At 32.4% G+C, this 144,179-nt stretch overlaps 3 protein-coding genes across 5 annotated transcripts in view; 2 read left to right on the forward strand and 1 right to left on the reverse strand.

Moving 5' to 3' along the window:
* Positions 1–806: 806 nt before the first annotated feature.
* LOC132751422 (large ribosomal subunit protein uL10m-like) lies at positions 807–3,806 on the reverse strand (the record flags this gene model as incomplete). 2 transcript variants are annotated; one of them, XM_060741573.1, is given in 3 exon segments in its annotated part: positions 807–979; positions 1,649–1,830; positions 3,731–3,806. In XM_060741573.1, coding segments are annotated over 3 exon segments (386 nt in total), but the record flags the coding sequence as incomplete, so codon positions are not given.
* A 5,071-nt stretch (positions 3,807–8,877) lies between these two features.
* LOC132751421 (hyccin-like) lies at positions 8,878–91,164 on the forward strand. 2 transcript variants are annotated; one of them, XM_060741571.1, is made up of 11 exons: positions 8,878–9,007; positions 19,807–19,873; positions 21,273–21,377; positions 22,394–22,528; positions 43,340–43,384; positions 79,596–79,676; positions 86,043–86,257; positions 88,382–88,564; positions 89,185–89,272; positions 90,194–90,353; positions 90,701–91,164. In XM_060741571.1, the coding sequence occupies exons 2-11, from the start codon at positions 19,829–19,831 to the stop codon at positions 91,153–91,155; spliced, it is 1,512 nt and encodes a 503-aa protein (XP_060597554.1). In that variant the 5' UTR covers positions 8,878–9,007; positions 19,807–19,828; the 3' UTR covers positions 91,156–91,164. The 2 variants fall into 2 exon arrangements, with proteins under 2 accessions (XP_060597554.1, XP_060597555.1); XM_060741572.1 differs by lacking the exons at positions 8,878–9,007; positions 19,807–19,873; positions 21,273–21,377; positions 22,394–22,528; positions 43,340–43,384 and adding an exon at positions 58,550–58,705.
* Positions 91,165–143,473: 52,309 nt separating this feature from the next.
* Positions 143,474–144,179, forward strand: part of LOC132751423 (uncharacterized) — a 7,232-nt gene continuing 6,526 nt past the window's right edge. The window contains exon 1 of the mRNA XM_060741575.1: positions 143,474–143,847. Within this exon, the coding sequence (XP_060597558.1) occupies positions 143,539–143,847 (309 nt within the window). The 5' untranslated portion in view covers positions 143,474–143,538. The remainder of the gene's footprint in view (positions 143,848–144,179) is intronic.

The following is a 144,179-nucleotide window of genomic DNA, read 5'->3' on the forward strand; positions in this document are numbered from 1 at the left end:
TCCCGTCAGCATAATTTTTCTGTCCATAGGGGGTAGGAAAAAATTGGGCCCCTTTTTCTTATTCCTATTACCTCCCTAAAATCATAATGAAAAGTAAATATACTAAATTATTTTCCCTTTTTATAAATGGCTAATTTCAAAAATATCTGAAAAATTTTTATCTAAATTCTATTACATGAATATACAGAATATTATACTGAAAAAGCCCAATTAAAACACATTTATAATTCTAACCATAAAAAGAAACACACATGGTTCAGGACTCCGGGGAAATGCTAAAACAGTAAAAGCATATAATAATGATAGACTAAAGAAACCTATGGTTAAAATTTGAGAAGATTTCACCCATTTACAACTACTGAATGTACAAAAATGTCATAAGCTATGAATGCTTTCAATTTTGAACAGTTTAGTTTTTCACTTTGGAATCAGAAAATAAAGCCAAATGGACTAATAAGTAATTACAACAATTATAGAAGTTAAGTATTTTGTATTGAAGTTAAAATTTTGGTATGCAAGTCAAAATACCACTTTGTTTACGTTTTGCTAGCTTTATGACAAACTATTTCATATTAAGTGCTACTTTCTTTGGTGGTAAGTATCTATTATATCCATTTACTAAATACATGCCCACCCCTTCCAACGAAGAAAAAATCATTTCTGAGGCAAAATGTGCCTTTAAATTTGTAAAAAAATTTTAACCCCTTTACGATTAAGAAAAATGAAATAAAATGAGTAATATTAGGCTATTAACTTACCAAGGTATTTTGTTCTATAGTAAAATTCATTACTTAATTCATTCTTACCTCATATGAGTGTTGTTTAAAATGTAAAGATATATATTTTTCAATTTGAAATCAATCTTGACTTCTCGTAGACGTACAGAGCTGCAGGGCTGTCGATGACATATCAGAATGGTTTTATTTTGTTCTACTGTTTTCCTAAGCTGTCTGATCAAAAACTGCTCATAGGGATTTTCCTGAAAGATATTGACTGAAATGTTGAAATAGGTAACCACTGACAAGCTGGTCTAAAGGGTGAGTAATACTGCCTCAAAATTCTTAATTAAATTTCTTTAAATTGTCATACTGAAAAAAATCAGACTTATAAAAATGGAACTTTTATTGAGAAAAAGACTGAACAAGCAAATTGGTTGAACTGATATTTCCCACCAAAACAGAGCAGACAGACAGACTGACAGACAAATCCAAAACTATATACATACATGTACCACAGGGTTTTTTTTTTACCTTATAAAACAGAGACCTATAAAAGTCCTTTAAAAGAATTTCTCTTTAAAATCTTGCAGTTTTCAAAAAAAAAAAAAAAATGAAATTATGCCAACTTTTACTCTCCAAAATTAGCAATTTTAGCTAAAATCTTTCAAAAAATCAACCCTATAAAGAGAGTAAGCCCTGTCAAAGATCTAAAAGTCCACTCATCCGCTCGTAATCTAATATGAGAGCTTGATGCAGGACAAGTAGAAAATTTTTTTAACTGCACATTGGATTTAGAAGCTACTCGTCCTCGAGTGAGTCAGTGACTCTGAAACTATTTTTCAATGCCTGTTATAACTTAAACTTCAGGGAAAAAACATTGGAATTATGGACACACCGAAAAAAACGAAACAGAATAAAATATTCCTCACTTCTTCAAGCTGTGCCATCTTCGGATCCCTGCAGGAAAATTTCATGTAAGGTATCTCTTCTGGTAAAATTGGTTTTGTGACTGCCTCAAATACCCGTCTCTCCATTACCTTAGGCCGTTTTGACTTTGTGTTAAACTTATGCTTAAGACGAACATGGTGGAACCATATCTGCGGTACACTCCCTAAAAATAATGATAAAATAATTTTCATATCTTATTTTTTTGTCAAATGTAAGTCTCTCAAAAGAAATGATGAAGACTTCAACTACCTGCTGATTCTCAACAATTCCTGATTTAAACATTATGTGCTTTCTTCTGTTAATGTCAAACCCCTCACGGGGACGTAGACATGTCTGCGCGTCAAAAATCGCAAGAAAGCTAAAAAGAGTGGTTTAAAAGAGGATAAAAGAATATTTAAAAATGTTAAAAACAGGGGCTGGAAAAAACTAGGGTGAGACATGTTCGATGCAAGCTATGGCTGCACTGAACTGCTCTGGGGTAGGGAGTAGGGCAACTGCAGGGGGTAGGTGGTTCCAATGGTATACTGTCCTAGGAAAGGATGAGAATTTATAATAGTCTGAAGTTGCTGTAAATAACTGTAACATAAGGCCATGGCGGGATATTCAGGACAAGGGTGTCAAATATTCTTCTACGGGGATAGCAGCCAGACCATGGTAAATCTTATAAAGAAAGGATAACCTAGAATCTATACGTCTGAGTTCCAGTTTTCGAAGGTTAAGGGAGTGAAGCATGTCCGAGACGCTAAAGGTCTGACCATAATCTAGTTTAATCCATCGGGCTGCTCATGTTTGGATCTTTGGACATTTTCGATTTGATCTATTTGAGTTTTGGTGTGGGGAGACCATACTTTCGGAACCATTTCAATCTGGGGTCTGACTAACGTCTGGTAAGGGATGGACTTAATGGATTGGGATTTAACCTTTATGTTTCTGAGTAGAAATCCTAAAGTTTGGTTTGGTTTCTTGCATGTCCTGTCTATATGGACATACCATGTGAGGTTTTCTGATATATCAACGCTTAGTTTTTAGCTGAGGTAACCATTTCTAATTGGACTCCATGAAGGTAATATTGTGTTGGAATAGGATGTTTCCTTTTTGCGACGTGGATAACTTGACACTTGGAGGGCAGGGCCAAAAAACCCTTCTTTGTAGAGGCCTATTATAGACTGCTTCCTCAACCAAACTAGCCTCTTTTTTCCCCAGTTTGGTCCTCAAAATTCCCTAGCTTTTTGAAATTTCCCATAGAATTTAGAACAAAATTAAATGATGGTGTTGAATTAAAGTCTTTTACTGCCTTATTAGTATTACCCAGTGCTTTTTGTTTTTCTATTTTGAAGAACTTGTAAAAAGTTTGTGTTAAATTTGAGACCCCTTTTCCCAAAGTATGCCAAAATCATGCATATTTTCCCCAAGAAAAAGGCTGAAGGGTTAATTTCATATCCCACTCCAACTCCCACTTTTCTAACCAATTTTTTTTAGGTCATTTTGGAGGGTGACTGATTGGTTTGTAGACGTCAGAGCAATGTATACTGCAGTATCGTCTGCAAACAAGCGAACCAGGAAATTTATGGTTTGTGGGAGGTCATTTATATAAATGAGAAACAGGAGCGGTACTCAGCCTTGTGGGACATCTGAGGATACTGGGATGGGGTTTGAGCAGCTGTCATTGAGCACGACAGACTGCTGACAGATTGACCATTATTGGGTAGACAAGTGGGTGTTTGGACTACAACACATGACTTATATATTTTCCCCCATTGCATAGCTTACTTTTATCAGTATACCTCTAAATTCACGTAACATTATGAAGGCATTTACAATTGTATTTTCACACTTCAAAGGGCCCCAGACCTAGACAAAATCACGTAAAAATTCTCTTTCCTTTCAAAAGCGTTTACATGATCATGATTCAAAGTTTCATAAATAATTCCTAAATTCATAAACAACCATCATATTATACCATCTCCTTTGTGGCTTATTCAAGAAAATTTTTGAATCTAATTAATCGACTTAATCAAAATGACATTGTTGTGGTAACTATAAAACAAGATGAAAATTCTTACTCCTAGTCGCAAATTTCAAGGGCGACGCCATGTTTTTGTGCAGACAACAGGGTGTACACCACTAAATAATTTGGATGAAATGGATATGTCGGACCTTTATTTGTTAAGAGAAATTATGTCAAAATATAGCATAAGATCAACATAGAATAATATAATTTTTTTTTTTAAAAAAAAATACGCCACCAATGAATACATGTCTAGAAATATGGAGACCGATGTTTGAATGATATTGATATGCTTATCATCTGGACTATACTCACTTATAAAAAACTCTAAACAAGATTCACAAAAAGTGTCTCCATTAAAAGATCAAAAGTCAGGTTCTCTCAAAATTAATAACACTGAAAAAGCAAACATTCTTAACAAACAATTTCAATCAGTTTTCTCACCAATTATACCACTCACACTTAAAGATCAATGTATACAAAAACTGAGACTCATGGATCCCAGAAAGTATTGTCAGTACCCACAAATGAATGGCATCATCATCGGTAGGGCAGGTGTACTAAAGCTCCTCGCCAACCTCAATGCCAACAAAGCTGCCGGCCCTGACAACATTAGACCAATTGTCCTGAAGGAGCTGAGAGAAGAGATTGCTGACATCGTTGCAGTTCTTTTCCAAAAATCCCTGACCACCGGTAATATTCCCAATGACTGGACCCGTGCAAACGTATGCCCTGTCTACAAAAAAGGTGATACAAGTGATCCAGCAAACTATCGCCCAATTTCCCTTACATGCATCCTCTGTAAAACACTCGAACATATAGTTGCCTCTCAACTATCCTCTCACTTTACCACCCACAACATACTCTTTGATCTTCAGCATGGATTCAGAGAAAGACGATCATGTGAGACACAACTCATTGAACTTACTGATTACCTTGTGAACAACCTTTCAAATGGCAAACAAACAGATCTCATACTTCTTGACTTCTCCAAAGCTTTCGATAAAGTAAATCATCTTAAACTCTTAGATACCCTGCAAGAACATGGTGTTTGTCCTCAAATTCTGAACTGGATACAGTCATTCCTTATTGGCCGTAGACAGACTGTAGTTGTGGATAGTGACTGCTCATCTGAAGTCCCAGTTACCTCTGGAGTGCCCCAAGGCTCGGTCCTAGGGCCCCTCTGTTTCCTTCTATATATCAACAAGTTACCATCTTCTGTCCTCAAATCCCAAGTCAGATTTATTTGCAGACGACACTGCTGTATACCTAACCATCAATTCCTCCTCAAGAGCCCCCAACTCTCCAACATGATCTAGACAATATGGTTCTGTGGGAGAAGCAGTGGGACATGGAGTTTAACCCTTCAAAATGCCAAGTCATCCATATCACCAAAAATAAGACCATAATTAAACACAAATATATGCTCCATGGCCAAGTCCTAGAGTCTGTTACAAATGCTAAATATCTCGGACTAGATCTATCTGCTGACCTTAAATTTAATACACATATATCTCGAATAACTTCCAATGCAAACAGATCCCTTGGCTTTATTAAAAGAAATGTCATCACTAAAAATGAGAAAGTAAAAGAACTAGCATACAAGTCCCTGGTCCGCCCACAGGTTGAATATGCCTCATCTATTTGGTCTCCTTATACTAAAACCAATATTGACAAAGTTGAGATGATCCAGAGACGTGCAATAAGATGGGTTAAAAGGGATTACTCCCCTCACTCTAGTGTCACAGCCATGCAGGAAGAACTGGGCTGGCAATCCCTTGAACATCGCAGACTGGACTGTAGACTGATAATGTTTTATAAGATATACCATAACCTAGTTGCAATTAATCTCCCAACTTATGTTCAAACCCCACATAGATTAACCAGGCATATGCATCCCTTATCCCTACGTCAAATACAGGTATCCTCCGACTACCATAAGTACTCTTTCTTCCCTCATAGCATTATACTATGGAATAAACTTCCTAGTAACATTGCCACCCTGCCCAACCTGAGTCAGTTCAAACAGGCAGTGGTGGGTTTGCAGTACTAGTCTTACTCCCAGTGTTTTTAAACTATTTTATCTCTTATCATCTTGTTTCACTATAAACATTTTAACCATGACTAGAATACATTTTCAGTCTCACCTTCCAAGCATGTCAATGTTTGGACTTTTCTTTTTAGCTTTTCTCTTCACCTTTTACTAACAATCCGACGTGCACTAAATTCCTGCCTTTAACACTCGTAAGAGGGGTTGGCAGTATCCAGAGATAGATAGATAGACTGGATAGTTTGTACATAATCATTTAATTGCATAGTTATAGAAGGTATAAAGAAAGGTTTCCAACAACAGTTGAACTAAAGTGGTTTGCAGCACTTTTTCCATACACTATTTTTACAGGAGATTATTATTTAATACCGGAAAATTTATAGTTTAACGCCCAAAACTCTATTCTGATCGAGGTACATATATTTTTGTTCTGGGTCACTGTCTATAATTAATTAACTCTTTGTATTGACCTTTATGTATCAAAATAAAAAGTATGAGTTGTTAGATTACATGGTAATATTTACATGTTGCAAAATAAACCAGATTTAACCGGGACATGATATAGTAAAATTATCATGTCTCGCCTCTAACATACATGTATATGCTAATTGTTAAAAAAAATGGTTATATGAGCAATATCAATATCTTCATAACAATCTTTTTATTTTGATAACCATTTATGTTTTTAAAATCAAACACACAAAAACAACAAAACACAACAAAGAAACAAAGAAACAAATGCAAAAAACACACACAAAAAAAACACACAAAAAAAACACACAAAAAAATATATAAATAAAAGATTAACAACTGTACTGTACAGTTTTACAAAAGTTATACATTGATATCATGAAACTAGATAAAAAACGAATGAACGCGATAGTGTCTATTGCATAAGTCCAAACAGCAAGCACTTATATATACTATCATTATAATACATGCTTTTCCCGTGCATATTTTTTTATACTTGTGAATGTATATGCCTATTTAATTTACAATCACCTTTGTGTGTACTTACACATCGTCAAGACAATATAATGCTTCAATGAAACGCTTGATTTTTATATGCCCATACATGTATAAAATAGTATCAGTTTCAGTTTTATTAAACCAAGGCATATAATATGCAACTGGTTATAACAAACAAACAAAAAGAAAAATAACAGTCAAAAATCACTAATATCACAATAAAAGAATATAAATATGACTAGCTAAATAAACAAAAAAAAGGAGATCATATTGTTCATTTCAAGTTCTGAATTCAATACAACACGTATTTTACATTGTAACAAATGGGAACGGAGAATGAGAATTATTAATTATCTAAATTTTAACATAATGTTTTTTTACAAAATAAAGATAATTTTAGTAGAATCTTTTTATCGCAACTATTCATTAATCCGTCAAGTTTAAAAATATTTGGATGAATATAAAACCTGGGAAGAAGAGATTTATGTCTTATGTCATTAAAGTACGAACATTCAAATAAGTAATGAAATTCATCACCAATAGCTTGATACGGACATAAGGAACAAATGTCTGCCTTTTTCAATTGGTAATAGGTGATTCATTGTTCTAAATTTACATAAATATTTGCCTATGAAAAAAGGAAGTACATCTAGATATTTTTCAAAACAATGAGTATTTTTATATGTACGATACACTAGATCAATAGTACTATGCCAATCTTGTAAAAATTGATCTTGTAGTTTAAGCTTCACAATATTTTTAAAGTGATTAATATTATCTACCTTCTGTAAATGAAAATATTCTGACATGCCAAGATTTATAAGTGTTTCTTTCAGAAAATTTATCCATTTAGAATTAACAATATTCCTAGAGGACAAAGACAACATTGTTTTATAAAGTAGTTTACATATCTTATTTTCCTTAGCATTAATAATTTTACCCCAGAAACACAAAACTTTTGCTTTCACTTGTAAGACTAATGGAAATATGCCTAACTCACCATAAACATGGAGTTGAATAGTGTATGTATATCTGTGCCATAAACCATACAATTAGGTGTAGAAGCTTTTAAATTCAAAATAAATTTACAAAAATACAACTGAAATTTCTCTAGAATTTAAACTTGTTTGAATCCCCAAACTTCACTTCCATAAAGAAGGATAGGTACAACCATAGAGTTAAATAAATGTAGTTGCAAAGAAATTGGTAAACATAATTCGCGGGACTTTTGGATCACAGAAAACATTGCTCTTCTAGCATTATCAACAAGAATATTTTTATTTCAAAAATTTACCATTATAATTAGAAAGTACTCCAAGGTAAGTAAAGTTATCTACTAAATCAAGCTTTTTACCATTGTACATAAAATCAAAATCATCCTTAAGTTTTGACTTACTAAAAACCACTACTTTAGTCTTAGCTTCATTTACAGCAAGATTCCATATATTACAGTAATCAGTCATAGCATTTAAGGCATTTTGCAAATCAGTTTTGCTTTCTGCTAAAAGTACTGTATCATCAGCATATAACAAAATAAACAATTTAACATAAACATCAATGACATCGTCACTAAGACATTCACGAGTTGCGTTAGAGATATTGACAAGTATCTGTTTATTGATATTATCTTGATAAGACTTAATTTTCTCGTTTACCATCTTTTTTTATACGATTTTTCGCTAGACACCATTGATTGGAAGTTAGTATCGGTCTTATTTCTTCTATAATAATTCTTATCTGACAAGTATGTTCTTCTTGCTATTTTACAATCAGCATCAAACCACTCTTTCCGACGTGATTTCTTACGTCTTTTAGTACTTTTTTGTACAGTATTTTTCACATCAATAATCAAGTGACACCTATTAGCAGCATTATAAAATAGTTGAGAAACTTTCTCAGTAAAGTTATTAATAGCATTAATTGTCACAATAAGTTTTACTTGTCAATGAGTCTGAGAGTTCTTCTTATAATACAGAAACACTGTCTAAATCAAAACTATTTTAAACACATCATTCACAGCTTTATCCCATACAGTACAGTATGGGTTTTTAACAGTACTGCAGTCACTGTCATGAATCTCAGTGACACATGAACTATTTTGGGTTACACAGAAATACAATATAAATTTATAATTGAGCCAATATTTAGTGGTGTTCATTATTAAGATTATTGGACTCGAGTAATTTTGAGGACGAAATTTATCATCAAAGCAAGCTTTTGTTGACAATGACTGCATTAAGGTGGTGACAGCTGTAGAAAATATATTATCACTACCGTATATTAATGAGGCACTTATGATAAATTGATAATTTGGTGAGTGCTGAAAAAATATTATGTTATACTTCTAATTTTGTAATCCTTCTTGCTAATCATATCTTAAAACTGATTTTGTTCAAACATTTCTTCAGCTGTCAAAAATTCAAATGATCTGTTTAATAGGTTGTGCATTGTGCGATAAACCATAGTGAAGAATTCATTTTGCATGATCTTTAAGAAATTGATAGGTGGTTCGAAAGCTCGATTGGTTATAACACCGACTGTCATTCTTGAGGTCCTGGGTTCCATCCTGGGTAACACCTTTGGAATTTTTCAGAAGCATTTTCAGTGTTTCCACCTAACTATGGTTGGAGACCATCAAAACCGGACAACCATATATCCCGGACGGTTCCAAAAATGCCTGATTTATTTGTTTAGTGGTTGTTGATCTATCCGTCGCTTTTATGTCAACAATAACTGAATACTGGTTGGGGACCACCAAAACCCAGTGAAACCGGACAACCACCCCAAAAATGCTTAATTTAGTAGTTTCTTTGTTCAGTGGTTGTCAGTCACTTTTTTCAAAAATAAATGCATATTTCTTTTAAAATTAAGTAAATAGATATATTTCAACCTTCGTAAATGGTAATATTTAAATGTCTATTTCAAGAATGTTGACGTTGAAATTTGGGGGTCAAGAAAGCAATGCCTGACCTCATATACCAGCTATAATCATTTGACGTGTGAATAATAGAATATCCGAAACTTCAGCATTTGTTGCTGACATATTGTTTATCATGTTAAAAATAAAAAATCAAAACACCCAAGCTTTTATCGAAATTAAATCAAGTCATGTACATATCTGTCCGGACACATGGTACTGTAGTGTAGACAATTTAGGTAAATTTGATACCCTCCTTGTTGAGCCTCAGATATAAGTGTCAATACAATCAGAAATAAACAAACTAGTTTGTTAGTTAGGAGAAGAACCTAGCTGAACTTTGTCAAATTAAAAATTATGTAATCAGTGTAGGGAAAAATGTTCCAAAAGTGTCCGGTTGATGGTCTCTGACCCAGGGCTCTCAGTAGGGTCAGAATTTCACGAGTCAAAGACTCTTTGGCTAAAATTTTCATGAGTCAAATAATTTTTTTCTAGTGTCATTTGACTACATGAATCATTTTTATGTTACAAAAATAACTGTATTGGAGGTCATTTTTGGAGATTCCAAAGTCTAAATTGACAGAAAAAAATGCCTAATTATAAATGTCTATACCCCCTCCACCTAAAAAACAAAACAAAAAACAAATAAAACAAAAACATGAATTGGTGTGAAAGAATAAAATAAGCAGCAGCTTTTCTGATTAAATGTATAAAATATAAAAAAAATATCTTTACTCAGGTATGCTATATCATATTAATTTTAAATACCAAAATGTACCAGGTATATTTTAACAAATGCACAGGTACTCCAAGTAAATCAAAGACGTATTAAGCAATCAATAATTGACACCTAAAGTATGTAATTCTTATCAGTTGTGTAGAGCTATTTTTAGCGCTGTCAAATTGCAGCCACTGAATTGTCGCGCTTCAGTGCACAGGGTATAAACAATTGCCGTGTGTAAAGCATTTTATACACGGCTTATACTGCCTGTTGACATTTTTTATGAGTGTGATTTGAACACATGTAGGATTTGATAATTAGGGGTGGATTTAAGGTAATTATTATTGCATAGCTGAAAATCCCATGTGGCAAATTGACTCTTGAGCAGATTTTATCACGTGTCAAATATGTGCATTTCCCGATTTTCACGAGTCAAAACCCGGATCCCCGTGTCAATCGAGAGCCCTGCTCTGACCAGTACCGTTATTTGTTCTATAATTAAGTATTTAGATTATTTCCATTTTCTTAAACAGTAATATTTAAATGTTTTTTTTGACATTAAAAAATTGGACGCCTAGAGTGCAATACCTGACCTCTTATAGCTATAATCATTTGTAGAGTATCGAAAACTTCAGCATTTGCTGCTAAAATATAAATTATAAATTCTGTATGGAAAAATGTTCAAAAAGTGTCCGGTCGATGGTTGGTCCCCTACCAGTAGAAATGTACCGGTAAGAAATCCAGGTAATCATCGCATGTATCAGTGCTTAGTTATTATACACTGGGCATGTAAAAGAACCAAGGGGTCTATTCAGTAAGAGCTAGGGGCTGGTGCCAGATACCCTTGTATCTCATAGCTATCTCTGAAGTCCAGAGTCATGTATACGTCCCCATGAAGGGGTTAACATTAATTGAGGATAGATAGATTCAAGATATTGTGGGAGAATGTCATAGTGTAAAACTGTGCTAAATAGTTATAGAGGAAATGTATACCATCGGGTAACCATCTCTCTTCCATTTAGTCAAACCCCTGCTGGAAACCTATAATTTGCAAGACATTAGTATCAAAGGATATAAACATGTTTAAAGTGTTACATTTGGTTTTTTTGTATACCAGAAAACCGCACTCATGGTTTCCCATAAAAAATATACAGCAGTTTTTCAAATTTCTGACATGAATTCCCAAATTTCCACTCCAAATCAAGAATTGAATAAATCATCAGGTAAACGAAAGAGATAGCAAAATTAATGCTTTCATAAAGATACAAATGAATTACTACCACATGAAGCTTATTCATACCCAGGTTACATGTATTTCTTACTTTCAGCATTTTATACCTAAACATTTAATAATATAATTTTCCTACTTAAATTGGAAATAAATCGTTTAAGTTTAAATTATAAGTGTCTTATTGTTAATAAAACATGGTTTTAAAGTGTTAATTTGGCATATTTATTCATTTCTCCTTGAGTGAATATCTGGCGTATACGTATACATTTCTTCTTGAGTTAATACCTGGCGTATACATATACATTTCTCCTTGAGTGAATACCTGGCATTATATGTAAACATTTCTGCTTGAGTGAATATCTGGCATATACGTATACATTTCTCTTTGAGTGAATACCTGGCATTGTATGTAAACATTTCTCCTTGAGTGAATACCTGGCATTGTATGTAAACATTTCTCCTTGAGTGAATACCTGGCGTATATGTATACATTTCTCCTTGAGTGAATACCTGGCATTATACATTTCTGCTTGAGTGAATACCTGGCATTATATGTAAACATTTCTCCTTGAGTGAATGCCTGGCGTTATACGTATACATTTCTCCTTGAGTGAATACCTGGCGTATACATATACATTTCTCCTTGAGGGAATACCGGGCGTATATGTATACATTTCTCCTTGAGTGAATACCTGGCATATATGTATAGATTTCTCCTTAAGTGAATACCTGGCGTATACGTATACATTTCTCCTTGAGTGAGTACCTGGCGTATACATATACATTTTCCTTGAGTGAATACCTGGCATTATACATATACATTTCTCCTTGAGAGAATAACTGGCATTATATGTAAACATTTCTCCTTGAGTGAATACCTGGCTTAATTTGATTAAAATCATTTTTTTTACTGCACTTATACTTTAACTAGGGGTAAAAGGCTGTACTCATGCTGGGGTTAAACAATCCTAACGAAGGCTACTTTTTTAAGGGGCTCAGAAAAAGACTAAGATAGACTTAATTTCAGTTAATCCAGTTAAGAGTTATTTCCCTTACACCATAGAAATGCACATACAGTAGTATGATGTAATTTATTTGTATATGCTGGTGTTTTTTTTCCTCCATATTCATATTTAAACCAGTAATTGTAGACTCCATTGAAGGTTAATTAAAAAGCCTTAAAACATTAAAACGTAACATTTGAATTTCTTACATACATTGTAAATGAGTTGGGGCACTTTAAACAGAAATATACACAAAGATAGTTAAGAAATATACTTTGAAATAAATTGAAAATCATTTTTTTATGCTTTTCAAAAGTTTGCGAATCTGGCAATATTTAGCACTGCTGGCAATTTTCTGTAGGAGTTCACAACGCTGTGAGAGTTTGGTGGTTTATTACAGCCCTACTATACATACTATCAAGCACTGAGAATAGTTGAGCGCACTGTCTTGCAGACAGCTCTTATTTGTGCATACAATTGTCAGGAGACCTAAATTTCCCAATTGACAAAACTGAAGATAATTCTCAATTTTATCTTGACAATTTCTGATATTTACACCATAGATGTCAAAGTTTTAATTTGTTATTTATTTAACTTTGTTTTGAAATGTTTGACATGATGAATGATTAATATTTTGGAAAAGTTTGCATAAAAAACCTTGTTGGCACTTAGGGACAATGAAATATTTACAAGCTAAATTGTTATTAATACTTTATTATTGTGTTAATATATATAAAAAATACATGTATATGTAGCATTTTGCTTTTTGCTTTTTTCATGGTATTATTTCTCAATCTTAAAACACCATGTTCTTCACTTAAGTTGTAAAAAGTTATACCACATGATATTGATTATAAACTTGCATTGATTATGTTCATACAATGTAAGTGCATATAAACTTGAATTGCTGCTGTTCGTACAATGTAAGTGCATATAAACTTGAATTGCTGATGTTCATATAATGTAAGTGCATATAAACTTGAATCTCTGATGTTCATCTAATGTAAGTGCATATAAACTTGAATTGCTGATGTTCATACGATCTAAGTGCATATAAACTTGAATTGCTGCTGTTCAGTGATGTAAGTGCATATCAACTTGAATTGCTGCTGTTCATACGATGTAAGTGCATATAATCTTGAATTGCTGATGTTCATACGATGTAAGTGCATATAAACTTGAATTGCTGATGTTCATACAATGTAAGTGCATATAAACTTGAATTGCTGATGTTCATACAATGTAAGTGCATATAAACTTGAATTGCTGATGTTCATATAATGTAAGTGCATATAAACTTGAATCTCTGATGTTCATCTAATGTAAGTGCATATAAACTTGAATTGCTGATGTTCATACGATCTAAGTGCATATAAACTTGAATTGCTGCTGTTCAGTGATGTAAGTGCATATCAACTTGAATTGCTGCTGTTCATACGATGTAAGTGCATATAATCTTGAATTGCTGATGTTCATACGATGTAAATGCATATAAACTTGAATTGCTGATGTTCATACAATGTTAGTGCATATAAACTTGAATTGCTGATGTTCATATAATGTAAGTGCAGCCATCAAAAGTCTGACAATTTTTTTTTGTGAATATGAAATATATCTCACATCATAGGGGAAAAAAATTGCATTTTCATTGTGCTATGCATCTGTTAAAAGATAGAAATATTTTGCTGCTTCTTCATGACACATGTATCGTATTCTCTCAAAACAAAAAAAAATAGCCGGTATTTATACTCTAACATATAACTTATTTCTTTGAAAAGATACAAAATTTTCTGGCTTCTTCGTGATGCATGTATCATATTCACTCAAAACAAACAAAATATCCTGTATTTATACTCTGACATATTACTTATTAACAAAACAACCGGATTGTAAATTATAATGTAACCACGCAAGTTTCACAATGATATAATCTAGATTAATTTTCAGTCGACAGAAAATTTATATTCCCCTAAAGGATTGCAGTTTCCAATAAATGCAGTTCGTGATATGATGTTTTCTTTTAAAAAAGATATATTATATTACCCGTAGAAGATCTGGTAAATGATGAAGCAGTTTCAATGAAATAGATGATGATTTTAAAATGTTTTATGGTTAAATATATCTTTTTAACGGAAATTGAAAGAGATAAAATTAATTATTTCCTATTTTTTTCAGTAATATTGAGACAAAAAATTTGATTTCTGAGAACTTGCAATATCAGGGTTTACTTTTATAAGTGTTTACAAGTATATTATACTATTTTTTATTTTGTGTCGACAGCAGCGACAGTGTAAAGGGATCACTTCTCCCTCATTTGTCCATCATAAAACGTATCGAGACTACTCCTCCAAAACTACTGGTGTAATTTCATCCAATCTTTACTGGAATGATCAGTACCAAGTTTAGTTGTGCATATTGTCAGCGTTTTCCAGTTAATTGATTTTTATCAGAGTTATGGCCCTTTAATTGTTTTTGTGTTTTAAAGTTTTGTCCAGACTACTTTTCTTATACTTATATATGCAATTTGAGTGAAACTTTACAGGATTGATTGATACCTCAAGTAGACTTGCACTTTATAAATGGGTTTTTCATTTTAATGATTTTTAGCTGAGTTATGGCCCCTGAAAAAAAAGCATTTTGTTTTTTTTAATGATTTTTAGCTCGACTTTTCTATGAAAAGGGGAGCTATCCTACTCGCCCCGGCGTCGGCGTTGGCGTCACACCTTGGTTAAGTTTTTCGTACCACCCCACTTTATTTCAGAAGTATTACAAGTATGGCTTTGAAACTTACCATACTTGTTCACCATCATAACCTCCATCTACAGACAAGAGTACATAACTCTGTCAAGGTTTTTGACAGAATTATGGCCCTTTTTTAGCTCGACTTTTCTATGAAAAGGGGAGCTATCCTACTCGCCCCGGCGTCGGCGTCGGCGTTGGCGTCACACCTTGGTTAAGTTTTTCGTACCACCCCACTTTATTTCAGAAGTATTACAAATATGGCTTTGAAACTTACCATACTTGTTCACCATCATAACCTCCATCTACAGACAAGAGTACATAACTCTGTCAAGGTTTTTGACAGAATTATGGCCCTTTTTGACTTAGAAAGTGTATTGAGCTTGGTTAAGTTTTTTGTACCACCTCACTTTATTTCAAAACCATTGGAGGTATTGCTTTGAAACTGACCATACTTGTTTACCATCACGACCTTCATCAACAGACAAGAGGACATAACTCTGTCAAGGTTTTTGACAGAATTATGCCCCTTTTTGACTTAGAAAATACATTGAATATGGGTAAAATCCACTTATTGCCTTAACCCTTTGAGATATTGCTTTTGAAACTTTTAATGCTATTTCACATCATTACCCCCATCTGTACGCAAGAGAAGGTAACTCTGTCAAGGATTTGTTTTAAAAATTAAGGCCTTTTATCGACTTAGAATCTTGGTTAAGTTTTTAGTACCAGTCCACTTTTTGACTGAACTGTTTGAGATATTAATTTGAAAGTTGGAATACTTGTTTACAATCATGATTCCCAAACATGTCCAGGAGAAGGTAATTCTGTCAAAGATTTTATTTGAATTATGGCCCTTAACTGTCAATGTTTTGTATTATAGGCAAGCACTAAAAAACTTAAAAATCTAAAAAAATTCATTCCTATCCACTTGTTCACTTTACCATAAATTATGTCATATAAACATTGCTGTAATATTCAAGGGTATCAAACAACTAGTTATTTTTCTCTTTTTGTACTTGAAATTAAAATCAGTAGTATAATACTATTAAATTTATTTAAGGCTCAACTCAGTTTTTTTTTCTTTCTTACCAGCCCTCTTTTGACTTAAACATTTCAAACTTTGCTGCAGTGTTCAAGGGTATCACACAATTCAGTAAAATAATTCTTCACTAAATATCTTAATGCTCATGGCCATTGTTCACTTTAAAAATACAGAGATTCTTGTATTGCCTTTTACTGCAAAAACTTTTTTTATTGGCAAGCAATAAAAAAGTCGAGCGCGCTGTCTTACGGACAGCTCTTGTTGACTTAGAAAGTGTATTGAGCTTGGTTAAGTTTTTTGTACCACCTCACTTTATTTCAAAACCATTGGAGGTATTGCTTTGAAACTGACCATACTTGTTTACCATCACGACCTTCATCAACAGACAAGAGGACATAACTCTGTCAAGGTTTTTGACAGAATTATGCCCCTTTTTGACTTAGAAAATACATTGAATATGGGTAAAATCCACTTATTGCCTTAACCTTTTGAGATATTGCTTTGAAACTTTTAATGCTATTTCACATCATTACCCCCATCTGTACGCAAGAGAAGGTAACTCTGTCAAGGATTTGTTTTAAAAATTAAGGCCTTTTATCGACTTAGAATCTTGGTTAAGTTTTTAGTACCAGTCCACTTTTTGACTGAACTGTTTGAGATATTAATTTGAAAGTTGGAATACTTGTTTACAATCATGATTCCCAAACATGTCCAGGAGAAGGTAATTCTGTCAAAGATTTTATTTGAATTATGGCCCTTAACTGTCAATGTTTTGTATTATAGGCAAGCACTAAAAAACTTAAAAAATCTAAAAAAATTCATTCCTATCCACTTGTTCACTTTACCATAAATTATGTCATATAAACATTGCTGTAAGGGTATCACACAATTCAGTAAAATAATTCTTCACTAAATATCTTAATGCTCATGGCCATTGTTCACTTTAAAAATACAGAGATTCTTGTATTGCCTTTTACTGCAAAAACTTTTTTTATTGGCAAGCAATAAAAAAGTCGAGCGCGCTGTCTTACGGACAGCTCTTGTTGTGTCTCCTGCTACAACCAGTAGCAACAACATGCTACGAAATAGCCGTGATACTTAGGGAACAAACTGGTCAATCACCCCTCTGAATACAACTGCATGCTTAATTGGCTATCGTCTGGCAACACATGATCACAAATTGCTTTTGTTTCATTGTAGCGATTACAACATATTTTACCACGAAATATGTACAAATGATTAACATATGATGTACAGTAATTAACAAACTTAGAGTGTGGCTATTTTAATATGCACGGGAAAATTAATAGACAGTGGTTTGTATGTAAGCTAGCCACACAAAGTGTTTAGCTTTAATCTGGAATAATTTTATTATACCAGAAATAGATTGAAACTAGGTTAAAGTATATAAAGCTATTATATTTGCTGCAAAAATCATTGTTTAAATTATAAACATTATTAGAATGCTGCCAAAAAAAAAAAAACCTGTATGAAAGTAATATGGTGGTTTATTTTATGCTTTTCAGTGGATTACTGATTTATCCGTGAAAATTATATTTGGTAATTTCACAGTGAAAATTATCAAAATATAATTTCACTCTTTTCAATGACGAAACTACTTTTTTAAGATTTTCCCCATGTGGTACCTCAATTTTATTTTTGCTGACAATTCTGACAATGTCAGGCTGTTTAAAGAAAAAGCAAAACTGAAATTGATTAATAACTTAAATGTCAAAAGTAATAAAAAGAAGAAAACTTACTTCTATTCATTCAAATTCATGAAATTCCAATCACCAAATTTCGTTTTTTTGTTTCATTTTGACAGTCTCAAAAATACATTCCTTCCCCATGCAAAACTGCTCTTGATGACATGTGGGCATATTAAAGTATCCTACGAGCAATAACTGCCGTATGCTTTATGAAAAATTGAAAGCATTGACAGCCATAACTCGAAGAATAAGTTAAATCAACCCAGCGTTCTTGAGCAGGTTTCCAAGTTTTCCATTTTCCTAGCTCCTTTTCTGAATGTTTTCACATCTGTCAACACTTATTTTTTGTCTGTTTCAATCCTCAAATAAGTTTTCTTTCTTTGAAAATTGTGTATGACTAACAAATCCAAATTATATCCCTCTGAATCTTACACAATTATTTTCCTCCCATGAAATACACAACTTTAAAAAATGGCTGCCGCTTACAATTTACAAAGCCAGGTCTAATATAAATTCGCACTAAGTAACAGAAATATGGATGGATGGTTGGACCTTTTCTCCTACAAGAATTGTTTGTTTTTATTATCAAAACAAGCGATCATTCATATTTTTTTAATAAAATTAATAAATATCACCGTCATTTAATGTTGATTGGCGGACTTATTTTTCAGCTCAAGACCTCTTTTTTTTAATGAGAAATTCCGAATAAATGGGGCTCTCAATGGGGGAAACAGTTTTAATATTAACGTTAAAATTATGGAAATTTCGTTTTAACTTGTTTTTAAGCATAAAATAAAAAGAAAATTTGTCTGTTTGTTGTGTAAGATGTAATTTTATTTCATCTCGTGAACTTTAAAAACAGTATTCTCACTCGTGGCTTCGCCACTCGTGAGAATACTGTTTTTAAAGCCCACTCGATGAAATAAAATTTCATCTTACACACAAACAAACAAATATCCTCTATATATTAATTGACACTCAATGAATGATTGTTAGTCATGGTCTTGTAAAAACTATAAGTATGATGCTCTAAAGACTTGACTATCTGTTTTGATAATTTGTATTTGAACCTTTGTTTTTCATTTTCAATTAACATTATTTAAAATTGTTGTCAAATATTTTTTTCTCAATTTTTAGCATAAATTTGGAAATTCTTATCAACTGGTGCACTTAAAAAAGTAAAAAATATGCAAAATGAAATAAAGATAACTCAGTGAATTGAAAATCCCCAAGTTAAAAGACTTGAACGCTTTTCATGTGATATTAAACACAAGCTTGAAACAATGTTCTTACTAAGTATAGGTTAAAGTTTATTAGTACGTATTTACAAAATTAAATTGGTCAGGCGCGGAGTATGTATTTACAAAATTAAATATGTCAGACGCGGCATTAAGCTGCGCGACCACTGATTTTGTTAATATGTACTAATAAACTTTAACCGGCTTAGTGTTTTAAATTATTTTCATAAACAGTCAATTTACTAGACCGATTAGCAGTTTGCCTATTTACCAAAGTAAACATGTTACTATTCATTTGAAATACTGCCATCCTTTTGGGCAAAAAATAATTTCAAACACTAAATACAGTTAATGCTCCTGTCTAGGATAATATTATCTTTTTTTTATTCTGAATAATAGCTACTGCTTTATTTTATAAAAACAAAAACAACATCAACAACAAAATAATTATTTCAACATAATAATTGTTTAACAATGTAATAATTATTGTGTTGATTTTTTTTTTCAGGGGGTTTAATTAATGGAAAACAATGATGACATCAAAAGTAATCAGGGAGTGGTTGGCGGAGTACAAGGTATTCATTATATTAAAAAATACAGTATAACCTCTGAATAGCCACCCTCTGTAGAGCAATCACCTCTTTATAGCAACCAAAATTTAATATTCTCAAATTGAGATTAAGAACTGAATTTAACCTATGAGGCTCTCCAGAACAACCCAGCAACAATTAAAACTCACGCCTCCCAAAGGTGTTTGCTATGCACAGGTTATACTTTAAACCATAAGTTGATTAAATTGAAAAGAAAAAGAAAATCATGCTGCAAAACTCAGCAACAATTAAAACTCTTGCCTCCAAAGGTTCACTGTAAAAATTAAGCTGATAAAATTTGAAAAAAAAGGAAGGAGAAAAAAAAGAAAATTTGCTGAAGTCAAAACTCTTACCTTCAAAGGTGTTTGCTCTGTATAGGTTATACTGTAAACCATAAGTTGATTAAATTAAAAAACAATATGCTGGTGAATACATGACTTTGTATATTTTAGTTAATAAAAAAAGAACATATGTTGAAGAATACTAAAGAATAGAGCAACAATCAAAACTTGCCTTCCAAAGATGTTTGCTTTGCAAAGGTTACACTGTAAACCTTAAATTAATTAAATTTAAAAAAAGGAAAAGAATGTATCCTGGAGAATAACTGAATTTGTATATTTAGTTAAATTATTAATCAAAATGAATTATAGACACTGTATGCAAATATCCAACCTATGGATTGAATGCCATTTTCTGATTGGTCAGCTAATAATGGCACATTAGTTAATATTTAAATAAAGATTGGTAGCCTGGACATAGGGTGGGGCCTCCGTGGCCGAGTGGTTAAGGTCGCTGACTTGAGATCACAGGTCCCTCACCGCTGTAGGTTCGATGCTCACTCGGGTCGAAATCTTTCATGTGAGGAAGCCATCCAGCTGGCTTACGGAAGGTCGGTGGTTCTACCCAGGTGCCTGCTCGTGCCTGAAATAATGCCTGGAGGGGCACCTGGGGTCTTCCTCCACCAATAAAGCTGGAAAAAATCGAAGAAAAAAGCTCGGCGGGACGCTCTAGGATTTGAGTGTACGGCCGCCCATATGGGCTTTCCGGCGGCGACCTTAAATAAACGCAATCCAAAAATAAAAAGACATAGGGTAAAAACATGCCTAAATGTGAGACAGATTATCTTTACAATTAACGTATGGCAAGGTTTTTAAAGATATTATTAAAGCAATCTTTAATTACATGTATTTTTTTTTGATTTTCCATATAAATATAAGTTTTCTACAACAAAGGAATGTTAAATATTTATAATATTCATTTTGTATTTGTATTGAATTACAGTAAATTATTAAGTAAGGCATGCCAATATTCCAAAACGATAGCCATGATCATTCTGTTTCATTATTTGGAAGGACTATTATGTATGTACTATTTTTACCTCCAGGTGCTGTCTAAAGAAGAGCTCCATAGTTACGCTGCATCCATCTGTCACAATGGAGAGTTGATATCTAGTCTGAATTCACTGTTTGAAGAACGCCCAGAACCGGAGGTAAAAAATTTGAAGTTTTAAGCCACAAGGATTTTTTTCCGTATTTTGCGGATCTCCTCATGAATGGGAAAATAATATGTTACTTACTCTAAAAGAGGAAGTGAATAAAAAAACTATGTTATTTTGCTGTTAACAAGCTTAGCTGCAGAAGAAAAGGAACATAATTTTGTTCTTTAGAACAACGGCAAGAACGAAAGATTCAGTTTGAACAGGTTTTTCTTTACGGGAAAATTGCGCAGATGTGAGGGAATAAATATTTATTAGCAGGAGAAAAGCCTGCTGAAAATGTTATACTAGTACCAATTTCTCTACAAACATTCCATGTGTCTGAAGTAGAAAGTAAATGGTATTCTTCAATTTGTCTTTAACTGGCCTTTAGCTCTTTCTGCTAAATATGACTACTCATATTTCTAAAACTGCATGCTTCGCTTTATCATTTGAGTGAACTAGGACAGAATATAGGTTTTTCACAAATTACTTTAATAATATGCCAAAATTTTAGATACCATTAGATTCCTGTACATATCTCTGTGCTGTCTAAACATGGTATGCACTGTTTGCTATTCAGTTAGAAATTATTTTGAAATTTTTACTATAGAAATGATTAATGGATTGAAAGATGGACATTATGCTCAGATTTTCATAGTTAATTGAATTGACTATATATTTCAAAAGATTGACTGTTCTAATGGTGATTGACCTATAGTTGTCATTTGATACTTGAAAATGTTTGCCATGAAATATAAATCTGCCTTTAATATAAAAAGACTGCTCCACTCTCTTTTATAAACTGAACGTTTTAGCTAATTTCCGGCAGATATTTTAAGAAATTTCCTCTGGATCACTTGATTTTTTTATTGTTCATGTAAAGTAAATTATAATATTGAAAGGAATTATGAAAAAAATGTTTAGTGCTGTAAGGATTAAATTTGCTCTGCGTTGGTGACTTGTTCAACTCATTTATGCACTGTACTTTATGATACCTGTTTTATAATTGTCCTTCCATTTTATTTTAGATTCTTGACCCAGTGTGTCATCAGTTATTTGAGTTTTACAGATCCAGTGAAAAAGAACTGCAAAGATTTTCCCTAGAGCTGGTTTCCTCACTTATTTGGTTGTACCTGGCTTGTGTTAGCAGTGGAGAAAAATCAGTAAGTTCCTACTTTCTTTTCTTTTATATTTTTTTTGCTAGCAAGAATCTGATGTGCCAGATTTCATGAAAGACTATTGTGAGAACACAGTGACTTCTTTAAAATTCTTATTCTACAATAGCGTATTTGTTTACATGTCAATGTACAATATGCCAGTATGCCAAAAAAACCTTAATTAAGTTAGTAAGTTTGTTAAGGGGTATTTTTTGTAGTTTATTTTATGCATGACATAATATGTTTGATTTTATACAATTTATGCAAAATTAACAAGAGAGCATTTCAAGGCTATTTTTGGCAAAGCCTCCCAAACTCCTGGCAAGGGAACAACATCCCTGTAGGACCCTGACTGAGATTAATTGCACTCACCCAAGCAGAAAATTCTTAATCCGCCCAAGTGTTTGACTCGCTTTTATTTTACGTTGTTGCCTCCCTTTGAGGGAGGTTCAAATTTTCATTAAGGTTTTCTCCCTTGAAATGATTCAGAGAATTTTCTGATTTGGTTCTCTCCCTTTGAACTACATGTAAATATAAGCAGTTTTCTTTCTTGTGACCAACTAAGATAATTATTTTTAAGCCAGAGGAGATTAGACAGTTCAGTGAGAAGTTGAAAAAAAAGTTGTGTGATTGAAATTTTATCTTCAATATAGTATAAAAATGATAATTTTGTTTTCTTTTATAGTCATATAATTCTTTGTGCAGTAAAGTCACACAATGAAAGGGCTTGTTCACATCATGATTTTGTTTGCTCACAGTATTAGTTGGGTTCTTGTTGGGGGACTTGTTCACTTCATTAATTTGTTTGTTCACATAATAAATATGATTCAAAATGTCTGAAATACTGTAAAATGATGAAAATACAATTAAAATGTCTGAAATACTGTAAAAATGACAAAAATACAATTAAAATGTCTGAAATACTATTAAAATGATGAAAATACTGACTAGAATAACTGAAATGCTGGTAAAACACCTGAAATGCTATTAAAATGTCTTACATATTGTTTTGAACGTTTTTTACATGTAATCAAGTATATTACATCAGAGGAATAACATGACATATCAAACCTTATATCATGACAAGATGTGTTGCTGGTACTTGTGAATAGTTAGAATTAGTTTAGTTAAAAAAATAAAAGCAGGTTGTTTTGTTTTTTCTGTGGAAAAGAATCAAGAGCAGGTTGTTTTGTATTTTCTGTGGAAAAGAATCAAGAGCAGATTGCTTTGTTTTTTCTGTGGAAAAGAATCAAGAGCAGGTTGTTTTGTTTTTTCTGTGGAAAACAATTTAAAGCAAGTTGTTTTGTTTTTCTGTGGAAAAGAATCAAAAGCAGGTTGTTTTGTTTTTCTGTGGAACATAATCAAGAGCAGGGTCTTTTGGTTTTTTTTCTGTGGAATTTAAGAATCAAAAGCATGTTGTTTTGTTTTTTTTATGTGGAAAGAATCAAAAGCATTTTTTTAGCTCACCTGTCACAAAGTGACAGGGTGAGCTTTTGTGATCGCTTTTCGTCCGGCGTCCGTCCGGCGTCCGTCCGTAAACTTTTACTTTAAATGACATCTCCTCATAAACCACTAAGCCAATTTCATCCAAACTTCACAGGAATGTTCCTTTGGTGGTCACCTTTAAAAATTGTTCAAAGAATTTAATTCCATGCAGAACTCTGGTTGCCATGGCAACCAAAAGAAAAAACTTTAAATATCTTCTTTTAAAAAGCCCTAAGAGCTAGAGCTTAGATATTTGGCATGAAACATCTTCTAGTGAGTGTCTACCAAGTTTGTTCAAATAAAAGCCCTGGGGTCAAAATTGGCCCCGCCCCAGGGGGTCATTGATTTTCCCTATATGCATATAGTAAAAACTTAAAAAATCTTCTTTTAAAGAACCCAAAGAGCTAGAGCTTAGATATTTGGCATGAAACATCTTCTAGTGAGTGTCTACTAAGATTGTTCAAATAAAAGCCCTGGGGTCAAAATTGGCCCCGCCCCAGGGTGTCATTGATTTTCCCTATATGCATATAGTAAAAACTTAAAAAATCTTTTTTTAAAGAACCCAAAGAGCTAGAGCTAAGATATTTAGCATGAAACATGTTCTAATGAGTGTCTACCAAGTTTGTTCAAATAAAAGCCCTGGGGTCAAAATTGGCCCCGCCCCAGGGAGTCATTGATTTTCCCTATATGCATATAGTAAAAATTTAAAAATCTTCTTTTAAAGAACTCATGGAGCTAGAGCTAAGATATTTAGCATGAAACATGTTCTAATGGGTGTCTACCAAGTTTGTTCAAATAAAAGCCCTGGGGTCAAAATTGGCCCTGCCCCAGGGGGTCATTGATTTTCCCTATATGCATATAGTAAAAACTTAAAAAATCTTCTTTTAAAGAACCCAAAGAGCTAGAGCTAAGATATTTAGCATGAAACATCTTCTAATGAGTGTCTACCAAGTTTGTTCAAATAAAAGCCCTGGGGTCAAAATTGGCCCCGCCCCAGGGGGTCATTGATTTTCCCTATATGCATATAGTAAAAACTTAAAAAATCTCCTTTTAAAGAACCCAAAGAGCTAGAGCTTAGATATTTGGCATGAAACATCTTCTAGTGAGTGTCTACCAAGATTGTTCAAATAAAAGCCCTGGGGTCAAAATTGGCCCCGCCCCAGGGTGTCATTGATTTTCCCTATATGCATATAGTAAAAACTTAAAAAATCTTTTTTTAAAGAACCCAAAGAGCTAGAGCTAAGATATTTAGCATGAAACATCTTCTAATGAGTGTCTACCAAGTTTGTTCAAATAAAAGCCCTGGGGTCAAAATTGGCCCTGCCCCAGGGAGTCATTGATTTTCCCTATATGCATATAGTAAAAATTTAAAAATCTTCTTTTAAAGAACTCATGGAGCTAGAGCTAAGATATTTAGCATGAAACATGTTCTAATGGGTGTCTACCAAGTTTGTTCAAATAAAAGCCCTAGGGTCAAAATTGGCCCCGCCCCAGGGTGTCATTGATTTTCCCTATATGTATATGGTAAAAACTTAAAAAATCTTCTTTTTAAGAACTCAAAGAGCTAGAGCTAAGACATTTAGCATGAAACATGCTCTAGTAAGTGTCTACAAAGTTTGTTCAAATAAAAGCCCTAGGGTCAAAACTGGCCCCGCCCCAGGGGTGTCATTGTTTTTAACTATATGTGTATAGTAAAAACTTTAAAAATCTTCTTTAAAAAAACACAATGAGCTACAGCTTAGATGTTTAGCATGAAACATCTTCTTATGGGTGTCTACCAAGTTTGTTCAAATAAAAGCCCTTGGTTAAAATTGGCCCTGCCAGGGGTAGTGGAGGGCAGATCATTGTTTTTCATTATAAGTGTGTACATCATGAAACATCTTCTTATAGGTGTCTTCCAAGTTTGTTCAAATAAAAGCCCTGGGGTTTAAACTGGCCCCGCTCCGGGGGCCTACATACAGATGAGCGACCTTAGGGCCATCATGGCCCTCTTGTTTTGTTTATCTGTGGAAAAGAATTAAATTCTGTTTGCTGCATCAGTCTCATTTTTCTCTTGCAAAAATGGCTTGGCATTCTCTGTAATTAGCAGAAGCTACAAACTTTAAACTTGTGTCATTGAAATTTTTTTTATTGAATGTTTTGTAGATGTTAATTACCACAGTGATGTTTTTTGTTGTGCCTGGTATTTCAGTAGTTATAGCCCTTGAATTAAAATAAAATTGTAACATATTTTTTAAGATAGGATTTGATATATGAAGTTATTAAATTCCCCCATTCCTTAATAGAACAGTTAATAGGCTCATAATTTTCACAATAATTAAAGAACACTTATTCTTCACAATAATTATTCGAAACACTCGGAACACTTTCCTTGCTAATTTGATATGAAGTATATTATTTTCTCGTTTTTTACCATCATAAACAGATGTTGTATTGATTCGCCAAGTAAATATGTTACAGTCTTTACTGCATGTCAGTTTTTTTGTTGTTTTTTTTTTTGTTAAAAGTGTAACATACTCACAATTCATTTATTCAGGTTTTTGTTCTTAAAATATTTGCGCAAATACACAAATCATGAAATGATAACAGTCATTGTCATTAAACATAGACTACATACATACACAAATGATAAATTAGAAAAAAAGTTTTGGTAAATTAAATTCTCTATAAAAACTGTATATTTCAGTTAAATCAAGCAATGTTAGTAGTATATGTATAACTTGTCAGGGGAGGGTATTTTGGAGGACCATGCATTAACGATTTAATTCTCAAACCTTTGGGAACATTAATGTTGTCTTTAAAGATAACAGAAAATTACAAAACAACTTTTAATAGTACAATTGTATTGATTTTGCAATATGTTGATTGCTAAATCTAGGCTCAATTAGAAGATATTACTAAGTGTATGTGTGCAGGGAGAAGAGTATCTCCTCTCAATGATTTCTCAATTTCTTTGATTGGCAATTGTATAATTAGTAATTTAGTTGATTACATTGGTTGATTTGATTAATTATTGGAATTGTTCCCTGAGAATGATGGAGAGAAAAGAAGAAAAAAAAGAATCAAGCAGCACCACTTTGCGTCTGCTTATAGGGAGATTTGTTGTGATATTACTCTATACCAAGTCAAAGTGAAAAGTCACACACACTAAATTCTTACAGTATGTTTGATGCACAACTTAACTCTTATAAATATCTTGAAAAAAGGGTGGATCACTCCAAAGCACTTAATCCTTTTTTACAACAAAATTACATGAAAATTGCAGACTAAGGTTTGCTGGAGTCAGTACATGAAGGATAGTGAAAACCTTCAAAAATTGTGTAATGGTTTTGCCCTGCTATGAATTGGAACAATCCATTTAAAGTTTAAGGGATTTCAGATATCCGAATATGAGAAATGAGCTTCCTGTAGGAAAATTCTGAGCCAATTCTGTACAGACTCTGTACCAACTCTGGTTGTTATAGAGGCAGATTTTCATTTTTCTGTACAGAGTTGACACCGACACAGACTTGGGGACACAGAATCGGCCTAGGAAATAGGTGATTTTCTGTGCAGAATAAAACAGAATCAAAAATTTTTCTGTACAGAAAAATTTTCACACAGATATTTTGCTCATAGTTATTTTTACAAGACAGAATTTCAATACTTAGAAAAAAAATTGAGGCAGAATTTACATAGACACACAGAATTTTAACACTTAGATAAATCTTGAGACAGAATTTACTTTTCTAGCCAGAATTTCACTCAGAGTAGTAGATAGATATTCTGTAATATCAGGTGTAACCCCCATGTAACCCCTGTTGGTCAATTCAAATCTCTCAGGCTGCCACACCAGGTTTTATTACACAAAGTGTCTTCACATTGGCAAAGATTAAAGCATTGGCAAAGATTAATATGTTTTGTTTAGTTTATTTTTCTAATGATAAGTTAACATGTTAGTTGTTGTGAAGAGCAATCATGTAGAGACTTGAAATTCTCAGATTTAGGGGCCAAAGAGGAATTATGATGGAATTATAATCAAAACCAGAGGTAAGATTTTGCAATGTTTTCTTTGAATTTTTCTTTGAATTATTTGATTATACCTAAAAATCCACTGTAAAAAAAAAGAAATTATTTATACATCTCTTAATAGTCTATAAATTACCTATATTAGTTAAATTTATTCTGATTTGAGGTCTTATGAGTATAAAATTAATGCACTGAGGTCAAAGCTGGGCCAGTGAAATTAGTAGTTCATAAATTGCTTTTTGATCAGTTGATAGGTTAAGATCTATTTTTTTTTTAATTTCTTGCTCTATTATCCTATAAATAGTTTAGCTTTTTGTTTTGCTATTCTATAATTCAATTTATTTAGTTTAAATTAATCAATTTAAAACTCCCGGAAATTGTGTAGAATGTACAACCAGCAACAGTTGCTATGGTCAGTGCTTATCAGCAATTCTATTTTTAGAATATTGGCCACTTGTAAATCTCTCCTATTTTAAGTTATGTTGCAATTTACATGACTGTGTAGATTTGTAACACAAGTTTTGGTCAGGGATGATATATGTAAACAGTTTTATTAGTCAGTGACTTTGATGTTACTTGGTGCAAAAAAACTTAAGGTATATAGGGATACAATTTTAACTGTTTTATATACACATTGAAATATTTTACAAATTTTGCATATCATTTAATAATAGAATGAACATTATTCAAATTCCCTTTTTTTTACTCTTTAGATTATGTCAGGATGTGTGGTGCAAAGACAGAGACCAGCCAATTCCTGATGACAGCGCCCTCAACAAGGCTATTACTCATTGGATAGACCTCTCCAGGAAAGAAATGAATAAAAATTGTTAATTAAATTAATAAATAAAAAAATGTTCAAAAGGAAAATTGATTTTGTTTTTAGCAAAAAAAAAAACGAAAATATGTACAGAATATTTTCTGTACAGAATTTTTCTGTGCAGAATTCCCTTTCAGATATTTCCTATGGACAGGGTTATTCTGTACAGAATATGAAGAAGCCCAGATTTTTTTCTGCCCAGATTTTTTTTCTGCCCAGATTTTTTTTTTCTGCCCAGATTTTTTTCTGCCCAGAAAATAATCGGCTTAATTTAAATATTTCAGAAAAAATCTGTACAGATTTCGTTCTTTATCCTTATTGCTAAAATCTATTAATAGAATTCTGGTTCAACTTTGTTTCATTTGACCAGATTTTTTTCTGTACAGACTCTGTACAGAGTTTTCTAAATAAAGTCTGTACAGATTCTGTCTGCATTCTGCCCAGACTTTTTCGTACAGGCTACTAACAGTATAGAGCCTGGTCAGACTCACTCGCAGCACGGTACCTGGTTCTATTCTTTTGGCAAAGGGTAATCACTTCCAGTTCATGAATAACAGGGTGAATATTAAATTATTCTTTAACTGATAGTCTTTTACCCTTTATTTGCTGAATTTCTAGAATGGTCTTGTCCAATTTCCACATTTGAATGACCATAATAGATTTAGGTATTAAAGCTGCATGCTTTCAGATGAGCCAAAATATTTCAAGAATATTCAGACTGTTTCTTAAAAAAATGTTCTAATATTTAAGAAAAGTAAAAAGATTCAAGTAAGGATTTACATGTTAAGTGAGATTAATGACTGATTTTTGCAGTATTGATTATTTTTCAACATGATACTTTTATAATTGTCACACATAATTATCACATGCATGTACAAATAATGCACGGAGGGGTGCCTGAGATCTTTGTCCCCTGGTAAGGCCGGAATGTAGCCATATGACCTTTACTGTATAAAAAAACAACAGCAACAAAATACATGCATATGACTTATATCATATTTATAGTATATTAATTAAGAAGTATTTTTATGCTAGTCCCCTAAGGGTTGCCCATTCTGAGCTCCATGTAAAAGCCTATATTCAGATAGGGTCTAATTTTTATTTTTTCATTTTTATATCTATGAAGTTTTTTATAACATAGCAGTACACAGTCTCTTAAGAAAATCAAATAACATGAAAAGAATCGTTCTTTTTGAAGTTTTGATATTTAATTATGTTTACAAAGCTCGATTTTCAAGTTTCATTTTTCAGTCCAGAATCTGACGTAAAACGGCTCATTTACTGAAACACAAGAAGCTAATGTTAGTCTAAAAGAGTACATATTATAGGCTTGAAAATTTCCTGTTAGACGTTTCATTATGTCTCTGTGATTTTATTGTAATTGCCTTTAATATGTCGATGAATTTTTTTTTATAAAAGTTCGGTCAACATCACATTTACATGTATTATGCAAGACATTGTTCAGCTCGACTATTTGAAGAATAATACTCACATGGGCGCCAGCATATTTACAAGCCTTTTTATGACCATTTAGGGAAAAAGTGCCTTATCCAATTTGGGAAATTTTGCATCATAGAATTGCTTAATTAGGAAAAATATTTGGTACCTTTTGAAACCTTCATGCTCTTTGACATTAGTACATGTATTTTGAATTTCAACCAATGCAAATATCATTAAAAGCATAAAAAGTACATTAAAATTTGACAATGAAATGTGTGGAAGCGTCTGTCTGATACCATACTGGAATGGACTGAGAAAATTTGTCAGTTTTGATATTGAGACTTTCAGTTCAGTTGTATTAAAATCTGTTTAATGACAAGAATAACCTAAAGTGAGAAAATTGTTCATCTCTGAAGTGACAGCCTGGGTAGTTTTAACCTAATTTGAAGATTCTGTAATTACTACGTCGTTGGGTTCTTTTGACTTATTGTAAATGTGGTTCAAAACTGTTGGGGATCTATTCACCAATGGTTTAAACATGTGCTTTGGGATAAAGATGTCACTGGAGTTATCAAGTCCTATTTTGGAAATTGCTACTTATTTAAGTGAACGAGAAATTTTCGACCCAACAAGAAATTTTCTCTGCGTGGCTTCACCCATCAACCCGGTATAAAGAGGCCAGTATACCTCTGTGGTACCATTAAATAATGGCTGCCAATAAAATTGAGTAATTTTAGTTATACAAGATGATAATAAAGTTAGCACAATAAGGGGTAAATCTGTAAAATCAGTGGTAATGCCAGTGATTTGAAAATTTGAGACTTTAAAATGCATTTTAAGTGTGATTATACCTTTATTAAACAATATTGGTGTAAAAAGATTTTAATATCACACTATTGTATGTATGTAAGATAAAATTTCATTTAGTGAATAGAGATAAAAAAAATTTAAACAGCCATAGACTTATAAATTTCATTGCTGTAATGTCCACAGTACAGTATAGATATTACTTTTCTGACTTTGGTAAATGACACTAATCAGAGTTAATAGAGCTTTTCATCATAAAATATAATCACCTAGGCAAAATGGTTTATTAAATAAATAAAATATAATCATCTTCAAGTTATTGTCATATAAATGCTTTAGGAGATGTGTTGAACAGTGGCAAACACCCTTTTCCGAGGTGTTTTGTTTCAGGTAATAGACGTGAAAATTAAGCCTCCGTCATGTTCTGTGACGAGAGAACTTGTTGTCATGCGAAGTCACCTTAAGTCCGACATTAAATATTACCTTGTAAAATGTCAGGCTCGCAAAAAAAATGCCAATTCCATGACACCAAGTTCTCTCTTGTCATATTAAGTTTCATATTAATATTGTCGTGATTTTAAAGATAAATCATCGTGCTGGCTTTAATAATTGCGTGCCTGAAGTTGTTATTTCGTACTTTAAATCTACTTGAGCCTATTTTACTCACCGATAAAAGGTAAGAACGTAATGGGGAGAAAAACGGGTCTTTCAAGTCTATAAAAATGTATAAACTGTAATGACTTTATGGTCTGTAATTCAAGCAATGTTCAGGCAATACTCCCTCTCTGGCCATAAACTCTCTGAAAGGTGATTTATCGTGAACATGCACCTGCCTTGTGTTGTTCCGTAGCCATGGAAACGGTTTGTGGAAAATTGATTGGGTTGCATGACTTTGCAGATTGTGATATTGTAATGAAGCAAAGCCGCTTTCCATTTTAATTAGTAAGTAATCAGAAGTGAGGATTTTTTTGTTGTTGTAACCACAAGAAAAAAAGCCTCGCCATCGTCTTCAGTCTTTCATTAATTGCGCATTTTTTTTGCGATCATTCTTTTAAAATGATATTATATTACACGGAAGATTTTTGCTGCATGTCTTTATTATTCGTTTTAATTTTCCCCAAGAAGCTCTGATTTAATAATATCTTTTTTTTTACGTCAAGCTCTGCTGTAAAATAATTTGGTCATAAATTTTTGATAGCAGTAGAAAATAATTATTCACTCCCTTCCACCATCAAAAAAAAGCAAAAGAAAATATTCACTCCCCTCTACTACAAAAAGAAATACAGATTCAGAGAGCTATTCATTTCTGTTAAATCTACTGTAAATAATATTGTTTCCAGGGCTGTGGTTGATGGAAATTTTTTATTGATATATCGAAAGCCAAACATCGATGATATATCAAATTAAATAGCTAGAATTGCAGTGGAAATTTTTAAACTGACATCAAGGTGTCCAAAATGCATGCTTGTTCAAAATAAGTGATCACTAAAAGAAAGTATGTTTTCTTGTTTTTTATTCCTAACTGACCTCTGAAAATTACATTCGCCATTCACGCTAGCCAAGAAAAGGGGAGAGAACACTCAGACTTCTCTTGAGGAAAAATAGCAAATATTTGAACATGATAGGTAGTATTGATATCAGATATAAAATATAATGTTAAATATCGTTGATATTCAAAGATAGTCCTAATTTATATAAATATTGCTTAAATTAAGCAAAAGATTGAATTCTATATTTAACCAGGCACCAGTGTGCTTTTTTCACCTTTAAGGGAAAAATGACAGGGCCCATGTTGAAGGGAATATTGATGTCATAGAGGGGGAAAATTGGGGGAAATTTAGAAAGAAAGTAAATTGTCCATAATTTTACTGTTAAGTTATGATGCAACACCATTATAATTTCCAAGTACAAAGAAAATTAATGTGCCCCTCTTTTAATAAAATGATTTTTTTTTCAAACTGGTGTAAGGGGATTTTTCAGACCTAAGATGAAAATTTAAACTATTTGGAGAGGGAAAATGAGATAATTATTTTGACAGCCCTAATGAAGCACCAAAGAAGCACCTGTTTTTGTTGTTGTTTTTTTACACACAATACTATGAGGCTTTATTTTATAACTTAAGCTTATTAATTATATACCCCCAACCCCACCCCCCACCCTCATCACTTGCCCCAATAAAGATCAATATCAGGCTAGAGCTGTCCTTAAGAGTGAAGAGTACAGTGAACTTCATAGCTTCTAATAATCTATTCCATCACTTTTCTTTTAATTGCTACAAATTTAGCAAAACCCGTGAAATATGATGATAAAGTGGTGTAATATTAACAATTTGTAATGGTTTTATAATTATTATTAGTTCCATAAACAGAAATAGTGATAATTTATCAATATAATAAACCTGCCTACAATAAATGTTTTGCTGGTCTCAGTCAGTAAGTTAAGTCATGACAATCAGCCTTCTGTAAAAAACACAAGACCATAATGTGGTTGTATAAAGTCAAGGATTTTGCTTTTCATTGAACATGCTTTGACTTTTGCTTTTCCAGGAGACATGTTATGACTAGATTAACTTAATATGCATTTCCTGAGTTAAACCTGGCTTCTGTAAACATGTTATGAGTTTTGCCTCGTCATTAAATAATTGCCATGACTTGATTTACTTTTGCCTTTCCAAAGTCACTCCTTCTTTAAACATGTTAATATTACAACAATTTGCCTTTTATTATCATGATTGCACTGAATTAATTAACTTTTGCCTTTCCAGAGCCATGCCTTCCTTAGACATGTTATGACTAAAATTTGCCTAAATTCATTAAATATACCATGATGTTATTCACTTTTGCCTTTCCTGAAACATTCCTTCTTTAAACAATTGTTATGACTTTTGCCTTTCATTACCATAACTACCATGACTTTTGCCTTTCCAGAGCCATGCCTTCCTTAAAAATGCTATAAGTTTTGCCTTTTATTTGTTACCTGAACACTTGAAGGCTTATTTTATTAAGCTTTCAATATTATCAGATTTAATAAATTGATTAGACCAAAATCAACTTTTAAGATTATATTCTTCACATTTAGTAAAATTACAGTTTCTAGTTAGTTCTGTGTATCAAAAATAGAAACAAGGGTGGATTTGCAGACAGTGCCATTAATTCGGTTTGATGGATTTGACAGAAATGAAAGGAAGATTATGGTTATTCACTTGAAAGGTCCTAAGAAAATCTTTGAAGTATCACTGGAGATTGCCCAAGTACTTGAGTACTCACAGAAATCTAATAAAAATCTTGTTAGATTATAAGTTAAATGAAGAAAAAAACAGTCTTAAAGCAGCATTCGTCCAGATTCATGCTAATCTTTCATGAAAATTTCATAAAATGTGTTTTAAAGTCAGTTATTGTGACATGAACAAAGAAAATAGTATATACATAGCAAACAGCACTTACAATCCTAATGTGAATAACCAGAAAGAGGTTAAAATAAGCAAAAATAGCCCTTACTGCATTAAAAGTCAGGCAGATATAAACACTGTGGCGGCAATATTATTGGCCGAGTGGTTAACGCTTCAGACTTAGTTATCTAATGATCGCTAGCAGCATGGGTTCAAACCCCCTCAGGGGCAAGCCGTTGTTTCCTTGAGCAAGAAACTTTACACTCATTGCTCAGTATTGGTTGGTTCCAGGAACGGATTCCAAAGTATGCCTATAAGCTAGCTTAAAGCTTCCTACACAATCAAACTAAAATAAATTCTGTATAAACCAAACACTGCAAAATTTGTTATTAATCACTTATAGCTTGTTAATTATTACTTAAATCTCTTTACTTTTCTTAAAATATCAATACATGTACATTTTCCTTAAGTGTGATTTTCTTGAAATGTTTTGGCTCATCTGGAGGCATGCAGTGAGCTTTAAAACCTTAAATTTTAGTGCTGCATGGAAAATCTAGGTATTACTAATGTTTTTGGTTAATTAAGAAGATCCAACAGGAAATTCATATGGATAACATTAAACTTTAAGGACAGAACTGTTTCAATCAAAGTGACAATAATTAAAACTTGCAGGAAGTACAAATTCATTTTACGATTTTGCAAGGTCTGCAATCCATGTGGGCTTTTTTTGCATAAGAAGCAAATTTAATGAATTTGTTGCAAAATTTATTAATCTTTTTTACGTTCGGTAGCAAAGGAAAACAAAATAATGACATAATAACAATAGTTGCATAGTCGTTGCCGACATTTCTTAACAAAAAAAAATTTCCTTTTTCATTTTTTTTTAGATAATTGAATATAATATTTCTTTTATAAGACTATGCAAGATTAATCAGTGTGATTATCGGGCTTAATGTTCCAATGCTTCAGATAATGTCACTGCAGTATATCATTTTCATTAATCTTAATCATAAACCATGTAACAAGTACTCTTTTTGAATTTTATAATATTTAAAAGTTATAAAGATTGTTGACAGGTTATTATGGCCCAATATAAATGGTTGCTTGTAAATATAAGGCAAGGGTTATATTGCAATGTTAATGCAAGTTTATTTAAGGCCATATGACCTGTCAGGAATTTTTATAACAAATTTATATTTCTGTTGACTTCTTTTTTTTAGAGACAAAAGTGAGATTTCTTTATAAATTGACAGCTGCTGAGCCGTGTAAATAAAACTTTATTATACTGCATGTTTGTATCGTCACAATTCATGATGTTTAAGATGGTTATTCTTTCAAGAATCAACCATAAGCCCTTTTGTTAGGGAGCACTTTAAGGTTATTCTTTCAAGAATCAACCATAAGCCCTAAATTTGTTAGGGAGCACTTTTGTCCAATTTTGATTATGTTAAGACGTAAAGTAACTTGTTTAACTTTATTGTACTGTGTCCAAGGTAAATGATTGTCATTTATTTTTTTATTGATTTAACATCATTTCTCATTAGTTTTATTTCATAAAGAAAAAAATAGTCAGTTGATTATAAAATCTATAATTCACACATGAACAAATTGCAAGTAGTATAATCATCAAGATCTTTATTTTTGTATCTATGGTAACAACAGTTACTGTTTATGCTATATGAAAGTTGTCATGATTTAACACTTTACCTGCCGCATTTCTTAAATGGACTTGCTCAGTGTGCATATTTTGGAACTGTCCATGATTCACATTGGGGAGAACGGGATGAAAATCTAAAGTTTGTCAGCCATGATTATTATAAAGAATCTGACCAGACTCTGCAGCTGAGGTTGTTACGGCCATTAGCTCACTATTCAGATGGCAAAGGCTAGTCATTTCCAGTTCAAAGAGTAAGGAGTTAACAGGATTTGTTACTGTACCTGTGTGATCGTTAATAGTTATCTAGAAAACAATCAGTTTTATATTGAAAATTATTTCCGAGCTATTAATTTGCCCAAGATAACTGATATGGACACAGCTTTCCATCACTACAACAGCTAAGCTCATCTTTTTGAACTGATAGGTTCCAATCCCCGAGAGTAAGTCCTGATAGTTTATCACCGTGTTTTGATCTACATTATTAGAGACCACGTTTTTTTTGCGATTGGAAAAATTCACATGACTTTCCAATGTGTTTACTTACCAATTAATGAATATTCTATTAATATTAATTAATTGAGGCTGTGGGTTTGTTGTTTTTTTTAACCAGGTTTTCAATTTTGAAAATCCTGGTTATTAGATTGGGGTATGGCGGGCGGATGGGCGGGCGGGCGTCAAACGAAATTGTGTCCGCTCTGTAACTCTTCAACCCTTTGAAGAATTTTGATGAAACTTCAGACAAATGTTTACCACATCAAGATGACGTGCAGAACGCATGTTCCGCATGGCTGGCTCCAAGGTCAAGGTCACAGTGACATTAACATTGAAAATCCTGTCCGCTCTGTAACTCTTCAACCCTTTGAAGAATTTTGATGAAACTTCAGACAAATGTTTACCACATCAAGATGACGTGCAGAACGCATGTTCCGCATGGCTGGCTCCAAGGTCAAGGTCACAGTGACATTAACATTGAAAATCCTGTTTACATGATTTTAACTTGATTTGGCAGTCAAAGGTCATATCATCTTTGGAGGTAATTTAAAAAAGATATGATATATTATTTCATGTCTACTTTGTAACTTGAAAATTTTAAAAAATTTGAACTTTTTGAAGAATTTTAGAGCAAGCGTATATTTCTATATGATGTTTCAGCAGTTGATGTCTCAATGATTGTACTAAAACATCTATAGAACCCTCTCAAACTTGCTTTCATTTAACTCAAAATTGTTGTCTCATTATTAAGTATACTCCTTGCAGACAGTATTGTTAGCCGAAATTTACATCCTACTCATTATCATGTATTCTCATGAATATTATCTTTTCCTTCATGTCATGTTATAATCTTTTGAATATTCATAGCAATCTTCATTCCAAAATTCATACTATAGTATAGAATCAGAACAACATTTTTGAAAACCTGGTTTCGTGGCATTGCCATGTTTCTTGTTTTATTATTGATTTTATTTAGAATATCTGTTAAAACTGTAGGGACATAATTCTGTTATTTATATTTTTGGATCGAGTTATACGACTTTTTAACTTAAGAAGTTTTTTTCAAGATCGGTTGTTCTTTTTTTGTGTTATTGAATTCACAAGATCTCTTTTAACCCTAATCCTGCTAAATATCTTAAATGGACTTGCCCATCTATCACTTGTCTGCATGGATGAAACCATTCATTATCTTAAGGGAAAACTTAATATTCTGACTTGAATAGCCAACAGTGCAGACCATTATATCAGATGGCATTGAAGTACCAACTGATCTTTGGTCTGCACTGTTACCATTGGTAGAATCTGTTGAAGCCTGATAACAGTTGAGTAAGGAGATTTTCGGAAGTTTTCATATAGACAATTATAGGTGGAATTTAAATTGTTCAATAGATTTTCTTCAAATTACTTGGCATGTTGTTTAGGGATATGATGACAGAAATATTTCAAGGGGAAAAAAGTTTGGTGTCCACCAATCTCACATGATATAGCCATGCCATGTTGTATGACATTAACGATTCTCGTGACATCATGAGTTAAGATTTATTTAAGGTCTGATTTAGTGGTAAGTACCACTTATTTACCAATGCTATGGCTATTTGATAAAATGCAATTGGTTGGATGAAAAATAGCGATGAACTCTGGGAAAAAACAATTGATTCTTGATTTAGATAAAATATATATATATTAGTGTCTGATTTGGCTTTAAAATGTAAAATTTTTAGTTTCGTATTATTGACTGTCTTTATTTTGACAAAACAAATATGTTGAGAATGCCCATTTTCTTTAATAAATCAGACTCTTATTTTCATAAAGCCTCCGGCTTTTACTAGTATCAATGAGCATGACACTAGCACTGTAATTCAGGCTTGTGAAGCGCTCCTTAAATAAAACTAAAATATCTATATTTACACACATGTTATTCTAACGACACCAAAACCTTGCACCGGAAATAGTAAAAAAAATCAAATCAAATAAAAATTTATTTATTGTCAGTATGTAAATATAACATTTCACAAAACATAAGCTAAGTATAGCTTTTGACTGACATAAAAAATGTTAAGAATGCCAATTTTCTTAAATAAATCAGACTATTTATGTTTACTTTTTGAAGTAACTGTATTTTACTTGAAGACGTTGAAGGTTATAAACATGAAGTTCTGAGTTTTCTGACATGATGGTCTGTAGAACTTGATAATGACATATCTTAGAACATTGATGTAGATTATAAATTCAACGAGTGTATAATTATGTGTCAAATTAAATGCTAGACATTGTAAGAACAATATTGACATGATTGCCATTGTTTGAAAAGACTTGGAGAAGTAGCTCCCTTCAATGTCTTGTTTTTAATTAGGAAATATGCTGTAGATTATAAATTTTGAGTGTGTTGTTCAGATTAATTAATACACAGTTTAAAATTCTGATGCTCGGTGAAATGATTAAAAAAGCATTTGAATGATATTCATGCATTATTTTACTACAACACAAGAAAAATGGATATCGGTTCGATTTAAGATATAGATAATACGCCTTTAGCAAGATCTATAAAAAATATATTGTAGTGTGTGGAAAAATAATTTTTTTGCCGTCAGATGTTAATATGTAAACAATACCTTTCCTCATATAATGCAATACCAATTAAAACCGTGTATCCTGCTGACGACTCAGGATCATTATACCGTTTTAGTAATTGGTAAGAATAGGGAATATGTATGAATTATTGGCAGTCTTTTTGTACCATTTGTTACATTGGGCATATTATTATTTAGACAAAAATATCATTGGTGAAGTGTGAACCATAAGTACCATAGTAATATTAGTAATTTTAGATACAGAAGTAATTTTTTGTAAGTGAAGTGTAAACACTAGTGTATAAGTAATTTTTGAGACAAAAATAGCATTAATGAAACTTGTAAGTGTAAGTTAAATTTTTGAGACAGAAATATCTTTGGTGAAGTGTGAACACCATAGTTTAAGTAAGTTTTGACATAAATACTGTAAAATGTATGAACAAGTTACTTGAACCAGTACCAGTGCTCAGTACTGGTAATAATTTGTAAAATGATACTTTTTGTACAGTTCTTTAATTGAAATGAATTTTTCATAAAACGGAAAAAACAGTCTTAAAGTTTACTAACAAATTACCATCTTTAGTGCGGTATTATCTACTTCACATGGTCTTTCTGAATCAGATCTTTCTAAGTAACGTACAAAATCTGTTACTTTGACAATGTACATTATTTCCAAAGCACTAGAATGAAGAAGGTAGCAAGAGAGAAAGAGTAAAACTTAATCGTTGAAACATTTGGTCGGGGTTTTTTCCCCGCTTTTACTGTTCTCCGCCACGACAAGATTGATATGTTAGTGTTGGCAGATAGTATTGAACTGCCGCAAACTTCTTTTCTCCCCGGCTAGATGATTACCTAATTACCGTTTTTAATTAGACATAGCCGCTCAATTTACGTACAGGAAACAATTTATGGGATTATACCAAGACTATCTGTTTTTCTACAGCGTTTGATTCTGACTCTTCTCTATTTCACAACTAAGCGGAAAAAGGCAATTCCCGAAAGAGACGAACATTGTTTTACTTTTGATATTTTCTTGTACATAACGTTCAGGATTTTCTTCTTGTATTTCTATGAGTTTTCGAATTATTTTTTGAGTCCTTTTATTTCTTGCTTTTAGACAGTGTTTGCAGGGTTATTTTTTTTAAGTAGAGCAGTAAATTTAAGTCACCATTAGAACATGTAGAATGACTTTTACTGTATTAGTGCTATACATGTAAAAGCCAACCAAAAAGAAAAGTGTGAAACTGCAATGCCAAGACTTTAGATTATATAGCATGTAGCATCTCCTAGCAGATAGGTACAAATATTTTAAAGATAATGCAACTTTGGAAAAATCAAGAAAATTCCGTATGTGACCTAATTTCTGACTTAAGCATTGAAGAATAATGCGACTTTTTCTAGAACTGATACATCAGGCGAGCCATGTAGTCAAACCATCTGATGGCCCTCTTGTTTTTGAAAGTTGTATATCAACATCATAAATAATATCTTCACTTATAGTAATTTTATTGTCTGTCTTTCTGATATTGAAAGTTCATATAAATGAAAATTATAAAAGTTTAGAATGGAAAACAAAAATTATAAAAAGAAAAAATGATTTGAATGTTTGAAGCTGATCTTCATCTTTTATTTTTCTTTAGTATTGAGTATGAATATAATTTATATATCAATATTTGAATGAATGAATCAGGGCTCACACTGGCTCAAATGAAATAATAGCCAATATTTTCAACTTAAAAAAATAATAGCCAAAAGTTTAGCGGACTATTCACCATTTAGCGATTAACAACATAAGCAGTTGATTAAATAAACATTACATATAAAACTTTTTCAGTTTTATAAGGATTCTCAAATAAACTGACACATTTGTGTATATTGATAACTACCTTTTTTAAAATAGAACCACAACTTTAATTGTTATTATAGAACAGAATAAAAACATTATAATTCGTATAATTACTGTACAACAATAATATTAAAGATTCATTATAACTTTACATAATGCTGTTATCAGACAACTTTTTTTGTTTGTTCTAATCAAATTTTGTCAGCTTATCATAACCACTGTCAATTTCAACATTTCACATCTATGTCATATTCTGATATTAGCTATAGAAATAACACAAGTTTGCAAACTCATTTACAGAATGCAGCCTTTTTTCTGCGTAATTTACTGAAAAATATCATCATCACCAATGTTATACAAATTTTCTGCCATAGTAGTAAAGATTTTTAAACAGAACATAGCTTATTTCACCTTTAAATAAATATCAAAATTATCGGTGTCGCGAAAATATGTGACAATCGGATTTTTCCTGTTTTCTGAAGAAATATTCACAATTTTGGTTGTTGTGCAAATAGTTGTTTGGAAGTTTATACTTTTTAAATATTTAACCATTGTTTTCCACTGGCGATTTAGTTAAGTAGCTTAAAACAAAAAAAAATATCAAAATTTGCAATTACTGCAAATCACGGTAAATTTTGGGTAAGTCAATATCCAGTTTATCAATTTTAAAACGATTTTTGTGGCTAATTGACGGATATTTGATGGCTATTATAAATGCTGGACAATATCTTTAAAGTACTTATACAATTATACATCTCGCATGTATTTTATCACCTCGGGCAATATAGTTAGCACCACGTGACCGGTAAAAAGTTGACACTCAATTAAATGCACCCCGCTGGTGTTAATTGGGTCTACTGCATTCATTATCGATTTTTACACCTTATATAAACACTGTTGGAAGTAAAAAATAATCGCCAGATTTTGTAGCCAAAATGCAAAAATAATCGCCAATCTTATAAAATAATCGCAAATGGCGACTATGGCGACCGACAGCGTGAGCCCTGTGAATGAAAAAATGAATGAATGAATGATTGTCAAGATTTTCTCTTGTCCCTATTGTCTCTTAGGTGTGAAAGAGATAACCTTCTTTGGTCTTTAATAATGTTTCCTTATTTATATAGCGTATCTAAATATTTTATATTTATTATTAAATACATTTGTAATAATATTTATACCGGTAGCTATGAATGAAAATAAATCTTTTGATTCTAAAAATGACAGAAAATGACGTCAGTTTTCCTTTTGTGTGCAACAGAATAAAGTAACTTTAGTTATTTATAGTTTATATTAGAGGTAACTCATCATTCATGCTGGGAATTCATATAAATACAAATGAGAGTCCCCTGTGATCGATCTTCACCTATAAGTACAATAATTATGCAAAAAAAAACCACCACTTTGATCAGCCCCAGATTATGCTATTGTCTCTTACAAATTTTGTATTATAGACATAATCCCAGCTTTATTTTTTTTAATTGATCAGTTATAGTTTAATTAAAGAGGTTTCCATTCATCAAAAACGTCTAAGAATGTATATGGATGCTTTACATAGCAATTATTATTAACTTCCCATGGCCGCCATTTTTAGGATCATTCCCAAAATATTATACGCTTCAAAAAAATCTTGCATTAATCTATCGCCTTCATGAAAACTGATAAAAATATTTTACAAATTGGTGCTATATAAATAAATATTTTTCTTCATATGTGTGCAATTAATTAATTAATTAATTTGACAATTCACCAAAAGCAAAAGGGTTAAGATTTGAGAAAATGGAAGTTACCATGTTTTGAGATCTTGTACTCGACAGTGACAATTGTTCATTTCTGTAATCTTTGGCTCAGGCCTAAGCTTTTATTGGAGGTTAATTCCATTAAAATTTTGTTATTTTTCACTTGTTGAAATTAAAATCAGACTTTAGAAGTAACAGGTCAAAATGGTTTTCAGTGGTCACATATGAAATTTGAATGATAAGGGGAAAAAAAGCAAAAACAGTAGTACATTGCCAACCTTGCGAAATTTATGATGGTTGTGTGCTTTTTTTATTGGAAACTGAAAAATAACCAGACACACTTATGACAGAAGAATTAACCTTTTACAGTTTACTTTGCATTATTAGTTGAAATATTGTATATTACTGAACAAATTCTGTCAGTTTTTTGTGCCAGGACGGACACAAATGCAGACAGAATCGACTTTTAACTGCTGTCAATTAAACACGTTCTTGTCCAATTACAATAAACCAATATGATTACTTTTCACAGATTTTCATATATATTTTTTTGTACATATTTTTTCAGAAATGTGGCGGAGTAGAAGCATTCCTTTTAGCTGTTTACAATTTGGTAAGTCACCGTTATTTCCTTCATCCCTTAGCATCATATTTTCTCAAACTTTTACTCAATTCTTATAATATTGCAGTATCAAGTATAGCGATTCTAATTGAAATTACTGCTTATTAATTGGCCAGTGCCCCTTAGGTACATTTACGAAAGTGGACATTAACTGAAAAATGTAGAATATCGGAATCTTGTTGACCAGTGTCTGTAAATTGTAATATTTTTGTGAAAGTTGCTTTACAGAATCTTCTTTAAGGACATCATAAGCTGTGCTAAGTACAGGCTAACCTTTGTTAAAGACCACCTTTGAATAAAGATCACAATGTGTATATAGGTCACCCTGAGACAACCTGTCATTGATTATATAGAATAAAGTAACCTCCAAATAAAGACCACTTGTCTATAAAAGAAATGTTCGGCCTCTACCTTGGATGGCCTTTGTTTACAGGTTTGATTGTATTGTGTTAAAATATTAATTTTACCAGCAAAGAAGAACAAGGTGTAAAAAAAGATAACTCCAACCAGGGGTGTAGCATGCAATTTGTTCAATTTACGATTATTTTATACAAAATCATAGATTAGTTCATACTTTTACTGCAATTGCGGAGGATTAGTTCTATGCTTACAGAAAAATTCTTGAATCCATTTCTGAAATCTGAACCAATACTAATTAGAAATACTAGCATAAAATTTCTTGCTCAAAGATTAACAATGGCTTGCTTTTGACTGGGTTTGAATCCATGGGGTCAGCAATTCATGGATTACTTGTCTGGCATGTTAACCACTCAGCCATGCCGTCACAGACTTGAAAGACGTATTGGACCCATTTTATGCTCAAATTCTGCATATAAAAATTAATATTCCTATGTAAATTCAAGTCAGAGATTAACATTACTTAGCTCAAGATTTACTTTCTTCAACCAAAACCGAGATTGGAAATTGAATTATAACAGTCATTCATTATGCATTTCTTAAAAAAAGTGAGAATTATGAAAGTTTTCACTTTCTTTATTATGGATATATAAGAAATGTTTGTCAGTTAGATCTAAATTTTATATTTTAAAGGTGAAAGCAAAAAGGTATTTTTTCCCACGAGTGGAAACATCCCCATTTTTCAGGGGGGGGGCAGCTATGTCCAGATAAAATTAAATTTTTTTCCCTAAAAATGATGTCATCATTGGGTTTATCAATAAGTTCACTTAAGATATTTAGTGTGATTAAAGGTATATTTGAGAAATATAAATGATAGCATTTCTGAGGCATGTACATGTAAGTCAGCTTTTAAGGTTGTTCTTTTTTTTGCATATGAGGGAGCTATCTAGGAGTGATTACGCTTAAGCTTACGGGAGGATCGAAATTATTATTTAGCTTGAACTAAGTTTGTTAGACAGGCAACATAGATGTTCTTTCACCAGAGTAAAAGATCATTGTGGTCTTGCTTTGTGGTTTTTGTTGATATTTTTTTGTTTGATGATGACAATGTCTGTATATTTATAATATAATTTCAGCAAGTCATGCCATAAATTGTTATAAATTATGACATATTGTCATTTTCCAAGTCAGTATTCTTAGAAGTAAACATTGATGAATTAAGAGTTGAAACTTTGACATAAACGTGATTTACAGCAGTTGCTGTTTTAAGGAAAAGTGCTTTTTCATTTTTATAAAAGTTCATCATCTTATAAGGGTCATTTCATTACAGAGTAGGGTTAATTACTCTGATGGTTAATTTTGATAGCAATTTTTTCAGACACGAAATGTTTATTTTTACATTTGATTTATAAATTTCATTAATTGGTTCACTTATCATAGATATAACAACCTTATGAAAGTGTAACATTACACTGTGGCTGAGGGGTTGCCTTTACAGGTTGAGGCATCAGAGTTGCAGCCACCATTCAACCCTGTGTGATGGTAGGAGGTGACTAAATGGGTTTCGAATTTAATTTAATTTAATTTAACTCTATGCTTCTCTTAGCTCCAGCAGATGAGGTTGTTTTTGACCACTTGTAATGCTTGTAACACCCAAGATTTAGCTATAAGATCATCTTTCCTTTTTTGGGCACCATATGACCTAAACTGTGTTGGTGCAGTCAGTAAATTTAAACCAAACAAAAAAACAAAGTGTTACATGGATATTTCTATGCTGTATATCAGATGATTAATTTGTTGCCTTATAAATGTTGGATAATGTCATTTAACAAATACATGGAGTTTATCTTTTTATAATGCTTGAATGTCAGATGGATTATGATTTTGTTGTCCTGTGAATTAATTCTACAACCTTTTAATGGAGATCTGATGGTTTCATTCTGTCCTTTACTTCAACAACTTTGCTTTCGAATCCTGATAGGGATTTTGGTTTCTTTCATGTGAGGAAGCTTAATCCAGCTAGCTTAGGGGACATTGGTGGTTCTACTCAGATGCCCATTTGTGCATGACAATTACTGCTCGGAAGGGCACCTGAGGTCTTCCTTGACCAGTTAAGCTGGAACGTCGCCATATGACCTATACTGCGTCAGTGTGTGACGTAAAACTCAATAGAACAAACAAGCAAAATGGAATGAACTATTTCTGAATATCATAATTTTCTCTTTGAATATCATAGATGTATACGCACTTCATATAATATAGAAAATTCTCTCTGTAAATGTTTATTAATATAACTATTAAAAATTAAAAAATGTTTTGCAATGATTATTAGGCTTATAACTGAAATATGTTGCTTGTTTGTTAACAATATTATTGCAATAATCATTTCTGTTATATTAGAGGGAAACATTGCAGAAATTGTCAAAATAAAGTCCATGCAAGGATTGTCAACTGTACAGTATTTGTATTAAAGGTACAAGTGTAAATTTGTAATAATTGCAGAATACTAATTTTGTGTCATTTAGATTTAGTTGAGATTGACCCCTCGAAGGCACTCATAATAGAAAAATGTGAATGACCGAAATTGCTGGAATTATAATTGAAGGAAGCTGAGAAAATTACTCCTGTATTAATTAATTGATCTAGTCATTTTTTACAAGTTTTTACATGTTTAAGTATATATTAAATCATGTCCTATCTGATAGGGTTGATTATAATTTCTGATGGAATCATTTATGGCTGCAAGGGTATGATATTATAGAAGACTTAAGATGAGGCTACAAGACTAGTCTTTTAAATGCAATTAATTTTAGCTGATTTGTTTTGAAGAATAAGTTGATATATTTATCACTGCATTGTTGTTGTTGTCATGCTTAAACTTCATTGTAGCTGGTAGTGTCAACATAAAATTTGAAATACTTGCTTATCATATATGACAAGGTGCCAATAAGGTCAGATTAATGAAATTTGTCTATTTTTTTATAACTTTGTTATTTATTCATAGGTTTGATTAATACAAAAGTACACATAAGAAAAAACTACATGTTGAGTTATTTTAGTATGACCTTGACCTTTTTATGACCTTTACCATCAAGTTCAGATTACTGGAATTTGCTAAAATTGTTTTCATTACTAAAAATTCATGGTAATATAAACTAATAGATTTGATTCTTTCCTTTATTCAACAAAATATTTGTCACTAAAATTGTACTTATTGCCAAAGTGCGAAAGATCGTTCAGCTTTGACACCCCAAATGAGTAACTGAAACAGGATACCAAACTATAAAAGTCTTCGTAAAATAAAAAATAATATATTTTTTTGGCTGGTTTAATGGGCCTTTAAAGAATCTGGGTGCAAAATGGCGGAAATGTTAAAAAAACAACAAAGTATTTAAGGGAAAATTGCTTCGTTTTCCTCAAAGGGGCCCTTGGGGGGAGGGAAAACCCCAGTGTTTTGGGGTAATGGGAAATTTAAAGTTTTTTTAAGTAATTATTTTTCCTGCGGAAACTAAAATTTCTTTTTAAACTATGTTCCCATGGAAAACAGTTTAAAGGGATGACATTTTTTTTTTGGGCTTTTTCGCACCATTAAAACAATTGATTTTCAAGCGAGGCTGCCTGAAGTGGAGATAGATCACTAAATAGATGAAGGTACACATTGCTTTTTTTTTTGTTCACTTCCCCGAGTTTCCAGTTTGCAGGTAAATATATCTTGTTTAAATTTCGTTAGCAGAGAATTATTCCATGGTTAAAGTTTTTTTCTTACAGAAAGTAAGTGTCAATTATTTTAAGGGGATCACTCCATTCTTATCACAGGCTTAGACTGAAAGGCATTATTAGCAATGTGTTTAAAGCAGCGCGCCTCACATTCATGCTAATTTTCATGAAAATTTTAAAAATGTATTAAAATTTTGAGTGTGTCATTATTGTGAAGTAACCAAAAGGAAGCAATTTACACATTATCAATGACACTTACAAACCACGTAAATTACCAAAATGTGGTCAAAATATGCATAGATAGACTTTACTGCGTTCAGTAACACAGTAGAAATATAGTTGTAAATACTGAAAAATCAGTCATTAATCACACATTATATGTAAAATATTACTTGAATCTTGAAACATTTTACTTTCCTTTACATCTTAATACATTTTTCTCAAGTTTGATTTTATTGAAATGTTTGGACTCATCTTGAGGCATGTATAGCTTTAAGTATCCATCAAACTTTGTATACATAAATCTAGTATGAAAAAATGGCTCTGATGACTTTGATGACTTTCCCAAGTATAAGATGTTTTACAATAGAATATGTGTCAAAAGAAGCCATATAAAAATTTGCCATGTCTCAGTGAAAGTGGCTCTTGAACACAATTAACAGGCCAAGTGTCCCATTTTCTGAAAAGAAAAAAAAATGTTATAGTATTATTATGAACACATGCAACCATGCAATTGAATTAAAAGCTTCAATATTTGTTCAAAGTGAACCATGGAATCACATATAAACCAAAAATATTGCAGTTTTAAACTTGAATCATTGTTGAATTAATATTACAGTCATTTAAATTCAATATGAATCATTATTAATAAACATTTGAATCCAATTCAATGGTTGACTAACAAGTATAATATTGCAGCATCAAAATTGAATCATTTATGATTTAAAACTTCAATTCAATGGCTGACTGCTTTAAATTTTTTATCATTGTTGTTTATCATTTTAATAAAATTCAATTAAATGGATTTTGGTTCTGCACGACAAGCATTGAATTGAATATAAATTTAAGCTACATTTTTTAAGTTAAGCATAATAAACTAAGCAAATTCAACAATTAATAACAATAGTGTCAGAATTTAAATTTTCTCATCTAAATTTAAACTAGCATGTATTTTAGACTGTAAATAAAATATAGGTATTTAGCATTCTGTCATGCTGGAACATAAAAAATATGAAAAACTGTATATTGAACTTTAAAGATGTTAAGCAAGAAAAACATACACTCAAATTTCCCCATCAATGTTGTCTGTTGTTATGGGGAAAAAAACACGGTGTGATCAAGTTTCCCAATCATTTTGGTTAAAGAGGTGATGACAGGTAAAATAATGCGGCAATCAGATGACCTTAGCTTGATTGCTGTGTCTAAACCAAGGTAATTTAGCTGTTTTATCTAGCTCTTGTTACCACATACTTCCCTGAGATAAATTGTCATGCTGGTTACATGGTTACACTTTGTAAAAAAAAAAAATGCTATTGGCTACAATGTTTGATACAGGAAATTTAATGGCGATAAACGAAAATCATTTTGTTTGAATGTGGATCATTATTAATTGAAAGGTACTGCGAAAATGAGATTTATGGAATGATGGTGAAATTGTATCTTGTAGCTCTCGCTGTTGACACCTGATATGAACATGTTGATGTTGTCATAGTTACCTGAATTGACTTTGTATATTCCAGCTAAAAAGAGATGCGATAATGATATTGATGATATTGTTTGGATAATGATATTGTTATGCAAAGGCAAATAGAGGGATGCTCAAAATATCAAGATAAATTTTTACTTGATGAAAATATTTTCATACCCCCTATATTGTTACTCTTTTGAGTGTTAATAAAAAATAAGTAAGTTTTATTTTTAGAAGAAGACACCTATGTGGTGACACTTTTGTATAAATCCACTGGTGGTAACATGAATAAATGGTAGCAAAATTCTTTAAATTAAGTTGTTGCAAAATATCAACAGTCAAGATCAATCTTTTTGAAACAACCTGTACGAAAATGCCTACCCTGACTACACCCTGATTTGACATGGGATCAGAAATTTATTCCCAGCCAGGTTTTTTAAGCTATTCAGTTGACTACAGAGAAGACAGAAATCTATTTTTAGATTTTTTAGTATACAATAAAGAGTGTTTTCAGGGTGGATTCAACGAAATATTTAAATGAGCCAGAAAAAATACCACCCTGAAATGGAAATCCAGGGCAGAATTTTCACTCACACAGATTTCTAAAAATAGATTTACTTCTAGTTAAATTAAGAGTAATTTCAGGGTGGGATTAATTTGAAATATTTAAATGAGCCATAATTCACCCTGATTTCTGTTTAAAAAGTCAGGCCAGACTTTTTTCCTCCTGTTATTATCCCGCCCCAAAATTTTGCAAATCCCACCCTGAAATTAAAATAAAAATCCACCCAGATTCCTGTTCTTTTTGATATTTGACAAAATAATAATTGAGATTTTTTTTTCACTTAATTGTATTGATTTTCATACAATTAAATACATTTCAAAAGTCATTCTTGTTTGAAATTTCCACTAGGTTACTGTAGACTAAGCTGCACATTGTATTGCATAATTCCACACTATAGTATCTGGACTACACAATCTGTAAACATATGAAAGCAGTGTAGGAATATGCTATAGACAACTTTCAATTTATATAATTATATTGTATTAATCTTAAAGAAAATGTAACACCTTAATATAGAGAAATATGTCCTTTTAAAGGTGTAATATTTCATTAATTGCAATCAAAACTTCAAAAGAACGAATAATTGATGAAATTATTTTAAAGAAGCAACAGCATTATAAACATATATCATTAATTCCATAAAATTTGCAGGAATGAATACTTTTAATAATTAAAACTGAAACTAATTTTGATAGAAAATAAAAAAGTAAAAATTACCAGTAATATTTCTTTTATTGTATTTTTTTCCAACGACATCATTTTCTTCTTCTTCATCCTCTTGTCACATGTTACTGAAATATTTGGCTTCAACCTAAATTTTGAAAGTAGAAAAAAACAAATATGCAATCATGTCATAAATTTATTGCATTTTAAGACTTCAGTTTTTTTTCTAAAATGGATTATGATAAAAATGTATAGTTTATTTAGAAAAATTAAGAATGATTTGATCATTTCATTTTCCCTCCATATTTTAAAACAGGTTTCCTGAAAATTTATTTAAAATCTTTTCAGAAATTACTGAGCTTACAGAATTCACAATTTTTTGAAAAATTAAAAATATTAAGAACTGTAATTCAATTATAACTTACCATTTATCTGTTACAATTGGCTGCTTATTTCTCTCCATTTTTTTCAAATTGAATAATGAAGTTTAACACATCTATTATGCTCCATATAAGTTTCACATTAAATTTCCCAAGAAAGTTCTGTATAGCTGGGGTAGTTGAATTCTTAAATCTCATTTTCTATGTAACTATCAAAACTCATTTATGTATTAATATATAATTGTTAGTTGATTTATTTGAATTAAAATCACAACTAAAGCCTCCAATCTTTCTAAAGAAAATGACCATGCTGGAAATAATTTTCAGGGTGTGATATTTGCTCTGGATTTTAAACTGCTGTCGGTAAATCTGTGGTAACTTCTCTATTTTCATCTGCCAGATAGCCCAGTCTAACATAAAGTATTTTGTAAAAAGTTCCACTTGAAGGTTATTTGTTTATACAAACTGAAAGCTGACCTTAGAGTAGGAGATTCTGTGCAGATTGTGAGATGATGGATACAAACTAAAAATCTTGAACATTACTTATTGCTGACCAATTTATGCATTAAATAATAAATTATTTGCCATAAGTTAAATATTAATACAATCAATTACTAGAAACATTATCAATTTTATAGATAACAATAAATCATGTGGAGCTAAATAATGTACATAATTTCAAAAAAAATAATAAAGAATAATTCAGTAAATGAAAAGAATTTTTGTTAAATGGAGTTTACCATAAATCAACTGAAACTTTACAGAAATAGACATTATAATACATTTTCTTCTAAATTAAAAATTCAATTTTATCAGAACACCAATGTAAACTGTACTATCAGTGTAATATAATATTCATTTCTAATAATTCTAACTAAGAAAAATCAGGCTGGAAATGAAGAACTTTTAAGACTGTATTGAAACTGGTTTTTGAAAATTTTCTAACTTTGAAATATCTGGGTAGATTTTGCTTATATTTCTCCAAGTCAGTAAAATCTGTGTCAAAATATTTTCAAATTGCAAATATTCTGGCTTCCACCCTGACTTTTACCAAGATGAAGACGATGTCAGGGTAGAAAAAACTTGAATTCCCATGTGAGATTTCTTGAAAATTCAGGGTCCATGTCTATTTCACCCTGATTTTGTCAATTCTGGTTCAAAACAGGCCTGAATCGGTCCTGTTTTTCATAAAAGCCATGCTGATTTTTCGTACAGGTATGTGCTAATTCTCGAAAGACCTGCTTGATATGGTGATAACAAAGTAAAGGTGATACAATAGCATTAGATCCATTGATAACTTTGGGAACATTACCGGGGATCCATTGGTGAATACCGGAATGTGGAACCCATTGTGAATTTGGGAATATTAGACCCATATGTTACTTTGGGAGCATTATGGACCAATTGATAAATTTGGAAACATAATGAGACCCATTGGTGAATTTGGGAACATGGACCCATATGTGAATTTGGGAGCATGGGAAATGATGATACATGGCATAGGTCCATTGATACCTTCAGAAAAAAGGAATGTGGGACCCATTGGTGAATTTGGGAACACGTGACCCATCAGTTAATTTGGGAACATTGGACCCATTTAAGTAAATCGGGAACATTATACCCAGGGATCCATTAATGAATTTGGGAACATTAGATGCTAACATTGCTTCATTAATTTCTACATGATATATTACAAATCTGGCGCTTATAAAGTAACTAAGTGTTTTTTTTAAGTATGTTATTTTCATAAATATGTTGTCAGAAGAGTTATTAAAGTTGATATAGTGATAACAATATCTATGTTGATAGTAGTGTAACTATGAGGGATGATCAAAATTTTTCGGCCAGATATACTTCTAGCCACTACACTAACATTTACACACGATACATCAGTACCGATATCTTATTGAAGATTACTGACCAAGTTGCACATGGTTTTACACAGATTATGTACCATAAAACACATTTCAGATCAGTAGATGGGTGTGTCATTTAGACCAAATGGAGAAAGTTGAAATCAGAGCCGTCATTAAGTACCTCTGTAAGAAAGGGATGTCCCCCAAGGAAATCCAAAAAGACTTCATAGATACACTTGGGAAGGAGTCCCCTTCCTATAGCACTGTGAAAAAATGGGCTGCTGAATTTAAGAGGGGCAGGGAGAGCATTGGAGATGATGAGCTGGCTGGGCGGCCAAAAGAGGCCACCAACAATGAAACTGCCGAAGCTGTGCACTATCTGGTCATATGAGACAGAATGTGATACCTGTGGAGAATTGCTAGGGAAGTGGGTATAAGCTTTTGTTCAGTTCAGGCAATTCTGACATGTCTATAGCATATCAAAGGTTTCTACTAGATGGGTCCCCAGACAGTTGACTGATGACCAGAAATGAACCTGGCTGGACATTTCAAGATATCCTTTGTCTCGCTACAAGGATGAACCTGATTTTATCTCCCGGATTGTAACTTCGATCCAGAATCTAGAAAGCAGAGCATGCAGTGGAAGCACCCAGACTTACCCCCTCCGAAGAAATTCAAGAGGGTGCCATCAGCAGGGAAGATGATGCAGAAATGGCACTCTAGAGTTTCCTCCCCTAGTAAAACTTAAAAGTTACCATATAACCTATACAATGTAAGCTGAAAACTTTGATTCCCAGCAGAAAGTAGAACATGTATAATAGTCTGTCAAATAATAATAAAATGAATATAATACCCTTTATGTCAAAGTAATTAATCACAAAGCCAATGTATATAATAATATATTGCTAAATGACCTGCCGTTCTTCAAGAAAATTCCTTTGTTTCAAAGACACCAATAACATGTTTAGAGCTTAAAGTAATGATATGGGGAAAATATGAAGGGAAAAAAAATATACCTATAAATACAAGATTGTCTTTCTTCAAAAGAGTTACCAACTTTTTCAAAGAAAACATACATCACTTGTGTGCCTGTTTACAGGAATAATGAGCATTTTTCATCCACAATCTATAATTAATGAAGCTTCACTTCACGTTATATATTGCATGTCACTGATGATAAATCTCTCGTTGCAGACAGCCAATGTACTGGAGTTTCTCTCGGAAAATCTGATCCTCCCAGCATCAAAAAATAGGATGAAAAGTGTTTTGAAAAAAAAACAACCTTTTATACCCGACTTATTTCCACTTGATTTCAGATTTAATTTACTATTTCAAGGGTGACCTAGCTGACTTAGTGTAAATATGTTTAATTTTACGTTGATTATAAATAACAAAAAGCTTTGAAGTCTAAATTGTAATTCCCCCCTGACACCTGATGGTTTCCTTTAACTCACTTTCAGGGGCAGATAACTCAAGAATTAGGACAATGACACTCAGTTTGTTGCAATCATGCTTCTCTGTAATCATGCATGTAGCTCAAGAAAATTGTTTGCGCTTATTATGTCTCCCCCACCTCGGGGGGAGACATATTGTTTTTGCCCTGTCCGTCCGTCAGTCCGTCCGTCAGTCCGTCCGTCCATTCTTCGTTTCCGGACGATAACTAGAGTTCCTTTTGACCTACAGCTCTCAAACTTCATAGGATGAATGGTCTTATTGAGCAGATGATCCCTATTGTTTTTGGGGTCAGTAGTTCAAAGGTCAAGGTCACAGTGACCGTTGGTCAATTTCTCGTTTCCGGATGATAACTAGAGTTCCTTTTGACCTACAGCCCTCAAACTTCATAGGATGATTGGTCTTATAGAGCTGATGATCCCTATTGTTTTTGGGGTCAGTAGGTCAAAGGTCAAGGTCACACTGACCGTTGGTCAATTTCTCGTTTCCGGATGATAACTAGAGTTCCTTTAGACCTACAGACCTCAAACTTCATAGGATGATTGGTCTTATTGAGCAGATGATCCCTATTGTTTTTGGGGTCAGTAGTTCAAAGGTCAAGGTCACAGTGACCGTTGGTCAATTTCTCGTTTCCGGATGATAACTAGAGTTCCTTTTGACCTACAGCCCTCAAACTTCATAGGATGATTGGTCTTATAGAGCAGATGATCCCTATTGTTTTTGGGGTCAGTAGTTCAAAGGTCAAGGTCACAGTGACCGTTGGTCAATTTCTCATTTCCGGATGATAACTAGAGTTCCTTTTTACCTACAACCCTCAAACTGGGGGGAGACATATTCAAAATTGAATACCTGGTTAAAAACAAACAGTTTAGGAAGCATCTTCTCATACAACCTTAACAATAGAAACCATCCATAGACAGCCTTCATTGAAGTGACTACCGGGTATTTACATTATCTTATCTCCATTTCCATTCCTGTTTCCATTCACAGTTATTCTCAGCAGTGGGGGAGACATGCGCTTTTTTACAAAAGCATCCTCTAGTTTCAATTTTCATTATTTACCTTTGTAAAGAAAATACATTGTATCTAAATTTCCATTTAGAGGACTTCTACCATTCAGCCAAATTCTAAAACTGTCCTTAAAGGGACCCCACTGAGGTTTAAAAGCCTAAAAACATAACATTTGAATTTCTTACATAAATGAGCTCAGGGGCACTTTAAACAGAAATATATGCAAAGATATTAAAGAAATATACTTTTGAAATAAATTGAAAATCGTATTTTTATGCTTTTCTTAGCCAGATTTGAGTGAAAAGTGTTCAAACGCTTTTCATTTTTGGTCATTTTTTTACAATTTGAATAATTATCCTGGAAAAATGAAGTGCGTGTATGATCTGAAATTTTGAACAAAGATAAGTGGTCTAAGCCTACATCAAATGGTACATTTATCTTGAAAGAATATTTTCAGTCCAATCATGTCAAAAAACCTCAGTGGAGTGCCTTTAAATTTGAATTTAAATAATTTTGTACCATTTATGTGGTGTTTTATATAATAAACGTAATTAAAAGCAACCCTGCTCAAGTCTGCAACCTGAGTATAAGTGTAATATATTGAGAAAAATCATATTGGTCTTGACCAAGAGTTAAAGGTTCAAATTCCAGATAAACACATTTACCAATAATAACCCCCTTGACCAACTTCTCTAGCCAGTAAGCTCTCTCTTCCCCCTTGCCCAACTTCTCTATCCAATAGTCTCTCTTTTCCCCTTTGCCCAACTTTAATCTAGCCAATGTGTTCTCTTTTCCCCCTTGCCATCTTCTATAGCCAATAGGCTCTCTTTTCCCCCTTGCCCAACTTCTCTATCCAATAATTATGCTCTCTTTTCTCCCTTGCCCAATAGGCTCTCTTTTCCCCCTTGCCCAACTTCTCTAGAAAATAGTCTCTCTTTTCCCCTTTGCCCAACTTTAATCTAGCCAATGTGTTCTCTTTTCCCCCTTGCCATCTTCTATAGCCAATAGGCTCTCTTTTCCCCCTTGCCCAACTTCTCTATCCAATAATTATGCTCTCTTTTCTCCCTTGCCCAATAGACTCCCTTTTGCCCCATACCTAACTTCTCTTTAGGTTCACTTTTGCCCCTTTGCCCGGCTTAAAGTCAAGTCCCTTATGAAAATAAGGAACATTGTCAGCTTAATTCCAGTTAGATGTCACTATATCTAAAGCATTTATTCACATGATATAGGCTTTTCAACTTTATGTATTTTAACTGAAAGTCAATTGACTCCAAGTACATACAAATCACGGGCAAATTTCTAATGGTTGATTAAATTATATGAGTGACCGCTTTTGGAAGCCATAAAAGGTTAAAGATGTGGCTATTTATAAGTTTCAAGTCATTTTATAGATTCTTTATAATGAATAGGTCCACTCATGCTCGAAATAATGCACAGAAGGACACCTGGTGTTTTTTCCTGCTATAATTAAAGCTCACAATCACAATTAGGCAACTTAACTTACTGGAATTGATAGTATATATAATTAGCCTTTTTGGCCAGCCCTGGATTCTGCACATCTTTGCATTTAGACCTGAGGCTCTAATACACATTCATGCATTTTGACCTTGCTCTATTATAACTGTTGACTGTCTAAATTTTAAATTTGCATCTTAATTTTCATCTCAAATTGATAATGGACAGTTCCAAAAATGGGAAAGTCAATTAATTTTAAGAAATTCAGCATCATGTCATTACGTCGTATCAGCCTATTATGATGTCACATGGTTGGCACAGCAAAACAAAACTACACATTGAGGCTGTTTTATGAAACCAAACCATTTAAATAATCAAAATCAAACTAGATTAAACTAGACAATAGCAGGATAAATCAAATATTTCCAGTTCGCTGTGAAAGCTAAAGCTCGCCAAGATTCACTTTCTCACTCACCGGATAAAGCTCCTCCATTCCAACATCAACCATGTATTATATATATGCCTGCAAGTTGTAACAAACAGATTAAAAGTTTTTGTCAGTTCAATCTGTTTTATTTACATGGATAAAATTGTCTGTAATGTCTTGCTCTGCCTTGAAACTTAGGGTGGCAAATCCGCGAGACTTTTGGACAGAGTACAGGGCAGAAATTTCTTAAAATAGCCCTGCTTCAGGAAATCGTCTGTGAATATCTTTTATAAAACAGATGGAAACTTCAGTAAGAGACGAACAGAATCTTTATTTACTTGTGTAAGTGATACATTACAAGGTGTTGTTAATGATGGACACCACACAAGGATAGATCAAATTAGCTTCAAGCTTACTTCACACTCAACCTTGATAAATAATTTTTAATTTGAGTTATTGGTAAAGAACAAAGATAATAGGTCATAGGGAAAAGTTTGTTCTTCGCTTCTTGAGATGCGGAATTTCAGACATGAGTCCTAGATACCAACATTGAACTTTTACAGTTACAACTTTGAAAATATGTTAATGTATTGTGAACCTTAAGCTATGGTAAAATAAGTTGTAATGTGGAAGTTGTTTATCTTGAAAAAACTACATTATTGTGATCAGATCTTGAAAACCTCTTTTGAAATTGACTATATTCAGACCATTCCTGAATAATTTTGATTTGCAAAGTCAATTTTTATTATTTTGATTGTTTAACTGATGACAATAATTATAGAACATAGATAATCTGATAACAGAATTTTTGAAATTGCAAAAAGGTTTGACTTGTTTATCACCATTTATAACCTTAAATTGCTGTTTTGATTTGTACTTTTTTGAGTGTTACAAAAAATATGTTCTATATATTGCAAATGCTAAAATAATCAAATTGGAAAAATTGGCTGAAAATGAGACAATATTAGCAAATAGAAAATCTGATTTCACTTGCAATTTTGAATATTTTATACTAAATGGTTAACTTGACATTGTAGAAAATAATTTCAAATGAGTCTTGAATTCAAAATAATGTGTTATGAAAAAAATTTTTTATTTGATATTAGGTAGATATAACTAAGTCTTAATGTCTCGAGTAACCATGCGTACATTTAAGTGAAATTAGCGCTTTTCTTGGTAACTCCTTAAACTTGAATTATGTGCAATTTAAGAAATACTTGACTTAGTTTTAACTTCAAAAATTTTTGGATAAAAAACTAAAGTCTTTATGTCTCGAGTAACCATGCGTACATTTTAGTGAAATTAGCGCTTTTCTTGGTAACTCTTAACTTGAATTATACATGCAAAAGAAATACTTGACTTAGTTTTAACTTCAAAAATTTTTGGATAAAAAACAAAAAGATTGAGTGTTATTTGCATTTCTTGTATGGTATCTGTTGTAATTTTGTTACTTTGTGAGAATGGGGAGAATCACGAGTAATTGGTTAGCATTTCAATTCAATACACCTGCTTTTTTCCAATAATGTACAAAAGGAGTCAGCGTGAAAACACTAGTTTATCAGTTTATTTGCCTTCTGTTGCCCTGGCAACCATATGTTACCAAGGCATGCTGGTAAATGAAGGCGAGGCACACTGAGCATTTCTACCTCATATGGTGCTCGGCAGTTGATGGCGAAACAGTGTTGGCAAAAACAGGGGAAAAAATCGGGATTGTGACTGGCGAAATAAACTCAACTGTAAAGGTATGTGGAAAAAAAAAATAATACATTGATATGTTTTGAATTTTATTTATTGCTGGTATATTTTAATGGGGGTGAATTTTGATAAGTTTGCTTGTAGATTTATAAATGAAAATGGGCATTCTAGATTTGACAGTATGATTCTGCTCATACTCAGCTGCACTGATTTCTTTGTTTGAAATTGCAGCTTGTAATTTACTATTATTTAGGAAATAGGTAAGTGTATTCATAGTTTTGTATTTATATATTAAGTTACCAATATTATCTAAGCTTTATGATTTACTATTAATAATTAAGTTACCTAGGTTGTTGTTTTCATTATTGAAGTTATTTTGTCGTTGAAGGGAAATATTTAACTAAATGTTACGTATTTTACAGATATTTGTATAGTAAATATACATTAGAACCTGAAGAAATTCAAGTTTTAAACAATTTTTAAATAAATTGTAAACTATGAATGACTTTAATTCAGATATTAGTAAATATTTGAATCCGAAAAATTTCATGTTTTTAATGAAAAAGTACATAATGTATCATATCATAATTCTAACTGAATTATAGGACAATTTTCTCTTTCTTATTACCTTACCACACTAAAAATCAGAAATGGTTTTGTCCATCTTCTAATCTGGACAAAACCATTTAGCATTTTTAGGGGAAATTTTCAAAATATGTACTGCACTGAAAAGCGAACACAATGCTGACTTTGATCAGATGGCATGGATGTTCCAGCTCAGATCTTCTTGGTCTGCACTTGTAGCAATGGTAGAATTTGTCGGCACTAGCAGGCTAAGAGTTAAAAAAATACTGTGATTTTATTATATACATATAATACTGTAGTTCTAGAGCACATGTCAACTGCATTGTCCTATAATTTTTATGAAGGAGATTATTTTATGTATAATAAGAGTTAAAGCTCATTTGCAGAATCTAAATTAAACAACTGGAAATAACTACATGGAAAAACTTTTGTATAAAAACAGTATACTAGCTTGCTCAGGTTATATTGCAAGCAAACGTCATATACAGCCATATAACCTGTGAAGAATCTTAATATGAAAAATTTATTATACTGTGAGCAAACTTCCATTATTGGAAGAAAAGAAGAAAGAAATTACTTCATAATTCAACTGCAGTTGTTTATATAAATTAAGTAAATGTCATGATTATCTAATGAGGTATGACAAAAAGTTACAAACAATCAAACATGTATTAATAATGATAAGATATATAACAAAGAACTGTTTATATAGGGCCATATAACCTGTCAGCAAACTGTATAACAAATAATATGTATATTTATTCTAATGTTATAATTTATGACAGAATTTTGCTTCTTTACAATAAAATACAGACTTTATACAAAGAAATTTCATGTTTATTATCATATATTTCATTAGAATGTATGATAGATTTTAGCACCAGGGATAATTATTGTTTGCTCCAGTGATATATTTTGTACCAGTGCTATCCAAATGCTTGTATATAATTATTCATTTAATAAAAGTAATAAAAAAAGTGTCAAGTTCTTAAGATAAACATAAAAGAAAAGTGTAAAAAAAACTGTTAGCAAATCATTAGGAATTTTGATATTAAATAGTAAATCAACAGATTTTCATGGTCAAATCACTATTTTAATCAATATCTTTTCTTGAAAAATATTAGGTACATTTTGTTATTTATTTCTTAAAAGTATTTGTGCAAATTGAACAATATTGTGATTATATATTAGTCACTGTGAATTTCTAATTTTCTGTATTTGATGTTCATTAAATTGTTTCTTCTGATCATGGTCTGCACTGTTTACTTAATTCAGTCAGAACATATTTTAAAATTTTCTATGAAAATAATGCTCAATGGTTTGTCCAGATTGAAAAGTAATTTGTCATTGAATTGTGATATCAGTTTTTCATCGATATTTGAGCCGCGTCACGACAAAACCAACATAGTGGGTTTGCGACCAGCATGGATCCAGACCAGCCTGCGCATCCGCGCAATCTGATCAGGAACCATGCTGTTCGCTTACAAATCCTATAACAAGTAGAAAAACTGATAGCGAACAGCATGGATCCTGATCAGACTGCACAGATGCGCAGGCTGGTCTGGATCCATGCTGGTTGCAACCCACTATGTTGGTTTTGTTGTGACGCGGCTCATTTAAGATTCTTTCAATATAGATTCACAATTTAGGATATTGATACAATTTAAACCCCATTTCTCCCCGTCTCACGAAAATATTTCTGTTTTGTCCAATGGGGGAAGACACTCAATCTTTCCTATTTTCTTCACAAACGTGAACATTTAATTGAATTTTCAAAGGTCAGTGAGTAAAAATAACAAGAAAATTTACTTTCTTTTAGTATATTGTATTGGTGAAAACTACAATTAGCATTCAATTACCACCATGATAGTAGTCGATAACACATATTCAAATTATTTCCACTGTGCTAATTATATGTCTGTACATGTACAAAATAAGGACCCCCCGTCTTATAAGAGCTCTGTCTAATATAGGCGAGTAAATACAGTACATGTATATTACTAATATTTCAGGCTTTCAGTAATAACATACAAAATTTTCTATCAATGATGGTCCTATTTTGAAGATAAACAAGTTCATTTAAGATATTTTAAGCATGGTTAGAGTTAAATAGCTTCCTTTAACTGAGTTAGACTGAGGTAATGTTTCAACTTAAAATCCTATGATTTTGAATTTCATGGCTATGGGTGTATTACCTAGGGTATAATGAAAATGCTGAGCTGCCTGAAAGAAATGAGGAGCTGTTTTAACTTGATTTTAGCAATTTTTCACTACAATGGAGTAATCTACGACAGCAGGATCCCGAAGGACCCCCTTTTTAATGGTAAAGTCAATCAGTTTAAACCTGGAATGTAGTAGATGAAAGTTCTACCACAGATTCCTGAGAGACCAGAAATAATGAAACCTTGTTTGCCTTAGGGTCCTCAAATATCACAAAGTCATGAATATGATTAGAAAATATAGTCTGATAATAAAATGCAGTAAAAACAAATTTCCTAACAACTTAATAATCTGAGTATTTTTTTTTTTTTTTTTTTAATAAAGTATCATTCAACTTCCTCTTAAGGATGATGTAATATTTCCTTATAATACTAGATTAGATATTAGGCTATTAAAGATATTAAAAAGAAAGTCAATGTAGAAACAGCTGGGGGGAGGGGATTTAAGTTTTCTGAAAAAGTTTCACGCCAGATTTCAGAGGATACGTCAATACTGACAAAAAATAAAAATTTCGTCACTTCGATTGGCTATGGCTGTCTTTTGAGGCTAGTAATAATTAATCGCATCAATGTAGCGAATGAATCTATTCCATTATTGGCAGAGTTCAGGCACTTCAACTATTGTATGACAGTACTAGTCGATGCAATGGGATGTCCAGTTTCGAACCCTGCCAATATTTAAATAAGTTAATTGGACTTAAAGAATAATAAATCATAAATATTGAAGTCGGTTATCAGAATTGAGATCTTTATGGCTACAATGCTGTTAATACAAGTGAGAATAAAAAATAAGCCACCAGTGAGGATGACTTTGCCCCCTCTCCCCCCCCCCCCCCCGGGTCCCTGACTACCCTCACCCCCCAGAGGTCATTCTAGGTGCTTTAAAATCTATTGAGACAATTTTTTCTTATTAGAATCAGTGAGATTCAATCAATCATCATGATATTTATCTTAAGCCAAGTGCAAAACCGAAGTCATATGGTATACATAATATAAGTGATTTTGCATTGACTTTCAATTGTTTAATTTACAATTATGACCTTTCACTCTCAAGGTGAGGTGGGCTTGTCATTGGGTCCCATTACTAAATTATTATCAACAATAGGGCTGCAGGGGCATTAAGTTGGGGAAAATACTGTACAATGATGTAATGGATTCAGAAGATAAAGTTAGCCATTACTAGCACATCTGTGCCATCAGACCTGAGGCTCTTTTCTAATGTGAGCAGCTTTATTTTTGAAATCCCTTAGAATTCAAATGGACTGTCCTTAATTTAAGGCAAGGCGATTCCATTACATCAATGTAGCTGGTTAAAGTGGATTGGTCTACAATGGGCACATTTTCAATAAATATTTCAAATATTGATGAAAACAATAAAAATGTATCATTTGTATATTTTAATGTAATATTTTTGGAAAACAAAATGTTGATAGAATTTTAAAGAGATTTAGTATGAACACTAATGATGAATAAGACGGCCTCCGTGGTCAAGGGGTTAGAGCCGATGACTTCTAATCCAGTTACCTCTCTGGCGTGGGTTTGATCCCCGGGAGATGCTTTGGTAGCTTAGCATGGAGGAAGGTAGTCTAGTACTGGTGTAACTCTCACTTAGGAACGATGGTTAGGAAACTACCCGCCTATATGACGGAAATACTGTTGGAAAAAGGCGTAAAATGAAACAAACAAACAAACAAACAAATGATGAATAATATTTTGTTCTACAACATTTTGTTATCTGCTATAATATTACATTGGTATGTCATATTGTATCATGTATCTAACACTTAACCAATATCATCCATATTTTAAACTGTCATGGTTTGTTTTTTTATGTATAAACATAATTATTTTATTACAGATCTTCCATTATAGACCAATTCACTTTAAAGGTGAAGTATTTTTTTCAAATTTGCAAACATAATAAAGTTCCGGAATCAGACTTGAGGTAACTTTCAAAACCTGTCATTTGTATTTTCTCCCTTCAACAGCAGATTATAAAAGACTGCTGTTGACAGTACTGTTGTAAAATCGACAGAAGTGTTGTTAAATCGGATCAATTATCTACGTAAATGATTAATTTAAAAGGAAGGAATATTGGGATAATGCAAGGCTGTATGGTAGCTGCAGTGTTATTTTCTGAGACTGTAAATTACCAGTCAGCCACTAGACATTTGTTGTGAATAATTTATATAACTATATCCCAGAACACCTCTCCCTCCGGGTAATAGAAGTCAGCCAAACAACTTTTTGGTGCAGTCCTATCAGACAAGATTAACATCTACACAAATGGTAAATTTTAATCTATTTCTGGCCAGGTTTTTTTTTATAGACTTTTAATGAAATAGAGATTCATTATATAGTTAATTTGATGGCTATCCAATGACATTTAATAATAATCATGCAGTCAACCCTGTTTACTGCCAATTTCTGTTGAAAGATGTTTACTTGAAACTTCTTTTGGATCTTAATTGTTTATCTTTATCTTTATCCAAGACCCATAACTCTTGCACATGAATTTTGACAAAATTATATCCCATTTTACACTTACATTATTACTGGTTTAATTAGTTAGTGTTTAATTAGTGTTTTTGAGAATTTCTACAAAATATGAAGGTATTCTTATGAATATTTATTTGCATTGAAGGTTTGGAATGATCAAAAAGTATCCAGAACTTATTTAAGCATGAATTTCTTATGCGTTATTCCCCTTTGTTGTATCCTAAGCTTAGCAAATTCCATGTGCAATTTTCTCCCTCCAGCCAGCCAGAGCATATTGACTTCAGGCTCGTAATTATTTGTCACTGGTCAAGGGCAGTAACTTGTGTATGTATTTTCACTTTATTACATGTACTTCTTTTTGTTAACTTGGGTAGCCCTAAATGCTCTTAAAAGCACTGATAAAATTCACTGTCCATGCACTAGCCACAATAAACATGTAAAAGATTTTAGCTGACAATATAATTATGCTTAAAATCATGCCACATATTTTAGCAGACAATCAAGCCAAAGATTTTATCCGACAATCAAGATTAAAATCACAGATTTAATCTGACAGTATCATGCAACTGAATTAAGCTGACAATCATGCCACAGATTTAAGCTGACATATGATGATATGGCCACATATTATGGCTGACAGTCATGTCACATATTTAAGCTGACAATCACACCACAGATTTTAAGCTGACAATCATGCCACAGATTTTAAGCTGACAATCATGCCACAGATTTTAAGCTGACAATCATGCAACTGATTTAAGCTGACAGTCATGCCACAGATTTTAGCTGACAACTTTGCCTCAGATCTAAGCTTACATCCATGCCAAAAATTGTAACTGACATTCATGACACATATTTTAGCCGACAATCATGCCACATATTTAAGCTTACATTCATGCCACAGATTTAAGCTGACAGTCATGCCACAGATTTTAGCTGACAACTTTGCCTCAGATCTAAGCTTACATTCATGCCAAAGATTTTGTAACTGACATTCATGCCACATATTTTAGCTGACAGTCATGCCACATATTTAAGCTTACATTCATGCCACAAATTTTAAGCTGACAGTCATGCCACAGATTTTAGCTGACAACTTTGCCTCAGATCTAAGCTTACATTCATGCCAAAGATTGTAACTGACGTTCATGCCACAGATTTCTGCTGACATTCATGACACATATTTTAGCTGACAATCATGCCACAGATTTCTGCTGACATTCATGACACATATTTTAGCTGACAATCATGCCACAGACTGTGGCTGCTTCATAATTGACATTTCATAAACTTGAGGTTGTTTTTTTATATGGCGACAAATTTCTTGTAATGTCATTTGTTGCAAAGTCACTAGTTGCCAATACATTTCAGAGTCACTGTTCACAAAGTGGAACAGACTTTTAACTTATTGCTTTCTGGCTTATGCTGACATTTAATGAAATGGATCTAGGCATTAAATACATCTGCTGGTTGCCTCAAGTAGGAATTAAAAATTATTGTCTGTCACTTTGGAAGCTAGGAACCAGAGTTAAAAATTGCAGTCTACTGTATTTCTTTGAATGCTGGGTACCAGAATTGAGCATTCGCAGCAGTCGAACTCTACTGCTTTGAAAGCTGGGAATTAGCAAAGTTTTGGATGCTGGGAACCAGACTTAAAGAATAATAACATGTTCAAGTTTCTGACCTGAAATCCAGAATAGTTTTTTTTAGGCTGTAACCATAGGCCTAATGAGTTTAATGAAGCTTATGAATTTTGATACCGAAATCCCTCTCAATTAAATGGTCTGTTCCAAATTCAAAAGCTGGGCTAGACTATTAATCACATTTAGCTGTATGAGGGTTAAATCTCTAAATTTTGATGTTCACATTCATGATTGTATAAGTAAAATCAAAAACCTTTCTCTGACAACAGCCAAAGGCTGATTTGAGTGTTTATTTGCATTCAGGGAGTAATTAAAACAATAATCAATACCTGTATTGGAGAATACAATTAAGATATTCCTGTAGATAATTTTATAGGTTTTTTTTTTGCCCATCTGTTCCCAGGATCAATAGCAGGTGATATACACATAAAATATTTTCACTCTCATGTATATAGATTCAAAAATAAATCAATGTTGGTGAATATTTATAATGCCTATGAATATATGATTTATGTACTCTTTGATTAAGTATATGTGAACATTTAAGTTTGGTGACACGTTTTGCGAATCACCAACATATACTGGTCATGTATGTTACTATACCATGTCCGACTTTTGGGGGGCGGTGCTGAGAACTCATGAACTGCTCATGAATTTGTACATTGTGGTTAATGAATTTTTTATGAAACTTTTTAACTCTTTAAAATCTTTTAATCATGGTGATCAACACTTCATACTTTAAACTTTAACTATTTCATAGGCTACTGCAGATGGAGTTCTTACACGTGCTTCAGGTACAGACCGGAATGATTTAGCTCAAGGGTAACTCACTGTTTACGGCAGTTAAACGGGGCTTATAATAATGATTTTCTGCTTAATTATAAGTTACCTGAGAACTTAGATCTTCCTGTCTGTGATGCAGCAGCCAGCGTTTGATTCTTTTTCTGGAATATAGCATAATATTATAAATCATGTTTCAAAAAGATGCTAAGAAAACTGATATTTTCATTTTACACTTTTTTCTAATTGTAGCTTGTAAACTTATGTTATGATACATTTTAAACAACCTATTTCTCTTACATGGTCACAGTTTTCTAAGGCACCAGGGTTACATATATTAGTGGTAAATGGTCCTGTGTGATATGCAAGAAAAAACACATTACACTTTAAGATGTTACGGCACTTAATAAGCACTGCATAAGATAGCCACTGCATTAGATTGGGCATAAAGAATTTCTTGTCGTTTTCTGTTACTTGTTGTTGATTTGAATTATGTTAAATATGAACTTAAGGAAACATATTTGGATAAAAACAAAGGGTGTATTATTCATTTTACCCTTGAACAAATTTTTTTACTGTGTCACTGTTTTGATATTTTGCCATGCACAAGTTTAATTTAGTTTTTTTTACCCTCAGTCAGATTATGGTTTGAGTGACAGTTCAAAGAAAATATCCGCATCCAATTTAAACGGGGGATAAATCTTCCTCTTCATTAAAATTTAAAGAGTGTGTTTTTTTCCTCTCTCAAATGAACATTAAATATTCAATATCTTGAGTGAAAATCTCTATTTTACTTAAATATAATGCATTAGATAAAAGAGAAAGTGATTAAGACTGTTGTGCAGGGATTTTTTTCCTCTCTCCCGAGATCTGGATCGTTGCTTGTTTTACGCATAAAGCTGCAAAAGTTTGTAGGCACCTAAGGGAGGTAATCTTTAAGTAATGAGAGTATTAAACTGTAGGGGACCTTTGAGAAACGAAAGCCTAAGAAAAAGAAACACAGTTGATATTTAGAACAAACACTCAATTGGTACAAAAAGGCGGAAAAAAAAAATAAATTTGTGAAAAATAGTGTTGTGAAAGATGCTAGACATAGCAGATGGGGAGTATGAGAAAATAAACTACTTGACATTATTATATCAACATCATCTCATGAGGGTGACTGTCACTAAATGAACTGTGCTGGTAAATGCGTTGATGAAAAAAAGTGTAGTGTTAAAGATGCTGTTTTATAATCATTGTTAGCCCATGATCTACAGCAGAAAAGATTAAAGAAAGTTTGAATACAGGGAATATAAAATTTTAAAGGGACAGAATATGTATGATATGTAAAAAAATAAGGGGAAATTTAAAAGGTTTTCTGCATTATTGATAAAAATAAAAAAATTTCTAAGATAAAGTGTTTTTGAACAGTTTTTATAATATAATTTAAAATGCTATTTGGGGCTTTAATTTGTGAAAGTTTGGGGGCATTATTTTTCATAACTTGAGAAAATTTTGGAAATTTAAAGTTTAATGGGTAATTTGGGGTTTTAAATGAATATATATGTTAAATTTAAATGTTTGGGTAAATTTGTTTACAAGGTAAATTTAAGTGTTTGTAGAAAAATATATTTAAAAAATTTTTGAGGTACTTTAAATTGGTTTTAAATAAATTTCCCTGGGGGGTGATGATTTATTTGGATTGTATTTGTATTTTCAGTCATATTGATTTAGAAATATAACATTAAAAAATATTTGAAATAAGGCCATAAAAAATATGTCTTTACTATTAAAGTTGTTGTACAAAATATGATGACTTAAGCTTACAGAGCTTGGTGGAACTACACCTGATGTCATGTTCCACATAGTATTAAAGCTAGAATTTGTGTCACCATATGACCTATACAGCGTTTCTGACAGGTGCCATGTAAACAGAATAAAAAAGATGTAATAATGAAAAAATAGGAAATTTTTGACAACTAGGGAATACATGAACTTTAAAATATGGTTCCTAAAACCCACAGCCACCCCCTTTAATGTTAGTTTAGTAAAGTTTCATAGCAATGTCATGAAACTTTGGGTTTGTTTTTAATTTAGTTTTATGTATATATATGTGATGATTCAGTCAGAATCTGTTTGATGTTTGTTGTGGATATTGATTAAAATGTGTTAAATATTTAATAAGTTCCTGTTAAGGAAGATAACACTTGATTATTGTTTGATCCACATATTAGGTAACATACCTTTTTATGCACCCAGAAATAATGTGGGTGTATAACGTATTGGGTTCGTTTGTTTGTCCATCCATTAGCAATTTTGTGGTTAAAACTTGATTATTATGCACTTAGAAAAAATACGTATAAAATAATGTGCTTGTATGTGCGTCTGTTAGCAAATTTGTGTCACTCTGGTCAAAACTCTGTATTATGCATAAGAAATCTATTGCAATGGAATATTTCTAAGATTCATTTAAGTTTTTCTCTTCATTGTTCTTCCACGACCAGCTAGGAAGTCCCTATAAAGTGTTTATGACTGACGTAAAACCCTCCCCTTGTTTGTAGCTTAGGGGTTGCCTCTAAGAGTTTAGGCATCAGAATTGCAGCTACAATTTAATATCCCTGTGTGATCGTAAGAGGTGGCTGATAGGGTTTGAATTTCTAGAGTCTGTGCATCTCTTAGCTCCAGCAGGTGAGTTAGTGTTGACCCCAGGAATTGCTTTAAGTTAATTAACACTTGAAAATTATTTTAGCTGAAATCATCTTTCCTTTTCCAGTGAAGTATGACCTAAATTGTGCTGGTGCACTGTATAACCAAACAGTCTTTATATCTGATATATTACACCCAGCAAAACTAACAAAACAATCTACATGCTGAAATAGAATAAAGACATGTTACTAGTTATATAAATGGTACAATAGTGAAGGTGTCTGTTGCTGCACATCACTTTATCAATCTATAGTCATTGAGAGGCAAGGAGTAGGTGATTAATATTATACTGGTTCTTGTTGGAAAATATTGAGACTTTGGATTTATTTTTTTTAATTCATTTATAAATGATATAAGTTTTCTTTTTAAAAATGAAACTGTTTTATATAGATTTTAATTTTGAATTGAAAAGTTGGACTTAAAGCTGATAAGTTTTTATTTGATTTATAGGTTCTATAAAATATTTAGATATATTGTTAAAAGTGTAAGTATTGTTGTATTGTTGATGTAGAATAACATTTTAAGGTTTATACATACTAAGTTTGATATTTTGTCTGCACTAAGGTTAATGCCAGCAGGCTAAGTAGAATGAAAATGAACAATATCATGAAATTTACATTAGTATTTGATGCAACTTTTTGTGTACCAGTTTAATTGATAGGAAGTTTAAAATATTTTGTATGGAGTCTCAGATTTAAGCCTCTTTCAGGATTAGCTGACTTATCTGACTAACTGGCTCCAACTTTTCTGAGGCTAACTATTTCACGAGGCTTGCTCTTTCTTAAGGCTTTAACTCTTTCATAAGGTCTACTTTTTTTAAGGCTTATTCTTTCATGAGGCTAATTTTTTCATGAAGCTTCCTCTTTCATGAGGCTTACTCTCTCGTGAGGTTTACTTTTTAATGAGGCTTACTGTTTCATGAGACTCAGTCTTTCATAGGACTCCTTATTTCATATGATTCAATCTTTCTTGGGACTTTTCAGTATACTTACGTTTTCTAATATTTAAAGCGGAAGCTTTACCTTGAGTTGTTCTTATATTTATAAGTATATTTTTAGCATAATAGTGGATAATTTAGCAGAAGCTGATATTTTCTTGTTTTTTGTAACCCTATATGTTGTGAAAACTTTACTAACCATTTTATTGATGATTTATCTAAAGCTCCACTAACCATTATACCATGGATGTACTTATGTGTCTAATATTTAGCAGAAGCTCTACTAACCTTTGGTGGATGATTTTAGCACTAACATGTCTACTGTAAGTCAGTGGTGGGCTGTTTGGTACTTGTACTATGCTTATCAGCAGTTGTACCACTGATTTGTAGTGGATATACCTAACAGCATGCCATTTTTGCTACTAACACCTAACAGCATGTCAGTCAGCTACTAACAGCTACTATATACTGCAGCTAGATGGAACAGTGTGCAATATGTAACTTATGTGGATAGACCTAACAGCATGCCATTTTTGCTACTAACACCTAACAGCATGTCAGTCAGCTACTAACAGCTACTATATACTGCAGATAGACCAAACAGTGTGCAATATGCTACGTATATGGATAGACCTAACAGCATGCCATATCCTACTAACAGCTATTTATGATATGGAACAGCATGTCATTCTGCTACTAACAGCTACTAATAATGTGGATGGACCCAACAGCATGTCATATGCTACTAACAGATATAGACCTTACAGCATGCCATTTAGCTATTTACAGGTAGTTATAATGTGGATATACCTTACAGCATGTTGTTCAGCTACAAACAGCTATTTGAAATATGGGAACACCTAACAGCATGTCTTTCTGCAACTGACAGGTATTTGTATTGTGAATATACCTAACCGTATGCCATCTGTTACTATCGGCTACTTTTAATGTGTATAAACCTTAAAGCATGTCATTCTGCTACTAACAGATACTTATAATGCAGACAGACCTAACAGCATGTCATTCTGCTACTAACAGCTACTTATAATGTGAAAATACCTAACAGCTACTAACAAACTAGTATATATTCATTACAAATATACCTTGCCTTGCCAGCTTAAGAATAATACACAACTAAGAGCATACTTTTTCTGCTGACATGCACATACCATTGTGTGGACTTACCCAACAGCATGCTGTTTACTTTTACCAAAGTGGATCTACCTTACAGCATGTCTTATACGTATAGTACAATTTGGATCATGCTTTAACAAGAAAGGACAAAGGGCCTCTGGACAGGAATGTAGAAAATAGCATACCAGTAAATTTAACAGGCTGGAAAGGATTTTAAAAAGCACCATACTTTGATTTTGTTTTATAGTTGTTGATAAAGGGCATAGTTTAAGATGTTAATAAAACAGAACAAGAGATGGGAATGCATTTTGGTTAAAGTCAAAGAATATGAATTGGATAAAGAACATAGAGTTTGGTTATGATATCACTAAGTACAAGAACTTAAAGATAAGAGCATGACTTTCAGACAATTTATTACTAGGAAGAAGATACACCAGAAGGAATATAGACTTAAATCAAGTTACAACCAGACAGAAAAACGTTGAGAGGGACCGTAGATATAGAAAAGGCATTATAAAGACTTGGAACATGTTACAACAAGACAGAAGATAACCAAGAATGGACAATATAAAGACTTGGAAAATGTTACAATCATACAGTAGATAACCAAGAATGGACAATATAAAGACTTGGAACATGTTACAAGCATACAGAAGATAACCAAGAGAGGACAATATAAAGACTTGGAACATGTTACAAGCATACAGAAGATAACCAATAGTGGACAAGATAAAGACTTGGAACATGTTACAACCATACAGAAGATAACCAAGAATGGACAATATAAAGACTTGGAACATGTTAAATAAGACAGAAGAGATATCCAAGAGAGGACAATATAAAGACTTGGAACATTTACAATAAGACAGAAAGATATCCAAGAGGGGACAATATAAAGACTTGGAACATGTTACAATCATACAGAAGATATCCAAGAGGGACAATATAAAGACTTGGACATGTTACAATCATACAGAAGATAGCTAAGAGAGGACAATATAAAGACTTGGCACATGTTACAATCATACAGAAGATATCCAAGAGGGACAATATAAAGACTTGGAACATGTTACAATCATACAGAAGATAGCTAAGAGGGACAATATAAAGACTTGGAACATGTTACAAATAAGACAGAAGATATCCAAGAGGGACAATATAAAGACTTGGAACATGTTACAATCATACAGAAGATAGCTAAGAGAGGACAATATAAAGACTTGGAACCTGTTACAATCATACAGAAGATATCCAAGAGAGGACAATATAAAGACTTGGAACATGTTACAACCATACAGAAGATAACCAAGAGAGGACAATATAAAGACTTGGAACATGTTACAACCATACAGAAGATAACCAAGAGGGGACAATATAAAGACTTGGAACATGTTACAACCATACAGAAGATAACCAAGAGAGGACAATATAAAGACTTGGAACATGTTACAACCATACAGAAGATATCCAAGAGGGGACAATATAAAGACTTGGAACATGTTACAACCATACAGAAGATATCCAAGAGGGGACAATATAAAGACTTGGAACATGTTTCAACCATACATAAGATAACCAAGAGAGGACAATATAAAGACTTGGAACATGTTACAATAAGACAGAAGATAGCTAAGAGAGGACAATATAAAGACTTAGAACATGTTACAATAAGACAGAAGATAGCTAAGAGAGGACAATATAAAGACTTGGAACATGTTACAAGCATACAAAAGATAACTAAGAGAGGACAATATAAAGACTTGGAACATGTTACAAGCATACAAAAGATAACTAAGAGGGGACAATATAAAGACTTGGAACATGTTACAATAAGACAGAAGAAAACAAAGAGAGGACAGTAAAAAGAATTGGAACATGTTACAACAAGACAGAAGATAACCAAGGGAGGACAATTTAAAACTTGGAACATGTTACAACCATACAGAAGATAACTAAGAGTAGGCAAAAAAAGACTTGGAACATGTTACATTAAGAGAAAGCATTGGAGGTCACTTTGATAAACTAAGACCTGGGCCATTAGACCATGTAACAAACAAAATAAACCATGGAACATAGTATAGCCAGACAGAAACTTATCTAGAGGGCATTATATATTTGGATCACTATCCAGCCATACAGGCAAAATGAGGAGAACAGACTTGTGACATGAGACTAAAAGTTGATAAGAAAGAATGAAATTTCGGACCATGTCATATCTCAAAAGGAGTAAAAGCTTGGATCTTGTGATTTAAAATTAGGAGCAGAATGGCTTGGGCAACAGGATTGAACAGGAGGGGAAAAAAGGGAAGAACAAGGTAGAAAGTGAGGGGAAAAAAAGTAAAGACTGTATAATGGATCTAGTGACAACCAGATTGAAAATAAGTCAAAAAAGGCAAAGACCCTGTTTCAACCAGATTGGAATTGAGCATGTAACAATTCTACATTATTATAGGATATGAGTCAAAATGGTCTTAACTCAGTCTTGTAACATATGTGAGAACCTGAGATAAGAAATGAGTTCAAGTCTTCATTTCTTAGAGTTGAACTACAGAGCATAGATTTGGTTCTTGTTGCAGTCATACATGAAAGTTTTGTCAAAAGCAAAATTAATACACACACAATGTATGGCCATAAGGAAGGAATGTAAAGTAACACTTAAAGTTAATGTTGCAATTTTAACCACAGAGGAAAATATCAGTGTGAGGCAGGAAATCAGGCACAGAATGGGTTTTGATTTGAACCAGATCTTCTTTATTAGGAGATAATTTAGCTTCAACTTTGTTGTATCCAGTAAGCAGGAAGAAAATGTAATAATATAGAAACTTTGATGGATGATATTTTATCTAGGCAGGAAGTAGATAAAGAATAAATCATTCTAGCTCAGAGTATTTACTGATAAGATAGAAGATACACATATTGTACTTTTAAGTAAAAATAGTTACAGAAAAATCAAACCATATTCTGTCATGTCATCTCCAATACATTTTATCTGATGATCATGCTTTTGTACTAATAACAGATAACCATTTAAGAAGAATGTCATATTAGCATGAACTGTTTATAATACTTTACTGAAGAAATTACCATAATAACTTTTTGTGTACTGTTTAGCATTTACATAAATCATTTTCAATATTTTACTGAACAAATATAACCATGGCTTTTTGTGTAGTTCAACATAGGCATAATTTATTTACAATACTCGTGGCTTTATACTTTACCAAACAAATAGCCATGGCTTTATATGTATTTAGCATTATCATAAATTGTATATGCACAAATAACCATGGCTTTTTCTGTACTTCAGCAATTGCATAAATTAGTCTTAATACTTTACTGAATAAATTATAAACCATTATGACTTTTTGTGTAGTTAAGGTTTTAAGCATAAAACATTTACAATACTTAACTTATCAAAATACCATGGTTTTTCTTGACAAGGTCATTTTAGAAAATTCAGTAAAGTCAGGGTTAAGATGCACTAAGGATCAAATGGAAGCGTTAATTAGATAAAAGCATATTACGGGCAATGGCCACTGATTCCCTCTATGATTATATCTGCTTTGAGAGATAGTAATCACCTGATTACGCGAAGTCACATTGATTTCTCATAAAAAATCATCAATTCTGGTCTTTGATTTTTTTCTTTTTTACTGTCACGCAGCTTTCCTCATTTCGTAATTATACAAAAGACAGTTTTAATGAGTTTATGGCCTTTTTGTTTTGCTTTTTATGCAAGAATGTTCTTTTGAAATATGTTATTCTGTCTTAGAGGTGAAATTTTAATGTTTTATTTTATTTTGAATGTCGTTCGTAAATTTAACATTTGCCGATTAAAATTTTAAGTCACAGAGACAATGGTAGATTATTATTGGTTAACTGCTGGCTAAGGACTTTGAATCTTTTCATGTCAGGTTATAAGCTTGTTTATGATTAATCAGATACTCATGAACTCAGGTGACCCCGAGATCTCAAAACACCAAAAAAGCTATATCATATTATAAACAACAGTAGAAATTGTTTGTGCTAAGGATGATATAAAATCCAACCAAAGAAAAACAAAGAAAAAAAGTATAATTTATTGCATCAACAGTATAACAACAGTATAACAAACATTACAATTCAAGTTAGGCTGTCCTAGCTGTTTACCATTAGCATTTATTTGTTTATCCTGAATTTGCTGGAATTAAAAGTGGTAAGCCTCTTACACTAGTATAAAGCAATGCCATCTGGCATGGGCATGCAGTCTGAACTGCGTGGTTCTTTACTGTTGGTAGTTATATTTTTAGCTCGACTATTCAAAGAATAAGCAGAGCTATCCTAGTACTCCAAGCGTCAGCATAACCACTTATATTGTTAAAGTTTGCATCCACCTCAGATATTTTCAAAGTCCATTGACATATGGCTTTGAAACTAATTGCACACTTGTTCACCATCATGCCCCTTAACCTGTACACAGGAGGAGGTTACTGTATCAAGCTTTTTTACAATATTATTCCCCATTACTATCAAACACATAGAATGGTCAAGCACACTGTCCTACTGACAGCCCTTGTTGTATCTTGAAATCCCTTCAAATTCTAATGGTTAAAATCAGCGAATAAAATTGTAAAACCGAATGATCTTTAGCTCTTAATTATTAAAACAAGCAAATATTTGTTCATGAGGTTTAGAATTTAAAAATTGTTACCCAAGTACAAAAGTAAAAAATTAAATTGTGATACGGAACCCCACTGAGGTCCAAAAGCAGAAAAAGCATAAAATTTGAATCACTTATGACTAGATCAGATGTTGCACTCAAAACGGAAAGATATGCCTGAAAATCAAGGAATAAGCTTAGAAATGAATTGAAAATCATATGTTTGTGCTAGCTATTCTTAGCCTGATTTGTCTATTTTGGGTTATTTTGCACAGTTACAATAATTATTTTGGAAAAACGGAATGAGCGAATGATCATAAATTTTGCACACAAGTTATTAGTCTAGATCTATATCAAGAGGAACATTTGAATCTCAAAAAAAAATATTTTTTAAGTCCCTGGATGATCATGTCAAATTTGAGACTTTAGTGGAGTCCATTTAAGAGATACTGAATTTGAAACAGACTGGGAACTTGTATTGCAGAGTAATTAAATTCCATGAATTATTAAAACTTGTGATTTTTATTGAGCTGCTGGTATTTTGAAATTAAATCAGACAGGAAATTGCATAACCGGTGAAGAAAGAGAGTCGCTTGAAGTTTTGTAAAGAGTGGAAAAATTATTTTTCCTTGAAAATCATAGTGTAGAGCAAAAAGATACTATTATGTTGGTTATTTGATGTTGTTCTGTTGTTTGATGTTGTGGGGGGGGGGGGGGTTGTTGTTTTTTTTCTTTAGAAAGTTAAATGTCATATCAATTTTCAAAACAAAATTTAGTGCATATCTTAATTAAAAAAAATTTTTTTGGATAAGGCAAAAAATTTTTTGGAAAGGTTCTTATCTTAAGGCAAATTATTGAACAAGCAAAAAAAGTATATATCTTTAAATATTTTGAAATATATTTAAAGGTTAATCATTTATTTCTTGCTAAAAAAACTGTTTAATTTGAATGTTTAGTATAAAAGTTAATCCATTTAGGACACCTGAATGAGTGACTTATTTTATTCCTTTAACATTGAAATCTATGATTTCGTTTTTTACCTGAATTTTTTGTTTCCAAAGTGCAGAATTTCATTCGACAATCATTTATTATTGTAATTACAAAATAATAAAGCACTTTGAACCAGATGTCACGTTTCAACCCTGTGACCTTATTTTTTTTCATAATTATCTCCCTTTAATTATATAGAAGTCTTCGTTAAGCTGAAGAATTTCTAAGCCGCTAAAATAATTATTTCATCCTTTAATGAAGGTGTTATCTTTGCTACTCATCTATTTTTCAATTGCTGTAAAACTGATTCAGTTTCTGTCGCAAGCTGTACGCAATTAAACATGCAATTTTATCAGGTCTGCGGTTGCCTTGGTTACTGTTGTCAACTCTTCCGAGAGAGGCGGCCATGATTTATAAGTACCAGGTATAAAATATTGAATCTCTGTCATCAGAATCCTTTAGAAGCTTTGTTATTGAATGTTTTAATGATGGTTAACAGTCAGGAGGAGTTTTTTTTTTATGAGTTTTTATTGATATTTTTCTGTTGTTCTTTTTTTTTTGGCTTTTCTGTAAGGAAGTTGCAAGGAGAGGTTGGGCTTGACATTTCACTATATAATATAATATAAATGTTAGTCCTTTTCTAATTTCTTTAAAAAAAATTATATTAGTGATATTATAATTTGGCTCAACTTTCACTACATAATGATAATAAGTTGTCGTAACAGTAATGTTATAATACATTGTATATCAGTTTAAACAACAGATGACAAAAGAGTTGTTCAGTATCTTAAGTGGATAAAAATCATAGTCTAATATTAAGCATAATACTACACTTAAAATATCTTCGAACCTTCGGACAAAACCTTTTGTCATTCTTTTAGAAAAATTTTAAATATTTTAAGACTGACTTACAGTGTAGACCATGATTTGTGTTTGCTGATTTTGGTCTGCACTGGTCGTAATTTGGTAGATTGACTGTTAATTGCTTTCAGCATGCTAAAGGCTTATGGATTGTATTACATCTAGATAAAATTTGCTTCACAATCTGTATATTTTATTGTGGCAATTTTTCTAAATGTTTTAATGAATATGCAGTTTTCTTACAACAAATTACCTACCATATACCAGCTTTGCAACATTGTGCAGTGTATACCTTCTAAGCCTGAAATCACTTAACCCCACCTCTGTTACAAGATAGAATCCGGTCTGCATTATTTTTTATGAGTGGAAATTATGCAGATAGATTATTGAAAGGTTAAGTTACTGGTTAGTTATCCAGGAAATCCTGTTTTGTGGATTTACTGGTCAAGATATGACCAAAATAATGTGCTAAAACCAGCATAAAAACAAACAAACTAGTCAGAACACTCACGGTCAGTGAAGGTTAAATTTGAAACAGAGCCTAGACAAAACCATGAAAGGATTCAGTAGCTTCTATCAATTTTACCGACAGTTTATGTTAGTAAGGTCTTTTATTGAGCAAAGGATTCCATAAGATTTCGATAAGATTTTGTTACTAGGTGTAATATATTAAGAAATGTAACAGTTATTTTCTTTTATTGCATAAATTTCTGTTTGTTTTCCCTTTGCTTCGGAGGCGACATATTACATTCTTTTACGCCATTCCCTATAGTTATTGCCATTAAACGTCAGTACACTGCAATTATTGGATGACTTGATGTAATTCACTGGAATATAACATCTGATAATACCCCTGCATTATTTCACCAACGGGACTTTAATACTTCGACATAATCAAATCTTTCGACACCCATGTGACAGAAAAATCTGTGAAAAAATTCAGTTTAATGGCTTTCAGATTCCTGGTAATGCCAGGAAATAAGTGTGAAATGATGTGAAAATCGTCAAATATTATCAAGATTATCTTAATTCATGATTAAATCTAGAATTATACCATGCAGTGCTGTATAGGTATTGATATTATAACATTCATCTACATAATGTATTAATTGTACTCCACTATTATTGTACCCCACCAAGTCTCTGGCTTTAATCATTTATCTATGTGGATCAACACATACAATTTTTGAGCTATCAACAAATTGTATCAGCTCTGGTAGGTTATTTAGATTTAGATGCACTTTAATTTATCATAATTTGTCTAGAGTCTAAGAGTCAAAATGCTAAAATAGAAAAAAATAGAATCCCTAAAGAACATCCAGACTTAAACGTCAAAATTGAAAATGTTGCAAACTCCATTTGATTTGGAAAGTGCAAGGTACTGTTCATGCCCCCTAGCACTGGCTTTATAGCAGGATTCAATTTTGCACAGATGTGTGATAAACCTTAATTTTACAGTGTATGTTTTTTTCAGCTCACCTGAACACAAAATGCCCAGAAGTTAAGTTTATGTGATGGCATATTGTCTGCACTCAAGTTTTGTCTGATGTGTGCCATTATGCACAATTTCTTTTGATACTTTGTTAATTTTGACCAAACTTCACAGGAACGATCCTCTACAGAGTTTGTGGGGTTTTTTGTTGTTGTTTTTTTCAAGGATAATTAGTTATTGACTTCAAACCACTTGCCGCTCACTGCTGTGGGTTCGAATCCCAACAGGGACTTTGGAATCTTTCATGTGAGGAAGCTATCCAGTTTGCTTACAGAACTTCAGTGGTTATACTCGGGTGCCCATTCGTGCCTGAAATAATGCACAGAAGGGCACCTGAGGTCTTCCTCCACCAGTAAAGCTGGAACGTCGCCATATGACCTATACTGTGCCGGTGTGACATAAAACCCAACCAAACAAACAAACAAGGATAATCAACTTCATTGCATTATCATCTTTTCTTTATTTTCCAGGAGATATGCAATCCTGATGGTTCGCCCAAAGTAAAGACATCTAGAATTCCTGTATTTTCCCAGCATTCAATATACCACGAGGTAAGGCTATTCAATTCTAGAATATATGATTAATTTTTGAGTATGCATTTATTTTATTGACACAACTTTTCTTGAACCTTTAGGGTGACACAAGAGTTCTAGAACTTTTTTGTGACACAAAAATTCTAGAACTTTAGTGATGCAAGAATTCTAGAACTTAAGTGACTCAAAAATTCTAGAAAAAAATTATTTTTAGGTTATTCAGTATACAATGAAGTAATAATTGAATTATTCAGTGAAATAAATGAGTTGATATACAATCACAAAATAGCAAGATGTTATTTTGAATAATTCTAGAATTATAAGGACTATTTTCTAAACATCAAATTTGCTAATATGTAAGGCAAGAATTCTAGAATCCATGTGCAGATGTTGTTTTGTATGTGTCATTCATTCAAGAATGCGGTAAGAAAATAATTCTAGAAATTCTGGTAAGTTAATTGAATAAGACAAGAATTTGTGACTGTATTTTTACATTATAGCTACATTAAAGGCCCAGTGAGTCTAAAAAAATGCTACTAATTATTAGTTTACAAAAGCTTTTTATTTTAAATGAGTTGTTACAGTTACCAAAAAAAGTTATAAATTGGGCTTAAATTAAACCTAAGCCATGGTCTTTAGCTTCTTTTGTGTTTAGGCAATTAATACAGTTATAAAATAATTAGTATTTTGTATGGAACTCAAAATACCACATTGTTTACATTTTACTACTTATATGACAAAATATTTCACATTCAGCATTATATATTTTCCTCAGGTAAAAAGCCTCACTCATATTTTAAGTTCATTCTAACAAAATTATAAAGTACATGATGTTTGCCCAAAGAAAAAAATGATCACCTCTTCTTGTGCCTTTAAAGCAGCCCTGAGTTCTAGAAGTTCTGTTTTTTTATGACTTTGGATATACCAGGTGTATCATGTAGAACAATTAACTAGAATTATTCTAGAATTTTATTCTAGAGTTATTTGGTCAAATGATTAAAATTTCAATGCACCATATCTCTTTAAGAATGAACTTTTCAGAGGCATTATTAGAAAGTTGTAAATTTTTATATTATAGTATAATGAACCTTCAGTATACATAAAGAGCCTCTATTTAAAAGCTATCTCCAAATTAATTGATTTCACAGAATAAACCACAAAATTTGTGAAAATTTCCTCGGGAATTTTTGTTTTTTGCGCCAAAATTGGCAGCATGCCTGGTGAGGTGATGATGCGAGCGCGGTGTGCGGCGATAAAGTAAAAACTGCTTGCCATGGCAGCCAACTGACAAATCATTTTCTTTACCTTCATCAAATATTCTCTCTTTCTGATATTCTAGTTGTTAAAACCCACGTAAAACACTGGAAAAACATTTTTTGAGACTTATATTTGGTAACGCTTATTTTAGGTTTGCCAGTAACGCAATAAATCTGTGTTAGTAAATGGTGATATTGTTCACTTTCGGTGACAGCTCTAAATTCCTGTCTTGGGAAATATTCATTCGATAAAAAAAAAGAAGGCTCGGATAAAACTGAAATGAAAGCTTTGAAGATCAATGATCGAGTCTTGAGGAGGTTTTTAGACGGATTAAAGTTGTCTTTTCAAAATGTCTGTAAGTGAATGGTTAAAGTTCAATTATGTGTCATACAAAAGTACAATATTTTCATATTTTTTATCTTTACCATAACAGTGTTTGCCTGCAGGACTACTGACTCACCAATAAGCTTTGTAGCTATGAGCCAACCTTCCCATGCATGTGTTGACAGTTTGACCTGATCTTTCCTCTATTTGGCTTTTTATTGAATTTAATATTTTGGAGAAAAAATTCCGTTCAACTTGTAATGGGCAGGTCTGATTTCAAATGGCATTAATTATGATAAATCCTCAAAACCTTAAAAGGTTCATTTACACAGAATCCTAAGTTCAAAACTATGTTAATTGCATTTTATTCAGCAGGGTGCTGAATTCCCTTAAATGCACAATTGACTTTTCCGATTTCAAAACCGGACAAGTCCATTGCATAGATTCAGGGTGATACAACATAGGATCATGTAATTCGATTATTATCACATTGTCTTAAACTTGACATTTGGGCTGTACACTTGTAAATTTACCTAATGGATTTGCCTTGTTTTGAAACTTGGAATGTCCCATTTTAATTTTCATGGGTTTCAAACTTTGGCTGGGATCACTATCATGGTTCATGGTGATGTAAGACGAGGCAATCATTGTCTAAACAATCAATGATTAAGCCCAGATTCAATTACAACAATGTGGCATTGAAGCTAGAATTTATCTACATGTCACATATTATAAATCAAGACTGACTTCCCCTTAAGTATGGCTTAATACTTTATTTTATCTAAATGTCAAAGAAATGTGCCCTTGGGTATGGTGCTTAAGGCATATTCATTTCTTGGCGCTTTATTTAGCTCAGTTATTGGAAGTATAAGGATTGCTATTGTCTTAATATTATATCATTGTCACACTTTGGTAAAGTTTTTTTTTTACATACAATTTAAGTTGATTTCACCAAAACTGCTGAAAGGAATCGGTTGAATGGGTTGAAACTTCACACCTTTGTCCCAAGTCTCACAACTGTTAGTTACATTTTCAGAGTTGATGGCCCTTTTGTTACCGTCAAGCCCTGAGGATAGTCATATAAGAACACTGCTCTTGTTACTGCTGAATGCTTGTGTTAGGGACTGTATCTGCTTTGAATATAAAACATATCTTGAAGTTGTAAGAAATTAAACTTTAATAGCTTAATTGCTGAAGGAATCTGAATCTACAATGGCAATTTATTAGACTGCAAACCAAGATAAGCCCCAGATGGTCTTCATTATTCAATAATTCTGAGTCAGTAACAATATACATACGTATTTTGAAATTTTCTCTAAAAATGATAAATGGTTTTGTCCAGACTGAACGATTTGTTTACGGCATCTGATATAGATATATATACACATATATATCATGATGAGAAATATTATAGCATATTATATAATATATTGATATATTTCTTTAATATTCACTCTTAAATTTCATTCAAAACAAACGAAAGATTAGGAACGGTTTTAAAGAAAACCTTGATTTTGCACTGGAATAGTTGTATGATGAATTGAAATGACAAACAGCCGTCCTGCACGGAGCTTTCCATATGCCGCAGCAGTCGGATACAGAACAACAAAATAGATACTGTTTTGCAGCGTTTAATTTTTTGTTCAGTCATGATGTATTCCAAGAAAGTAACGGTACTATGTCTTCTTCGCAAAGATAGTCTAAACTAGTAATAGACGGTGACAAAAATTCCCCCCTTACCCCAGCAATACATCACTAAACATGTAATTTAGGCAGACTAAATTATATATGATCAGGCTCCAATCTAATTTTCACTTCAAATTAACCAATAAATCTCACAAAGAGGCATTACAAAGTCGAAACCAGTCTGATTATTTTGTATCACTACAGTGAACCAGTCTCTTAAGGAACTCAATATCGGGCAGGTGCTTAGCTGAGAAAATCAATCTCCATCGCCAGGAAGCTTGCATTTTGCTATTCTCAGATGATTTAATAATGGACAGTGCCCTTTAGAAATGTTGTCCAGTCTGACATAGAAGTGCTCTATGTTAAAGAATTGTTTATGTCTTTATTTAATGATAAATTGCTTGCCTATAAATAGTGATAGTAACCCTTGAATTTTGGTGTCAATTAACTTTTGATGAGTAGTATTTTGGCAGTTAAATAAAAGATGATATTTGTCTAGATTTTTACTTAGAAACTGTCTATATTTTGTTCTTTTAGATTTCAACAATATGCCTTTGTAACTTAATTACATTGTAATTATGTGATGTGTATTATTTAGACAGTTTCATTTAAGATAATATTTGTGCACATTGTGACATCGTTTAGGTACTTTAAAGTGTTTTTGACATACTGCCTGTATGATATAAGGCCATGTCTGCAGTTGACATTTTGTCATTTTTCCTGTCTTTTGTCACACTTTAACTTCCTATTTTCTTGATGTATTGACTACTATTTTTGATAATGTAGTAATAGATATATAACATAGACCCGTGTTCTTGAAAAAAATGTCGTCAGTAATGTCAAGGTCATATGTGAAAGTTTTTTCATGCTAAATAAAGTTTTTTCTCGTTTTTCACCTAAATTTAACGATGTTTTTTAAATATGTCAAAACAGCATCCAGGAGCATTTATAGACTTACTTGACTGAATATTACTGCATTTAAAATCTTCAGTTGCAAAATTATGAAAAAGTTCCCCAATTCAGATTAACACAGTCAGGGCTAATTTTTAGCTCGACTATTCGAAGAATATGAGAGCTATTGTAGTCGCCCCGGCGTCAGCGTCCGCGTCGGCGTCTGCGTTGGTTAAAGTTTTTTGTAAAGTCAAATATCTCAATTATTACTTGAGATATTCAATTGAAACTTACAATACTTATTTATAGTAACAAGGTACATCAGATTGACAAGTTGGATAAGTCTGCCTACAATATTGACAGAATTATGCCCCTTTTTAACTTAGAAATTTTGGTTAAAGTTTTTTGTAAAGTCAAATATCTCAATTATTGCTTGAGATATTCAATTGAAACTTACAATACTTATTTATAGTAACAAAGTACATCAGATTGACAAGTTGGATAACTCTGCCTACAATATTGACAGAATTATGCCCCTTTGGAACTTAGAAATTTTGGTTAAAGTTTTTTTGTAAAGTCAAATATCTCAATTATTGCTTGAGATATTCAATTGAAATTTAAAATACTTTTTTATAGTAACAATGTTCATCAGTTTGCAAAATTGCATAACTCTGCCTGCAATATTTGCAGAATTATTTGCCCCTTTGAAACTTAGAAATTTTGGTTAAAGGTCTTCAAAGATATTTACTTGAAACTTTACACATGTACTTAGGGTCATAATTGGAGGGTCATAATTGTATGTCACTGACCAAGTTCCATAACTCAATCTTACATTAAGGCTGATTCATATCCCCTTTTCTACTTATTCTCTTGGTTAATGTTTACATGCAAGTTTTACATATCTCAATAACTATTAAAGATATTTATTTAAAACTTCACATATGCATTTAGGGTCATAATTGTAGGTCACTGACAAAGATCCATAATTCTATCTTGCATTTAGGCTGATCTTTCTCCCCTTTTTCAACTTAGAAATTCATGGTAAAGTTTTGCTTGTAAGCTGTTATCTCAATAACTACTGAAGGGTTTGTGCCTTTTTTGGGACAATTTTATGCATTCATAATAATAAAGCAGTGATTTACTTGATAAAACATCTTAATAACAAGCCTTTGTACCTTTTCTGTCAAATTTATGTATATATAGGTAATTAGTATTATTATACACAATAAAACACCCTTGTGACATTACCTTCCGAATAGTCAAGCCAATACTGTATAATTAGACTCTCTCTAAGGCCTATAACATGAATTTATAAAAAAAATTAGCTCTTTTGTGAACTTAAAAAATTTAACATTATCAAGGCTCTTTTACTATCAAGCACTTAGAATAGTCGAGCGTGCTGTCCTACTGACAGCTCTTGTTAATATTCTGACCATTTCTGACATTTTTAGGCAAAAAAGTATATGATGACATTACAGAAAATTCTTAGTAACTATACTTAACTGAACCACATCTGATCTCAAAATAGAACTCTACCATTGGTCTTCTGGTCCATGTAAACTTAGAAATCAACCAATCAATTCCATGATTGTTGCAGAAATCATTGAACCCTTAAAGCATGCTGGATACAATTGATTCTACCAGTGTGTCCCATGCAGCCTGCACATCCATGCCATCTTATCATGGTCTGCACTGTTTGCCATTCAGTCAGTATATATTTTGAAATTTTCTCTAAACATCATGCATTTTTAGCGGGAGACTCCCACTTTCTGCAGCCATATTTTCAAAGATTTTTCATAAAATAAGGGGTATTTAAAGAAATTAAAGAAATCTCCCAATTTTTGATGTAAGAATTTCCTTCTTAAAGTGTTTATTGCAAATTCTAAAATCTCCCTCTTTTTGAAGAATAATCTCCCACTTGATCATCAAAAAAAGTTCACATACACATGTATATGAAATATGATAAATGGTTTTGTCCAGATTTACAGGTTAAGCCTTTCAGGCATCCAAAGAAATATTATAGAGAAAAAACAACAAGAAAACAGATTGGATATGACACCTCCATTGGTAAAGATTTACTTTTACAGCCACAGACCTTTATTTACAGCTGCAGCTTGTAGAATATCGCCACCATTGTTTTTATTTTATTTTTACAGCCAAAGACCTTTATTTACAGCTGCAGCTTGTAGAATAGCCCTACCATTGTTTTTATTTTATTTTTTTCAGCCGCAGACCTTAAGCTGTGCACCATTATCCGAATCATTGTTGCTGAGATTTAATGCGGAACAGACAGTGTACCAAGATGGCCCCCATCCCCAGTATGAGTCCATCAATGGTCAGAATCGGCACAGCATCTTGGCGTACCTACTACAGTGTTACCATAACAATATCTCCACCTTGTCGGCACGATCTCATAAAACATTCTGCAAAATGTGCTCCAGGTAAGCTTTGAGATCTTATTACAGGGACTTTGGTTTCATTGATGTGAGGGAGCTATCCAGCTAGCTAACAGAACATGGGTGGTTCTACTCAGGTGCCCGATTGTGCCTGAAATAATGTAAATTGGCCTATAACCCTTATAATACTGGAAGCACATAGTTAATTTAAAGTTATTATTACCTCTCAGATAGCATTTGAATTAAATTTTTCGATATGTTTAAAATAGTGTATATACAACAGGGTCATGAAAGTAAGATGAAGAAATTTAAGAATGAGCATGTCACTGATATGGTAATTTTCCAGGAAAAATATTTTAATTGTCATAGAAATACCAATAAATAGGATGAATGTCATAGATCTTACAATATTAAGATTATCTGCATTTAAGTCCTTGCTCGCTCTTTAAGTTAGTTGAGTAATGACAGTGCTGCATTTAACCCTACGATATCTCAATACTCAAGATGTCAATTCGTCACCGTGCCTTTGTTCTAAGACATGATATTATCTATTACAGTGTTATATTTCCCGTGGGGAAAACAGATTTGTATGTGAACATTTTCTATAGATTTTTGTCATACTGCCGTAGACAAATGAATATTTTTTGGTGCGAAATTGCGGGATATCTTCTTAGAAAATTTACTTGCAAGATAGAATGTTTCTTCAGTTATTGATAAGAGTTGGCTGTTTATTTTTGCCAATATTTAGTGTGTAAAATTTTCTATAGTTTCTGCGGTATGTAAGATATAGCCTTTTAAAAAATTATAGAGATGATTTTTTTTCATGATAATTTTTTGCATTTGCGGAAAACCATAGTAGAATATGAACTTATTTGTTCATTTTGGTTATATATTTTTAATTTTAAATATAGATTTGGATAAATTACTTTATAGAAAATATGATCTTTAATAAAAGATAAAAATATGTAATGTATCATTTATTTTTTGTAGAAATATGCTTTACGTCATAAATTGTAAAGAATTTTAGCCAATCAAATTTCAACAGTTTGTTATTTGATGAATAAGTTCATATGGCAACGTTCAAGTTTTACTGGTGGAGAAGACCTCAGATGCCCTTCTGTGCATTATTTCAGGCACAAACAGGCACCTGAGTAGAACCACCGACGTTCCGTAAGCTAGCTGGTTAGCTTTCTCACATGAAAGAATCCAAAGTCCCTGTCATGATTCGAACCCACAGTGGTGTGCAAGTGGTTTGAAGTCAACAACCATAACCACTCAGCCACGGACGCCCCTTAAACATGATAACAATATGCAAAAAACATTGAAAATTATCGAATTGCTTACATGGAAAAACAATGCTTGAAAATTTATTGAGGTTAACTCATATTTATTAATTACAATTACAAGATACTTGCTCTGTGCTTAAAGTTACCATACAATATAATTACAAGATAGTTATTTCATACATACAATGTTTTATTACAAGATTGTTTAGCAGGAAACAATGCAGATTTATTTTAAGATGAAATTAAACCTTATATTTATTCTGTAACTCAAGTTACTTGTTGTAACTTTACACAAAATATTCTGCCCCCACTAGTAGGTTACATTATTTAAAAGGGGAGATGTTATTGTCTGCTGTTATTTTCTTCCAGAGAAAATATGATATAATGGTTACAGACCACAATTATGTACAATGTCAGTCAATAAATGAAGTGTCTATGAGAAATGATAACTAAATACATGTGTATGAGTACAAGAAGGAAAGATAGAATGAAAAGGCAAAATGGCTACCATGTGCTCCCCACAGTGTATATTATAGGAGCCCAATGTGAACTTACCTATACTTTTTATACAAATTTAGTAATGACTGAATAGCTAACAGCTCAGTCCATGATCAGAAAATGTACTGTGTAAACTTTATAAAGCAGTAATTTCTTATGCATATCATATTCAGATCCTCATTCATTGGTTACTTTTTTTCTGGGGTTTCACATTGTGACGACAGGGAACGTGTTTTTATGTTTGACTATGATACAAAAGAGAAAGAACATCAAAACACTCAGCAATCTAATTAATACTCGGGGGCTATGCCCCCTCATACCTATCAGATAGCCTTGTGTCTATTACTAGTGAAACCCTGTAACACAGGATACTATTTATTTACAGGATAGTGACTACAGGCTTTCATACACTGATGCAAGTAGATGATGACGATGATGTCATAAGAACGAACACGGCAAACCTTACTGATTATTCGCAACATACGAGTCGGAGTGGAGAGCTCAGTCCAAGAATCAGCGTCAGTCCAGCGTTACTTATTGATATGCTGTCCTGTTTATATTACATCATGTGAGTTATGTATGTTCAACTTAATTTGTACTGTGATAATATTTATTTTCACTAGAATGATGAAATTTCCAGCAAACAGCAGAAATGGTATGTTTGTGTTAAGTCTTAAACTAGTCAATCCAAAAATAAAAAGAGTGGCGGCCTGTCTGAGTGATTAACATGTCTGACAAGTAATCTAAGGTTTGCTGACCTTGTGGGTTCAGACCCTGTCAGGGGCAAGCCGTTGTTTCCTTGAGCAAGAAACTTTACATTCATTGCTTAGTCCTGGTTGGTTTCAGGAACGGTTTCGAGAATATTTCAATAAGCTTATATCTTCCAACACAAGCGTAGTAAAATGAATTTGTATAAACTAAAAAATAAAAACATAACAAAAAAGTTTTCAACATGACACACTTAAATAAGGTTTTAAAAAAATGTAATTGTGGAACAGGAAGATTGAAAAAAAAGTAATTGCAAATGTTATCCATTGAGTTATACTGTGCAAACAAAAAGCCCTTCCATATTGAAATTAATGTGATCTGTTTTTGAAAATGAAATAAATATTACCTTAACAGTTGGTTATGTACATTGTATTTAGATTCCATTAGAAAAAACAAAACAGCACTTTATAACTATTTCAGGTTTAATGGCCAGGCAGGACCAGGGGCTCAAGCTATAGTTGATATCCATTACAGAGCTTGTTATGAGCTTTTCTCTGATGTTATGCTTGTAAGTACTGATTTGTGAGCTTTTTCTCTGATGTTATGCTTGTAAGTACTGATTTGTGAGCTTTTTCTCTGATGTTATGCTTGTAAGTACTGATTTGTGAGCTTTTTCTCTGGTGTTATGCTTGTAAGTACTGATTTGTGAGCTTTATCTCTGGTGTTATGCTTGTAAGTACTGATTTGTGAGCTTTATCTCTGGTGTTATGCTTGTAAGTACTGATTTGTGAGCTTTTTTCTCTGGTGTTATGCTTGTAAGTACTGATTTGTGAGCTATTTCTCTTTTTATGCTTTTAAGTATTGATTTGTGAGCTTGTTATGAGCTTTTCTCTGATGTTATGCTTGTAAGTACAGATTTGTGAGCTTTTTCTCTTGTTATGCTTTTAAGTATTGATTTTAAAACTTGTTATGAGCTTTTCTCTAATGTTATGCTACTTATTGGTTTAAGAACTTTTTATGAGCTTTTCTCTGATGTTATGCCTGTAAAGTATTGATTAAAGAACTTGTTATGAGCTATTTGCTGACATTATTCGTGAAAGTATTGATTTGAAGTTGTTCTCTGGTGTTATGCTTGTAAGTTTTGATTCAAGAAATTGTTATGAGCTTTTCTCTGATGAAATGCTTATGATGTTATGCTTAAAGTATTGGTTCAAGAACTTATGAGCTTTTCTTTGATAAAATATTGATTCAAGAACTTATGAGCTTTTCTTTGATGTTATGCCTATAATTATTGATTCTAGAACTTGTTATGACCTATTTGCTGATGTTATGCCTATAAAGTACTGATTTAAGAACTTGTTATGAGCTTTTCTTTGATGTTATGCCTGTTAAGTATTGACTCAATAAGTTGTTATGAGGTGGGTTTTTTTATGTTATGCTTGTAAGTATTGATCTACGAACTTTTTACCTTTACCTTGGTATATTATAGGTAACAAATGCAATAAGGAACTCGTTGAGGGAGAATCCTAGCGGACAGCCAGATGATGGACCAATTGGTTTGAGCCTCGCTTTGTCACCAGCATCATCAAACTATACTCTATCCAAAACTGCAATAACCAATGCCTCTTTTAGAGCCAAGAAATTACCAGGTTTGTATAAATGATAATTTCTTACAAAGAAGCAAATTTCTTGGTCATGGTACTGGACTTTTTACTCCTTCGAAGATATTTTGTATCTTGAGCATGAAGATTTCATCTTTGATTTGTTATACATTTCTTATATAAGTGAAATTGTTAGTAAAATGAATGTTTCACAGCTCTTACTTAATCTGAGTCACCAGTGATATTGATTAAATGGGGCTCTTTGGGGTTTCTCTTTTAAGTTTTAAGTAACATACCATTTAAATATAAAGGTAAAATGTTTATTAAAAAAAGAGTAATGATAGTTGATATTATGATTTGGTGTTTATTTATTAATGTATATATTTCATTCTTAGATGATATACCTGTCCAGTTAGATGAAACTGGCAAATTGCCAACAATCACTGAAGATGATGCGGCAGCGAAGCCGAAATTTACCAAAGCTAAACAAATGAAGAAGGAAAAGGGAGAGAAAGCTAAAAATAAAGACAAAGAGTCGAGAAATATGAATAATTCTATAAGCAGCGTGGAGATGGCCATAGATAGTGTGCAAGTTGCTCATGCCAGAGGTGGGCAAAGAAGTAGTCTTGACACAATAGAATTGACCTCGTTTAACAAAGGGAAAGAAAATGACTTGAATTCGTCACCGCACACGGGCAAACATAGTTCACCAAATGTCAAATCAACTAGCGGATTAAAGACTAGTATATCAAATAAAGATATTAAGAATACGAAAATGTCAAGTGGTCACACCCGTACACATTCCGGCGGGTCTTCGGCCGGTTCCGAAAATTACAGCACCGATTTATAAATAATTTTTAGTTAATATTTATTATACAATTATAATGTTATTAAAAAAGCTAAGCATGAATTAGCTTTACACTGAAGACCAAATTTTGAAGAATATGATATAAATATACGAATAAGCATTTACTTTGTTTTTTGTACCATCTTGTTTTGTACAATCAGTATCGTATTGTGTAAATTTCTTACCCTAAGAACCACAGAATAATGCTGTAATATAGTTGTACATGCACACAATTTCAGATTTGTAAACATAATATTTACTTTACACAAAACAAAATAAAGAAACAACTGAACATTATAACTTTTTAAAGGGTATTGTGTTATATCTTAGGAATTATTTTTTTTTTAATTTATCAAAAGTAATAATATATTGTTTCAATAATTTTATCTTCAATTCTCAAGAGTTGCTGCATTGAATGCCTCTTATTTAACTAACATGCATATTGTACACAAACAGAATAAAACGTTTCAGAACAAAATTATTATTTTGCTATTCTGAGTAGGGTTTTATCTGTGTAGCGATGAATTTGTGTATGCATCATTCGCTTTTAAGGTAATTTTCTACCATATTTCTTTCATACAAACATTTTGTATTCTTTTGTTAAGATTTGAACAATAATTATTACAGTAGATATATAGATTTATTCACTTTAGCTAGCGCAAGGAATGTCTGTTCTACACGGGTGCCTGTTCTTGCCTGAAATAATGAACGGAAGGGCACCTGAGGTCTGCCTCCACCAGTAAAGCTGGAACATCATCATATCACATATTACTGTGTTGGTGTGACGTAAACCCAATCAAATAAACACAAAAATTATACACTTAAAAGGAACTCCACTGAGGTTAAAAATCCTGAAAATATAAATTTTGAATTTCTTAGATCAACAGGGACTCTTAAAAGAGAACGATATACAAAGATAATTAAAAAATGTACTCGCAGAAATATTGAAAATAATATTTTTTAGCTTTTTTCTGGTTCAATTTGCAACACTTTTCAATTTCATGTCATTTTTCACATTTAGAAAAATTATTCTGGAAAAACAGAGTGAGCAATTGATCTAATATCTTGTTTACATAAGTCACTTATATGGATTCCTAATTAAACATTAATCTTGAAAATTTATTTCCTCTTCGGCCATGTCAAAAAATCTCAGTAGAGTCCCTTTAAGGAAACAGGCTTTCAAATGCTTTAAAACAGAATATGAAAAGAAAACATCATATCATTTGTTATCATCTAGTCCTTTGAAAAAAAAAATTCAATACTTGTACATACACTACAAAAGTATGAAATGTATTTGTATTTAAGTATAATAAAATAGTATTATGGTCATAAATGATTTGTTCGGCTATAATGTTTTTTTTACCCGTCATTACTCTAGATAATGAAGTATTTCCATACCTCAATTAAATAATCTTTTTTCCATTTAAACCTGTTCCACACTAAATGTCTTAAATGGATTTGTCCATCTTTCAATCTGGACAAAACCATTCATCAATTTTAGGGTAAAATTTCAAAATATTTACTAAATGAATAGCAAACAGTGCAAACCATGATCAGGCAGCACAGTCTCGGTCTGATTCGGATAAAAAGGGAAGTTATTATACCCCCGCACAACAAAGTTGTAAGGGGGGTATACTGGAATCAGCTTGTCCGTCCGTCCGTCCGGCTGTCCGTCCGTCCGGCCGTCCGTCGGTTTTTTCTTGTCCGCCCAATAACTTAAGATTCCTTTGACCCTTAGTCTTCATATTTGGCATGGAGGTTAGTCATGATTAGTAGATGACCCCTATTGATTTTGAGGTCACTAGGTCAAAGGTCAAGGTCACAGGGGCCTTGACTTCAAAAAGCTTGTCCGCCCAATAAATTAAGATTCCTTTGACCTACAGTGGTCATATTTGGCATGGAGGTTAGTCATGATTAGTAGATGACCCCTATTGATTTTGAGGTCATTAGGTCAAAGGTCAAGGTCACAGGGGCCTTGACTTCAAAAAGCTTGTCCGCCCAATAACTTAAGATTCCTTTGACCTACAGTCGTCATATTTGGCATGGAGGTTAGTCATGATTAGTAGATGACCCTATTGATTTTGAGGTCACTAGGTCAAAGGTCAAGGTCACAGGGGTCTTGACTTCAAAAAGCTTGTCCGCCAATAACTTAAGATTCCTTTGACCCTTAGTCTTCATATTTGGCATGGAGGTTAGTCATGATTAGTAGATGACCCCTATTGATTTTGAGGTCACTAGGTCAAAGGTCAAGGTCACAGGGGCCTTGACTTCAAAAAAGCTTGTCCGCCAATAACTTAGATTCCCTATGACCCTTATCTTCATATTTGGCATGGAGGTTAGTCATGATTAGTAGATGACCCCTATTGATTTTGAGGTCACTAGGTCAAAGGTCAAGGTCACAGGGGCCTTGACTTCAAAAAGCTTGTCCGCCCAATAACTTAAGATTCCTATGACCCACAGTCTCATATTTGGAATGGAGGTTAGTCATGATTAGTAGATGACCCTTTTGATTTTGAGGTCACTGGATCAAAGGTCAAGGTCATAGGGACTTTGACTTCAAAAAGTTTGTCCACGCCATTAACTTAAGATTCCTTTAACCCACAGTTTCATATTTGGCATGGATGTTGATCATGACTATAAGGTGACCCCTATTGATTTTTGAGGTCACTGGGTGAAAGGTCAAGGTCACAGGGACCTTGACAAAAAAAAGCTTTTCTTCTCAATTGCTAAAGAATGTCCTGTCCGCAATGTATTGATTTTGACATTTTCACATTCGAAGCATGTAGAATACATAACTTAGCAATGCACTGGCTTAGTAACCTCAGATTTGGCAGGGAGGTTGTCCTTGAGCTCTAAATGGCCACTGTTGATTCTGACAAAGTGGTATGCGGGGGTATTCACGCCATCATAGTGGCAGTTCTAGTTGAAATAAAGAGAAATTACAAAGATTATTTAGATATAGGGAGATTATTAAACAATTGACTCATGTTTTACTATTTTCATACAAGTGGTGTTGGTGGTGGTGTTGGTAGTTTTCTCGGATTGCGGCAATAAGCCACATTAAAATTACCACAGCACAGTTCAGACACCACAATTCCTTGGCAGGTTGTCAAGCAGTTTAGCAGTACTAGTTGCCTTCACTTTCACAAGGAACTGATTACTTCTGTACATGCAAGAGCAGAGGTACAGTGCAAATAACCAAAGAAAGGTTTTTATGATCAATCACAATGGAAGTGACCTGCACCGTCTGGGAATTGAACCTGGATCGCCCAATTCACAGTCCAACCTCTACCTATTAAGCTAACCGGACAGTGTTTTTCATACAAATTAAAAAAAAAAAATCACACTTTATCAATGATTTTATGATAAGAATCGGCAAAATTATGAAGTTTCATGTTTATTATTTTATTTTTGTTGAAGGGAGTTAGTCAAAGGAGAGAAAAGGGAGGTAATTAAAATTAAATAAAGGAAAGTTATTCTAGAAGGTTATTGGAATAAAGTGAGGCTATAAGAATAATAAGACTTTATTTAAAGAGGCAACACAGTTGGGCGTCCCCAGTCTTCCCTATGAGCCTCCATCAATTGTACAATGTACATAAAATAAACATATACAAACAAAAGGTATGATAAATAACAACAAAATCTACAAAAAGAACATATAAAATGAATAGCTATAGAAAAAACATTATATAAGAATATAAACATAGAAAGCTTGTTATTTTTTTTTTTTAATGACTAATTGATGGTGGTTTTTTTCCAACCACGAAAGCAAAAGTAATTAAACAAGAAGCAATAAAGATTGTTTAAAGGATCTAGTGTAACTAAATTTGTTTTATTCAGTTCAAATTGTTTAACAAAGTAGATCCTTGCTGTAAGTTTATATAATGACTGGGGTCCAAACTTTGACTTTTTGGAACAGCCCGGCGTTTTAAGATAATATGTTAAGCGTTTGACTATGAATCGGGCGACACAGGTTCGATTCCCGTAAGGCACAGGTCCCTTTTGTTGTGAATGATCATGAAAATTTCTTTGCTACAGTCATTCGCACTGTACCTCTGCTCTGGTATGTACAGAAGTTTCAGTTCCTTACGGAAGTGAAGGCAACTTAAGTACTGATAATCTGTTTGACAGCCTGCCCAAGAATGATGCGGTGGCTGAACTGTGCACTGGTAAATTCAATGTGGCTTTATTGCCATGATCCTGGATGAAAACTACCAACACCACCTTGTCTTAGAAACTGTACATTTATAGTTAATGGATTGCAGTATCAAAATTTCCAAGTGAATAGGGCTTGAATAGAGTTTGGCAATGTCCAGACAAGTATGGTTCAATATTTGAAGCATTAAGCCCATGACTTTTGTTGAATGATGACTTTGTTTTGTTAATATTGGCCAGTACTTTCTAGTGTAATAATGTTTTGTTAATATTGGCCAGTACTTTTAAGTGTAATAAAGTTTTGTTAATATTGGCAAGTACTTTCTAGTGTAATAAAGTTTTGTTAATATTGGCAAGTACTTTTAAGTGTAATAAAGTTTTGTTAATATTGGCAAGTACTTTTAAGTGTAATTAAATGTGTAAAAGGGGTATAATGGAAATGACCTTGTATTGTTAATTTTAACTAGTTCTTTCTGGTGTGTGATTATATTTAGTTGTGTAAGGAGATAATGAAAAGTGATTATATTTAGTAAGGTTTTCTGGTACATGTATAATAAAATTACTTGAATAATAGGTGTGAAAATCGTACTGTTGTTTATCCATGTACGTTATTTATTCACAATTGATGTAAAATAAAGAAATATTAAACTTACTACTTTTGTTTGTTTTCATAAAAATAATCTTGCACTTAAAAGTTATCTGTTATCCATTCATTGGTACTATAAGCAATATTTCCTGATATTTTTACATTCGATCTTAACCCATGCGGTTGCTTATTTTCTACAGTATCTTTCTACACTTTGCAATTTAATCTGTAAAGTAAAGTTAAAACTTCAGATTAAATGTGATTTCACAAGCAACAATGAACAATATTTCAAAGTGAAGAAACCAAGACCATTATAATGTGACTTACTTTCAGATTATCTCCCCTATTTTTAGCTCACCTGTCACAAAGTGACAGGGTGAGCTTTTGTGATCACTTTTCGTCCGGCGTCCGGCCATCGTCCGGCCGTCCGAGCCAACATTTGATTATTATGAGCTTCATTCCGTAGTTAAATAAAGAACAAAAACTCATAAAATTCAAATTGAGAGCTATTTTTTTGTTTTTATGAGCTTATTTTGCTTATGGACGTTGGTCCAGGTGGTGTTTATAAGCTGATTTGCCTCATAAACATCAAATTTTGGTATGTCCGTCCGTCCGTAAACTTTTACTTTAAATGACATCTCCTCATAAACCACTAAGCCAATTTCATCCAAACTTCACAGCAATGTTCCTTTGGTGGTCACCTTTAAAAATTGTTCAAAGTATTTAATTCCATGCAGAACTCTGGTTGCCATGGCAACCGAAAGAAAAAAACTTTAAATATCTTCTTTTAAAAAATCCTAAGAGCTAGAGCTTAGATATTTGGCATGAAACATGTTCTAGTCAGTGTCTACCAAGTTTGTTCAAATAAAATCCCTGGTGTCAAAATTGGCCCCGCCCCAGGGGGTCATTGATTTTCCCTATATGCATATAGTAAAAACTTAAAAAATCTTCTTTTAAAGAACTCAAAGAGCTAGAGCTAAGATATTTAGCATGAAACATGTTCTAATGGATGTCTACCAAGTTTGTTCCAATAAAAGCCCTTGGGTCAAAATTGGCCCCGCCCCGGGGGTCATTGATTTTCCTTATACGTGTATAGCAAAAATATAAAATATCTTCTCTTAAAAAAACCCAAGAGCTAGAGCTTAGATATTTGGCATGAAACATCTTCTAATGAGTGTCTACCAAGTTTGTTCAAATAAAAGCCCTGGGGTCAAAATTGGCCCCGCCCCAGGGGGTCTTTGATTTTCCCTATATGCATATAGTAAAAACTTAAAATATCTTCTTTTAAAGAACCCAAAGAGCTAGAGCTAAGATATTCAGCATGAAACATGTTCTAATGAGTGTCTACCAATTTTGTTCAAATAAAAAGCCCTGGGGTCAAAATTGGCCCGGCCCCAGGGGGTCATTGATTATCCCTATATGCATATAGTAAAAACTTAAAAAAATCTTCTTTTAAAGAACTCAAAGAGCTAGAGCTAAGATATTTAGCACGAAGCAGTTTCTAATAGGTGTCTACCAAATTTGTTCAAATAAAAGCCCTGGAGTCAAAATTGGCCCCGCCCCGGGGGTCATTGATTTTCCTTATATGTGTATAGCAAAACCTTAAAAAATCTTCTTTGAAAAAACCCAAATAGCTAGAGTTTAGATATAAAGCATGAAACATCTTCTAGTGAGTGTCTACCAAGTTTGTTCAAATAAAATCATTGTTTTTCATTATATGTGTGTAGTAAAAACTTAACATTGTGAAACATCTTCTAAAGAGTGTCTTCCAAGTTTGTTCAAATAAAAGCCCTGGGGTTTAAACTGGCCCCGCTCCGTGGCCCTATTTACAGGTGAGCGACCTCAGGGCCATCATGGCCCTCTTGTTCTATAGCTCTGAAGTATTTATTACTTTCATTGGAGTTACTTTAAACTTGGAACATTTGTTGTTTCATAATAATATTACCATTTTCAGACAATTTGACAAAGTCAATTAAAGTCTTACATTTTGTTTTCAAGAATTATCTTAAAGCAGCATGCCTCCAGATTCTTGCTAGTTTTATTGAAAACTTTAAAAATGTATTCAAATGAACAATATTGTCAAGTGAACAAAAGTAATTACACATTGCAAACAGCACTTTCAATCAACGTAAATTACCAAACTGAGGTTTAAATAAGAAAAAAATAGTTCTGACTGCATTACTAACGCAGTATAAATATTGTGATAAATGCTGCAAAATCAGTGTTTAATCACACATAACCTGTATATTATTAATTAAGTCTTAAATATTTTGCTTTTCTTAAGAATAGTACTTTTTCTCAAGTTTAACTTTCTTGAAATATTATAGGCTCAACTAGAGGCGTGTAGCTTTAAATACTGTATTACTTTTTAAAAATCGTTTTTAGTACTATAGGGATTTCCCTCAAACTTGTTTCACATCAAACCTTTATGGCACAGTTTATAACTCCAGACACATTTCAAAAATCATTTATCTGTTCATGAAAATTTCTTATTTTCTCCCTCACTTCGTTCGTCCGAAAATAAATTATTTCTTTCCTAAACCATATAATACAAACCAAGAAATAAGAAAACTCATAAGGTTCTATAGATGTGGGTTTACTAAAGCTCATATGCATAATTTTACATCAATACATCGCACAACATAATGACATATCAAAGGAACGCCTTAATTAGTACATACGTTCAAATAAATGTAATTACTTCTGTAATAGCAACAACATGAACAATGTTGACTATAATTAAACTATAAACATACGCCATCTGACGAATTTGAAATCAATGGATCAATACTATGAAATGGGACTTACAAAACGAAAAAACAACCATTTTAAAAATAAATATTCGGAAATACAGGTTAATCATATGCTGCGAGCCGGCTGCCCCAACCCCAACTCTTATTATTATTATTCTTTTTTAAATTTTATAGTTAAAGAGGGGGGAGGTAGGGAGAATCCAAAGCTCTGGCCAGCGAACAGGCTCTCTCCGCCCCCTGCTTTCCGAACATTCTTTTTATATTAAAGAGTTACTTAGCAACAGGATAAAACTAAAACTAAGAAAAATAAATCAATTGACAGTTCCTCTCGATACAATTATTGATCAATCGCATTGTAAAATCCTATATCTGTCAACTAACTTGAAATATTCTTTTATTAAACATTCTATTAATGTATCTAACAAGTATCAACCATCTCCTCATGAATACACAATTTAAAAAATTTAAGAAATTTGGTGAACCTTGCGAACTGTGTAGTAAACCTCGAATGATTTAAAACCGCGAAAAAACTCATGAAATTCTCGTGCCCCGTGCATTATTCTACCCAATTATAAACCAAACACCAAAAAGATTAATAAGTACCAAAAAGAAAAGAGTAATATATTGATTGACCCTCTGTACTCCATTGTTGAAATTATTCATTTTATAGGGTTCGAAAGTATAAATGTTCGTGAGCCTTTTTTTTAGAGAAGTGAAATACAAAACTCAACTTTTCCTAAGCATCATATGTTTGAGTGTGAATATTTTGAAATCTGAGTATTACACTGATTTTGTGCTAGAGGGATGCCCCCCCCCCCCCCGACCCCTCCCCCGCCTGAAGATTTCAAATTTGTTAAATTGGATTTTTTTATTTACATTTTTAAACTTTAATACCTTGTGTGTGACCCGTGACTGCCAACGACAGCTTGGAAGCGCCTTCTCATACTCCCTAATAGGTTTTTGATTGTTCGAACGGGTATGGCTGCCCATTCTTGGACCAACATGGCTCCAAACTCTTGGATGGTTCTGGGTTGCAGCTGACGAGCTGGAATTCTAACCTGCAGCTCATTCCACGTGTGTTCTATTGGATTTAAGTTAGGTGAGTAAGCTGGCCAGTCCATGCGCTCAATAGATTCCCTCTCTAGGTAGTCCTGAAATATCCTTGTTTTATGGGGGCAAGCATTATCGTCCATTTAAATGAACTGATCGCCGACTGCTCCAGCATACAACATACCCTGGATGTCGTCTATGTATCGCTGACCCGTCAATATGCCTCTAGTTAGCGCAACCAGGTCGGTTCGTCCATCCCAGCTGATGCTTCCCCACACCATAACTAACCCAGTAGCGATCATGCCCAGCAATATTTGCAATTCATTTGCAGCCTGAAACAGTTCACCTCGTTTTCTCCAGACTCTAGCAGGCCTAGGCAGAACCTGGACTCATCAGTGAACAGAACATGTCTCCAGTGTTGTATGATCCACCGTGCATCCTCCATTCCAAACGAGCCTGCCGATGTCGACGCGCCAAGGGGATATGTATGAAGGGTTTTCTAGACCGAAAATTGACTTCATGCAGCCTTCTACGGAAACATGGACTCCGAAGCAAGGTCATTTCGAAGAGAAGTTGCTGTCGAAAACCTTGTACGACGTGCCTGAACGACCAAAAACCGATCCTGAGCTGGTGTTGTGACCCTTTGCCGATCTCCACCATGCATCATGGCGGGTGTACCATGTAGCTGGTATCTCTCCGAGGCTCTGATGATGACGATGTGGTGTGCACCAAACGCCGCCCCAACCTGGCAGAAGGTTGCCCCCTGCTGCACCATCCCTACAGCCCTCCATAACGTTAGCATTCACCATATCGAAGTGACAGATGTAAGAAATGTAAGCCACTGACTGACAATAAGCCGGTAATGTTGCCATATAACAAAAGACATGTGATTGTACACCCCATCAAAAACAAAAACATGAAAATAGTGGGGTCCATGCAGACGAGTTGTAACGGACTGGTCAAAACGGATTCATGTCAGATATTGCTGAATTAGAATTTTAAAAATTGGAAAGAAATCTGTTTTATACTTTTGATAATATAAAATTCACTTATGGTACTTGGCAAAAGTTGAGTAGTATAGTACGATAGGGAATAATGACGGGGAAGAGTAATAGATAACGTAGGCAAGAGCTGATTCGTTTCAAATATTTGTTGTTTGTTGTATATTGTAAATGATATAGTGCATGCAGAGCTGACGATCAAGTGTATATGATGGTCAGAAAATAAAAGAACGTGCATTGTAATTCATAGTAAGAGGTATTTCTTACTTCAAATATCACCGGCAATCTGAGTACTTATAAAAAGAAAACAATAACAGTTGTATTGGAACAGATATTTGATTAGTAAATAACACCAAAATACTAAATATTTCGCACATATCAACAGTATTACCGTATTTCTTACTGTACGCATGATAATTGGTTCGATAAACTAAATGTACGCTTAAGTTTTGGTCCCTTACGTTGAGTTTTCAAGACCGACTGATATCTGTTCCCTGCGCATTGAGTTATTTGTATAGTGAAAAGCAGTTTCATTTAATGATCAATAAACTACGAATATCGCTATGTGTTTTCTTGCAGTAAAATAGTTGAAGTGTATCCGTTGGACAGACATATTGCAGTGCACATGGCTTCTATAATGTGCCCTTATTATGGAAAATCTAGTTTGAGTATAGTCTTAAGCCCGTATGTATGTGAAAAATGTAGTTTAAAAAATGTAGTATGATATTTAGCAAAAGACATTTTCACCAGGACATACAGCCAGACATTGGACATGTATTGGACAAGATTTAATAATGATTATATAAGAATTTTTTATGCAAACTTAGTATCCAGCTTTATTTGTCATCCAATGAAAACGCTGTATTTTTTTTTTAAAAATCTGTATGTTAATTTAGTAGAACATAGGTTGATACTATATTAAATTCCGTTCATAGTCGCCTTCTATTCTTAGTGCTCGCCAATTTTTTTTAAGCCAATCACCGACGAGGATTTTTCAAATTTCAGGTTTCAAATCTTAATAGAACAGATTTGATATAAACTGGACGTTTTATATTATAAAACGCAAGTGGGAGGAGCACTAAGCCGGTTAGAGTGCATATATTTGATGTTCTTCGTAAATAAGAAAGCTACAGTCGCTTCGCAAGCTCCGCTCCTTTTTAGCTTTCTTATTTACGAAGAACACCCAATATGCACTCTAACTTGTCCAACTTTATTAGTCATCCAATGAAAATGCAGTATTTTTAAAAAATTATGTTTGTTAATTTTCATAGAAAAACAAAAGTCGATACTATATCGATTTCCGTTCTATTTTTCATAGTACTTCATAGAACCGTAAAGTGACGTAATAAAGTGAGTGATTATGAGGCCAAATAAAGCTTGACACTAAGAATGTTAGTATTAATCCGTAGCTGTTCTACGGAAATTAAAAACAATCTCCTGTCGCTATCGCTCCCGTCTAATTTCTAGTTTCTAATTTCTGTAGAACAACACGGATGAACACTAACATATACTTGGTTATAATTGTAAATTAGTGGCCATTTTTACATTGATTATGATTGTCATACATATTTTCAACCCTTATTTTACCGAAATAGATTCTATTTTCTTTTGGATGTCATAATTATACATTATCAAAGATTATATCCACTTTTTTGTTTACATCTTAAATCTGAACTGCATGTACGAGGGGTTATCCAAAAATTTGTGGACTTTTTAAATATCTCTTGAACGTCAACGTGTATTGTAATGAAAATTTATCAGCATACATTGTAGAATATTAGCAACACATTTTGAAAGGAACAGTTAATTGTGTCAATAAATGATGATTTTATATTGCCTTTTAATAAGCACATACACGGCACCCGGCGCACGGTAGAAAAGCGCAGTATGTCATCGTATATTTCTTGCTATATCCTCTATCCCTACAAATTAGTGTAGATCTTTTTAGGTAGGTCATTTTGACGTCATTTTATCACATTTATACAAATGACTTTTTTTTACCAACGCGGTTCTGTGAAGCACTTCGAAAAATAGAAGGCGACTATGAACGGAATTCAATGTAGTATCGACTTTTGTTCTTCTATGAAAATAAACACACACATTTTTAAGACACACAGCGTTTTCATTGGATGACAAATAAAGGTTGACACTAAAGATCCTTTGTATTCAAGTTCACTATTGTTTGAGATGTTTGTTTAAAATAAATAATGAAAAAAACTTAAGTTTTTTCTTTTGATGAACTAAGTAGCACGCCGTTGGTTTGTCCTACAACAAGCAAAGGTAATATTTGTCTTTCTTCAACCTTGTAACGTATTCTAACAGACTGGATTCACATTGACATTGCCATTCTCCAAACTGCCTCAAATGTTAAGCTAGATCCTAAGTCAATACAATATGATTTATGGTATATGAATGTAGTTTTAAGTAGTCATTAACATTTTTTTAACTTTTTGTAGCGGTCATATATCTTATCGTACTAAAACCCATACATATTTGGATAACATGACGCCAATATATATCTTAGCACAAAAACATTTTCTATGCAACTCATTTACCACTATCTACATAAGTTGTTAGTGCAACAAACATTCACAATAATTAAGGGCTTTGATCTTATAACTTTTTCACCGACACAAAATCAGTTACTGCCAATTTACCTTCAATAACTTGTTCACTATTAAACATAAACTTCTATGCTGCCGAGGAAATATGTGTAGGTCAAAGCCTAACGTGATACACACACTATTTGTAATTTTAATAGTAAATGACTGTTACTTTTTATATAAAATATACTCACTCTGTCTAAATACCGCCATTACTCCGTAATCCGTATCGTACCATTTCACCTCGCTTAAAAATGTATCGAAACTTAATACGTCCAACCCCCTGAATGTTAAATGATTTCTATTCTAGGCCATTGCTATATTCAAACTTTGCACAAAGAGGTCTTTACAGAATTATCCTCATTTCCGTCACAGGTAAGGAAGGTGACTCTTCCCTTACACTAATATCATAATTGCACTGGTCTATATTTTTTCCTATTATCACGCTCTCCTATCATTTGACACGGTTCATAACTCTAGGAGGTATGATCAAAGAATATTTTACCCCACCCTTTGAATCTCCCACATATTTGTTATACCTTTCACTATTTTTTATTTTCATAACTTGATACACATATGCACATTTCTTGTAAACAAATGTAAAGTTCATAACTCTGGCGACTTGATTTAAAAATGATTTTCTAGTTAAAGGTAATACATTGAGTTCTAACAGCTTAAAATCGTAAAATTAAAAATTCTTTCACGATTCAAATGGCAATGAAAAACTATGCAATAGTCTTAGATGATATGTAAATGAACTCGATACTAAATTGATAATTGCTTCTTTTATGCGTTTTTTTGGCCGATTTGAGTGTAAAGCGTTCCAGCGCTTATCATTTCGGAGTGAAATTGATAATCCCTTTGAAGTGGAGTGAAAAATTGATTTGAAATTTTGGCACACGACTTATAAGTCCAGATCTGCATACCGTTATACAAAAATCTTGAAAAAATATTTTCGGTCCCTACATGTTAAAAAAATCTCTGTAAAGTCCTTGATTTGTAATATTTACCTTTTTCGTATCTGAACCTTCAAATCAGTAATTATACGCTCCACATACGAGGGGTGTTCAAATATGAATGCAACTAGACTAATATCTCGCTATTAACCACGTTTTGCACGAACTATGTACATATATCGCAAAGATGGTTGTGAAAGCTATCAATTGACACAATACATGTGTTTCGTAGCGGAACATTTAGCCACACCTTTTCCATTCATTGCTAGGTCAACTGCTCACAAACAGTATCACAAACAAAGCCGTGTGTTCTTTTGTGCAAACCAGGTCAACCAGTGACTCAGTGTAGCAATTGGATAACAAGTTAGCCAATTAACATAAATCTGTAAACACTGGAAAGGTCAATAAAGCTATCTACTCGTGATTACTAAAGCTAAAATGGTTGGGAAAAGGTCTCCTTTCACTGACCAAATACGGTCCTATATCAACAACCGCTTTATTCTTAATACATGTATACAGGCGAAAGACATATTTAATGAAATATGTCGTGTTTATGGGAACAATAAAGCTTCTTTCTCATCTGTCACATGGTGGTGTAAGAAATTAAAAAGTGGTGTGGGTTCAGTAAAAGATGCACTTCATGCACGCCGTCTGAAAACTGCAACTTCGCCAAAAACTGGTTAAAAAGTAAAGGATTTGATTGCTACTGATGCAAGATTTACAACTAGATATATAGCCAAATGCCTTAGTATCTCTTTAGGAGCCGCTCATACAATTCTCAGACGTGATTTAAAAATCAGAAGGATAAGTGCCAGATGGATATCCCATCCCCTTACAAATGAGCAAAAACTTGCTCGGGTAAGAAAATCCAAACAATTGTTGTAACAGTTTCCTAAATACAACAATCGATCTTTCGCATATATCATCACTAGCGATGAGACGTGGGCTCACTTTTATAAGCCCAAGCGAAAGACTGTCATCGTGCGGCGAAAACACGGGACGCAATCAGGAAACTCGAGCACTCGATCTACAGCTCCGACCTCGCACCGTGCAGTTTATTTCTGTTCCCCTCTGCGGAGAGAACACTTCAATGACGTGGACGAGCTGTCTAGCTCAGGTATCAATACTGAAGGGCAAAGTAATTTGAATCAATGAGCTTCACCGCTGTGCCACGAAAGGCACACTAAAACTGCCCTTGTTGTAAGGAGTGATCATTGAACTAGGACCCCCGCAATGAAGTTCGATGTAATTATTCTACATTTATTGGGATCTTTCCAAATCTGAAACATTTAAATCTTTATTCTCATCCTTAAGATATCTTGACATTTTATTATGGATTAATCAATGAAGCAAGAGTAAATTAATACACATTTTCTCAAAGCTATATTATACAAATTTGGCATGAAGTGTATACACGCCAATGATGACAGATTGCTGCAGTGATGACAGCAATCTAAATTTTATTGATTACTACATGTAGGTTATCAACTTGTTTGAAATAATTATATTGTACAAACAATGACGATTTTATTGCTACAGACTTACTGTCTATTGACCTGAGATGCTGCACTGTAATTTTGGGCACGTTTCCCCTTTTCTCAATTATCTTGTGCGGGTTAAAAATGACAGCCTCAGAAAAATCCAATTTTTTCTTTCAAAATATCACAAGTTTGAAATGAATGAAGACATTTCGTGTCATACACATAAACAATCATCAACCACGATTACGCTTGCAGAATATCAACCCAGTGTGTCCTTTCCTGAGATAGTTACAGGCATCCAAACTTGCCAACTCGGAGTGAAAATTTAGTTGTAAGCTGAACTGCCGATGATGACAGAAACACATTGAAAGTGGCTAACATTCTGGCAGAAAATCAATATTACATTTTTATATTAGATTCTTTATTAGTATCGCACATTTATACACCATTGAGACTTTGAGCTATTTTTGTTGATATTTTTCTCATCTTTAAAAATATATTAATTAATGCGGTAGGTGCATCAAAAAAGCTTTTCATTATAAATAGAGCTAAAAACATGGAAACAGTTTATTTCCTATGCATATAAACTTAAGCCAACATAAGTAAACACATAATTATTTAGTCATTCACTATTGAGTTAATATACAAAGTGTTATTCTTGATATTTTCATGTAATGTAAACTTGCATTGAAAAGATTACTGACGTTTACTGTACTGTATGTCATTAAGATAGTGTCGAATTGATCAATAACTTTTCTATCTTGCGAAAATAATTATAACAAAAATGTTTAAAGGCCTCTGCTACATTTATATAGATAGAGTGATAAAACTGTATAAAAGACTTTGTTTATACTTTGAATGAGTAAAGACTATGATCAAGCGAAAACTGGGGTCACAGAGTCCGTATTCGAGCTATCTGCTTAAGGCCTTATTCCTTTTTTTTTTTTTTTTTTTGTTATTTTCGAATGTAAAAGAAATCACAGTCATTGTTAGGATGACCTTATTACACTTACTTTCTCCTTTTCATTTAACTGACTTTCCTTTTAGTGTTTGTGCAAAAGTTCAAAATTGGTAAGAATGGTTTGTTCTTTGCCTAATGGTGTGCCATTTTTAAATGTGTATAATCACATACCCAAGCCGATTTTGCGACTCCTTATAAATGGTATTGCACGGTGTGTATATATTTTGACGTGACGTCATTTACGTAATATAACGTAAATTATCTTAATATTAAGAAATTATAATTTTATGAGAGAGTTGGAGGTGGCTGATAGTCCGTGAACACAAAAATGAGATTGGCCAAAATCTTCCTTATATAGGCTTTCTGAAAATAAACTCCTGAAACTATCATGTTAGAATGTAGAAAAAATAGGCGTTGTTTCAAATTAATCAATAAATAATGCTGGCATCACACCTTCCCAAAATTGACACCTATATATAATGGGCATACGAATATGGAATTTTGAATTTTGCGCAAAGATGGTCCCGAAATTGGTCGACAGATCAACAGCCGAAGCAAGTACGATTCCTACAGAAGACCAAGCGATCGTATCAGATCCACATACGATTCCTACCAAAGGTAACGCGATGGCATCCGACCAACACACGAAGTCACCTCAACCATGCAAATTTGTAGCAAGTAGTTTACCCGAGTATAATGAGTTCGAACGTGGCCACGAACGCGTCACGTGACTGTCGGGTGGTATAAAACCTTCGGCCTACCGCGGCGAATTTCAGTTGTTGATAGTTTTGGGAGCACAAGTGAGTTAAAACTTTATTCTAAATTTATGTAGTGGTGGGGTTTCTTCAGTAAAACAACAGTGTATGATGTTTACTATGTTTTATTCAGGTATAGAAGAAACCTATAACAAAATAAATAGATTATAATACAAATAACAAAGAGAAATATAATACAATAGAAAATTCATGATTGCATATTTCATAATTTACAATAATTACAATATATACATTATAAACATTTCACAATTACAATTAAAATAAATATATACATACCAGGCTTTAAATAGATGAGATCTTCAAAATAATAATTGTATGAATAATGATAAACTTATCAATATTTCTATAAAGAAATAGTAGATCTTTAGAATGTCAGAGATGTTATTGCCTTGAATGCAATGAAAGGAGTGGTCAGTTACCAAGAAATATTAGCTATCCCAGAACCAAATCATCTAAAAATAACTTGCATACCAAAACCAATCATCCATCACTCAACTTGCAAAACCAGTTCAATCACCCATACAAAGGGAACAAAGACAAACATGAACACATAACACCACAATAGATTTGGTTGGCCTTAAAGGTAAATTATTACCGTAAACATTCTAAAAAGATAACTTGGCTTAATTTAACCTTATCTACATTTAATTGAACTTTATCATGCCACCTAAGGTGGGCCTGTAATAGTTGTTCATCATGTTGTCTAAGGTAAAACGAAAGTAGCAATGCTGCTGCCTATCTTATATTTTCATATAAAACTACTAAGAGGATATTTTTCGATTGCGTGAAATATGGAATATATTTTCACGAAACATGATAAAATGCCACATATTTTCACGAGCCGGTACGGCGAGTGAAAATATGTGCCATTTTATCATGTTGAGTGAAAATATATACCATATTTCACGAAAAACGAAAAAATAACCTTTTTATTTAATTTCATTACCAAAGAAAATGGTAACGAATCCCCTTGCTTGTTACCAACTGCGATTGTACAGCGCGCAGTAATTTATGCGTACGCACGCGCTGTTTGGCGCTACATTGTGACGTCATGTAAACAACTCTTTAAACGTCTGTATTTAAAGCGTTAATTATGTATAGTAATAATCAATAAATTTGAGCGTTGATCTATTTTTATTAATTATTATAACCAAACTAAGTGACAAACATTCATTTTGTGGTACTATTCGCCGGTCGTCAAAATAGACCAGGAGAGACCGGGAATTACCGACAAGAGTACATCCCTCTATAAATAGATTTTCGGAATATTTAGGTCATCAACTCAACATTCTATTTACAGCTTTCGGAATAACATACCATAATAACCCACTGTGTACTACAAAATGATAAATAAGAATACCCCGAAGAGCGCGATTTATTGACGGAAAAGGTTAATTAATTTGAAAATGTTTGCATTGCGAAATTCTCCAGTTCGCTATTCATTGTAATTAATAATCAAGCACCCTCATACCGATCGGAATGATCGGCTTTTATTATGAACAACTATAAAGGCTCGAGAAGTTGCTGTCGCCCTTTCACAAAATCTGATTTCATTACATAAGGGCGCCGCGCTTCGGCGCGGACGCCAATTACTGAATTAAAGATATTGGTGTTCGGATTAATTTTCTTAGTTAGACCATTTTCTATCATGCTATATAGTTTTCAAAACAAAATTCAACAAAAAGTTGTTTTGTATTTATCAGATTTTTCAAACAAAACGGCAAAAGAAGTCCCTTAAGATAAATATGAGTTTTGACTCCGCCCACTTTCATATTTATATTTCATATTTATTTAAAAAAAATATGAAATATATTTGACTGATATAGCACCATATTTCATGGGTAAAATTAAATAATAAGAGGATATTTTTCGTTTGAGTGAAATATGGAATATATTTTCACGAAACATGATAAAATGCCACATATTTTCACGAGCCGGGACGGCGAGTGAAAATATGTGGCATTTTATCATGTTGAGTGAAAATATATACCATATTTCACGAAAAACGAAAAAATAACCTTTTTATTTAATTTCATTATCAGAGAAAAATGATGACAGACTCAACTGCATGCTACGCAACTGCAATTGTACAGCGCGCAGTAATATATTATTGCGTCTTGTTTTGCACGCGATATTTGACGCTACATTGTGACGTCACGTAAACAACTCTTTAAACGTCTGTACAGCGTTAATAACTGAATTAAAGATATTGGTGTTCGGATTTATTTTCTTAGTTAGACCATTTCCTATCATTCTAGATAGTTTTCAAAACAAAATTCAACAAAAAGTTGTTTTGTATTTATCAGATTTTTCAAATAAAATGGCGAAAGAAGTCCTTTAAAATAAATATGAGTTTTGACTCCGCCCACTTTCATATTTATATTTCATATTTATTTGAAAAAAATATGAAATATATTTGACTGATATAGCACCATATTTCATGGGTAAAATTAAATAAATTCTAATATTCCTGATAGTGTGCAAAAAAGTACCAAACAAAAGTCGTAGACCTATGCAATGGATTTGGAACTGTTGTGAGACATCAAAACTACGGTAGTCAATTCGATTGGCATCGAGACCGGAAAAAAAGTTTGCGAAAACGGTCAAAAACCTATGGAAAAAGCTTGGAAGTGTCTTTAAAAGTTGAAACATGTCTTTATTCCATGTGGTATAAAAGAGGTAAAAGTAAGAGTGGGAGATGGCGCGGAGATGAACTAGAGATATAGAATAGATTCAACACTACCACCACCACCAACAACGACACATTGATTTGATTGATACCCTTCGTTCACCATTTACATCCAACTTCGATAATAATTTTATTTTATTTTTCTTTGCAAATTTTAACGGCTATGCAATAAAGCTTTATATAATTGTCATAAATGCCATGTGAAGTTCATTCTATTCGAAACTAAACTTCCCATAATCTTCTTATCTTGCATTTATTAATGACGACATTGCTTTCTCTATAAAGACACCATATGTACAATGTTTTACGACCGGTGTGGATTAGTACTATGTCCGTCTTGATACGATAAATAAATTGAGACCTAGCAATGTTTTTTAATTTGTTCTCGACAAACTTTTAATAAAGCAGTTGTTTGTTAAGTAAACACAGCTGGATAAAAAAACATGGCGATTTGAAAACATACTAGATACTTTGGTCTTTCAGTACTGGCAGAAGAAAAAATACTTGAGAAAATTCCACATGTAGAGCATTTAAAAATAAATATTTACAGTTGCCAATGTTAGTCCGGTGAGGATCCTGCAAAATGTTCTATCACAACAAATGGGTTTCCAAAGACTTATTCGAGATTGAAATATCCAATCCACATTACAGAAACTTTTGGTGGCACCCTCTAATACCTTACCGATACATAAAAGCGTGCCTATAAAACGCACATACTTTTCCAAATAAAACTAAACACTTTTCTTGCAGTGTTTCATTTTCAGAGGTGATGTAAAGAAATTAAATCATATCTATATTTTCTTAATATTTCACAATTCAGAGACACATAGCAAACATGACTTTAGCTGCTAAAATAGTCCGAGATGTAGTACTTTTATTATTTGTGTCGAAGTCTTGTCTATGTAAAGCAAAAGATAAAGAGTTTTGTTTAGAAGACGACGCTGTCATACATAGGATATTAGATTTATCTTATGTGCAATGTCAAGAAGAATGTGGTAAGAGGCGACATTGTAAAGCAATCAACTACAGGCGGTCATTTAACCTGTGTGAGCTACTGGAGACAGACCAAGGTAGTAGAGCAGCCAACGTTCCGAGAAAAAAAGCTTGCGAATTTTTGAAGAAGACAGAAATGTCAGATTCAATAGTAAGTTGTTTTTATCTGTATTACTTTTTGTGTCTGGTGTAAGAAGAATGAAATGAAAATTCACATATTTGCTTTTTGCGCAATGATCTAAATGATTTTGTTCATTATCATGCTTTAGTTAAAATGGAAAATTCGTTTTTAGATAAAACATTCATGGCATTTGTTCCATTTATTTCTTTAGAAGAAAAATGCGATAGAATACGATAACTCTATGCATATATGTTTTTGGGATAATAAAAAGAAAACACTTTAGCAACTTTTTAATTAAAATCACTGGATATGATGACATATTTTGCTAATTGTATAACATATATCCGCTCGTTCTGTTTACATGTATTTCAAATAAAAGGCCTCGTACTTGGAACACACACGTATGCACATCAACGTAAGTCGTCCGGGTTATAAGGCAGTGTTTGTTCACGAGAAAGTAACAAATGACGAACCCTTCAGTTTTTAGAGTATTTCTCTTTGTGATACCTTTTTCTATTTTTGACCAAAGTCGCTTTCATGAAAAACAATAAATAAAGATCAAATTTTGAAATTTTAAAACTGACATCATAACATAAAGAAACAAAATGGGTGGAATATCTTGTTATAAGTAGTTGTAAAATGGAGAGGTCTTAAGATCGATATATTGTATCATAGTCAAAATTAAAATGTTATTATAAATTATCATGATTGTTAAATTTTCATTTTGAAACTATATTCTTTATAGCTTCAGGGATGTAATTGCCCCGACGGTTTAACTTGTGACCCCGTAACAAAGACGTGCGCAGTAACTGGTAAAATTATGTTTTAAAAATCTAAGCGTATGAAATTATCCAATGTTATAATGTTATTTTTATAAACTGTTTGTAACTCTGTTTTTTCCTCTTTGGTTTTCTTTTGTTTTGTTGTTGTTGTTTTCTTTCGTAGCACAATAAAACTTTTTTTTAAACATTTTAATGCATAAATTTAAAGGTGATAATATACACATGCATTCCCACTTTTGATACAGCTACATTGGTGCACATACAAGCATTTATAAATGCATGTTCTAAACAGTAAAATTATTCATAAAGCTTTGTTCTTGCATACAGACAGTAATCTTTCATAAAACTTTTTCATAAAAAAACGACAATAATGGCGTCGGCTTCCAAACTGTTATCTTCGACAATAATTTTGGCGAAAAATATTGTTAACAGAAACAGAGCATATTTGAAAAACAATCAAAGCACAGAAGGCGCTGAATTTGTTTGGGTCTCAGAATGTAAGAAAGGTGCAGGTTGTGAGATTATATGTATAGTGCCACCAATTCTTTCCAGCGTTTTAATTGTAGTAAATTGGCTATAAGACTAATTGCAACACTGATATTCAATCCAATGTTTATTTGACTTTAACAATTTGAAAAAAAAAGAGTTACCTTTACTGGGATTTGAACTCCAGACCTCTCGCTTCCTAAGCGAGCCCGAAAACCCTTCAGCCACGGTGAATTTATATGTGAACGGGCTGAAGAAAACCATATTATTCTAAATTAGGGCTTGTAACGACTTTAACTGTTGTTTAACACAGATGTAAATAATCCTGGAGCTTACTATAAGCATTTATATTTATAAAGAATCAAAGGGCTGCAAGTTCTGTGGTATTTTCTGATCTTTGCAATCTAAATCGTACTGTATATCTGTATGCATTTTCCTGTATAGGTTTATTTTTATGTATTATAATTCATTTTGCAAGGCACCAGAGTTTGATACATACGGAATTCTGCATAACTAGAGTTGCATCAAAAAATCATTTATGTTCATTTTTTACGACAGCCACACTTTATCCTTGCATATCATGGCTACTTCCTTAACAAAAACACTTAAAAAAGAATTTAACAAAAAAAAAAGTTTCCTCGACTGGGATTCGAACTCGAGACCTCTCACTCACTAAGCGAGCGCGTTACCACTGTACCACGGAGAAGTTATACACAGAAAGTCTGAATAATATCAAGTCATTCTAAATTTAGAACTTCCATTGCATTTCGGGTTTGTAATCCTTATTAATTTCGAGGTATTTTGTTCAGGGTAAACCTGTTGTTTAAAATTGAAGTAAATATTTTAGCGAAAATCCTCTCGCCCAAACAGTCCGACATGTAGAATCTATATATTCCACTACTCGGTTTGTGTAGTATTCGGTAATAAATAGTATTTTCATTGATAAAATCATATTCATCCGCGTAATTTGTGATTGTGCATTTATTGACAATTCTATAAGCCAACGCTATTGTTTAACTTTAAATGCGTTGTAATTTGTTGGATACTTGTAACAAAATAAAATATTTCTTTCTTTTAAATCGCTAGTTTTAAGCTGTTTTGAGAACTACTTGTTGTTAGGTTTGTCGTAAACTTCTGTGTCAGAGATTGAATGTCCGCTTTGTATTTAGTTATTTTCGATCAGAAAATACAATAAAACAATATTAGAAATCTTCGACCATTCGGGAATTACTTTGCTTGAAAATTGTTTGCCTGTCTTTGACCATCTTTACGCAGTGATCTCCCCTGAATTTTTCGGCTTTAGTGTACATACAAAAGGGAAGTAACCGCTTCAAAAAAGTGGACTACTTTCGGCATTTGCAATTAACAACATTAGACTCTGAAATTTCGCTACCATTATTTGTTTGGTCTGACGACCCAAACAAATAAAAACGGGTAAGGTCAGTAAAGGTAGATATGTACAAAATGTGTACATTACATGCAGAATAGGTCCTTGGAACTACTAATGAAATGAATCACTCTCCATCAGTAACCAATAAAACTACTGCCAAAAATGGAATCGTTTACAAATGGCACGAAGCTGTTTACAAAATAGATTCAGTTGTTTAATAGTTGATTGAAGTTGTTTACAAATTTCATGAAATGAATGCTAATTTTCATAAAATTTTCATACTTATATAATTGTGTTTATTTATTTATTTGTCTATCTATTTGTCTATTTATTTATTTATTTATTTATTAGAATGTCCGAAGATCGTGCTATCCAATGCTCAACTGTTTGGGAACATGCACTCTATCGGTTCACGTGTAAAATTCAGGTGTAACCAGGGATACGTTGATGTGTCGAACGTTGATGTGACGAACGTAATGAATGCTGTTTGTGAAGCATCCGGCCAATGGTCATACCTACCAAACTGTATCAGAGGTGACGTCACATAATTAACATATTTAAATGAGGTTGATTATAGGTACCATCAGAAACCCATACGGACCACATCTCCAAAGGGGTGTCGTCCATTTTATTCAATAAGTTACTTATAAAAAAGGCCATATTAAATTTTAATGCCCTGTTCAAGTTTTAGAGCTGATAATAGCATCTCGATATCAAATGTACATGTATTCGGAAATCTAATATCATTGATGCTTTCATACTTCAGAGGTGGTCCACAGTTTCCCTTGCCAACCTTTTATTAAGAGCAAAGACACTATCAATTTTCCTAAACAAAATGCACTTTTCGGGACTATATATGTTGTCTCTTTGCTTTGAACGTTAAAATTGCAGACGCGGTTTGAATTAATAAAGAGTCCAATTCTGCTAACATCGGCTTAAGCATAATTAAAAATTGGCACATATATATATAAAATCTTGAATAAAAACTGCACATGCACGTATACATTAACGGGGATAAAAAGTACATTAACGGATGGATGCTTGTGACCATCCACAATTGTTTGTTTTTAATATGCGTGACTCAGGGCTCAATGTAAAAACAGCTTAATGCAATGACGGCCCCGGTAGTTTTATTACCATAACATATCTGTCAAACGACGTCGCAGTTACACGAGAAAGCATCGAACAGGCAATGGTTTCTTTATACGAAATACAAATAACAAAACGCTGTATACCGATTAAGGCGTTTACATTTTTGCAAGTATATCACTTATGCACATTTTAATATGCATTATTATCTGCAAAAGCCCTCGGATTTGTTAAAACCCCCGCCGTGTGTGCTCGGGCTTTAAATGAGTCCTTGTGCATCTGCTGATGTAAATGCACAAATAGATGTATTAACCCTGTACTTGTGTTGATAAGTTTATTACATGTTTTTTTTCTAATCATAAGCATTTATTATATCCCATGTATTTGCCTGCATATTATGTTATTTGAATAATTTGAAACCCGTTAATTAAGACTGTATTTTAGCAGACACTTATTAAAACAGTTTGCATGCAGCTTAATATTATGGTGTCTTTAAGGCAGTTTTCCTGAAATAAATTTAATAATTAAGCTTGTTAAAATGAAAATTGTATACACAATGAAAATAGAAAAGAATAATATAACAATATAACTTTATTCTTAAAAAAATATCAACAACAACAACAAAAGATTGCGGTACAGTTCCTAACATTGCAAACGCTCAGGTGATAAGCGGTGGTGTTACAACGACAGAGGGCGCAGTTGTACAATACGAATGTCTATCAGGGTATTCATTCAACGGTAATGCGGGTAGCTTGACGTGCACAGCAGACGGTATATGGTTTGATCAAGCTAATGTCGTCTGTGGTAAGTAAATTAATGTATATATCTGACGACTACGTTTGTGTGGCATAACATACCGTAATTTTAAAGATCAAAAGAGCAGGAAATGTATGTGCGCGATGGGCTAAAATTCTCAACTGTTTGTTTTATTCTCTTATAACAAATAAAAGTAGAAATTGTAACGCTATAGTTTACATTATTTTCTTTATTGAAGGTTTATGATTATCATCACCAGAGACATGCATTATCGCCCTGTACTGATTGTCTGAAAACATTGTTTGTGTTATAAATAGGGAAAAGTGATCAACAGAAATCAATTAGTAAAAGCTCATCAAACATTTAAACATGTACAGTCAATTAGATAAATGATTAAATGTTTTTTAAGATATCCAGAAAAAAAGAGAGAGGAAAATAACAATCTTAAAATTTTAAAATTGTTTTATACTTGGAAACAAAGCGATCCTTCGAAAGCTATAAAAACAGTCTATGAAACAATAAATGTTTTCTTATTTACAGTTCCATTGATAAGTATTGGAGGCTCATGTAGCAGTCATTCAGACTGCACACTAACAAACGGTGTTTGTGATGGTGAAAATGATAAATGCTTTTGTAGCCCTTTATACCGTTACAGTCCGGAAATAAACGATTGCATCCAAGGTGAATGTTTCAATTTTTTTTACAGAGATCCTTAACCGTTAATTTGCTGAAAGGCCCAAGCTGTTCATTCGAATTAAAAAAATTTCAATAGCAGCATACAAAAAATAAGCTACCAACAGTTTACTTGTATAAACTTGTTATACTGCACGGATGTGGAAAAGAATAACCCGTTTCGGTTCCAGAAGAGTAGAGGATAATAAAATTTATAAAGATTTAACAACAGGCACATTTGTCCCGATTTTTTAAAAATACATGTGTGTTTCAAATATAACAAGGATATTATTAGCAAGGTTTAGGCTTATTATTTAAAAAATGAATCTGTATAATTACACTTGTTTAATAATCGGGAGTGCCCTTATTTGACAGACATAAATATCGTAAGCGAATATTAAAATAAAGCGTTTCCAAAAAATAATATATCCAATTGCTGTTTCGGATTGATTTTATAAAATTCACTAAAAAATTTTTTATTCAATTTCACACTTTGGGAAAAATTTTATCTTCTATAAAAATAATAAAATAGTTTTAAAAATTAAAAATTTTACTTTAAAAAACAAAAATTTTTTCCATGAAAAATAAAATTAAACAAAAAAAGAAGTTTTGGACGTATACAAACCGTGTTTTTAAAAATGAGAAAAATATAAAATAAATATCAGTGTTTTTTAATTATTGTTCTTTTTTTCCCTATCACCTCGTTCCCCAAAAATTTACAGCCCTTTGCAATACTGGCGTGTTGGTAAAGATTTGGTTTTTGTTAACGATAAACCAATCAATGCAAATTTTTGCAGGAAGTCCTAAATTTTTCTTTGAGGTAGAGAACTGAAGTGATGCCTTAAATGTAACAGGGGACAGTAAACTTTCTAAATTACTCATGGCATCCCGACAGGTGGGAACTGATGAATCCTGGATCACTATTTATAACAGAGACTGTATATAATACTTACTGATTCATAATTATTATTGTAAACCGAATGGCCGTGTTACGTTGCCTGTTCGGGATAAATTTCAAATTTATACATTTGGTTATTATGAAGTATTCAATGTTCTTTTTCTGACATGCACACACTAGAACAATGTACATTTAGTTTCTCTGTTCCAAATTGGGAGTTCATATCAACTAAATTTATCTTTCGGCTCTCAGTTTTGGAGCAAACGAAAGTCTCTATGGTACAATGTATATGGAAGAGGTGAATACTTGGAGAGAATTGTATATTCTGCTCCTTGTAGGTGTCCATCGGCTTTACACGGTCACTTCTCTTAGAATCAGAAATTGTCTTGTTGAAATGAAATAAGTAGTACATATAATTTTTCCTCCATGATATATCATGATCGAAGCTGCAATGGTTTTAACGTGCCTCATTAAACCCCCGGACCCCAAAAAAATTGGATGACTTTTTGGGAGTTTCCCCAAATTCCCTTTCTGGGAAGCTCTTTTAAAATGGATAATATTAAGTGTATTAAAACTACATGAAATTTTTAAAAACAAGGGGTTTTTTGAAAAATGAGTTTTTTTAGTAAGATGGTTTTTTTTATCTCGCTGACTGTAAAAAGTAAGAAAAAAAGCAATTAAAAAATTGCATGTTTTTTTTTAATTGGGGCCAAGTTTAATTTTTTAGCTTTTGCTTGATTTTGAAAAAACAATATATAAAAATTTTTAAAATTTGATAATCCCACATTTCCCAAAATATATTACACAAAAAAATTAAAAACAAATTTCTTTTTGGGAAATTTTAAATCAAAATTTTGAAAACTCGAAAACAAAACTTTTGATAACAGCATGCAAAATGGGGTTTTGATTAATTTAAATTTAAAAACAGTAAAATGTAGTTAATATCTATTAGAAGTAAAATAATCCTTGTAACTTACTGTGTTGTTCATTTAAATTTACTTTCTTAATTCTCTAGAATTATCTTTGACGAATTCATACTTAAGATAATAAATGTTAGATTTTGTGTTTACCTTGTAACTGAAAGTAAACCATCCAATTATCACGATGGCGTTTCAGTAAGTTTCAATAAACATAGTTCTTCCTTCTCTTCGAATGTCATGCAGATGCTTCTCTTGCCATTGAAAAGCGATATGATTGAAACAAAACGGTTGGGAACTGGCCACCGCTTTATTTAATAGAGGCGGTTGATGGCAATATTCGCATATTTAATGACTCTTCTGAACCACAAAAGCTTCATCAGCTCGATCACTTTTCCTCTAATAAGACTTACTTCTCCTCTCACAACTGCCCCCCTTGCAGTTTATGTCCCTTTTTTTTTAACCCTTCTTAAAATCCCTTTAAAATTCCCATGAACACCCCACTCGGGCTTTTTTAACTCCCCCCTACAACTCCTCCCCCCCCACCCCAATCACGCTTTAATTTTTAGTCCCTACTATAAAATTTTATTTTTTTTTGTAGTGACAAAAAAAAACGCTTAAAAGGGGTGTTTCTTTTCAGATTTAAGATTTTAATTTTGTTTCCCGTAAAAGCATCCCAAAGGGGGGTTTGAGTACCCCAAATTAAACGTGTTTTTGGGTTTAATTTAAGTAAAAATTTTATGAAAATTGAATTCAATGGTTTTCTTTTTGACCGAAATTTAAAATTGATAAAAAGCTTTCCCCCCTAAATTTGGGTTTAAAAACCCAAGGGGGGTATAACTAAATTTATTTTGCAGGGGGTCGGTCGGTTTTTAGGAAAATACAAAACCCCTCTTTTGCCTTTTATCTATTCTAAATTTTTTTACCTAATTTCTTTTTGGAAGTACATTTTTTAAAATATCTTTTTCCCTATTTTCCCGATAAGCATTTTGTCGTGTAATTTTTACGGATTTGCAAACCCTGTTTTTTTAAATACTTTAGAAAAACTTTTCCTTTTTTAAAATTTTCTGCGGTCCCGGATTGAAAATCGATTTTTTCTTATTTTAGCCCATTAATCGTAAAATAGGGATTTTTTAAACTTTTGGGTTCCCCACCCAAACCATCACCTTTTCTTGAGGACCTTAAAAAGCTTTAACATTTTGACACAGTTTTCCCGGAAAAGTGGTTGGCTTTTTAAATTTTGGTTTTCGGGAAAAAATAAAAATGAACGCTTTTTGCACAAAAGGGGGGGTTTTTGGTTTTTTAAAAAGAAAAATTTTCCCGTTTGGTTGGGGTCCCAATTTTTTTTAAAATTTGGGGGCCCCAATTGTCCGCATTGCAAGATTGAATTTTCGCGTATTGGTAATTTGGTTTGCTTTATCATTAGTGAACTGCTGGACTCAACGAAGCCAGTTTACGAATGAACAGTTACCTTTATCAGATAGAACTCTCATTTTATTAGCACAAAAACCATCTACGTACGAGTCATCCATACAGTGCAAAATCTAAAATCAAGGGACAGGTCTTGTCAAGAGTTATCAATTGGCGATATTTTTTAACTGTTTCTGAGAAAAGTAAGATTCATGACATATATCTAATTATATCTATTGAAAATTCATGGTGTTACATTAAGAAATTTTCCGGTTCACAAGTTTGAGGTACATCATACAGAATAAAACTTAGTGGGTGTTTTAGAGTTCCAAGTCAGGTTTTACCAAATCAAGTGAAATATGAAGTTTTAATGACCATTTTAGTGATGACGAAGAAGCGATACCACAAGTTATTAACATTCCGGACACACTATGTCGTCAAGCATATGAACTGCCAAATACAACACTTAACGAAAACTTGTTATCTATTGACCTTTCGCCAGAAGTACTTGACGAGCTTGATATAAACTCTCGTCCGATATATGTTGAATGTTGAATACATCGAATGTTGAATCAATACTTTTAATACAAATTAGCGGTCACAAAGGGCCCGAAAGCTTTTAAGTTACCTCAGTATCTATGAGTTGTTTTCATACATGATTTCATGTTATATTGCCAGAACATTTTGAACATTTCTTTAATCAATGCCATATTATTCTAATCAATTTTATTCAACATGGTTTTGTAAATGATTTAAATGTTAAAAGGGAAAGGAAAAAGAAGTCACGCCTCTATATTTATAGTATTTAATGAAATATGAACATTTAGTTGTTGTGCAAGTAATACGTAGAGAGTTGTTCTTTTGTTTCGTGCTCTCCATTTTTCACAAAAAGACATTTTTGTTATCGTGTGAATTAACAGTTATATCAAGTCTATCCTGTAATTATGTTTACTAGTGTATGCGATATGTAATCCAACTAGGCAGCAATGACCGTGCAATATTCACGAAATACAATGTATATCTTAATACGGATAAGCTAACATTAGTAAAATTGTAAATTGTGAATTGAAAAGTCGAAAATATGATTTTTTTATCAAACCTAAGGAAATGTTGGGTTCAGATTATATCCAATATGTTTAGACCATTGGCGTGTTTGAAAGTAGTAAGGCGGTCTCAAGTTTATCAAATGTCTGACTTTTCTTTCTTCTTTTTCATTTTTTACGTAGCACGAACACATTATAGGTCATATAGCTACTTTCCAGCTTTACTGGTGGAGGTACACCTCAGGAAGCCTTCATTTCATTATTTCAGACACAAACAGGCATCTGAATAGAACCACCGGTGTTCTGTAAGCGTTCTTGTCAGGATTCGAAACCAGAGCGGCAAGGGACAAGTGATTTGAAGTCAACAAGCTTAACCACTCGGTCACAGGAAAAGAGTGATATCAAGCATGTCGTCAATTTGATGTCAATTGTTGTCAACCATCGTCAGTTACATTCCATATAGATAAAGCTGTTTTCATTGGAACAACATTTCTCAATCACATTTTAGTACACTTAAATGTTTGACATAGCTTCCATGTTCAAAATAAAATCCCGCCACCATGTCACAGTTGTCTCTTCTTTTCTTTTTCAGTTACCTCGTTTAAGATAATGGCCATAATAATGTTGATAATGACAATAATGATCATGATCCCGGTTGCAGTGGGATGGGGATTCTTGAAGTGAAATGGCCCTACAAACGTCTGTATCAAAGCCCTGTGATTGCTGACCCTAGGCTTTTATTTAAATGAGGTGGGTTATGAAGTGAAACTTAAGGAAAACCATAATTATCATATTCATGTTCGGGGATAATTAGCTATTTCAGGGAGAAAGTTATGTGACTTCATGGTTTTGGCGTTGAAGGGCTATTATGTTTAAAAGTAAAGCTTTGATCCTCAGCTCTGGTAGGACATATCTCATTAAGTTCAACGTGTTTATCTTAAATTCATTTTTGCCAAAGCTTTATTACAAAAGAATTAAACATGGAAAGCTTTTAAAATGAAAAACTGTTGAGCTCTTTTTCCACCAAAATTACTACATATATAACAATAATGTTGATTTTGGAAGAATTTGAGCCATTTATTCTTTCTCTGTTTCCGCGTTTGGTCACCAATACCTATGCAGATAAAGAGCGTTCAACAGAAATTGACAAGGGCGGTAAAAACGATTATCGTAAAGAACTATAGCATATGTAGTGTGATTGAAAGGGGCTAAATGTAGGTATATATAAAGGCCAGTTACAGTAACTTTAATATAATGTATTCAACATAACAGAGTTATCTCCCATATCATAGCGCCTAAGTATGAAGTATATAGTAAATCTTTATTGCCAATACTTCATAAAAAGTTAACTTGCTTTGAACATGTTTATCACTTTTTTTTCGTAAGTGACTATTTGAATATAGTTAAAGTTCGACTATTTACTTTGTTACACTAAAACAAAATGTTTCTTATTGTGATTGTTTTCTGTTGATATCTGACAGCTAATTAAGAATGAGATTTTTGCAGGAGTTAAAGTTAATAAAAAATTCGACTTTATGCAATTTACTCTGACATTGATCAGCGCCGCAGAATTTTAAAAGAATGTATTCAAATTTAAGTTGTGATTGAAAAATTGTTGTTTAGGGATATTGATTTTTATCAAATGAATTTTTAATCATTTAATTCAAATTTCGTTAACCATCATTAAAATAAGTTATAGACTTTACCAAAATTGATGCAAAACATATTAAAGGAACAACATACAAAAGCATACCTTAAAAAAAATTAAACAAAACGTGGCCATGGAGTTGCACGAGCTCGATCGATCTTACAATAGGTACCTGGCACGTTTTGTAAACTCGAAGTTCATAATGCTCAGAATAATTACTTCATAGGCACAAATTAAATTTAATCATGTCTTACTGCGTACTCGAAACTTACCGAAAATTGATGCTTGTTCTAGTTTTAAATGTTTAGGATACTACGTCATCCTCATCTGCAAAATGCTCCAACTAGACCGTTTATTTTATTTTTTTTTGTCGAATCGAAGATAAAGAACTATGCTTTATCTGAGATATCGTACTGTGCGTTATTACCAATAACGCATGTTACTTGCGTATAACAGCTGAGGAACATCAAAAGACAAATCCCGCACCATGCGATAATTGCAACTTTTTGTATGAAATAAGCATCAGGTCTTTTGAATAACATGCAATTGAAATAATAAGATGTTTTGCTTCACTGTAACAACAAAACATTTAAGAACAGTCATGGCGATCACTTACCTTTTCGTCTGTAAGTCTATCAATAATAGCATCTTCAATCCCTCTGACTTTTTAAATATTGCGTAACCGTTTGCATTGCCGTATAAATGGAGTAATTGTAATCAAGGGAAGTATTTTAAGCCAAGCAAATTATACAAGTATATCAAAGCATTTCATTGACGAAGCGACCGTTTTCATTGGTTAAAATAAGTCGTCGCCTCAAGATAATAAGTCGTGACAACAAAATAATAAGGCGTGGCCACAAGATAATATATTGAGACCACAAGATAATAAGTTGTATCCACAAGATGATAAGTCGTGGCCACGAGATATTAAGTCATTGCCACAAGATAAAAAAATACTGCAAATGTCACCTCTATGTCACCGTATATTTTAAATGAAGGGAGGTTATAAGAACTAAATAATGTATTTAAATAAATTAATTGAAATAGTGGAAGGTAATTTGAATAAAGGGTGGTTATAAGAATAAAGAGAAGTAATTCGAACAAGAGGCAAAAAAGATGTTATCATAGGAAGAATTAAATTTGCTTTATTTTAGATGTCAAATGTAACCAAGTTATCCTGCTGTTAGTTCTTCATAGCGGACGATTAAACTATCATTTCGGGACAGAAATCAAACTAACTAATCTACTTCAGTCTGTACTCATACAATATAAGTAAACTCTCGTCCTTTTTTATAAGGTCTGATTTGATATTTGAAGCATAAGCCTGCGACTTTTGTTGTATGATGACAGTCAGTTAGTATTACTTTATGGTGTAATAAAATGTGTAAGATTTACTTTGATTTGTTGAATAGTGAAATAAAGGTGTTTTTGTTCTTTTTCTAAATTGACAAGTAATTTCTTTTGTAATAAATATAAGTTAACATTGAAAAGTAATTTCTTGTATAATTAAGTGTGTACAGGGGATCATAAAAATGACCTGTTTTGTAAATTTTGACTAGTGCTTGCTGATATAATAAAGTTTTGTTAAAAATGTCTTTTACTGGTGTAATATAATGTGTAAAGAGGTAAGTGAAAATTGAATTTTCATTAACAGTGACTGAAACTTTCTTGTGTAATAAGGTGTTAATAATGAATTGTTGTTAAATCATGAAGGTTTTGTGAACGTTATTTTATATAGATGTAAATAACCACAATTGATGTAAAATAAAACAATTTTTAAAGTTTTGTTTGTTTTCACATAGAAGTCATTTACTCTCTTGTCAATTCAGCGATACAAAAGGCATTATTGCCTTTTATTTAACCTTCGATCTACTCGTCATGTGGTTCATTTTTCTCTAGAATATCTTATTAAGATTACTTGAAATTGTCCAACACGCAATTCTGTAGCTCTGATGCATTATTGTTACATTCAATTGAGATACTTCAAACTTGGACCATTTGTTGTTTCATGATAATATTACCATCTTTAGACAATTTAACAAGGTAAATCAAAGACTTACATTTTGTTTTCAAGAATTAAGTTTTAACTTTGAATCACATCTTAAACGCTATCATTTTACTCGTTTTTAGTACTACAGGGATTTCCTTCAAACCTGAACACGTTGTTTTACATCATACATGTGTGGCAAGGTTTTTAACACATTTCAAAATCATCTGTCCATTGTCCACGAAATTTTCAGATATCGATTGTCATTCTGCACTTAACACAATGGCGGCATGGCCGAGTGGTTCACGCGTCGCATTAGTAATCTAAGCATGGCTGGTCGTCGTGTGGGTAGTTCCTTACGCAAAAACACTTTACATTCATTGCTTAGTACTGCTTGGTTCCAGTGTGATTGAAAGGGGCTAAATGTAGGTATATATAAAGGCCAGTTACAGTAACTTTAATATAATGTATTCAACATAACAGAGTTATCTCCCATATCATAGCGCCTAAGTATGAAGTATATAGTAAATCTTTATTGCCAATACTTCATAAAAAGTTAACTTGCTTTGAACATGTTTATCACTTTTTTTTCGTAAGTGACTATTTGAATATAGTTAAAGTTCGACTATTTACTTTGTTACACTAAACAAAATGTTTCTTATTGTGATTGTTTTCTGTTGATATCTGACAGCTAATTAAGAATGAGATTTTTGCAGGAGTTAAAGTTAATAAAAAATTCGACTTTATGCAATTTACTCTGACATTGATCAGCGCCGCAGAATTTTAAAGAATGTATTCAAATTTAAGTTGTGATTGAAAAATTGTTGTTTAGGGATATTGATTTTTATCAAAATGAATTTTAATCATTAATTCAAATTTCGTTAACCATCATTAAAATAAGTATAGACTTTACCAAAATTGATGCAAAACATATTAAAGGAACAACATACAAAAGCATACCTTGAAAAAAAATTAAACAAAACGTGGCCATGGAGTTGCACGAGCTCGATCGATCTTACAATAGGTACCTGGCACGTTTTGTAAACCCGAAGTTCATAATGCTCAGAATAATTACTTCATAGGCACAAATTAAATTTAATCATGTCTTACTGCGTACTCGAAACTTACCGAAAATTGATGCTTGTTCTAGTTTTAAATGTTAGGATACTACGTCATCCTCATCTGCAAAATGCTCCCAACTAGACCGTTTATTTTATTTTTTTTTGTCGAATCGAAGATAAAGAACTATGCTTTATCTGAGATATCGTACTGTGCGTTATTACCAATAACGCATGTTACTTGCGTATAACAGCTGAGGAACATCAAAGACAAATCCCGCACCATGCGATAATTGCAACTTTTTGTATGAAATAAGCAATCAGGTCTTTGAATAACATGCAATTGAAATAAATAAGATGTTTTGCTTCACTGTAACAACAAACATTTAAGAACAGTCATGGCGATCACTTACCTTTTCGTCTGTAAGTCTATCTATAATAGCATCTTCAATCCCTCTGACTTTTTAAATATTGCGTAACCGTTTGCATTGCCGTATAAATGGAGTAATTGTAATCAAGGGAAGTATTTTAAGCCAAGCAAATTATACAAGTATATCAAAGCATTTCATTGACGAAGCGACCGTTTTCATTGGTTAAAATAAGTCGTCGCCTCAAGATAATAAGTCGTGACAACAAAATAATAAGGCGTGGCCACAAGATAATATATTGAGACCACAAGATAATAAGTTGTATCCACAAGATGATAAGTCGTGGCCACGAGATATTAAGTCATTGCCACAAGATAAAAAAATACTGCAAATGTCACCTCTATGTCACCGTATATTTTAAATGAAGGGAGGTTATAAGAACTAAATAATGTATTTAAATAAATTAATTGAAATAGTGGAAGGTAATTTGAATAAAGGGTGGTTATAAGAATAAAGAGAAGTAATTCGAACAAGAGGCAAAAAAGATGTTATCATAGGAAGAATTAAATTTGCTTTATTTTAGATGTCAAATGTAACCAAGTTATCCTGCTGTTAGTTCTTCATAGCGGACGATTAAACTATCATTTCGGGACAGAAATCAAACTAACTAATCTACTTCAGTCTGTACTCATACAATATAAGTAAACTCTCGTCCTTTTTTATAAGGTCTGATTTGATATTTGAAGCATAAGCCTGCGACTTTTGTTGTATGATGACAGTCAGTTAGTATTACTTTATGGTGTAATAAAATGTGTAAGATTTACTTTGATTTGTTGAATAGTGAAATAAAGGTGTTTTTGTTCTTTTTCTAAATTGACAAGTAATTTCTTTTGTAATAAATATAAGTTAACATTGAAAAGTAATTTCTTGTATAATTAAGTGTGTACAGGGGATCATAAAAATGACCTGTTTTGTAAATTTTGACTAGTGCTTGCTGATATAATAAAGTTTTTGTTAAAAATGTCTTTTACTGGTGTAATATAATGTGTAAAGAGGTAAAGTGAAAATTGAATTTTCATTAACAGTGACTGAAACTTTTCTTGTGTAATAAGGTGTTAATAATGAATTGTTGTTAAATCATGAAGGTTTTGTGAACGTTATTTTATATATAGATGTAAATAACCACAATTGATGTAAAATAAAACAATTTTTTAAAGTTTTGTTTGTTTTCACATAGAAGTCATTTACTCTCTTGTCAATTCAGCGATACAAAAGGCATTATTGCCTTTTATTTAACCTTCGATCTACTCGTCATGTGGTTCATTTTTCTCTAGAATATCTTATTAAGATTACTTGAAATTGTCCAACACGCAATTCTGTAGCTCTGATGCATTATTGTTACATTCAATTGAGATACTTCAAACTTGGACCATTTGTTGTTTCATGATAATATTACCATCTTTAGACAATTTAACAAGGTAAATCAAAGACTTACATTTTGTTTTCAAGAATTAAGTTTTAACTTTGAATCACATCTTAAACGCTATCATTTTACTCGTTTTTAGTACTACAGGGATTTCCTTCAAACCTGAACACGTTGTTTTACATCATACATGTGTGGCAAGGTTTTTAACACATTTCAAAATCATCTGTCCATTGTCCACGAAATTTTCAGATATCGATTGTCATTCTGCACTTAACACAATGGCGGCATGGCCGAGTGGTTCACGCGTCGCATTAGTAATCTAAGCATGGCTGGTCGTCGTGTGGGTAGTTCCTTACGCAAAAACACTTTACATTCATTGCTTAGTACTGCTTGGTTCCAGGAACGGATTCGAGAGTGTTTCAATAACCTTATAGCCTTCAACACAATCTAACTAAAATAAATTAAAATAAATAATAAACTTAATAATTTATTATTGAACGATATGTACTCTAGGACTTTGCTATATTAAAACTTTGCACAAAGAGGTCTGTACAGAATTATCCCCATTTCCGTCAGAGGTAAGAAAGGTAACTCTTCCCTGATACTAATATCATAATTGCAAGAGTCTAAATTTCTTCCCATGATCACGCTCTCCTATCATTTGACACGTTTCATAACTCTAGCACGTATAATCAAAGAATTTACCCCATCCTTTGAATCGCACACATTTGTTTTACCTTTCACTATTTATTTAACTTATTTTATTTTCATAACTTAAAACTTGATAAATATGTACACATTCTTTGTCATCATCTATAACATCACAAAGTTCAGAACTCTGGCGACTTAATTTTCTAAAGTAATTTCATATTAAAAGTTAATTAAAATTTGTTATTTTTACCAAATCATTTCATAATTGAACATTCAAAACAGTTATAACCATCCGCATCACATATCAGGAGGTTCACAAACTTTTTATCCACAAATATATCAAGAATTTTTCCCTGTTTGAACTTTAATTTACATGAATTTATAAATTCTTCTTTCGTTTCCATTTTTAATATATGCGTGTTCAGTGATGTGCAACATTTGGAAATTTGCTTTAAACCATATTTTATTTTCTCCACATCAATATTTAAATCAAATAAGATGTACTTAAAGATTTTCATAAATATATAAAAACTGATTGTTACCACCTGCCGAAAAGGGGTCGTGATATATTGTATCATGCCCGTCCGTCCTTTAATCGCACAATTCTGTCCTGAACGTAACTGGTAAAGAATTTGAGACTTCATAGGTGGATAGATCTCAATAAGTAGAATAGAACAGAACATGTATTACGACCTGTACAAAGTACAACATCTACAAAAGATAAAATTCACATATATGAATGCTGTATGAAAATTAACAAACAAAACATGGATATCACATTTTACATATACGATAGTGTCATGACAACACACAAACAAACGTAAAGTAAACGGAAAAAAATGCATTTACTCTATACTTTTATAAATAAATAAGATTAACTATGAACAATTTGGAATGGAAACAAAACATTTGGAGAATGCACATTGATTTTAATTTCAGAGATGAGTAGTTAAAAGTGTATACCTAATTGGAAGAGCTTCTTTAACAAATTTTTGATACAGGTATAAGCTCATTTTTATTTATTTTATCTTTTAATTTATTTTATCTTTTTATTTGATTTAACCGTTGAGTAAATTTGTACACTGATGGATTTCTGTAAAAGTAAGATTTTAAGTCTTGTTTTCTTATAATATCATAGCATTTACAGCTAAAATGGTATTCGTTTTCAATATCTAAATAACTGCAACACAAACAATATCTTAAACTTCTTCACAAAGAATCATATCTACGATATCTACCAGCGGAAGACCTTTTATTCTTAATCTACAAACGTAAAATCTAAAACATCTAGGTAATATATTTAAATAACAGTCATATTCGAAACAAAACTTAGCATGTCTATATATAATACATAAAACAGGACTTCTTATAAGATTACTTAACCATTCTTGTTTGAAGAAATCATTAAGACGGTATTTAAATTCGGATAAAAAAAAACATAACCTTGTCTATATTGTCACAATTTTTGAAAAAAAAATGAAAATCCATAATCATTTAAAATATTTCTAATATAAGAAACCTTAGTTGTCGCCTGTAATTGCTATCTTCAAGTGCCTAAGTGTAAAGTGTGTTTGATATAATTATAGTTTCTGAATTTAAAAGTTTAAACAAGAACTTAATTATTAATACACATCTGTGAATATATAATGTTTATCTCCCAAGTGGACCATGTACCATGTATTACAATGTACACCTACTTAGTCTAATTTTCAACAACCTTTTACAAAATTTGAAACGTATTCTTTCAATTTCCTTAAATTTAGAAAAGCCTCGAACTCACACGAACAATTCAACATTGGTGAAACTAGGGCATCAAACAACTGACATAATGTGTTTGAACTAAGATCATACTCTTTCCATTTACATAACAGCATGTTTAATGATTTTAAACTTTTTCCCATCAAATGTTCTTGATTTAGAATAAATTTACCAGTATATTCAAAAATAGTACCTAGATAATTGAAATCACTAACAGCTTCAATTTCTTGGTCATCAAAAGTCCAATATTCATAGGATAAAAAGCGCCTTTTTCAAAAATTATAGTTTTTTTCAAAATACTATAATTTTTGTTTTTGAAGTATTTATGCCACAAATATTACAGTAACAATGGTAGGATACTACGTCATCGCGCACCTGCTGAATGCTCCCACTTGGACCATTTTTTCGTCGACTCGAAGGTAAAATACAATTTTATTATTAGAAAACGTAAGAGTATCAAAAAATCATGTAGCGCACCAAAGAATGGCTATAGTACTTGAGATAATTGTAAAAAAAGTTTCTGGATTTATTGCCTGGTTTAGGCCTGAAAACGGGATAAGTGTTTTTCTCTGAATGCTACCACTCGGACTTCTCCCGAAACACATACGAAATAAGGTTGAAAACCTTCTTTAAAATTATTTTTAACCTATCGAAACATAAACCGAGTCATGTATACCCATTGTTCTATATTAGTTTCAAATATTTCTATTCAAAAGTCCGTTTTTCTTAATTCTTTTTATAAAAATGCTCCCACTCGGACTCAACTTCAGAGATGCTCCCACTTGGACCTAAATATATACAAATTTTGAAAGCACATTGCTGTGTTAAGATATTATTATTTTTTTCAAAATATCTTAATATTCACGTTCATATATTCATATAATCAGTAAGAATTCAATGAAACAGCCATTTTAAAATACGATACTAATATTTAAATCACTAAACAGTCTCGTAAATATGTCTTCTAAAGGGATTAGTATAAGGAAAAAAAGTTGTGTTGAAACAATTCCTCGTTTAAAAGAGTCGCTTAAATAAGAAACAAATTGTTTATACATTTTAAAAATATAATAACGTTTTGTTTTGCAGAAAGTATTTGTATTTGTGACCAGTATGGGAAAAGGTATAAACCACATTGCGACGTAAGGAAGCACATGGCAGGACATCTTGGCACGGCAAAGCTGGAGCAAATATTTTAGATACCAACTGTGGATATATCTCATTGAGGAGGAATACTCTAGAAAACACAAGAATAATAGTTCTTTGAAGTAATTGTCTTTTGTTCAGTTTTTTTGCGTTAATTTTTGGACAATGTGTCATAAAGGATCAATTCATCTGAAATTTCACTGGAGGATAGATTTCAATAAAGTAAAATACCGCAAACAAGAATGACAACTCTCCAGTTTTGGAGTTATTGCTCTTTGTATTCACTATCATTAGTTTGCAAGGACCATACCTCTAAAGGTATTTGAGATATAAACTTAAAACTTTATATTGAACATGTTTAATAGAAGTGAATAGCAGAGCATAAGGACCAGAAGTGTTCACTTAATGCTTCTTTGTTGTTTTTCTTTGTTTTTTTTTTTCATGGGAGTGTTATTTTTGTCATGATTTATTATGTCTAGGCTATAACTTTTCATTAATTTTCACGAGTATCATTACTTGGAATTTTTACACGTATGTAAGGGTTACTTCCCCTTTGAAATGTACTTCCTCCTTATGGCGGGGGATTTTGCTGTCTGTGATTCCTTCTTGTATTATTGTTATTATTTTAACGTCATTCAAATATCCTGAAATCATTTTTCTATGATTTTATTCATAAATATAATGCTCAAATGAAGATTTATCAATATTGTATGTTCCGAAAAGCATTATTTGTAAAGATAATACCGAATTTACATTTCATAAAGGGAGGTAATTAGAAATATATTTTCTATTAAGTGTAAGTTGAATCTTTCAAAAAGAAATGAATGCATTATGCATACATGTATATTTCAATGATTAAATAAAATGTGGACAAGCATTTGCAGTACGTATTTTACATATTCCTTTATGTTTGAAAATTGTTTTAGTAACATAATTATTAATACATTTAATTTATAGACAATTTCAATTGGTAACAGCCTGAAATATAACTTACATGATCTTTAAAAACCAAAATATGGTAAAGACTGTGATAAAGAAATAACTATGATCTTTGTTTTCTTATTTATTTAATTTTGTTATTTAGGTAAAAATACGTACACATGATAACTTTCATACTTGAAATTGTCAAGGTTGTTAATAATTGTGACGCCGTAGTATGGCAGTACATTGACTTTTTAACCAGTTCATGACAAAAATGATTTACATGTTGTTCTTTAATAAACTATTCAAATCAGCCGATAGATATTGACTTCTTTATGTTCATAAACGTACCATTATGCTGTTTTAAAACCTAAATCACAAGTTTAACAAACACGCAAACCATTGGGTTTTAAATTATTAACAAGATATTAAAGTCAGCAATTATTGAATAAATGCTGGCCTCTAATATGTGCACGAGTCCAACAGAATCTTAATCCGGTATGGTACTAAACAATGTATAATGACTTCTTTGTAAAACACAACAATTTTAATCTAAACAAAACTTTATTCTTGAGATCCAAACTGCCCATTTAAAGTCTTATAGTCCTATTGTTGTTGGCAATAATTTTGAATTATCCCTTCGGATGCAACACAAGCCAAGTGCACCTTTTTGTATAGTGATCCTGTCAGTTGAAACTTTGTCATTACACCTTGTTCCTGCCCAACCACGTCATTCTACAGAATCAAAGAAGTGATCTCTGTAAAAAGAATAAAAAGTTAATGTTGCCAAACACAGTAGTTATTGACAAAATGGTCTTAAAATTGTGAGAATAAACCATTAAAGCTAACACAGCAATGTGCTTTCAAAATGTATATATTTGGGTCCGAGTGGGAGCATCTCTGAAATCGAGTCCGAGTGGGAGCATTTTCCATTTTTATAAAAAAAACTTTAAAAGACTGACTTTTGAATAGAAATATTTGAAACTAATATAGAATAATGGGTATACATGACTCGGTTTATGTTCCGATACGTTCAAAATAATTTTAAAGAAGGTTTTCAACCTTATTTCATATATGTTTCGGAAGAAGTCCGAGTGGGAGCATTCAGAGAAAAACACTTATCCCGTTTTCAGGCCTAAACCAGGCAATAAATCTATAAACTTTTTTTACAATTATCTCAAGTACTATAGCCATTCTTTGGTACGCTACATGATTTTTTTAATACTCTTACTATATCTTATAATAAAATTGCATTTTACCTTCGAGTCGACGAAAAAATGGTCCATGTGGGAGCATTTAGCAGGTGCGCGATGACGTAGTATCCTACCATTGTGAGTAAGACAATAAGAGATTCAAAAAAGTCTATATTTCATCTGGATTTTACCTATGATATCCACATATCATCAGCAAATAATAAAAGCATTAAAAATGTTATCTAAAGTAAGACCTGTTTCAATTTCAGACAGGTGATAATGTTATAATTTAATTTCTTCAACAAAAAGAGAAAATAAAAGAGGAAACATTACTTCTCCTAGACGTAGACTTACAGCATTTAGAAAATAACCAGAATAGCTAGAACATGACTTAACACAATATACATATCACGTATTATATTGAGTAACTTCCTTGAATTCTGCAATCAAAGTCCATTTTTATAATTTAATCAGATCTCCTTGAATTCTGCAATCAAAGTCCATTTTATAATTTCATCAAATCAATAAATATAAAAAAAATTATTATCAATAAAACATTTCTGAACTAATGAATTAAAAATACATATGGCGTCTACAGTAGAGCTTCCCTTATGAAATCTAGTCTAACACAGATAAACCGTTATAAGATAAAAAAAAAAGGAGTCAAAGTGTTAGTATTGAATTTTCCGATACGGACATTGATAATACTTATACATGATGATTAACAAAGACCTAACAATTGAATAACATACAATATAATGGACCTTGATTAAACATAGACTGCACAAATACATGTACACATTGACTACACATAATAATATTTTGTTCTGGAACAATATATAGAAATGTAATATCGGCCCATGTATGTCAAACCTATCAACAACATCCATTTTTTCGAAGTTTGTTTTCATGTTTTAAAAAGTTAATATTATCAACATAATTATTAATGGTATTATGGACCTTCCATTATTTAAGTATAAACAAAGGGTGATATCACTTTAATATTATGAACACGTTGGGTTATTATTCTTGTTATGTGGGGTGCTGCAACCTTAGTATGAAGTTCAAAGTTGGTACGGACAGAAATGTGGGACGTTAGGACGGACGGACATATATTCCACCATGTAGTGTTTTAGAGTTTTGTTTTTCTTTGATGTTGATAAGCTTTTTTATTCTATGAAATGTCCTTCTTTTTGCAAATGAAACATATTGTACGATAGTAGCTTATAACCTTATATAATTTAAAAGTTTATTTTAATTGAATGATTGCCCTGACTGACAAATGGATCGACGGACGTTCTTACATTTGGGTTTTAAGTGGCAATCCCAGTGTTCCTTTAAGCCACATTCAACTATTGCAGAATGAAAAGCATTAAATTACATTAAATAAAAAAAGCCGCGTCAAAAACAAGTACGGGACAACGAAGATTATTGCCATACAAAAAGGGGAATAAAAGAATAAACTAATAAGTGAAACTCTGCATTCATAATTTATTTTAATATAAGTAAATATTTATATTGTTTGTCTTTAAATATTTGAACAAAAATATCGCTTACATTTAGAAGTTAGTTTTAAGTTATACCCATGGAGTAGTCTCTAAATTTATATCTATAACAAAAGGAAGCATAAAATTATTTGGACAGACATTCATAAAAGAAAATGATATCAATTGTAGTATCTGTAAACAAATATGCTAACACTCGTTGTAATCAATTTAATTGTAAAGACTTGTTGGCTCCCGTGTGAAATTAAGATTAAAAAAACTCTATTTGGTCTAAGAAAGACATCTGGAGACATTCCAGTCTAAAACCTCATTGCAAATTCCAAACACGTGTGCGCATAGATCTATATATAGAACCATCTACTGTAAGTAAACTTACCGAATGACAGCGATAAGTATGTACAAGATATTAACCCACTTCTGTAATGTTTGTTTGCCTGCCTATGATACATGCTATATGACCGCCGTCATCAAAAACGACCCTTAGAATAGCGAGAAAACGACGTCAAAAGACTGCTAACGAAGTAGTAGTAGAGACAACTTATCAATAAAATAAAGTTTCCTTTTAAAAGGAAAGGCTTGCTCAGTTGTGCCATCATCCCCTTCCCTTTAATTTTTTTTTTCAATTTATTATCACATTTGTTTTTGAATTACGGTATTTGTATATCATAAAGGGTTTATGTAGTTTATATGTAGTTTTTTTTTTCTCGAAAAAAAAGTTTCACTTTTAAAGGGATAGGTAGGGTAAGCCCAAGACTGGACGAGCACATGTGCCCATTTGTTTGAGCAACAGTGTTATGCGTGCAAATTTGGACCAAATAGGGACCAGAAGTCCACTGATTATAACTGAACGGGAATATGCTGACGATAACAGTAGCAACTTTTTTTTGTAAAAACGAATATTTTTTTGTCAAAAACGATTCGAAATATATTCTCTTTTGTATAAAACTAATAAAGAAAATAATCAATCGTAAAAATACTAACATTGGCTCTCACGTAGAGATCAATCTATCATACTGAAGGGAAACAAGTGTGCACATTTCATTTCCAATTTTTTCGCAGAGAGAGTCATTCGTTTTTTTTCTCCCATTTATATATCAGCTTTAGAGACAAGTAAATGCACTTAAAGACTTCGTTACGTGGTACCAATTAATAAGCACGTATCAACTAAGTTACACCTAAAATATCTTTGATCAACACTGGAGATCAGCACGTGGTAAGGTTAATGATATGCATGGGCTATTTTTAGATTACCTCACCAAGACGTTTAAACTCTGTCAGTAGATCTAAATATAACTTGATCACGATCTTTTGGTAAGCAGGACCGCCCTTTGGAGACGGGATACTACTACAGTAACCATTCTCTATTGTATAACACTAATAAAGGCAAAAACAAATTATAAAAGAAACTTTTTTTGCGTCTTGAAAAAGAATTGAAACGGAATCAAGTAAAAATAGAAATCCTACTTATATAAACAAACTGGGAATACCGAAGTAACTAAAATAGCTAAGATTTCCGTAATATTATTTCGTCTGATTCCGCATTATGACGCAATCGGAACTACCTCGGCTATTATCATTAATTTGAAGAGTGACGGAAAGGGCCGAAAAGTTGCGATTGGCACGATTGCAGCTGGTTTCCCGTTCAATCATGCACTAACAAATGTAAGCAGGAAACCACCTAACCGGAAAACTTTTCCAAAACAAATGGCTTACAAAAGGGCCAAGCGATTTGAATCAGTGAGCGTACACGCTGTGACACCACAGGTACGTAATATAACTTGCCTTTTGTAAATGATGATCTCTGAGCTAGGACCCCACGCAATGAAGTTCAATATAATAATTCTACATTTATCGGGATTTTCCCAAGCTAAACCGTCTTATCTTATCTTTTATTCTGGATTAATCAATCTAGCTAGCAAGAGTAAATACACATTTTTGCAAAGATATAAAGATATTTTATAGATGGGATGTCGCAACATTTGGCATGAAGGGTATATGTGCAGTGAAGGGTATATGTGCAGTACATAAGAACCAAGAAATTTAATTTATTGATTACATAATGTAGGTTATAATCTTTGTTGGTATATCTATGTTCAGAAAAATTAATTGCTACAAATTTATTGTCCATTGACATGAGATTCTATATTGTAATTATATACCCATTTTCCCTTTTTATAAACATTTTGAGCGGGTATAAAATAACCTTGAAAAAAATTAAAATTCTTCAAAATATCACAAGTTTGAAATAAATGAAGGTACGTTTTGTATTTCATACCATACAAATAATTATCATCACTTATGGTAACGCTTAAGTGTTTCTTTCCTTAAGAATGTTACAGGCGTCCAAACTAAGTGAAAACAGAGTTATAAGCAGTGCTGCCGATGACGTCAGAAACGCATTGAAAGTGGATAACATTCTGGCAGAAAATCAAGATCACATTTTGTATATTACATGTAATTTCTTTATTCGTATTATTCGTATCGTAAATTTATCCACAATTGAGACTTTAAACTATCTTTTGTAATATTTTCTCATGATAGAAGCGATATCAATACGGAAGGTGCATCAAAAAGCTTTTTATTGACATTCATTCACTATAAATAGAGACATTAGCATGAAAACATTTAATTTCCTATGTATATAAGTAAGCCTTATCATGTAAAGTCATTCACTGCTGAGTTTATATACAAAGAGTTATTCTTGATATTTTAATGAAATGTAAACTCGCATTGAAATGATATAAATTACGTTTACTGTGGGTCATTAAGATAGTGTTTCTTCAATGCAACCATCGCATTTATCAATAACTTTTCCATCTTGAGAAAATATTATAAATATTATAATATAAAAATATGATAACAGAATCATTTTAAGCGAAAATTATAGGGAGTTTTTATAGTCCGTTTTTTAGTAACCTGCCCTTATTTTACTTAACTTATATGTTTTGTGCTATTTTCGAGTGCAAGAAATTCACAGTCAAGGTCAGGAAGGTTTTATTTTTCAGATTACTTTCTTTTTAGTGCTTTGTTTGATTACACTTTCTTCTTTAACTAATCGTATGTCAATTGTCTCAAAAATGTCTATTATTAATAAATATATACTCAGTTCCTAACCTAAATGAGCATGAAAAACATTTACCGATAGTAAACATAACGTTTAGTAGACGTATATAAGTTATCTGTCCTTGAAATGACCTGAAATAGCAGTCAAACTTCAGGGCATATAACTCGAAAACAGACTTGGGTTTCGCGTATGTTACTGTAGCATATGCTTTGAAATTTTCATGTTTAATATTTAATAAGATGGAAGAGTTATCAATGCGATAGGTTCATCGAAAATATTTTGTTAATGACACACATAACGTTATTTAAAATCAAACGACATCCATAAATTTAGTGCGATTTTACATTATATGGAAATACAAAGAATAATATTATGAACTCAACAGTGAGTGCCAAAACCAATGACTTGCATAAACATAGGAATTTAAATGTTTTTAAGTTAATTGCTCTATTTGTAGCGCAATTTTGTCGTAATGAATGTAAATAGGTATCAACAAACCTCTTTTGGGTGCACCTACTGCATTAATATCGTTTCCTTTCATGAGAAAAATATTACAAAAGAAATTTAACGTCTCAGTTTTAGAAAAATAATGTACACTCAGAAAATAATAATAAAACAGTGCTTTTGATTTTCCGTCAGAATGTTAGCTCTTTACAGAGCTTTTCTGCATCATCGGTAGCCTCGAAAAAGAACATTTCTGATTACAACGGCAGCTCTTTCTCTTCGACCTGTCTAGTTTGGACGCCTAACATTCTCAAGAAATGACACAATGGTTTGATATTTGGCAAGAGTGATTCAGAGTGATCTAAAGTGATATCTGTTAATGTTCAGAACACGAGTTCCCTCTTCTTATATAAGACTTGTAATGAGATATTTTGAACAAAAAAAGCAACAACCATTTTCAGGGTTTTTTCCAAAGCTGCCATTTTGTCCCACTCAAAACATTCTTTGAAATGCGGAAGCGCGTCCAAAATTACATTATATTATTTTCCAGTCAAAGAAAAAAATCTATAGCAATAAAATTGTCTTTATTTGCGTACTGTAAATATACGAACCAATTTATAACCATTAAATTTCATATTTCTGTTGTCACTACAGCAAACTATTATCAATGACGCCGGTATCAATACGGTTTTGGTACTAAGCAATGAGTATAAAATGTCTTACCTAAGGAAACTACCACTTACCGCTGACGGGACTTGAACCTACACAGCCAGTAATCCTTCGATTTCTAGTCTCTAAAGTAATTCTATAAATATGACAACAGTTAACAACACTGCTCCTTTACCCTGCTGGATCCGACATGAATTAACTAGTATACCAAACCAGGCTGAACATCCGTGCGGCTGACTAACTTGTTATGTCTTAATATTTTCATATTGATACTGGACAGCTCTAAAATGAAAGCTAGAAACGTCCATTTCACACATTTTCAGCATGTTAAAGGTTAGGTAGTCCTCTCAGTGTCAGGACTTTCTTCTTCACGTCTGTAAGAAGATAATTTTGAAGAAAATACTAGTAATTCTATTTGACTTATACGACGATCAAACACTTAAAGAACATGTAAACAAATGAACATATTAAATAAATCTAATTGAAAATAAATTTATGGTCTTGTTAAAAATATAAAACTATAGAAAATATTAACATGGTCTTTAGGCAATGTAAGATGTATCGCACAGAATTGTCGTGCACTTATTTCAATCGGACAGAATTCACTTTAATTCATTATAAATGATGTTAAAATGAATGCATTAAATAGTCATATAACTAAAATCGATTATGTCGGATCGAACCCATTCAATATGGACATATACACCCAAAATGTATTGCGTTAATGTTGTATGTATAACGATTTGTACCTCAAATTTGGTAAGGTAAGTTTCCTTATTCACATTCTGAACCTAATGTTAAAGGCAGTATCAACATTCGAAGCAAAACCTACTTTGAACATAAGAGTTTTGTTACTTAAAATAAACAGTTTTAGGGAATGTATATAAAACTAGTAAGTTACGAGGATATATCACTGTCTGGGACGATATCGATGGATGTTTCTAAAATTAAAAGACGAGCACGTTAGGCGCAGAGGATTTTTATAGAAGATGTCGCCCAGCCAGTGTTATACCCCTGTATCTAACCATTATTATTTACATATATTTACTGTTTTATCGCAATTTCAAAATGATTTGTAACACATATCAGCAAAAATATTCAGTGCTTTGCCCTCTCCTTTCAGTTTTTTCTTATACTATGAATCAATGAAAAAACAGCACTATTATATCAATACAGTTTTCAAATCCTTATTGAAGTGTACTGAAGATATTGGTTAGTAAGAAACAAAGAAAAAATGACAATCGTGCGATAGTAAAGGATAGATACAATTGAAATAGATTTTTTTTCTTGCATTATTATACAACTATTGACAAGTGGGCCATTGAATATGATGTGATATTCATCGGTTAATGTCAATACGACATTTTCCCGATGAATATTATATAACATTCAATGGATCATTATTCAATAATTGCTTTATTATATGCTCAGCATAAGATTAAAAACACACTCACAAAAAGTAAAGCCTAATATTAAATAAAACAGTTATCAATATACTTGTTATTACAGTATTACTTTTATCTATGATTGTGGAATTAATAGACTTTTGAAACGAGAAATATGCCATAAAGAACAAAATTCAACAATTTTAAATAGTCCATGCTGTATGGCAATATGAGTCAGATTCTGTTTAAGATATGAAAATTTAGCCAGTAAATATGATACAACACTTAGTCATAACTTAATTATTATACTATTTTCTGTCTTAATAGTTGCTTTTCACATTATAATCTCCCCTTTTGCCATTTTGGACGTCATTTCAAATATAAAATCTCTTATTATTCCATTTTCTTTATAAAAATTAATAAAAAAAAACTTTTAAGTGCTGTAAAAATAATAAAACTTTGATGCATTTGTAGAATTTTTAAAAGATTTAGACAATTTACTTAAATCAGATGTTTATAATGATTTTCTTCATACATGTATTTTGTCAATTATATTAATATATAAAATATTGAACAACAATATGGCTGTCATTTTTTGCAAGAAAGATAAGTAGTGTAAAAAGCGGGAACTACCTATTTTGGACTTTCATATATTTTATTTCATGCATCTATGTCAATACCATCAACGCCTTAATAAGATATGTATGTTTCTTTTTTCTTTCACTTTGCGTTTGTATGTCTTACCTTTAGTATGATGTATTTATTGTGGTTTCATTTCTCTTAAATGTAATACTGAAATAAATCTATCAATCTAATTAGAGCATTCATATAACCTAAAATGAACACATCCAAGTCAAAGTTTGCTTGAAATGACAAATAATGGCGATAAAGGCGGTAATGGCGATAAAGGCGGTAATGGCGATAAAGGCGGGTTGTAGAAGTCATGGAATACAGAATTATACATTATAGAAAAAAACTAGATAAAATTAACAAATGATTCAGATGACCTAAGTCACTATGGAAAAGAGTGATATTCATTCACATGAATCAGAATTCATAAACAATCTGCGAGAATGCCTAAAACTGCCCGGACAGACCAGTTCAATTCACTCACGAGAGTCACTAGATATCAAAAAGTCATTATCTCAATTGAATCGAAATTCCTGACAGTCTGCTAAAAAAGTAGCTAGAACTGTAATCGCAGACCTATGCAGTGGATTTGTGATTATTACGAAACTTCAGAACTAAGGCATTAAGACTGAAGAATGTCTTCGAGAATATCAGAAACAGTCAAAGATCTATGAACAAGAGCACCGCTAGACGGAGCATTATATGCCCGAAAGTGAAATTTTTTTTGTAAAGATGAAGCATTTGTAAGACATGGGAATAAAATAAAGTATTACCTCTTTCAAATAACAATTCCTCCTTTGAAGCTTCAATATTGTGCTCCAAATGGAACTTAAGTTATGCCCCAGAAACTGTTTTCAATTCTAAGGTAATAGTAACCTAGACCTTTGACCTTGTTACCCCAAAATCATTAGGGGTCTTCTATCCAATATGGAAAGTCATACTATGAAGTTTAAACACAGTAGGCCAAATGATTCTTAAGTTATGTTCCGAAAACTGTTTTCAATTCTAAGGTAACAGTGACCTTAACATTGTGACCCCAAAATCAATAGGGGACTTCTACCCAATATGGACAATCATTATATGCAGTTTGAACACTGTGGGCTAAATGGAACTTAAGTTATGCTCAAGAAACTGTTTTCAATTTCTAAGTAATAGTGACCTTGACGTTTGACCTTGTGACCCCAAAATCAAAAGGGGTCTTCTACCCAATATGGACAATCATCCTATGAAGTTTGAACACTGTGGGCCGAATAGAACTTAAGTTACATTCCAGAAAGCGTTTTTAGTTTTAAGTCAATAGTGGCCTTGACCTTTGACCTTGTGACCCCAAAATAAATACGGGTTCTTTTCCCAATATGAACAATCATCCTATGAAGTTTGAATACTGTGGGCCAAATGGAACTAAAGTTATGCTCTGGAAACTGTTTTCAGTTCTAAGGTAATAGAGACCTTGACCTTTAACCTTGTGACCCCAAAAACAATAGGGGTCTTCTACCCAATATGAACAATCATTCTATGAAGTTTGAACACTGTAGGCCAAATGGAACTGAAGTTATGCTCCGGAAACCAAATTCCTAACAGACGGACGGACAGACGGACGGACCGACAGACGGACGGACGCCAGGGGGTTTAACATAATATGTCCGAAATTCTTTCGGGCATATAAAAAGGCTCCGAGTCGGAAGAATTTTTAAAAATTGAAATATCTTTTTATTCAATGAGGAATAAAAGATGTGAAAAATTTTATGAGAGTGAGAGTTGGGACAACAATAAACTAGGTTTGTATAATAGATTCAACAACAACAACAACAACAACAACAAAAATTGCTTTAATTGATGTCATTCTTTCACCATTAACATCCAACATTGATAATATTGCCCTATTTTTTTCCAAATATAAACGGCTATGTAATAAAACTATTTAAAGATTGCCATAAATGCCACGAGAAGCTCTTTCTATTCGAAACTAAACTTCACATACACTGTCATTTATATACAGTGAAACATCTGAATTCCTGAACCTCTCACATCCGGAAATGTCTATACTCCGAACATTTTTCAATGTCCGAAAATTTCTAATACCTATGAATTCCGGAACTTCCAAATTCTGAATTTCGAACAATTTTCTTGTCAAATTTGGGCTATATCAATTCAAATTTACTCTAAAATCCGAAATTGGAAAAAGGGTGTGAAGCAATTTTTTCCATTTATGAATTTATTCAGGCTCAAATATTTTTCATCATGTCTTACTTAAACAATTGATGTTTATTGTTTTTACTTGAACTTCTCAATTGCGGAAACTTCCAAATTCAGAACGTTTTGGCTAGTCACACAGGTGTTCGGTTTTTAGAAGATTCACTGTATATAAACCTTGTTTAATATTCTTATCTTTCATTTATTATTGACGACAAAATGAAGACAAAAATAGCTTTTGTGGTAAAGACAGCACATGTATAATGCTCCACATTCGGTGTTGGTTAGTACCCTGTCACTGTTTTTTTTTTTAATTTGTTCTTGACAAACTTTTAATAAAGCAGTTGTTTGTTAAGTAAATAAAGCAGCATTATATTGCGTAATAATTTAAAAACATACTCAAAACTTTGGTCTTTCAGTCCTGACAGAAGAAAAAATACTTTCATCATGTAGAGCATTTGAAAATAAATATTTACGGTTGCTAGTTACAATTGTTAGTCCGGTGAGGATCCTGCAAAATGTTCTGTCACAATAAATGTTTTTTTCAAAGACTTGTCTGAGTTTAAGATATACAATCCACATGAAACAAATTTTTTAGAACCCCCTTATACTTTACCGATACATTAAAGCGTGCCGTGCCTATAAAACGCACGTACTTTTCCAAATACAACTAAAAGCTACTCTTGCGTTGTTTCGTTTTGAGTGTTAATCTAAAGAAATTAAATCATAGACTATATTTTCTTCATATTTCGCAAGTCAGTGAAACAAAACAAATATGAGTTTAGATGCTAAAATAGTCAGAGCTGTAGTACTTTTATTATTTATGTCCAAGTCGTGTCTATGTAACGCAAAAGAAAAAGACTTTTGTCTAGAAGACGACGCTGTGATACATAGGATATTAGATTTATCTTATGTGCAATGTCAAGAAGAATGTGGTAAGAGGCGACATTGTAAAGCAATCAACTACAGGCGGTCATTTAACCTGTGTGAGCTACTGGGGACCGACCAAGGTAGCAGAGCAGCCAACGTCAAAAGAAAACAAGCGTGCATATTTTTGAAGAAAGCGGAAATGTCAGATGAAGTCGTAAGTTGCTATCTTTTTTGTATCTTTAAACTTTCTTTTTTTTTTGATTCATTACATACCCGTTAGAATCTTGCGGCTCCGTAAAATGGTATTGCACGGCCATGCATTTATTTTAACCCTACGTCATTTGCGTTATACAAACATAGTGTAAAGACGCACAAAATGTTAGCGTTATACTTTTGTCGTCAATGAAAAATGACTTATTTTCACTTTAATTTGTCAATAGTTTTTTTATTTTTAGTATGTTATAAATAGAATATTAAATTCGTATAATTTCATTATTGAATTGAATTTATTGAATTCGTTGAATAAAATGATATCATGCTCGATTT

The sequence above is a fragment of the Ruditapes philippinarum genome, unplaced genomic scaffold (assembly GCF_026571515.1).
Source record: "Ruditapes philippinarum isolate M1 unplaced genomic scaffold, ASM2657151v2 ctg3426_1_1_1_1, whole genome shotgun sequence".
NCBI lineage: Eukaryota > Metazoa > Mollusca > Bivalvia > Venerida > Veneridae > Ruditapes > Ruditapes philippinarum.

Excerpts from the sequence above, each read along its gene's own strand:
- LOC132751421 (XM_060741571.1), top strand. The coding sequence starts at position 19,829 with ATGATGACATCAAAAGTAATCAGGGAGTGGTTGGCGGAGTACAAG. Across the intron at positions 43,385-79,595 it reads TTTTAGCTGTTTACAATTTG|GAGATATGCAATCCTGATGG; the intron begins GTAAGTCACCGT and ends TTTATTTTCCAG. Across the intron at positions 79,677-86,042 it reads AGCATTCAATATACCACGAG|CCGCAGACCTTAAGCTGTGC; the intron begins GTAAGGCTATTC and ends TATTTTTTTCAG.